At 37.3% G+C, this 144,179-nt stretch overlaps 6 protein-coding genes and 1 non-coding gene across 9 annotated transcripts; 3 read left to right on the top strand and 4 right to left on the bottom strand.

Moving 5' to 3' along the window:
* The first annotated feature begins 20,658 nt into the window (after positions 1–20,658).
* Positions 20,659–32,319, top strand: LOC140889014 (uncharacterized). The gene is made up of 3 exons (XM_073296709.1): positions 20,659–21,370; positions 21,584–21,780; positions 31,201–32,319. The coding sequence occupies exons 1-3, from the start codon at positions 20,659–20,661 to the stop codon at positions 32,317–32,319; spliced, it is 2,028 nt and encodes a 675-aa protein (XP_073152810.1).
* Positions 32,320–38,224: 5,905 nt separating this feature from the next.
* LOC140893662 (small nucleolar RNA snoR60) lies at positions 38,225–38,296 on the top strand. Its single transcript, XR_012153255.1, has one exon. It is a non-coding gene; the product is annotated as a small nucleolar RNA snoR60 (small nucleolar RNA).
* Positions 38,297–53,458: 15,162 nt separating this feature from the next.
* LOC140889016 (uncharacterized) lies at positions 53,459–57,231 on the bottom strand. Its single transcript, XM_073296710.1, has 4 exons — positions 56,983–57,231; positions 54,435–55,291; positions 53,595–54,116; positions 53,459–53,513 (listed from the first exon to the last, which is right to left on the bottom strand). Exons 1-4 carry the CDS (start codon positions 57,229–57,231, stop codon positions 53,459–53,461), a joined length of 1,683 nt encoding a protein of 560 aa, XP_073152811.1.
* A 4,136-nt stretch (positions 57,232–61,367) lies between these two features.
* LOC140891281 (uncharacterized) lies at positions 61,368–65,840 on the top strand. Of its 3 annotated transcripts, none has more exons than XM_073299695.1 (14): positions 61,368–61,639; positions 61,932–62,059; positions 62,154–62,225; positions 62,324–62,437; positions 62,528–62,596; positions 62,684–62,740; positions 63,709–63,762; positions 63,832–63,894; positions 64,163–64,225; positions 64,490–64,654; positions 64,739–64,894; positions 64,983–65,063; positions 65,153–65,205; positions 65,454–65,840. In XM_073299695.1, the coding sequence occupies exons 1-14, from the start codon at positions 61,432–61,434 to the stop codon at positions 65,536–65,538; spliced, it is 1,368 nt and encodes a 455-aa protein (XP_073155796.1). In that variant the 5' UTR covers positions 61,368–61,431; the 3' UTR covers positions 65,539–65,840. The 3 variants fall into 3 exon arrangements, with proteins under 3 accessions (XP_073155796.1, XP_073155797.1, XP_073155798.1); XM_073299696.1 differs by having other exon boundaries at positions 64,739–64,873; XM_073299697.1 differs by having other exon boundaries at positions 64,739–64,861.
* A 4,315-nt stretch (positions 65,841–70,155) lies between these two features.
* Positions 70,156–70,722, bottom strand: LOC140889017 (uncharacterized). Its single transcript, XM_073296711.1, has one exon. It carries the CDS (start codon positions 70,720–70,722, stop codon positions 70,156–70,158), a length of 567 nt encoding a protein of 188 aa, XP_073152812.1.
* Positions 70,723–100,435: 29,713 nt separating this feature from the next.
* On the bottom strand, positions 100,436–107,797 carry LOC140889018 (uncharacterized). Its single transcript, XM_073296713.1, has 6 exons — positions 107,700–107,797; positions 102,170–102,891; positions 101,242–102,051; positions 101,013–101,131; positions 100,722–100,908; positions 100,436–100,671 (listed from the first exon to the last, which is right to left on the bottom strand). The coding sequence occupies exons 1-6, from the start codon at positions 107,795–107,797 to the stop codon at positions 100,436–100,438; spliced, it is 2,172 nt and encodes a 723-aa protein (XP_073152814.1).
* Positions 107,798–141,102: 33,305 nt separating this feature from the next.
* On the bottom strand, positions 141,103–141,864 carry LOC140889019 (secreted RxLR effector protein 161-like). The gene has a single exon (XM_073296714.1). It carries the CDS (start codon positions 141,862–141,864, stop codon positions 141,103–141,105), a length of 762 nt encoding a protein of 253 aa, XP_073152815.1.
* Between the last annotated feature and the right edge of the window lie 2,315 nt (positions 141,865–144,179).

Raw genomic sequence — 144,179 nt, forward strand, 5'->3', positions numbered from 1 at the left:
ACATCAATGAAATAAGTAAGGAAATCGTTGCTTCATATCTTCTTCGACTTCCCAAGTCGCTTCTTCAACTCCGTGTCTACTCCATTGAATCTTCACCAATGGAATGGTCTTCGTTTGGAGTTGCTTCGTCTTTCTATCAAGAATCTGAATAGGTTGCTCGAAATAACTAAGAGTGTCATCCAATTCAGCTTCATCGGAGTGAATCACATGAGATGCATCAGATATGTACTTCCTCAACATCGATACATGAAAGACATCATGTATTCCAGATAAAGACATAGGAAGAGCGAGTCGATAAGCTAGATTGCCTATCTTCTCGAGAATCTCATACGTCCCAATATACCTCGGAGATAACTTCCCTCATTGTCCAAATCGAACGGTGCCTCTGAACGGTGAAATCTTCAGAAACACTCTATCTTCTTGATCAAAAGATAATGGCCGTCGTCGTACATTCGCATATCTGGTCTGTTTGTGTTGTGCTGTTCTCATTCTATGTTGTATCAGTTTTACCTTTTCAGTCATCTGTCTGATCATATCTGGCCCTAACTCAGGTACCTCAGAAACATCATCCCAATACAAAGGCGATCGACACTTCTTCCCATATAACTCTTTGAATGCTGCCATCTCTATACTCGTCTGATAACTGTTGTTATAAGAAAATTCCACGAGTGGTATAGAATTTTGCCATGTAACACCAAAATCAAGTACTACAGCTCTAAGCATATTCTCAAGCGTCTGAATAGTTCGTTCAGATTGACCGTCGGTTTGAGGATGGTAAGCAGTACTCAAATGTAAACGCGTACCTAGAGCTTCCTGTAGGCTATGCCAAAAGTGCGAAGTAAACCTCGGATCTCGGTCAGATACAATCGACTTTGGCACACCATGAAGTCTTACCACTTATCGAATATAAAGATCCGCCATTTGATCATGATGATAAGTCATTTGATAAGGAATAAAGCACGCAGATTTTGTCAACCTGTCGATGATCACCCAAACAGCTTCGCATCCTCGAGATGATCGTGGCAACTTCGTTACAAAGTCCATGGAAATGTGATCCCATTTCCATTCAGGAATTGATAAACTCTGTAATAAGCCACCCGGTTTCTTTCTTTCAGCTTTCACCTGTTGGCAATTCAAACATTTAGATAAAAATTCAGTCACATCAGACTTCATTTGCTTCCACCAGTACTGACTCTTCAAGTCGTTGTACATCTTTCTGCCTCCAGGGTGAACACTAAAGCGACTACAATGGGCTTCTTTCAGAATACTCTGTCTCAAGTCTGCAATATTGGGAACAACTATTCGGTTATTCACATACAAGATATCATCGTCACTAAGCTTGTACTCAGACTGATGTCCTGATCTGATCATTTCAATCGATTTCTGTACATTCTGATTAGCTTTCTGTGCTTCTTTGATACGAATCAATAACTCTGGCTCAGCACTGATTGCATACACTCTCATCGGCCTTCTATCTGTCTCAAATACATATCCAGAAACACAACAATTCTCAATCAAATTAGATACACCTATAGTAGATAAAGATAGAGCACATACTTTTCTACTCAGGGCATCTACTGCTGCGTTAGATTTTTCCGGATAGTATTTGATTTCACAATCAAAATCCTTCAATAAATCAAGCCATCGTCGTTGTCTCATGTTCAATTCAGATTGTGAGAATAGATACTTCAGACTTTTATGATCAGAAAAGATTTCAAACTTCTCGCCGTATAAATAATGTCTCCAGATCTTCAATGCAAAAACGATAGCAGCCAATTCAAGATCATGAATCGGATACCTAACCTCATGTGGTTTCAGTTGTCGAGAAGCATAAGCAACAACATGTCCTTTCTGCATTAAAATACATCCCAAACCCTGGTGAGAAGCATCACAATAAACAACAAAATCACCAGTACCTTTAGGGATTGTCAACACTGGCGCAGTAGTCAATCTCTTTTTCAGTTCAACAAAACTCCTTTCACATGCCTCAGACCAAACAAATGGTGCATTCTTCTGTGTAAGCTGTGTAATAGGCTTCGCTATAGATGAAAAATCTCGAATGAATCGACGATAATAACCAGCTAAGCCCATAAAACTTCGAATTTCTGGCACAGACGTCGGTCTTTGCCAACTGATCACAGCTTCTACTTTGCTTGGATCCACTGATATACCATCTCCTGAAATTATATGGCCAAGAAACACGACTCGCTGCAACCAAAACTCACATTTGGATAACTTGGCATATAATTTTTCTTCCCGTAACGTTCTCAATACAATTCGGAGATGATCAGCATGTTCACACATATTCTTAGAATAAATCAAGATATCATCGATAAATATGATCATGAAATCATCTAGATATCTTTGAGATACCCTATTCATCAATCCCATAAAAACTGCTGGTGCATTCGTTAGACCAAAAGGCATGACTATGAATTCATAATGGCCATACCTGGTTCTAAATGCAGTCTTAGGAATATCTTCGTCTCTAACCCTCAGTTGATGATATCCGGATCGCAAATCAATCTTCGAATATACTGACGATCCCTGCAATTGATCAAATAAATCATCGATACGAGGTAAAGGATAGCGATTCTTTACCGTTGCTTTGTTCAATTGCGGGTAGTCAATACATAGTCTCATCGATCCGTCCTTCTTTCTAGCAAACAATACCGGATCACCCCAAGGAGAGACGCTCGATCTGATATAACCCTTGGCCAACAAATCTTCAAGTTGGTCTTTCAATTATTTCAATTCAATCGGTGCCATTCGGTAAGGTGTTTTTGATATCGGTTGTGTATTTGGCATCAATTCAATACTGAAATCTACCTCTCTGTATGGTGGCAATCCTGGAATCTCATCAGGGAATACATCTGCAAACTCGCTCACCACCGGTATATCAGTCAATTTCGGACTAGTCTTCCGTATATCGACTGCATAAATAAGGAATCCTTCTGCCCCTTTCTGTAACAAGTCAGTCATAGAAAGAACATATATCAAAGGAATTCTAGCTCGTGATCCCTTACCATAAAATTTCCATTCATCAGTCATATCAGGTCTGAACTTCACAATCTTCTGAAAACAGTCTACTGTAGCTCTGTACTTGGTTAGCATATCAATACCGATTATGCAATCAAAATCAGACAAACCGAGTACAATACAATCTAGCTCAATATCATGCCCCTCACACTGTAATATACAATTTCGTAAAGACTTCACTGATATAATACCTCTCCCAGAGGTGATGAAATAGATACAACAGTAGCTAAGGGCTCAACAGGTAATGAATGCAATGCAACAAACTGCTCAGATATAAAAGTATGCGACGCACCAGTATCAAATAAGACATAAGCAGGATAACCATAAAGAGAACAGTTACCTGCAATCACATCATCTGGTCCCGCTTGTGCTTGCTCCTCAGTCAATGCAAACACCCTTGCTTGTTTCCTTGGAGGTTGATTCACCGTCTGACCTCCTCCTCTACTCGGTGCTGCAGGCTGTGGTTGAAAAGAGTGAACAGAAGATGTAGATTGACCCACCAGTCTCGATGCTCCAGTACCCTGAGCACCCTCAGATCCTCGTTGTGGACACACTCTCGCAAAGTGTCCCATCTTGTTGCAAATGTGGCAGCTTCCAAATACCCCTCGACATTGTTCATCGGTATGGCGACCTCCACATTTGGTGCAATATACATCAGACTTGTGTCCAGCTCTAGACTGTCGGGATCCACTAGAACTAGAAGAGCTACCACCACCTGATCTCTTGAACTGTTTGCTCTTACCCTTGAAGAAATTTTTCTTTCCACTGCTGCTACCTCCAGCTTCAAATCGAGGTGGCTGTGGAATCTGTGGTTGTTCTTGTGGTTGTCTCACTGGCTGTGGCACAAACTGTGCTCCTCGTTGTTTTAGTATCCCTGCTTCTGCACCCTTTGCTCGATTCAGAGCATCAGCAAAGGTATTCGGTCTTCCCGAATTCACCAGTGTAAACACATCAGGATTCAAGCCATTGATAAATTGATCGTCTTGAGCTTCGTCACTAACAGCGATATGTGGTGCAAACTTCAACAAGCTAGTGAATTTGGCAACATATTCTTCAATATTCAACTGTCCCTGTTGCAAACTTGCAAACTCTGCTCCTTTGTCCTTGCGATAAGACACAGGAAAGAAGCGCTGATAGAAAGCAGTTCGAAATACAGACCAGGTAATAACAGTACCTTGGTTTTCCAGTGCTCTCTTCGTCGCTATCCACCAACTCTTGGCAAGGCCATGCAGTTGATGAATTATCAGTCTCACACGACGATCATCTGTATAATCAATGGACTCAAATAACTGCTCAATATCTTCCAGCCAGTTCTCACACTCTATAGCATTCTCTGTTCCTTGCAACTTCGGTGGTTTGAATGACTGGAATCGTTTCAAAAGTTTCTCCATTGGATTAGCATCACTGAACTCATCAGTAGACGTACTACCCTGTCCATGTTCAGACACTGTCACTGGGACCTATGCAGCATTTGTCTATTCAGGCTGATTCATAGCCAATGTCTGCCTAACTCTCGGTGCTGGTCGGGGAGGCATATCTGATAATCAAACAGATTAGTGTACAGTTCAATCTCAAATACATCAAGTCTGTTGCAATCCACATTGCCTTCGTAGATCGAGTTTCAATTCATCCTCATAATACATGCTAGTTCTTCAATCAAATAACTAAATAGCATGTAATTCACAACATTGTACAACATACTCTTCGCAAATTATCACAGCATCATGTGACAATTTAATATCTGTAATCAATAAATCATATACCATAAAATTATGAAAGCAATAAATAAATCAGAATAGAGGACTCAATCTACCCCGCTCATCTAGTCATAGTCCGAGAAACTTAACGCTCTGATACCACCTGTTGTGGGGCCTCGGGTTGCTAATCTCATATCTTAAGGGCAATTAATGAATAAGCATCATTAATCTAATAAGGAAAGAAAGGATCCAAAAAAAAAATAATTTTTTTTTTATTTTTCAAAAAGGGGTGCGCCCCCGCCACCAAAAACTACCGCGGGGGCGCCCCTGTTTTTTTCCAAAACAGTAGGATAATCTCCAGGCTGCGCGCGAGCCGTCAAAAATTACCGCGGGGGTGCCTCCTGGAGCAGTAACTTGCCCTGTTCTTTGTCCGCAAATCTGATCCCTTCAACTCCTTCCAATTCATCAAACTCAAGTCTAAAACATGATATAAAAGATCCAAATCATGCATATTAATATAAACAAGGTCTCAAGCATCTATACATATATTTATTACATCGCACAAGTCGCTAAAGAAACGATAAACGACATAATCTATCTCAAGTTTCATACATGTATTCCAAAACCCACAAGTTCTAAGGTTCCATGCTTCTAACATTCAAAACATCATCTACAACCCGAGCCCTCACGTGCTAGACTCTCTCCCAGCTGTCAATGACGACGATGATCAGCTCCTGCCCTCTCTGTTGTCATGCACACATACAAAACAAGACAACAGCCGGATAAACTCCGGTGAGATACAAATCTCAGTATAACCAACATATCGAAAGCGTTAAATAAATCATATTAACTCTATTTAAAACTCAACTCAACAAATAGAGTACTCAAACGCTTTAAATATGAATTGATTCATATAACTTCGAAGCCATCAAGTTTCATAAATGATCTTGACATGGATATCCATCTAACGAATTCGTAAACGACTCGCAAATAAGGTTAACCACAACCTTGGCTTAGAATCAATTCGATATAACATCATATCAACTCAAATTTAAAGATCCACTACCTGAGATTGATCGGCAACACCACAATCAAATCAAAACATAAACAAGTATGTGATTTTTTGCGGGCCAACTCAAAGATAATCGTTCTTGAGTTTCAAAGTCCCTACTTCGCGATGTCGTCATTATACCTTCATTTATTGATGTTCTGAACTCCTCAAATCTGCGAGATATAATCAAAATACATATATCAAACTTCATACCAATCTATCATTTCAGAAACGAGTCAAAACCATCAAGAATTCATCAATCAATCGCATTTCAAACCTCAACTCTTTCTTCGTTCGTTCAAGTCGGCGTCTTGTGTCGTTAAGCCTTCAAACTCAACTGAAACTGAATAAGAAAAATACTATAACATTCATAACATCTCAAAAACAACTTCAACTCAGAAATCGGCTATCAAAATAGTTCCAAAACTCGATTAAACGACGTAGCGATTCCAAATCGATAACCGACGTAATCCCGACTTCGAAACTTGTAACTCCAATTCATATATCAGCATGTATCATATAAAACTCAGTCATAAAACATCTTATCAGCAGCTATAGTCATCGATATACAAGCTACAAATCATAATCAATCCCTTCAATCATCCAACTTTGATCCAGTTTCGAAAATAGAAGCGATACAATAGCAAGAACACAATCAACAACTAAAAATCTGATATCTGCTCCATAATGATTTCTAAATCCATAAAACACAGCATAAAACTTACACGAGATTGAAGCTCTCGTCGTAAGGGTTCCAGAACAATTTACGGAATCGAAATCGGACAACCGGTTCAAAAGTTACAAGGATTTGAAGATCAAACTTTCAAAGAAAACAAATAAGATCTCGGCTCTGTTTCTCAATTTCTGAATAAGGAATGAAGTACACGTGCAAAAGCTGAGTAATCCAACACAAATCTGATAACTTTCAATAAAATTGCACTTTAGTCCCTAGATTCTTCAATAATTGCAATTTGGTCCTCGGCCCTTATTTTAATTCAATTTCAATCCTAAATAATTTAAGAATATTAGAATTTAAATCAAAACTCTAAATATTTCCAAATTAAATATACTCGGATTAAAATTAAATAAATTCGGATTAATTTCTAATTAATCCCGGGCCTTACATTTGCCATTTAAGAAAGCACTTTTGACGTCCATTTGATAAACTTTGAAGTCTTTAATGATGCATACGCAAGGAATATTCTTATGGCTTCCACTCTACCTACTGGTGCATAAGTTTCATCATAGTCAATTCCTTCCTCTTGCCTATATCCTTGAGCTACTAGTCTTGTTTTATTTCTGACTACAGTTCCTTCTTCAATGAGTTTGTTTCTGAAGACCCAACGAGTACCGACTGATTGGTGTGATGGTCTTGGAACAAGATCCCAGACTGAGTTTTTGGTAAACTGATTTAATTCTTCTTGCATAGCCTCTATCCAACAGCTGTCAGCTAGTGCATCTTCAATTTTCTTTGGCTCTTCTTGGGATATAAAGGATGCATGAAGAAATTCTTTAATCATTTGTCCTCGAGTCCTTAGTGGTTCTATAGGATTACCTATCACCAACTGAGTGGATGCTTATTGGACCATTTGAGTCTAGAATTAGGCTGATTCTCATTGTTCACATGTGCCTCTAGATCTTGATTAGTCATGTTATCTTGGCCAAGCTCTGTGCCTTCAATGTGTGTGTGATGTTCTTGAGTCTCATGTTGCTGCTCTTCATTATTCACAACTGGGTGAGTTTGGTGAATATCAACTGATTTATTAATGTTATGACCTTCGACTGGTGGTCCATTAGTTCAGGTTCAGGAGTTTGAAGTGTTCTAATGGGTGGTGAAAAGTCATCTTCACTGTCATCTTCACTTTTATTTACACTGTCATTGTCCAATTGAATTTCCTGAAATAGATCTGAGATTTGATGAGCATTAGTTGGAATGTCAGTAGTTAAATCCTCATCAAATATGACATGAACTGATTCTTCAACATTTAAAGTTCTTTTGTTGAAAACTCTATACGCTTTGCTTATTGAAGAGTATCCCAGAAATATACCCTCATCTGACTTTGCATCAAATGCAGTCAGATGACTTTTACCATTGTTGTGGATGTAGCATTTACTCCCAAAAATCTTGAAGTAGGATACATTAGATTTTTTGCCATTCCAGATCTCATATGGGATTTTAAAAAATTTCTTGCATATCATTGATCTGTTCCGAGTGTAGCAAGCAGTGTTCACAGCTTCTGTCCAAAACCTTTGAAAGACTTTGGAATCGGCTAACATGGTTCTCGCAGCTTCTTTAAGAGTACGATTTCTCCTTTCTGCAGCACCATTTTGTTGTGGCGTTCTAGCTGCTGAGAATTCATGTTTGATTTCATAATGCTCTAAAAATGAAGACAAAATTTGATTGACAAATTCAGTTCCCCTGTCACTCCTGATTTTGTCAATCTTACTGGATTTTTCATTAAAGAGTCTTTAAAAAATGTTGATCAGTTGAGAAGCAGTTTGGTCTTTTGATTTTAAGAAAATGACCCAGGTAAAACGTGAGTAATCATCAATGATGACAAGAGTATACCTCATTCCCCCTAAACTTGTTACTGGTATTTGACCAAATAAATCCATGCGCAATAGTTTCAAGCATCGGGAAGATGAGTTATAACCCTTGTTTTTAAAAGATAACCTAAATTGCTTCCCAAATTGGCAAGATGAGCATACTTTATCTTTGGAAAATTCAATTTTAGGAAGTCCTGTTACTAGCTCGAGCTTACTCAGACTGGCAATTGACTTGAAGTTAAGGTGATTCAGTTGCTTGTGCCAAATCCAGTTGCGCTTAGAGTTGGAAGCTACGAGGCAAACTGGTTTGCTAGACGGAATGTTCCAGCATACTTTATATGTGTTTCCACATCTGTTTCCTGTCAAAATAGTGTTACCAGAGGCATCTTTAACAAGGCAAGTTAGCTTTTGAAATTCAACAGAGTACCCATAGTCACACATTTGACTAATGCTGATTAGGTTATATTTCAAAGTCTCAAGTAGTAAAACATCTTGAATGATTATGTTATCGTGGATAATCTTACCCTTACCCACATTCTTACCCTGTGAGTTGTCACCAAATGTGATAGTTGGACCATGGCATTTAATGAGTTCAGACAGTAGTTTATCATTTCTAGTCATGTGTCTTGAACATCCACGGTCTAAATACCATGATTCATCCATTATTTCTTTAGTACCTTTTACCTGTATTCACAAAGTTGAATAACTTTTGGTACCCACATCTATTTGGGTTCACGAGGGATTAATCCTTTAGAAACCCAAACCTGGAATACTTTAACTAGTTTACCAGTTTCAGTGTTCCTGTAAGTGCGTACTAAATTACGTGCCCTAGATCGTGGAGTATGATGTGATTGTGATACCATATGCTGTTTTCCTTTTCCAGTATCCTTGAAATGTTTATATCACTTTTTAACTTGACGTTGATTGTGATATTGACCTCGATTTCCTCTCATAGGATTAGGTTGATATGCGTTAGTTTCCTGAGGAATGAAGCCAATACCAAATCTCTTTCTGTTCATCTACTCTATTTGCTGCCAAGTCATTAGAATAAGTTTATCATTTTCATTTTCTCTAACTGCTCGTACAAAGTTTATATACTTGCCTTTGCACATATTCAATTTGGTTAGAGTGCTTAATTCACCAGTTTCAACTGTTTTATCATACCCTAGACCTGTTTTATCATTCAGAGGTCTTTGTAAATCATGCATTTCAGTCAGCGTGCTCAAGGATCTATTCCATGAACTTACTAGATCATCCATCCTTTGTTTTTCTATCATAAGATTCATGCTATTGATCTTGAGTTTCTCATTCTCAGTTTTAAGCTTAGCAATCTCTATATCAAGACAATTTTTCTCAACTGATTGTTCCCAATGGGATTCTGTTGAGATATCTTGCAGGTCCTCTTGCTTTGCTTTAACTTCATCAAATGCGAGGGACAGTTTTTGATACTCATTTTCCATGTCATGAAGTGCTGTGATTAGTTCCTCTCTAGTGAACACTTCAGAACTAAAGTCAAATACCTATTCACTGGTGGAGGCTTGCTCATGGTTATTTGCCATTAGACATTTGATCTCTTCTTCATCATCACTGGAACTGGAATAGTTGGATCCTTCTGAATCACTATCTGTTTCTGCCCATTTGTCTTTGCTATCCTTTGCAACCAGTGCTTCATGTTTCTGTCTCGAAGTGTGTCTGTCATCCCTTGAGCTTTTTCTTTTGTCAAAGTTCTTCGGTTTTGGACAGTCAGCTATGAAGTGTCCTGTTTTCCCACAGTTGAAGCAACTTCTTGGTTCTTCAACTGCATCTTTCTTTTGGAAGTTTCTTCTGTAAGATCCTTCCTGATTTCTTCTGATGAACTTGCCGAACTTCTTCACAAATAAGGACATAGCATCACTGCTCAGTTGTTCTGCTGATTTTTGTGATTGAGATGGTGATTCTATCTTCACTGCAGTCAAGGACTTGGTCAGTTGAGAGGTAGACTGATCTTACTCCCGAGTTTGCAACTCAAATTCATAGGCATTCAAATCTGCAAATAGATCATGCAGCTCTAATTTGTTCAAGTCCTTCGATTCCCTCATAGCCATTGTCTTCACATCCCATTCTTTGGGAAGGCCTAGAATAACTTTGAGAATGACTTTCCTGTTGGGATATGTCTTTCCCAATCCATTAAGCTCAATAACAATTCTACTTACTCTCTCATTAAATTCTGTCATAGATTCACCATGTTTCATCCTGATGTTGTCAAACTTTTGACTGGCAACAGACAGTTTGTTTTCTTTAGTCTGTTCATTTCCTTCATAGAGTTGAATCAGTTTCTCCCAAATTTCTTTCCCAGTTTTTCATGTCTTGATTTTGCTTAAAGTGTTCTTGTCAAGATTTTTATACAAGATGTCTTTAGCCACATTATAAAGATTGACCTTTTTTATCTTCAGCAGTCCACTCAATTCTTGGTTTCTCAATATACTGTGGACCACCGCCAGAAATTACTATAGCAGTATTAATTTTGGTGATTGTAAGAGGTCCATCAGTGATTTTAAAACACATGTCATCATCTAATTCTGATAGATGTGCTTGCATACGAATCTTCCAATCATCAAAATCTTCTTTGGAGAACATAGGAATCTTGCTGAATGAAGTCATTTTGATACAGTGTTCAAGAGTATGCTAAGAACCTCTCTGATTCCACTTGTTATGATCGGATGAAAGTTTAGAGGGGGGGGTGAATATACTTTCAAGCAGTTTAGTAAGAATGTTTGAACTCGATCGGTTTAGTGACTGAGTTTGAGGATTATCTTAATGTCAGATGTAATTTGACAAACAAAATATGTGCGGAAATATGTCAAATTACATATTTTAAACACCGAGTGAGTATCAGTTTAGGTTGGGTGGTGATGGTGAGTAAACTGAAATAACACAGGCAATTGTTTATGGATGTTCGGAGATTTCAAACACTCCTACGTCACCCCTTCTTTCACCTCGGAAGAATATCACTAGAAGACTTTGAATTTTACAAGCAATTTTCAGATACCCGATCCAGTTTAGGACAAAGAACTCCTAGTACAACACTTTAGTTTTAGTCCTAGACTGATGATAGAATAGAGTGAATACAACTCAAAATCTTTAGCACAAAAATTGATCCTACAGTGATCAGAATAACACTTCGGCATTTGTGCTTTGAGTTCTTTGTTCAAATCTTGAGCTTGTAAAGCTTTGAGTATTCTCGTAAAATAGCAGAGCATTTTTCGCGTGAGTTGCATACTCTGATCGATCAAGATCTCTATTTATACCCTTTGGATTTCCAACGGTCATAAATTAAAATTGTTCTTCAGATAGGTTTTAAATTATCCCTGTTGGATTTGTCACTATCACCAACGAATTCTGGAGCCGACATTGCCCTTGGTATTGCGGCACTACCTTCTGCAAAGTTGTCAGAGTACGGATGATCTTATCCAGTAATGGAAAGGTAGTAGACTGATGTGGGTAAACTGATGCAGTCAGTTTGGCGAGTTTAAAATAATGGAATCAGTTTAGCAAGTGTAAACTAATGAAGTCAGTTTAGCATCTCTTAACCAGTTGATCACGGTCGTTGATCGTGACGTAGTTTAGTTCCGAATATCAGTTTAGCGCTTCTTAGTTGCTCAATTAGTATGGCTTTCTTTTACACTTTTTAAACACCAAAACTAAATTTTTCAACAGATTTATTATATTAAAAAATATTTCTGAAGAATTACATTTTCTAAAGCCTGTAATGTACATCAATATTTGTTTTTTTCCTAGTTCGATACAATTTTGTTAGGAAAATTAGCAAAAATCATTTTAGAAATTTGGTCAGTTTAAAATTTTGGTCTTATAAATTATTTTTACTTATAATAATTTTTTGATTGATTGTTGGCATGACATCGAATATTACTAACGTTATATTAGACAATCATGATGACATAATGTCGAATTTATTTGTGTGGTTGATGTCAAGTTAATAGTTTGATGATTGATGAAACCAAAAAGTGTCAAATGTTACGATAATTTTAGCAATTTGAGCACGTGGTATTAGACATTTATGACATAACATCAAATTTATAATTGGAGTGATTGATGTCAAGTTAACACTTGATGACTGATGAAACAAATTAAATTGTCGGATGTTACGATAATTTTGGCAATTTTCTCTAGATTTATAAACATTCATATTATAGTACAAGAGCACTCACATCAGCTTCGACATCCAAAATCTAAAATTTGGGATATACAAGAGCTATTTTATTACATTTGGATACCTACTTTTCAGTATTGATAGGTTTTGACTCAATTCATGTGTCTCTTGGGTCCACGTCCAATGACTCGGCCCAATTGAGGCTCATCTTATTTAATTATTATTTATTGAGACAATTTATCAAGCCTCATAAATTTTAAAAAAGCCTATAAGTGGCTCAAGCCCACGAAATTCTTCAAATATCTATACATAACTTACGTCACTTCATTTTTAAAGCATGCTCTTTATAGTCACATGTTCTGGGTTCTCTAGAACTTTTATTGTTCAAATACTGACTTGAGCATCAGAGTGTCCTCACCAGAACCTCCCACCGCCACTCACTTTGCTTTGTGATGCAGGTATCAAACCACAAAGCTCATTCTCTTTACTTGTTCGATTATTAATCTCGCCACCAGGATCTGCACGAACCACACAAATTTCCTCTAATCTGGTAATACCATTTTTTATTGGAGTATTTTAAGTTTATAATGTGTATTGTTTTCTTTTATCTTTCCAATCTTTTATAATTTCTAAAGTTGTATATAAACACATCTTACATCATTCTTTGATATATTTGAAATTAATTCTCCCATTAATTTATCACTACAACAAATATGTTAATTAACCACACTAAAAAGACAACGGTTTTATACACAAACTGTTGTCTTTTTTTGTTCTTTAACAACGGTTTTAACAAAAACCGTTGTCATTGGCCGTATTTTAATGAAAAATGACAACGGTTTTTAAAAAACCGTTGTCTTTTATATGTAAAAGACAACGGTTTTAAAAAACCGTTGTCTATGAGAGGATTTTTTATGGCCTACGACAACGATTTTAAAACAATTGTCTATGTGCGTGTTTTTAGAGCTCTATGACAACGGTTTTTTTAACCGTTGTCTTTTTGCATTGCTTTATGTAGTCTAAGACAACACTTTTTGTAAACCGTTGTTTTTGTTTTTGTTTTTTTCCTGTTTTTAGGCAATATATGTACCCATACACACATTACCTATATACACCTACACGCATAAAGAATGAAAAGGAAAGAAAAGAGAAAACCCAAACCCTAGCCCCAACCCGTCTCCCCTTTGATCCAGCGCAGCTCCGGCGCCCTAGTCGCCGATCGATCATCGAAAACAGGTCGTCCGACCTCTTTTCAGCTAGCGCCGTGCTCATGGATTTGGAGCCCGGGACCATGGACAACGTCAGATCTGGTACGTACGGGCAGATTTTCCGACCTGATAACTTTGTTTTCGGACAGTTTGGGGCAGGGAACAACTAGGCGAAGGGTCATTATATTGAGGGAGCCAAGTTGATCGATTCGGTGCTCGATGTGGTGAGGAAAGAGGCGGAGAATTGTGATTGTTTACAAGATATTTTTTTATTTTGTGATGCTTTTGTTTTTTGAAATGCCATTGTCGCCTGAGCTTTGTGGAGTTTTTTCGTTCTTTTAGGTAATTTTTCATTAGTATGCACTTACACTGAATTTTGTGATTCTTTTTGTTGGGGTTAAGTGTGATTTGTAGATCTCTAGTTTTATTAGTGCATTTTTTATTTGGCCTCCCATTGGATGCGTTTAGTTACAATTCTTCAAGGCATTGTTTTGAGTGATTATTGATCTGTTTGAGTGTAATTTTAGTCAATTTGGTGATAAAAGTGCAGTGTTGTGGTTGTCACGTTATTTTTAAAGTGAATTTAATTCTTGATAGTGTACGTGTGTGAAAATTTTGATGATCTCACTCGTGGATGATCTCACAATACAAAATCAGTGCATATAGTTTTCAAGCCCGAATTTATTAATATATATATTAGAGGAGGAAAAAGAAATACTGATCATTGAAACTTTTTTTCTTTGTTTACGTTTTTATTTTTGTTTCTTTTTTAGTGGAAGGGAAAAAGACTTTATAGTAAATCAGGGGCACTCAAATCCTTTAGGCCACTCTAATCAGGAAATATCCAATCCATGTAAAGCATGAATAGGTATGCCATGAAACTGGGTCATACAAAGTTGTAATGTAAGGCCCCGAAATTAATTATTTCGAGATTAACAGAGTTGAATTATTATTTATTTTGGAATTAATGAAGATTGATTGAGCTGAGAATTAGTCGATTTAATTTGGAGTTTCAGGGACCGAATTGCAATTAAACCGGTTGACTAGTCAATGGAGATTATTATATTAATTGTTATATATAATATCTACCCATCACCATCTCTTCACTCCTCTCTCCTTCCCTCTCCCTCCATCATGCCTATAACCAAGAGAAGCCATGAACGATTCTCCAAGCTTCTTCTTCCGTCCGACTCGCTTAATCCGACCGTCAGATTTCAGATTCGAGTTGAGATTCTCGATCACCGCAATGAAGGCTTCGTTTGGACGTAAGTTTTGCTATGATCCATGAACTTTTATTTTTGTTGGGTTGTCAGAATTTGATAATTTTCGGGTATGTTGTTCTTGAGCTAGCATAAATCGTGTATTCGAAGTCGGTTTGGAAAAAGAACGAAGTTTGGATTTTATATGAATTTTTAGGCTTAAATTCGAAAATGGGTCTTTGGATTTTGGTTGGATTTGTTATGTTTTGATGGATTGGAAGATGATATGAGTTGTTTGTAATGGTTTGATGATGTTGATGATTTTTTGGTTTGACCGTTTATAGCCATTATGCCGTCGAAATCGAGTTTTGGATTATCGGTTGTTTGTTTCGGTTTGATTTCCGGGATTGTTTGAGTTGATGAATTGACATCGAATCCGTATAATCTTCAGTTTCAGATTTGGATCGAACTTGGGAGTTGAATCGATTGAGAATCAAAGACGGTATATTGTTTGAGTTTCTTTGCTTCGATTGTTTTGATTCGATTGATTATTTATTTGAGTTCGTTGTTATTTTCAGATTTGAATCCTCGACGAACTTGAAAGGTAAGAAGACGACAATTGAATGAACGGGACGATTAACTCGAATTTGAATTAATTCTAGTGCCCAAAAGAAATCACATACTTGTATGCTATTCGAATTATTTGATTTTAACTTGAATGAGTTTTATTCCACATGCATACATCTTGAGCCGAAGATTCGATTAATTTTGAACTTAGACGATTTAGGGAGTTATAATGAAGTGGCTTTGGATTTTGAGTTTTTCCAATTGCCAGAATACTTCTTATAATTGCTCTAAAGTCTAGGGGTTAAGTTGAGCGACATCCACCCCGAATGGGTGTGTCGGTGAGTTGTTCGTGAAAACTTGACCCCGGGATCCCAACCGAGTACCGATTGATATTCGATTATCCGATTAGATAATCCCAAGTTTTGAAGTCATGCATTGCATTTTAATGCATTTTGAGTTGAGTACTGATATGCCTTTTTGAATTGATTGACTCGTTATTTTATATAACATGATTTGTTATATTATTTGAGATTGCTTTATTTGTCTCTTTTACTGGGAATTATATTCTCACTGGATTATCCGGCTGTCGTTTTGTTTGTATGTGTACTTGATGGCAGGTGGGGCAGGATCGAGTCAGAAGCTGCATGACTAGGTCGAGTTGGAAGTGATAGAAGTAAGACACTATGAGTCGTAGGGTTGTGCCTTTGGATTTGTAATATTTCGATTAGTCGAACGAACCCTATTGTTGAACTTCTTATTGTATTTTTGGGCAGAACTTTGAATATTGTATGTTCTAAATGTTGATATATATGTGTTCTTGAGTTTAGAATTGATCGGAAATGCTCTTGGTTGTTTTTTTAGTGTTTCCAGGTTTCTGTCCGTTTGGCCTGCGTGCGGGCGAGGCTGGACCTCGCGCGCGCGCGGCTAGTTTGGAGGGACTCTGGAAGTTTTGCCCACGGGCGCGAGCACTTTCGTGAGCCTCTGGACCTTTTGCCTGCACGCGCGCGAGGAGTAAGCTCGCGCGGGCGCAAGGCAATCCCTTTAAAAAAATATATATATATTGATTCGATTTTTCCGCGGCTCTTCGTGATTGATTGTGTTTAATTATTCAAGATTAGAAGATTAGAAATGGGGTCTCACATGTAACATCCCAATTTTCACAATCGGAGCGTTACTCAAACTACATACTTAAAAATTTGGGGAAAAATAAAAACTTTGTGGAAGCATCATCTTTTTTATTAAAATGAGCGTATTAAAAGTGCACAAATAATGAAATAGCATCTAAAATTCTTTGCCAAACATGGCCATCAACTAAAAATTCAAAACTTGTTTTCCCATCAAAACGTAAAAATTTTTTAAACAAAACTCATTCATAAGTCTCGCACTCAAGCATCGCCCGTCGGACCAACCCCTGCCCCCTTTTCATGTCCACAAATGAAATCATCAATGAAGGCATTAACATCATCGTTACCTGCACCATTCAAGTATAGTGAGTCTAAAGACTCAGCAAGAAAATGCATAAAAAGGATCTTTCTAAACTTTAAAAGAGAAAACATTAACTTAAGCTTTCATGCAATAAACATAATTTTGATGTAGCCATAACATAAAAATATTTGGGTTGATGAAGTATGAGTAGTGTGGCAACCGTCATAATGAGCCATGCATAATTTCCTGTTGTACAACAAGCATATGGCATTCCGCCCGTAAACTTTCATTCTTTGGATAGCCGCTTCGGAGCTCATCCCGAAGTGCATACCCCGTATAACCATCCCATGAGCCATGTTTGGATAGTCACTCTGGAGCTCATCCCGAAGTGCATACCCCATGTAATCACCACAAAACGCATAAATCATCAAAATCTTTTCCATACATCGTAACGTTCATCGTATCATATCATGCTTAATGCACATTATCATTATTCCTTCAAACGTAACTTTCATAAAACAACGTCATGCATGCATAAACCAATGTGAGAATCATTCATGCATAAAATACTTCCCACATTTCATGATTTTTAATGAAAAATTAGTTTCCATGAAGGTTGAAACATAAACATGCATTACATAGTATAATCGGTCCGCGTGAGTCGTTCGGTCCGTCCCGGACGATTCATTTCAAAACTTTCTCCAATATAATGTCTTAAAAACACATAAAAGAGCTTAAAAGGTCAAAAAACTTAATTTTGGACTTCAAATGCGAAAGCATAAAAAAACCTGGACAAAACATTTTTCGCCTAGGCGGTAAGAAATTTCCGCCAAGGCGCCACAGCTCGCGCCTAGGCGGTTGAAAAATCCCGCCTAGGCGCGAAGCGTGCTGCCTGTAAGTTCCAGGCAATCCAAATCTGCGCAAGCTGAACGAAAAACATAGTCATTTCAACCCCTTTCGAACCCTTTTTTGATAAAAATACACACCCACACCTTTTAAAATAAAATTGCACTCCACAAAACTTCAAAAACATAAAAAGGATCCATAAAAATTCATCTCTTCAAGAGTTTGAATCAAAACTCCATACACACACCAACATTCTAAAATCTTTCTTCTAGATCCATGAAAACATCAATAAAGTTACAACAAAGACATCAGGAACGCATCACGATTATACGTCATACTCATGAACCTTACAAAATATGCATAGATCATCATATAAACCACTTAGGGTTGCAACTTCAAAATAGATATAGCTTTGAATGGGTTTCAAAACAGTAAAAATTTGCCTAAATCGTTTGATTGGATTTAACCTGGACTGCGGAACGATCTAGCCTTGAGAAGTTGAAGAACCTTAGCCTTGGATGCAGCGCTTGAACGAGAAAGAATAAACATTTTGAGAGAATAAGCGGCGTTCAGATTAGAGAAAAAAAAGAACTTTGAACACTTGAATTGTTTTGTGACTAATGGGCTCTCTATACGGCTCATTAGTTACACTCAAAAGTTTTTAAAATTTTAACTCTCCCAATTAATAAAAATACACTGCATCAACTTAAACTTATAAAATTAAAATATTTTCTTAATTCTTTCAAAGGCTAGACTCGTTCCTACGACCCAAAATTAAATGTCAATCTGGAAACTTTAAAAAATCACATCACATAAAATTTCAGGCGTTAAAATAAATCACATAACGATTAAATATTCTAAATATCATGCAATAACTCACATAATTTAATTAATTTATCGTGATTAAGCTAGTGGACTTTTGAAACTTACAAAAGTAGACCTTGGATATTGTTATCGTGTTGTTATCCAAATTGAACCAAAGTGCATGTGTAATACTGCTACAATTTTGGTTCGAGCTGGTAGAAGTCTCCCTGAAGATATAATGATGATGATTCCTGAATCTTGGCAGAATGATAAGAACATGGATCCTCATCAGAAGTCCTTGTACGAATATTTCTCTGCTCTTATGGAACCATGGGATGGCCCGCTCTTATATCATGTATGTTTTTATTGATTCTCCTGATTTAAACTTTCATTTTTCATGTCATATATAATTCTTGTAGCTGTATTTTCTCGCCAAATGAATAATAAATTGTCATAATCCTCTCATATATTTTCTAACACAGATACGTAGAGCTTTCATACCAGCGAATGGTAAAAATGTCTGTTTTTGCCTTTGCAGCATTACGAAATGTGGATACATTGTGTTGCAGTTCTTCAAGCTAACTCCACAAGAATCAATGCAAGATCCTATTTACTTTTTTGCTCAGAACCACAAAAAAGTTAGTAACAAATATAAATCCTCTGTATTCTATTGTATCTTCTTTTTTTCTTTTCTTATTAATTGTTTACTGATTGTCCAATCAACTCTTAGGGATGGAACAGAATCAAAGTGAAAACTTTCTGTTGTCGGAGCTAGGAATGGTATTTAACTATTTATATATAATGGTAATTATTTTGTTTATTTGCCTTGGCAAGTGATTTGTGTTAGGATGTTGTTTAATGATATTGATCTACACAAATCTACCCTTTTATTTTACCTGACAGACTTGGACACGTTACATGATCTTGTATATGTTTTTTTTGGGTTCAGTGTGATGACATGCGGCTACCTTGTGCTACAACTATTCCTTCTCTCCCCGCAAGATCCCGTATTTCTTATTGTTTTCGGTAGTGTTTAATGATATTAATAAGTGTTTGATGATATTAATGGTTGTGTGATTTATTCAACAGTTTGGTAAAACTTAAGAAGCACAATTTTTTGGGTTGTTGTGATAGGACAGAAAATTGCTATGAAGGAAGTTTGCAAGCACAGTAGGTGAAACTACAGAATATTATGGTATGCGATGACCGCACAATAGCTAAATGGAGTCATAAATATGAAGATGCACGTTGAATATATAGTGAAAGTAATAAAAAAATGTATAAAATAATCGATTGTCAGCTTGAGAGTCTCTGTTTATTTTGCATTATTTCAATAATATGTTCCACTTTCTTGACCTCTGAACTCTAGCTTCTGTTATCTGATTTTATGTTCTTGTTAATTATTTTTTTTTCTATTTTTCGAAGACATGAGCTAATGGGAAAACGCCACCGCTTCTCTCAATTTAGTGATTCACTTTATTGTTTTGCTGCAGTATGGTGTAAAAATATTTGTGATAACATCATTCAAGGACACATGCTGCATTGAGATTCTTCCTAGTATCCAAAAGTCTGAAAGAATTAACATTAGTCTTATTAGTCAGTATGAAGTTCCTGCATGTGACAAGTATAATTGAATATATTCTTCAGTGTATTGTCATATGCATCCTGCCATTGCTCATTTCTTTCAATTTTAATTTATTATCCTTCTTTTCTGGGTTCCAATTCTTCTGCAGTTATCTTCATGAGTTTTTGGGCTGAGGTTCACTACAATTCCATATATCCAGAAATAGGTAAATTCCAACATCCTATTTTTCATGGAACCCAATATGGACAAACATTTTTATATCAACTGTTGATAGTTTTATTTAGTTTACATATGGGTCTTTGTTTTACTTAGTCAAAGAAGTTAGTAATTAGTGGATTGTGCATTAGCAGTTAGTGGGTTAGTGTTTATTTTTCCTTCAACGTTCAGTTATGTATTAGTATATATAGGCTATTTGTTTATCAATTAATGTAGTGTGAATTTAAGCTCATCTCCTCTGTTTCTTTACTGTTTTTTCAACTTCCTTATATTAGTAAATCTTTCTTCATTCTTTTAAGTTATCAGTGGTATCAAAGCCTGTTAATGGCTTCCGAAAATTTTGTGCAGCCTGCTATTCCACGCTTCGACGGTCACTACGACCATTGGAGTATGCTCATGGAAAATTTCTTAAGGTCCAAAGAATATTGGACGGTTGTTGTTTCTGGTGTAGCAGAACCAGCAGCAGGGATCGTGTTGACAGATGCGCAAAAGACTGAGCTTGAGGGACTGAAGTTGAAGGATCTTAAAGCAAAGAATTATCTCTTCCAATCTATTGACCGCTCAATTTTGGAAACTATTCTTTGCAAGGATACCGCAAATCATATTTGGGATTCCATGAAGAAGAAGTATCAAGGTGCAGCAAGGGCAAAGAGGCAGCAGCTTCAAGCACTTCGTTTGGAGTTTGAAATGCTTCAAATGAAATCCGGAGAATCTGTAACAGATTATTTTGAAAGAACGATGGCAATCGTTAACAAAATGCGGATCCTTGGTGACAAGACAGATGATGTTCTCATTGTTGAAAAAGTTCTTCGATCCATGACACCAAAATTTAATTTTGTTGTCTGCACCATAGAAGAAGCTAATGATGTAAGTTCATTTTCAATTGATGAATTGCAAAGTTCTTTGTTGGTTCATGAACAGAAAATAAATCAACAAGAAAAGAAAGAACAAGCATTGAAATTCATATCACAAAGTCATTCTACACATGGTAGAATTGATAGAGGTCGAGGAAGAGGTAGAGGTCAAAGCAGAGGAGGTATAAACAACAATGATAGTTGGCACCAGTAGCAAAATCATCATCAAGAGACTCATTTTCGAGGAAGAGGTAGAGGACGTGGAGGCCATCTTTCAATTAGAACAAAGTCAATAGACAAATCGAATGTTGAATGCTATAAATGTCATAGGTATGGTCATTACAAGTCAGAATGTCCAACCATTTTTTATAGTGGAGATCAAACTAACTTTGCAGAAAAAGAAGAAGAAGAGTCTCTGTTGATGGTGTGCCATGAGAAGGAAGAAACTCCACAGAACATGTGGTATTTAGATACCGGTTGCAGCAATCACATGTGCGGAGATAAGCAAGCATTCTCTGATTTGGATGAATCCTTTCGCAGCTCTGTTAAGTTTGGTGACAACTCTACAATTTTTGTTATGGGAAAAGGAAAGGTAACAATCCAAACGAAAGGGAATTCTACTCACAGTATATCTAATGTCCTTTTGTGCCAGATTTGAAGACCAATCTGCTTAGTGTGGGTCAATTACAAGAAAAATGATATGAGATTTTTATCAAAGATGGAGTATGTCAGATTCAAGATGCAAAGTTGGGCTTAATTGCTCAAGTCCATATGACAGCTATGAAAGAGTGGGTGCCCGGTTAGCCAACTTGTGGCTAAGGGCTTTTATGACTCTATGTAAAACAATCTTTTGTTTAATATAATTTACACTTTTATAATGGCATTGACTTTGTATTTCTTCATATTGTTATATTATGATATACTATTGTTGTTTTGATAAAGACCTTGAATATACTATAGTGTATGTAAGATGTGGTAGCACATGGGGATGGCTATCATGAAACACATCTTATTGTCACTGTATATTCTAAACAGTTCCTAGTCAATTGAGCCGTCCGCAAATAAGGATAAGGATCGCTCGAGATTGAGACTAGCATTTGCGATGCCGAGTAACACGTTTCATTGGTATGGAACATAGAGATGTTCAAAGCATGCAAATGGATATTCATATGATGAATGATCGAACTACCCTATTCGGACTTTCCAAGTGGTTATCACTTATCGAGTGGATAAAGTCCGCGGTTTTGGTTGTACACCATTAGTCCTTATTACTTGAAACATCATTGAGACTCTATATGTTAGTACTGTACTTTGACTCGTTTACCGACTCTAATGGGGTCATCAGGTGTCGGGATTGGGTACAGTTACGACACATATAGGAGTCGATGCTTTGTTGTCAAGGATTCACCACATACTTGCGAGTGTGGATATCCTATGCGATCTAAGGAGATATTAGTGTGACGAATCTCTGGCCAGAGTACTTGATGTGTTTTAGGTTACTTGGTGTTCCTAGTAACACATGCGATATCACTAATAGATCTCCAAGATGTTATGCATAGTTATCGAATCTCGAACGACTCTCGATGCACCAATGGTTGTTGATTCGATCGGGATATTTGGTTGAAGGGACCGTACTGTATGCTAACCAAAATCTATTGGTTCTTGCAGGCACTATCAGTAATACCTAGGGAATCATGGGGCGATGTTGCTAGGCTCTCTTACCATGATTCGATGGGTAAGTCGGAAATTGTTGTTCCGAGTCACAAGGAGTTGTGAGCCCACGGCTAGCTGTATTCCTGAACCATTGAAGGTTACACAAGTAATGGATTACTAAAACCCCGTAGAGATAGTTAAATTTAAAGAGTTAAATTTAATGAAAGAGAAGTTGGACTTCTTAATTAAAAGGGAGTGGGATTTCCTAAAATGACATAGGGATGGGCATTTTTGGAAATCACTGAATTCGGATTCAGAAAAATTATCTTGACTTTAAAAGATGCAGAAATGGTTTCTGTGCACATTGGTAAAATCAGTTTATCAATCGGAGTCACGATGAATTTTATATTAATTTCTAGAACAACGGGCTTGGCTTGTTGGGCTTAAGTTATGGATTGTGGGCCCTAAGGAGTTAGAGTCCTAATGCAATTATAACTTAATCTAGTCTAAAAATTATCTATAAATATATGTACTGTGTTCAAAAATTACACAAGCTTTCAGTCTAGCAATTTTCAAAAATCAGTCTATATTATTCAAGAGGTTTTTCGAAAATTCCTCTGTCCCTTTTGGAGAAAATTCGACTTGTGATTTTTGTGAAAAATTACAAATCGAATTAACAGATCATATCTGTTTATTCTCTACGTAAAACTTCTGATTGATTTCTAGTGCAGTCAATCAGAGGGTTTCTGTTTTTCATTCGTGGACTTAATTCCGGAGTTAGATCGTGACTGTCATCGGTTTTCGGGATTTACAAGAAGAGCAGATTAAATTCTGTTGGAGTCCACGATCAAGCCTTTGCTTGACGAGGTAAAAATTTAACTGTGTTTTTATTTTTACTTAAACAAATTTAATCGTAAAAGTTTTGATACCCATATATGGAATCGTTCCATATAATAGAATAAAATTTTAAACTTCCGCTGCACCGGGTATCAATTCTTAATTGATCTGAACATGTTTTCCAACAGTGGTATCAGAGACAGGTTGCTCAGATCAAACGATTAAATCAATCGATCGTACAAAATTTTTAAGCCTCGGTTTTTGAAACAAAACGAAAATTTTAAAATTGAATTTTAATGGGCAAATCGGGCAGCGATCGTCGCTGCCCGGGGCAGCGACGGGCTGCTCTGCCCGAGCCCCTCTTTGGGGCACGGGCTGCCCGGGATTGTCCCGGGCAGCCCGAAAAAATTATTTTTAATTTTTAATTAAAATTTTAATTTTTTTTTTGAAATTCTAGTTTTTGATCCGATCGAAAATTGTTTTTGATTGGTTCACGAGGCATCGGATCGAATTGTTCGAGTCCGAAAATTTTAAAATTGATTTTTGGATAAATTTGAATTTTTGGAAAATTTATAAATTTTATCCGTTAAATTAAATTTTATAAAATTAATTATTTTGGTACAATTGATGATAAGATATGATCTTATGGATGGATAAGATAAAATATGATTTTATCTTTTAAATTATGATGCCTTTGCATGTTTATCCAATTATTTAATTATTGAATTAATTATTGGATAAAGGATGATCGATTGCCATGACCAATGTTTTAGGTGTATGTTAGGTAATTTGCATTTGTCTTATTGTTGTTGGATTTTATTAATGGGCTTGATTTATAGCCCAATATGATTGTCATATGTAATAAAAGTGGGCCTGGTTTATGGCCCATTCTCACCCCTAAAATGTATCACATATTTGTTATCGAAATTTATTGTAAATTTATTAGACTTAGTGGGAGACAAAGATTTGAAGAAATGGTGGGCCCAGCAGACAATGAAGACCGAAGAAATGTAAATTGGAAGCTCAATGTAATAGGATTGCATTGCATACTTGCATATCACCTAGGATTGGACTAAGACTCGTGATTGGCAACCACGGGTCGATTAGTTAATGGGATCGATCATACTTAAATAATATATGATATTATTGATGTATGCATGTTTAGACTAAATTGTATGAATCCCGCAAGCATACATAAATTGCATGATGAGACAAATTTTCAAAATTAAAAATCCCTCATTTTAAATATGATTTAAAATTGATATCAAGATTAATAAAAAGGGAATTTAAATATTGTTTAAATATTCCTACCTTCCATCAACGATCAATGTATGAGATGCTACCCGCGGATACGGTCCGGCTCATATTATTGGGGGGGGCCGTTCGTCGGAAATCTGTACATTGGATCGACACATGTTGTAAGTTGGGTGGAACTCCCATGGGATTGGCTCATATTATTGGGGATCCACATGGCAACCGTCCATCACAACTTAATATTGATGGGTTATCTTGACATGTCACAAGAAACGGCGTCATATTATTGGGCCCTTATTGGACATGAGGTAAAAACATGGGGGTTACTTTGAAAGTAATTGGGCTCTACCTTTTGAAAATTATGGTTGGCTGATATTATTCGGGATCATGATTTGTCAATTGGACTCCATGTTCTCACTAAGGAAAACAGTTTCCCGTTTTCACTAGAGGGTAGTGAAATTGTTAAAATAGTGGGAGTGTAATTCATAAAATTAAAATTCGCCATATTTTATGTCTTAGTAAATTAATTAAACAATCATTGATTATTGTCTGTTTCCTTTACAGTATACTATTACAATGACTTCTCGTAATCCACTGTTTTCAATTCTCGAACAAAACAAATTGACTGGCGCAAACTATACGGAATGGTTCCGTAAGTTGAAAATTATTCTTACTTTGGAAAAAGCTTTCTACGTGTTAGAGAAGCCGCCTCCGAAGGAATCCTCGGCTAATACAAGTCCGGAAGAGTTGGCCAAACTTGATTTATGGTGGGACCATGATATCTAGGCCAAATGCTACATGCAGGCTTCGATGTCTGATGAGCTTCAAAGGAGATTCGAGTATGCCGTGAATGTTGCTGACATTCACAAGAACCTCAAGGAACTCTTTGGAGCTCAGTCAAGGTCGGAGAGGTATGCCACCGTCAGAGAGCTCATGACGAGCCGCATGCGAGATGGGACTTCAGTCCGTGAGCATGGAGTGCGCATGATTGGGCTCATTGAAAAGTTGGTAACACTCGACTTGACTTTGGAGCATGAACTTAGCGCAGACTTATTGCTTCTATCACTTCCTTCATCGTTTGACGGTTTTGTGATGAACTTCAATATGAACAAGATAGAGGCCACCCTTGAAGAGATGGTCAATATGCTTGTCACATATGAAGCCACACTAAAGAAGGATAAACCGGTACTCTTGGTTGGCTCCTCTTCTAACTCTAAGAAAGGACCAAGTGGAAAGGGTAAGAAACGTTCTGCCCCGCCCAAGAAGATTGTACAAAATAAGAAGGGAAAGGTCAAGGCTTCAATTGGGATAAAAGATGAAAACGTTTGCCATTACTGCAAAAAAAACCCGGTCATTGGAAACGTAACTGCAAGAAATACCTCGAACAGTTGCGAACTACAAAGGGTATGTTTTACATTGAAATAAATGTTTCGCTTAATACTTCTTCTTGGGTATTGGATACCGGATGTGGATCTCACATCTGCAATGATTTGAAGGTGATGACAAGAAGTCATAAGCTAAGGATAGGTGAGACCCAGCTAAGGCTCGGGAATGGTTCTAGAGTCGAATCCAAAGCTATAGGAGACATTTATTTAGTTTTGCAGAACAATTTTAAGTTATTTTTGAGAGATGTTTTATATGTTCCGGATTTGATCAAAAACATTATATCTATTTCTATGCTTGATAGAGATGGTTTTTCTTGCAATTTTGTGAATGGGATTTGCAATATTTACAAGAATGAATGTTTGATTGGAAATGGACAACTTGAAAACGATCTATATAGCTTAAAATTAAAAGATATTCCAATTAATTATGTTGATAAACCGGTAACAACAATTAAAAGGAAAAATGATAGTCAAAACCCGGAAAACCTTTGGCATGCTAGGCTAGGTCATATTTCCTCAAGGAGGATGAACAAGCTAGTGGGAGACGGCATGTTTGATATGTCTGATATTAACTCTCTACCTACTTGTGAGTCCTGCCTAAAGGGAAAAATGACTAAATCTTCTTTCAAAGGGAAATCTGAGCGTAGTCAAAATCTGTTGGATTTGATCCATACATATGTTTGCGGTCCATTTAGGATTGGTACTAAATGTGGCAACACCTACTTCATTACCTTTACCGATGATTATTCTAGGTATGGGTATTTATATTTAATGAAATATAAGTCTGAAGCATTTGAAAGGTTCAAAGAATTCAAGGCTGAAGTAAAAAACAAACTAGGTAAAAGTATTAAGGCACTTCGATCGGATCGAGGTGGAGAATACTTAAGTACCGAGTTTTTGGACTATCTAAAAGAGAATGGGATTCTCTCTCAGTGGACTCCTCCGATTACACCTTAGCTGAATGGTGTTTTGGAGCGTCGCAATCGAACTTTGTTGGACATGGTTCGATCCATGATGAGCTTCACTAAGCTCCCACCTTCGTTTTGGGGCTACGCGCTTGAAACGGCGGTATTGTTGTTAAACAACATCCACACTAAAGCAGTAGATAAAACACCATACGAGTTATGGAATGGCAAAGCTCCAAAGTATTCATACTTGAGGATTTGGGGATGTCCTGCTTACGTGAAGCAAACAGTGGAAGATAAGTTGGATAGTCGATCCACCTTATGTTATTTTGTAGGGTATCCGAAGAATTCAATCGGATATTATTTCTATCATCCTGCTGAAACAAAAGTATTTGTTTCAAGGAATGCCACCTTCTTGGAGAAGGAGTTCTTATTGGATAAGAAAGGCAAGATGATGGAACTAGAAGAAATTCGAGAAGAACCCGAGATACAAAATAGCGATCCTACACCTCAAGAATCATCACAAGACACGCCTATTACTAGGAGATCCGAGAGGACTTCTAGGCCTCCTATTAGATATGGTCTTCTTCTTGAAGGGGATCAAAGTGAACCTGACATTGGATGTGATCCAAGAAACTTCAAGGAAGCAATTTCTGATGCGGATTCGAATTTATGGCTTGAAGCTATGCAATCGGAAATAGACTCGATGCATTCTAACCAAGTTTGGCCTTTAGTAGATCCTTCCGATGGAATTGTTCCAATTGGGTGCAAATGGATCTACAAGAGAAAGCTTGGGCCTGATGGAAAGGTATTGACCTACAAGGCACGATTGATGGCAAAAGTTTATACTCAAAGACAAGGAGTTGACTATGATGAAACCTTTTCACCAGTCGCAATGTTCAAGTCCATAAGAATTCTTATTGCCATAGCAGCATGGTATGACTATGAGATATGGCAAATGGATGTAAAGACTGCATTTCTTAATGGAAACATTAAGGAAGAGATCTATATGATGCAGCCTGAGGGACACACATCCATGGAAAGCGAGCATAAGGTATGCAAGCTTCAGAGATCAATCTATGGTCTCAAACAAGCATCAAGAAGTTGGAACCAGAAATTTGATGAAACGATAAAGGATTTTGGTTTTATCAAGAACCCGGAGGAACCATGCGTGTACAAGAAAGTAGTTAAGAATGCGGTAATATTCTTAGTACTTTATGTTGATGACATCCTACTCATGGGGAATGATGTAGGGATGTTGCAGTCAACAAAGATATGGTTATCAGGTAGATTCTCGATGAAGGATTTAGGTGAGGCATCCTATATTCTAGGAATTCAGATCTATAGAGATAGATCTAAAAGAATGATAGGACTCACTCAATCAACCTACATCGACACCATATTGAAAAGGTTTTCAATGGATGGGTCCAAGAGAGGATGACACACGTGTCATATGCATCAGCCATAGGTAGTATCATGTATGGGATAATATCTACCAGACCGGTGCTCTGAGCGTCACGAGCAGATACCCAGCCAATCCCGGTCAAATGCATTGGAAAGTCGTGAAGGATATTCTTAAGTACTTGCGAAGGACTAAGAATTTATTCATGGTTTATGGAGGGAGAGAATTGAAGTTGGAAGGCTATACCGACTCTAGCTTCCAATGTGACGTGGATGACTCGAAATCAACCTCTGGATTTGTATTCGTGCTCAATGGCGGTGCTGTCTCTTGGAAGAGTTCCAAGCAGGACACCACAGCGGATTCCACCACTGAGGCAGAATACATTGCAGCATCAGCTGCAGCTAAAGAGGTGGTTTGGATAAGGAAATTCATCCAAGAGTTGGGTGTAATTCCTCAAGCTGTTCGTCCAGTCCCGGTGTATTGTGACAACACGGTTAGGAAATACCACATCATCCGGGAGATCGTGGAAAGAGGAGACATCACTGTCGAAAGAGTGGCCTCTACAGACAATATCGCTGATCCACTTACTAAGCCCTTGCCAGGACCATTGTTTGACAAACATCGCGAAGCAATGGGATTATGTAGTATGACTAGTTGGCTTTAGGGCAAGTGGGAGATTGAAAGAGTGGGTGCCCGGTTAGCCAACTTGTGGCTAAGGGCTTTTATGACTCTATGTAAAACAATCTTTTGTTTAATATAATTTACACTTTTATAATGGCATTGACTTTGTCTTTCTTCATATTGTTATATTATGATATACTATTGTTGTTTTGATAAAGACCTTGAATATACTATAGTGTATGTAAGATGTGGTAGCACATGGGGATGGCTATCATGAAACACATCTTATAGTCACTGTATATTCTAAACAGTTCCTAGTCAATTGAGCCATCCGCAAATAAGGATAAGGATCGCTCGAGATTGAGACTAGCATTTGCGATGCCGAGTACCACGTTTCATTGGTATGGAACATAGAGATGTTCAAATCATGCAAATGGATATTCATATGATGAATGATCGAACTACCCTATTCGGACTTTCCAAGTGGTTATCACTTATCGAGTGGATAAAGTCCGCGGTTTTGGTTGTACACCATTAGTTCTTATTACTTGAAACATCATTGAGACTCTATATGCTAGTACTGTACTTTGACTCGTTTACCGACTCTATTGGGGTCATCAGGTGTCGGGATTGGGTATAGTTACGACACATATAGGAGTCGATGCTTTGTTGTCAAGGATTCACCACATACTTGCGAGTGTGGATATCCTATGCGATCTGAGGAGATATTAGTGTGACGAATCTCTGGCCAGAGTACTTGATGTGTTTTAGGTTACTTGGTGTTCCTAGTAACACATGCGATATCACTAATAGATCTCCAAGATGTTATGCATAGTTATCGAATCTCGAACGACTCTCGATGCACCAATGGTTGTTGATTCGATCGGGATATTTGGTTGAAGGGACCGTACTGTATGCTAACCAAAATCTACTGGTTCTTGCAGGCACTATCAGTAATACCTAGGGAATCATGGGGCGATGTTGCTAGGCACTCTTACCATGATTCGATGGGTAAGTCGGAAACTGTTGTTCCGAGTCACAAGGAGTTGTGAGCCCACGGCTAGCTGTATTCCTGAACCATTGAGGGTTACACCAGTAATGGATTACTAAAACCCCATAGAGATAGTTAAATTTAAAGAGTTAAATTTAATGAAAGAGAAGTTGGACTTCTTAATTAAAAGGGAGTGGGATTTCCTAAAATGACATAGGGATGGACATTTTTGGAAATCACTGAATTCGGATTCAGAAAAATTATCTTGACTTTAAAAGATGCAGAAATGGTTTCTGTGCACATTGGTAAAATCAGTTTATCAATCGGAGTCACGATGAATTTTATATTAATTTCTAGAACAACGGGCTTGGCTTGTTGGGCTTAAGTTATGGATTGTGGGCCCTAAGGAGTTAGAGTCCTAATGCAATTATAACTTAATCTAGTCTAGAAATTATCTATAAATATATGTTCTGTGTTCAAAAATTACACAAGCTTTCAGTCTAGCAATTTTCAAAAATCAGTCTATATTATTCAATAGGTTTTTCGAAAATTCCTCTGTCCCTTTTGGAGAAAATTCGACTTGTGATTTTTGTAAAAAAATTACAAATCGAATTAACAGATCATATCTGTTTATTCTCTACGTAAAACTTCTGATTGATTTCTAGTGCAGTCAATCAGAGGGTTTCTGTTTTTCATTCGTGGACCTAATTCCGGAGTTAGATCGTGACTGTCATCGGTTCTCGGGATTTACAAGAAGAGCAGATTAAATTCTGTTGGAGTCCACGATCAAGCCTTTTCTTGACGAGGTAAAAATTTAACTGTGTTTTTATTTTTATTTGAACAAATTTAATCGTAAAAGTTTTGATACCCATATATGGAATCGTTCCATATAATAAAATAAAATTTTAAACTTCCGCTGCACCGGGTATCTATTCTTAATTGATCTGAACATGTTTTCCAACAGGCTAATCGTATGTTTCCACTTTATCTCCACAATACAGTTCATTCATGTTTGTATGCAAAATTGAAAGATGAAGCATGGTTATGGCATTTTCGATATGGGCATCTAAATTTTGGTGGATTGAGAACTCTACAACAGAAAAATATGGTGATGGGCCTTCCTCAACTTGTACCTTCTTCCCAAGTTTGTGAAGATTTTGTTGTTAGCAAACAACACCGTAATCAATTTCCTCAAGGGAAATCAATGAGAGCAAAAGAAGTTTTGGAGATAGTTCATTCCGATATTTGTGGCCCGATAAATCCAGAGTCAAATGGAGGTAAAAGGTATCTAATTACCTTCATTGATGATTTTAGTCGGAAAACTTGGGTATATTTTCTGCAGGAAAAATCCGAAGCTTTTGTAGCCTTCAAAAACTACAAAGTGCTGGTGGAGAAAGAAGTTGGAAGAACAATAAAAGTTCTGCGCACTGATCGTGGTGGAGAATACAATTCAAATGAGTTTTCAAATTTTTGTGAGACTCATGGAATCAAGAGGCAACTAACAGCAGCTTACACGCCTCAACAAAATGGAGTATGTGAAAGGAAGAATCGCACTATAATGAATATGGTGCGAAGTCTTTTGAGAACAAGTGGAGTTCCAAAAAATTTCTGGCCCGAAGCAGTAAACTGGACAGTCCATATATTGAATAGAAGTCCCACACTTTCTGTTCAAAATATGACACCTGAGGAAGCATGGAGTGGAAGGAAACCTGTTGTAGATCATTTCCGGATTTTTGGTTGTATTGCTTATGCCCATGTTCTAGATGTAAAGAGGACGAAGCTTGATGACAAAGGGGAAAAATATATATTTCTTGGTGTTAGTTATAAGACAAAAGCTTATAAGCTATACAATCCTAATACCAAGAAAATTGTTATTAGTCGTGATGTTGTATTTGATGAAAAAACCAGCTGGTCATGGGCTCAAAATGATGTTAAAGAAAATATTCCAGCAGATTTTGATGATGATGAGCAAGAGCAGCAGCCTATGGAGGGTGAGCAAGAAGAGGAAGCCATACCAAATGATCACATTAGTCCAGTTTTAGCTCAATCACAAAGGCCACATCGTGTTCGAAGAAGACCATGATGGATGTCTAATTATGAGGTAACTGGACTTGACCAAAGTGATGACCCACTTACACATTTTGCTTTGTTCTCATATTGTGATCCTACCATGTTTGGAGAGGCTGTCAAAGAAGCAAAATGGAGGAAGGCTATGGATGCTGAAATTGCAGCCATCGAAAAAAATGCTACATGGCAGCTATGTGATCTACCTAAAGGTCAAAGAACAATTGGTGTAAAGTGGGTTTACAAGACAAAGCTGAAGGAAAATGGTGAGGTTGAAAAATACAAGGCACGCTTAGTCACAAAGGGCTACAAACAAGAGTTTGGTGTTGATTACAAAGAAATATTTGCTCCGGTAGCAAGGCATGATACAATTAGAATGTTGATTGCAATGGCCGCCCAAAACTCGTGGCCTATCTTTCAATTGGATGTAAAATCGGCATTCCTCCATGGCGATTTGAAAGAAGAGGTATTTATTGATCAACCTCCCGGTTATGTGAAACTTGGTTACGAGCATAAAGTGTATAAATTAAAAAAGGCTCTATATGGGTTAAAACAAGCTCCACGAGCTTGGTATAACCGTAAAGAAACTTATTTTTTGGATCAAGGATTTCAAAAATGTCCTTATGAATATACACTTTTCATTAAGTTTGAAGATAGTGGGAAGATGCTCGTAATTTGTTTGTATGTAGATGATTTAATCTACACTGGAAATGATACATCCATGTTTGGAAGTTTTAAAAATTCCATGATGAATGAATTTGATATGTCTGATCTTGGAATTATGCATTACTTTCTTGGCATTGAAGTGGTGCAATCTTCTGCTGAAATTTTTATTTCTCAAAAGAAGTATGTGCAAGATATCTTGAACAGGTTTCAGATGAAAGATTGCAACCTAGCAAGTACTCCATCTAAGTTTGGGGTGAAGTTAAAGAATGATTATGAAGGAGAAAAGGTTGATGACACTCTTTACAAATAGATAGTGGGGAGTTTAATGTACTTGACAGCTACAAGACCAGACATAATGCATGCTGTCAGTATGATTAGCAGATACATGGATTGTCCTACCTAGATTCATCTCTTGGCCGCAAAAAGAATTCTTCATTATTTGCAAGGAACCAAGGAGTATGGATTGTTCTACAAGACTGGAGAAAAATCACATCTTCTTGGCTTTACAGATAGTGATTATGCAGGAGACTTAGATGATCGAGAAAGTACATCTGGGTATGTTTTCATGTTAGGAACAGGGCCTGTTTCATGGTCATCAAAGAAGCAACCTATTGTCACATTATCATCTACAAAAGCTGAATTTGTTGTTGCTACATCCTGTGCTTGTCAAGCCATTTGGTTAAAGAAAATCATCAAAGAGCTGAATTTCAAGGAAGATGGACCTACACAGATTTTTTGTGACAACACTTCAGCAATAAAGCTCTCAAAAAATCCAGTGTTACATGGCCGAAGTAAACATATTGATGTGAAAAATCATTTCCTGAGGAATCTCACAAATGAAGGTGTCATTAACCTTGTTTACTGTAGGAGTGAAGACCAAATTGCTGACATTTTAACAAAATCTCTAAAGGTTCCTGTTTTTCAGAAGCTGAGGAATCTACTTGGTGTTTGCACAAGGAGCTTCAAAGTTTGACTTGTTTTTTTTAAACTGATTGTGGTCATCAGTTTAAGGGAGTGAATGTTGATAGTTTTATTTAGTTTACATATGAGTCTTTGTTTTACTTAGTCAAAGAAGTTAGTAATTAGTGGATTGTGCATTAGCAGTTAGTGGGTTAGTGTTTATTTTTCCTTCAACGTTCAGTTATGTATTAGTATATATAGGCTATTTGTTTATCAATTAATGTAGTGTGAATTTAAGCTCATCTCCTCTGTTTCTTTACTGTTTTTTCAACTTCCTTATATTAGTAAATCTTTCTTCATTCTTTTAAGTTATCATCAACACCAAGTTTAGAATTGTTATAAAAGGATTATATGCGTCAACACGGACATCTCATGCAACAATGCGCCTAGAAGTTTAGTTAAAGATGGTTTAATATAATTTGAAAGATAAAAGTTTTTAATGCTATTTGAAAATCTTTTTTATTTGAGGAAGTCCGACAACTCTGCTTAGTCAGTGCTCCAACCTTACTTTCAGATTTCCCGACATTTCGGACAAAAAAAAAAGAAGAAATGGCAGTCAGATCAACATGAACATTTTGAGTTATCAAATGATTACAGTATCTGATCGAATGGTAATTTTGAGTTTAGTACTATATTGATTTAAAATGACATGTTATGATTGAGAATGATTTAATTAGATGATCAAATGGTAGTTTTGAGTTAGTATAATTTTTATTATTTTTTGAAGTTGCGTCGTGATTAAATCTTTCTCGCCTTTAAATTTCTATATCATTTTTTGTTCTTTGTTGTAGTGGATACAAGTGGATGAAAATCTATGCTGAAACGAGTGTTCCAATTTAATTTATATAGATTTGTTCATACTATTTTATAGTGTAGATTGAATTAAAATTAGAGTTTTGATTGATTTGTAATATTGAAAAATGTATATTAAATTTAATTTTGGAAATTTTAAATCTTGATTTATTTATAATATTGAAAATTTGTATATTAAATATTTTTTGTTTTTTATTTGAGAAACGACAACGGATTTTATCCATTGTCTTTGTCATTTTAAAACTGTTGTATTTTTTGGCGTTTTTAAAAGTCCGCTAATAGACAACAGATAAATCCGTTGTCGTTGAGAGAAAAGACAAAGAATCGTTGGGCGCGCTTTCAACAACATCGAAAAGTACAACAGTTTTCTGCAGCCTACGACAACGGATAAAATCCGTTGTCTTTAGCCATTTTTCTTGTAGTGTATACATGGACGGCGGTCGTTTCCAGCCGATCTGGCAAAAGTATTGGCGATGATCGGAATAGTTATCTGGGAATCCCGACGAGAAGCAAGATGAGCTTCATGGTTGAGGAGCTTATCATGTAGTTCCTCAAACGAGATTGCAGTATCTCGGGCTTGAATGGCATGGGCAAGTTCTTTATAGTCATCATCCAGGCCATGAAGAACTATGATAGTGAGATCTTCAATATCCATAGGAGAGTTCATGAGAGCCAGTTCATCAGCTTTGGATTTGATGAACTACATGAATTCGGTGATGGACTGAGAGCCCTTGACTAGATTGCGCAGTTTCTTTTTTAACTGGGTTATGCGACCACGAGAGGGCTTGCCATAGGTGAGGGCAAGGGTGTTCCAAGGGTCTGCTGATGTGGTGGCAGTAGCAATAAACGGAATCAAATAAGAATATAGGAAGTCAATGAGAATATTATCAGTTGATCCTGGCAAATCCAGGCGGTGTACGCAGGATTCAACGTTTGAGTGGTGGCGATTGTGAAGAATTTTGCTGAACAAGGATGAGAAACATCAACAAAACCAAACATATCATGACCAGTAAGGAGGGTCATGAACTACAGACTCCATGAGAGAAAGTTTTAGGAGGTGAGCTTGAAAGGCGCATGAGCTGCAACATTGAAGGAGATCGGAGTATCAGGGGTAGCGACTGGAGTGGTGGTGGCGGCCATAGAAACGGCGGCATCGACTAGTTGGTGTATTAGGGTTAGGGTTTTAGTGGCGTATGCCAGAGACTTCTGATACTATGTAAAAACTGATGGAAAATATAATTTTTATATATTTCCATGAAGAAATACAAGACGTATTTATATACAACTAGAAACCTATGAAGAATAAAAGAAAATACAATATATAAAATATAAAAAAGATAATATATAATATATTCTAAGATATAGAATATATTTCAATAGATTGTACTTATCTTCAAAACTATCTAATCTCAAAATGTATGTAGAGAACACATATTTGTAATATGGTAGCCAAAAAAGTGCATAAAAAGAAGGTACTATGGTATTTCTTACTCTGTTTCTCGGCAATGACGGCTTCAACTTCGATTTTTATTTTTGGTTTGGGAATGGAGTTTGATTATACTAAAATTTTATCTCGGATTCGGTCTGGTAGAGTGGATCTCTAAATATTCAACAATAAGGGTCGGGTTGGGCAAACATAGTTTTCCACAGACAAAAATAGGGTTAGGGGGTGCCGAAGGTATGTTCGGCGTGACCCCTCTGATGCCTAAGTCAGTGCTCAGAAGACAAATAGCGTAATAAAATTGAGAGAGCAAGAGAATATGAGTAAGTGAATGTGTGAGAAAAAGTGAATGTGTAAAACCATAAGAAATACCTGATATTTATAGGCGCATGAGGGGTCGTTATCTCGTAGGAGTAGAATTCTTATTGGAGTATAGTTCTATATGATGTAGGAGACTGATACCGATAGGACTCTATTGCCATGGCGGCTAGAATTTCGAGCCATCCGGATAATCTAATCGTAATTTTGAGTTTATCGGGATCTTCTTTATCTTTTCGAGATCTTCCAAGCGTATCTGACATTATTGCGTTCTTATTGACACTTATCCTGCTGGGCTCAGGTCGGGCTTCTTCCCTAGCTTCCCAGACAAGGCTTGGCCTAATGGGCTCAGCAGCTTGCTCTCTCACATATAATCTTTACTTTTTTTATTGGTTGGGCTTTTATCCAGCTTGGGCTTTCACATATAATATAACTTAGTGGATTTTGGAGGTACTTTCCCAAGTATAGGCTGTCGGGTTCTGGAGGGACCAGACTCATATATTTTTAGAGGCATCAGAGTCAAAGAAGTTCTATTTCCTTAGACCAAAACACAAGAACAATGTTAGTAGTTGAAGATATGATAGAAGAAGGCGACGATTCCTTTGCTACAAACATTGACAGATCTGGATATGCGTGTAATAGTGATGCACTATCTTGTTTAGCTGTCAAAATTAGTCCCTGCATTGAGCTAGATAATCCATTTATAGGGGTAGTTTGATCAAAAAATTTGTCGTTCTCAGAATAATGTTTTTCGAATGAATAAACCTAGTGGGTGGTCAATGTGTCATGGGCACCTGTCAATGTTGCATGCTGTATATTTTTTATTATATCTTTGTTTGATTGAATTTTGTTCTTGTAAATGCCCTCAAGTGATAAAGCTGGGATTTAATTTAGAACATGAGGATAAAGTTGTGAAGCTTCTTCTCCATTTTTATCGATCTCAACGTTATATATATATATATATATATATATATATATATATGCAAAATCTTAGGATCCAAAAATTCATGTCACAGCGATGGTGTGCTGCAGCCCCTTATGAGAAGTGAATGCAAGGATTTTTTGGAGGTTTCAGCAATTCTTCCGTGAGTTTTACTTTTTTTTATTTCATCTTTCTAGGAATTGGAGGCAAATAAATAGAGCATGGTCAGTCAGTGGTGACGTGAAGACGAATCCTTGTGTAAGCTTTAAATAATCTGAACACTTGCAAAAATTAACAGCTGAGAGAGATGGTGTTGGCAGTATTACAAGAATCGGACCTCGTATTATCAGAGGATTTCATTGAACTAATTGTGGATAAGATCTACTAATTTAGCTTCTGCATTTTCTTGATCTCTCAATTGAATGTCCAGATTTTCACTCCATTAATCTTTTTTTTTTCCTTTTATAATTAGACATTCTCTGAGGCGGATACAAAAGGCGATGGAAGGATAGATGAAGATGAATGAAAGGAATTTGTCTCCAAAAATCCAACTCTCATCAAGAACATGACTCTTCCTCATCTCAAGTATATACATCTTCTTAACCCAAAAAATTAATGTTCTTTTCAGAGATATGACAATAGAATTTCCTATAATGGGTACTCATAATGTTTTTGCCCCTTTATTTTGGTACTTCCAAAGTTTTAAAATTTGTTCATTTATGTTTACCTTGTTGGTTCTTCATGGGAGTGCTTATCTCCAAAATTGACTTCTGGAATTATCTTTCTTGATTTACATCTATGAACAAACAATTGAAGAGCTACTCGGATTCCCCTTCAAGACATTATGGGTGATGCAAAAACCGATTCTTTGATGTGTTCATTGAATTTAATATACTAATTACTTAGTTCCTTGAATATTTATATTTTGTTGGAATTCAAACACATTTTGGATTCAACAATTCAAAATTCAACCATGGTGGCTACCAAACTTGATGCCATTCACACCATGCAGGTTTCACACTTCAACAACCCCAAACATTTGCCTATAAATAGCCTCATTTGCATTGATTCAAAATCATCCCAAGAAATCCCAAAAACACAAGAAATATAGAGTGTTTTTGTAGCCTAGTCATTTAGATAAATTTTAGTATGCTATGTGGTTGCGGCGATGTCCGATCTTCCACATCAAAAAGAATTTTCTACGTGATTAGATTTGTGTGAGTTCCACTTGTAAAGTGAGATCGAGTGTGTCATCCAAAAATCGTTGTTCTTGAAGTTCTTGGTATCCCCTAAGTTGTTCTAGGAAACGTTGTTGTTATCTCCTATTATTGTAGGAATGTGTTGTACCCATTATTGATATAGTGAAGATTTTCTTGGTGGACTTCGGTCCCATGGTTTTTCCCTAATTTGGGTTTTTCACGTAAAAATCCTTGTGTCGTTCTTATTCGTTCATATTATCTTGATTGATATTGATATCATGGAAACACTTTGATCCGATAGTATCACTGAAGGGGAAAAGAATCAAAAGCTTCTGCTATATAAAAGTCAATTAATTTTGGCTATCTTTCCCAACAAGTGGTATCAGAGCCACGTTCAATGGAGGAGCCCCTTGGAGGGATGTTCAAACTGAACGGGTCAAACTATTCCATATGGAAGGCAAGCATGCTGGATCTGCTATATTGCAAAGATTTGTACTTGCCATTGAGTGGTGATGAAGCCAAGCCAGAAAATCAATCAAATGAAGAATGGATTATACTACATCGAAAAACTGTCGGTTACATACGAAGTTTTATCGAACATAGTATCTTCCATAACTTTGAAAACGAAGATAAAGCCGATGCTTTGTGGAGAAAAATTGAAGCTATGTTTGAGAGAAAGAATGCCTTGAACAAAGCCTCAATTATCAGAAGTATCGCACGACTTAGATACAAAGAAGGTGCAAATATGATGGAGCACCTAAATACTTATCAGGGTTTAATCAACAAATCTACCACCATGAAGATTGCCCTAGATGATGAAGTTACAGCCTTGTTACTACTGAGCTCTTTGCCAGACAGTTGGGATACTCTCGTGGTATCGCTCAATAATTCTGCTCTTGATGAAAAAATGACATTACAAACAGTCAAAGATTGCCTTCTCACTGAAGAGTCTAGAAGAAAAGAGCAAGAATATAACTCTGAAACCAAGGCATTGGTCACAGAAACGGTTGATAATCAAGGACGAAGTTACACCAGAGGTCCTCAAAAAGGAAGAGACAAATCCAGGGGGAAGTATAAGACCAGAAAAGAATTCAAGTGTCATTATTGTGGAGGTCCAAACCATTACGAAAGAGAATGCAGGAAAAAGAAGAGAGATCAAAGGAATGGTACAAAGTCAGAAGAGAAAGACACAGCTGCAGTTACATCTGATGGAGATATTATCATTCTTGGTGATGAAGCATGTTTCAACGTATCATACCAACAAACTGATTGGATTATTGATTCTGGAGCTTCATATCATATCACTCCACACAGAGATATGTTTGCGTCCTACTCAAGTGGAAACTTTGGAAAAGTTAGAATGGTCAATCAAGGTATGACAGAAGTCATTGGTATGGGGAGCATTGTCTTGGAGACAGATACAGGATCTCGTCTCACTCTCAAAGAAGTTCGCCATGTTTCAGATATTCGACTTAATATCATTTCTGCTGGAAAGCTTGATGATAAAGGTTGTGTCAGTCACTTTGGAGAAGGAAAATGGAAACTCATCAAAGGTTCTCTCATTATCGCTAAATGTGTGAAGCAGAACTCTCTCTATCTGATGCATGCAAAGGTATCCAGTGGAGAGGTTACTGTATCTACGAAGAATTCCACCATTGAATTATGGCACAAGAGACTTGGACATATAAGCAAAAAAGGAATGGAAACTTTGGCTAGAAAGAAACTCCTACCTGAAGTATCTGGTATGCACTTGAAAACATGTGTTGATTGTTTAGTTGGAAAACAACACAGAGTTGCATTTCAAATTTTTTCTCCATCTAGAAAAACTCAATGTTTGGATTTAGTGCACACAGATTTGTGTTACATGAAAGACAAAACTCTCGGCGATGCTCTTTATTTCGTGACCTTTATTGATGATTTCTCCCGAAAGGTCTGGTGCTTTACGTTAAAATCTAAAGATCATGTTCTTGAGATCTTTAAGAATTTTCACGCAAAAGTTGAAAAAGAAACTGGAATGAAGTTGAAATTTGTTTGCGCAGACAATGATGGCGAATACAGGGGTCCATTTGAGCAATATTGCTCAACTCATGGAATCAGGCTTGAGAAAAGTTTTCCAAAAACACCACAGCACAATGGTGTGGCTGAAAGAATGAACAGAACAATTTGTGAGATGATAAAGTGCATGCTATCTCAGTCCAGATTGCCCAATTCCTTTTGGGGTGAAGCTATGAGAACTGCAATTGATTTGATCAACCTTTCTCCATTAGCTCCGTTAGATGGTGATGTTTCTGATAGAGTTTGGTTTGGGAAAGATGTCTCATACAAACACTTAAGAGTGTTTGGATGCAGAGCCTTTGTTCATATTCCAAAAGATGAAAGATACAAGCTTGATAATATATCCAAAAAGTGCATATTTTTGGGTTATGGCCATGAAAAGTTCGGATATCGACTATGGGATCCAGTAAATCAAAAGATTGTTAGAAGCCGAGATGTTGTATTTCTTGAAGATGAGATTGGTTGTGATTTTGAACACAATAAAGAATCACAACAATCTAATTCAGAAATCCCAGTCAATCTAGATCCAGTTCGTTCACCCATAGTTCGTGATCATGGGGGAGATATGCAGAGTGATCATGAAGATTTAGTTGAACCAGATGATGCTCAAGACAACTCTTTAGATTCAGCTTCTGAAACAGGGATTAGAAGGTCAACCAGACAAAGAATACCTTCTACAAGATACATTCCACATGAATATGTGATGCTCACTGATGGAGGAGAAACAGAAAGTTTTAAAGAAGCTGTATCAAATGCCCAAAAAGATAAGTGGATCAAAGCGATGAAAGATGAGATGCAATCGCTTCATGACAATCATACCTATGGATTGGTAAATCTACCAAAAGGTAAGAGAGCACTTAAAAATAAATGGGTTTACAGGTTGAAGACTGAAGAAAATGGATCACGACTGAGGTACAAAGCGAGGCTGGTCGTAAAAGGTTTCAACCAAAAGAAAGGTGTTGATTTTGATGAAATTTTCTCACCAATGTTGAATATGTCTTCTATCAGTGTTGTTCTTGGACTTGCTGCTAGTTTGGATTTGGAGATAGAACAACTTGATGTCAAGACCGCATTTCTTCATGGTGATCTAGATGAAGAAATATATATGGATCAGCCAAGAAAACATGGTCTGTCGGTTGAACAAAAGCTTGTATGGATTGAAGCAAGCCCCAAGGCAGTGGTACAAAAAGTTCGATTCATTCATGATGAGTCACGGGTACAGGAGAACCAGTTATGATCACTGCGTATTTCTTAAGAAATATGATGACAATGATATCATCATACTGTTGTTGTATGTTGATGATATGTTGATCATTGGTCATGATTCAACCAAGATAGACAAGCTTAAGAGGGAGCTTGACAAGTTTTTTGCAATGAAAGACTTAGGACCAGTGAAATAGATTCTTGGAATGAAGTTCTCCAGGGACAGGACAAATAAAAAGCTGTGGTTATCTCAAGAATAATACATTGAGAAAGTTCTTGAAAGATTCAAAATGGATAAGGCAAAGACCGTTGGCACTCCACTTGCAGGGCATTTCAAACTAAGTTCAGTTCAATGTCCCACAAGTGATGAAGAAAAGAAATAAATGGAAAGTGTTCCTTATGCTTCAGCAGTCGGCGGTCTGATGTATGCAATGGTGTGTACGAGACCTGACCTCTCTCACGCAGTTGGCGTGGTAAGTCGATTTCTCTCAAATCCTGGAAAAGATCACTGGTCAGCAGTGAAATGGATATTCCGATATCTGAGAGGTACTTCTATATTTTGTTTGAGATTTGGAACTAACCTACCTGTGTTAGAAGGATACACTGATGCAGATATGGCTGGTGATGTTGATTCTAGAAAGTCCATATCCTGATACTTGATGACATTTGCAGGGGGAGCAGTCTCATGGCAATCAAAACTTCAAAAGTGTGTGGCATTATCCACAAGAGAAACCGAGTACATAGACACGACCAAAGCATGCAAAGAACTTCTATGGTTGAAGAAGTTTCTACAAGAGTTATGCCTAAGGCAAAACAAGTTTACGCTCTACTGTGATAGTCAGAGCGCAATCCATCTGAGTAAAAACTCCAGTTTATACTCAAGATAAAAAGCATATTGATGTGAGGTATCATTGGATCCGAGATGCGTTAAACGACAAGTTGTTACATCTTGAGAAGATACATACTGATGAAAATGGTTCCGATATGTTCACAAAGTCATTGCCAAAAGAAAAGTTGGAAAGTTGTAGAAGTGCAGCGGGTCTGATTGAATCTACAAAATGAGTTTGAGGAGGAGAATTGTTGGAATTCAAACACATTTTGGATTCAACAATTCAAAATTCAACCATGGTGGCTATCAAACTTGATGTTATTCACACCATGGTTTCACACTTCAACAACCCCAAACATTTGCCTATAAATAGCCTCATTTGCATTGATTCAAAATCATCCCAAGAAATCCCAAAAACACACACAAGCAATATAGAGTGTTTTTGTAGCCTAGTCATTTAGATAAATTTTAGTATGCTCTGTGGTTGCGGCGATGTCCGATCTTCCACATCAGAAAGAATTTTCTACGTGCTTAGATTTGTGTGAGTTCCACTTCTAAAGTGAGATCGAGTGTGTTATCCAAGAATCATTGTTCTTGAAGTTTTTGGTATCCCCTAAGTTGCTCTAGGAAGCGTTGTTGTTATCTACTATTATTGTAGGAATGGTTGGGCAGCTGAAAATTACTATATATATATATATATATATATATATATATATATATATATATATATATATATATATTAATATATGTTAATAAATATTAATGAATACTCCATTTATAGGACCGAACGTTTGTCGCTTTAACAAAAGCTATAGTTGGTGATAATAGTTCAACCCAAATCTTTTAAACCGCACAACAACAAAAGCATCATGGTTTGATCGCTCTACCAGCAAGGATAATTATTGCACCCCAACAATCTCTCTCTCAATAATGAAACTCCTTCCAATCAATGAGAATCGAACACGTGACCTTGACTCTGATACCAATTTTATAACCGAGTGTTTGCCGTTTTAACAAAAGTTACAGCTTGTGGTAATGGTGCAACTCAAATCTTTTAAATCGCACAGTAGCCTGACCGACATGGTTCGATCGTTCTACCAACAGAAAAAATTATTGCACCCCAACATCATTTATCATTTACACCAAACTAGTTATAAGGATCCAGACAAAATTGGCAAAAAATTAAACATATAAGACTAAAAATAAAATTTATCTATGTAGCAAACAAAAAGACATAAATAAATGACTAAAAATCAATTTTTCCAAAAAAAAGTACGTCCCATCATGTTTTTTGAATTTTGTTAATTACATATACTATCCTTAATTCTTAAATCTTGAGATTGTTAAAAATCACATATGATCATTAAATTCCTATTTTATAAATCTTGAACACACGTAGCTCTGAAAGCCAGTACGGACAGGTTGCACGTACTCAAAATTTGAAAATATATGGATATGTATACACAAGATCTGAAAACACATGGAGTTAATATAATTTTTTTCAAATATGCATTTCTTAGTAAGATTTCATAAGGGTATATATACAATTAACTTTATATAATTTTGGTTGTAGTAATTGTCTGTACTGTAAGAGCGATCAAACATTTGCATATAACGTATATACAACTAGCATGGGAAATTCGGGAAAATAACCTTGATCAAATTTCATTTCTTAAAAATAACTCTAACGAATATCTAAAGATATTTTTACGGGGAGGCAAAGCACCGGAACTGTCTGAGATGAAAAAAATGTCGACGCCGATGAAAACATAGACACCTCAAGTGTACTTGAGTGTAATTAAAAATTGAGATCATTTTTATAATATATATTTGACCAAAATTATTTTGCTAACTACTCCTTTTTTGTTTTTTTTGTTTTTGAAAACACTAACTACTCCTTTTAACATTCGGTGAAGAGACGGACGCTCAAATATTCTCATTAGTTGCAAAGATTGTGTAACTATAGAAAGAAATACTATTGAGATATAACAAAATAAAAATAGTATATGATTGTATGATTTTAAAAAATTGAATATTATATTATCATCGATCATAACTTTTGAGAAAACAAAAAGCTATGGATACTAATTTTCCGAAATCACAACCAACAACTCATGGGCATAAAAAAAAAAATCCAAACTGCTCTCGAATAGATGTCCGAATTGGGGAAATATGTAGGCATTTGGTCGATGACATATTTTAAGACGAGTTTGTTGTTAAAGCTCGCTCAGTGTTGTTTAATTAACTAGATTAGTTTGCAAATTATTGTGGTATCTTAGAATTTTATTCGATATTCACCAAAAAGTAACGATTGCGGGTGTACATCGTAAAAATATAATAATCTATATCTATATCTATATCTATATATAAATAAAAACATAGTTTTTGTCATTTTTGGTAAAATCCCGCCAAAACTCAATTACTAAAATAAGAAATTTTTTTACCAAAAACGGAAACACAATTTGTGTTAATAAAAAATATACTTAATCATATTATTCAACAGATGATTTTTTTATTTATTTATATATGATGTGTTTATATATAGATGTATATATATATATATATATATATATATATAATTAAAATTCTGAAAACTAAGTTGTTAAAAAGAGAAATATTTTGGCCAAAAATAACACCATTTTAGTTTGTTTTAAATTTTTTTTGCAGATGACGTGTTTATATGTATCTCAATTTATATCTATTATTAAAATTTAGAGATTTTTTTTTGATTTCTTATTTATTATTATAATTCACTGTTATTCGAAATAAAATATTGCTTCAGATCAAAATTTTAAATCAGTTACTTCATAATTAGATTGCCGAAAGACCGACATTCGAATATTAAACACAAAATTTAATTATATTATGGAACATTTACAAACAATCTCATGATTTCAGCACTACATCCATGATATTTGCTTTCTAAAAAATTAAATAATCCTTTAAGATTCAAAGAAAAATCATGCGTAATACATTATAAATATTTATTATACATGTAGATATAATATACAATCCCATAAATTTCGGCATTACATCCCTCAATATTAAAAAAAAATTTCACGAGAAACGTTAAATATACATGTATATATATACATATAATTCCATAATAGTTGCATATATTTATGTACATATAAATCATTCCATAATATTTTCTTTCCAAAACATTTGACCATTCCATCTCTAAAATTTTTAAAAAAAAAACAATCATTTAATTCTTGCACAAGAGTATAAATTCTAAACTTAACAAACATAGAACATTTACAATAATATACCGTATATTATTGTAAATGTTCTATGTTTGTTAAGTTTAGAATTTATACTCTTGTGCAAGATTATAAATTCGAACATTTCCAATAATGAATTGAATTAATGTATAAATATGGTTTATAGTGCAAAAAATCTGATATAACATTTAATTCAACTTTAATAAAATAATCACCTCTCAATTGCAAACCAAATAGCACATTTGTTTAGAGTTATCCGTGAACTGGACCCTTCACAATGACATTGGGCGCTCAAACTAAGGTTATACGTTGTTATGATCCGCCTACATATCAAAACAAAGAAGATCACATCATGGAATGCATATTTCAGGATGTTGAGATATACATAAATTTTTTGTGATTTATATCCATATTCGATTTATTATAATTTTTTCTCGATTTTTTAGAGAACACGCATACATGCAACCGTAAAATATGGTGTCATTGATAAATTGAATTCAATACTCAAAGAAGGTCATCTTTATACTATCAAGAATATGATTGTCGCCCATAATATAATGAAGTGCAAGACCACGTCAAATAAATACAAAATAAATCTTATCAATAAAACAAATGTGTGCAAGATAGAAGATGATCGTTTTTCGTCAAAGTTTTTTGAATTCAAGAGCTTCAAAGATTTGAAGAGCAGATGTCATTGATGAAACATAACTTTTGGTATGTATTATTTTTCAAGTGTTGTGAACTTAATAAATATTTTTAGCTTTTTATTATTATATTTTAATTTTTGTTTTTGGATCAATTGACAACTATTTGTATTTATCTTTTTTTTTTCTAGATGTCATTGACGTAATGGTTTCAAGAGACTGTCCTAAAAATAAAGAAATTAATGGACGTCCTACGAAACTAATTGATTTTGTCATTGTAGATTTAGAGTAAAAAAATTATATTTTTATTCTATCCCATTTTTTTAACTAGTAATTTTAACATAGATGGATTTCATGTTGTATTATTAATTATTGTTAGGCACAATAAGTTACCATGCACTTTGTGAGAAAATTATGTTGATGAAATGATCAACTTTTTTACCAATGGTGATGAGCTGGTGATTGTGGTTCTTTAAATGTGTTGTGCGAGTATAGGAGAGAAGTAGGCGTTTCAATACATTTTGTATCACAAAGTTGATATTAAATGGTGAATTCAAGGAAATACTTGAATTTTGAAACATTATTCTTATTCTTTTATTAAGAATAAAAGAATTGCTTTTGGTTCTTTACATAAAGTCAATGTCTCTTCGGATTTAGGATCACCTCGGCTAGTACTCCAACGAATGTCATTACCATCTGCCCAAACTATTATTGATGAACTTAGCAATTCAAAGAATATTTTAAGACTATAAAACAAGTGTCCGAAAACGATGAGGTATAATTAAAATTTAAATAATAATTTGGGTAAATGTAACTGATTTATTTATTTCTATTGTTTACATGTTGGTAGTTTTTGGATATATGCAAGAATAGTTTCCGTGGAATCTAATGGGAATTGGATTTAAGGAAGTTTTTCAAATTAATTTATAACATAATTTGTTTGATTTCTAATTGTATGGTATATAATTAATTTAGCTAATTTGTATTTCAATTATTCGTTTAAATGTTCATTCTTACTATTTTTTATCATTAATTATATAAAATAACATCAGAAGACATATGTTTAATTTAAAGAATTATTTTATAGTTTTTAAAAGTACTTTTTTGGTTTAAAAAAGTACTTTTTTCCGTTATTCTTATTAGTCATTGTAAAATTAAATTGTTTACATTTTAATTTCTTAATCAAAATTTTTCATGAAATATTATCAATAACAATAATAAGAGGCCCACAGGAGCATAAGCGAGTTGGTAAGCCCTGAGGTGACGTGAAAAGAGATTCCTAAAGTTGCGGGTTCGATCCTCGTGTGAAGCATATTCTTTGCTGAAATATTATGGGGTATATTTGGGGGTTGGCCATGTTGCTCCCTCCTTCAAGTCTCTGCCGCTCGTGCACATCCCTCGATTTAACCTTCACATGAGCTAGTGAAACTCTGACTAGTGAAATGGGATACCCTTCGATGAATCTCTGAAATGGGATATCCTTCGAGGTCAACCCATTGAACCCATTGAAAATAACAATAATGGGAGATGGCTCTAGACCTGGCCAAGGGCCGGGTTGGGCCTGGAACCGGACCGTGGTCAACGGGCCGGTTAACCGGGTCAACAGGCTCGACCCGGAACCGGGACCGGACCGGCCAATAGGCGGTCCTAAAACATCTACTACTAATAAATGCGGAATTTTTTTTTTATATACTAAAAATAATACTATACATATACGCCCATACATATATGTAATTCAAACTAACATATAAATAATATCAGCATGAAATAAAAATAAGTTTTGTATACTCCAAAAACACCAAGTGCGGAAATACTAAAGTAAAAGTATAATTTTCTTAAAAATCAATAACATAATAAAAATGTATATGAAATAAATCCTAAATCATCCAACGGTCACGGGGCCACTGTTCCGTGAGCTCATACGTCCTCACCACCGGTAGAAGCTACAAAAAAAATCATCTGTCTCACCTGCACCATATAAGCGTAGTGAGCCTAGGGGCTCAACATGTGATAACAAGGTTTAAAATAATGCATCACATAATCATACTAATACATATACATGATACATGAGCATTCATGAAAATATTTTTCATAATATAAATACTGAAACATAAATCTTAATCATAAATATCATCTTTCTTCATCATACATAACATAATTGAGCATGGTATTTTTGAAACAGTCTATGGTCATATCCGTAAGTGTGACGCTTATCTGTGCCGACTGATCAGTCTCATAAATCAACGTACGTGGCGGTGATAAATCACCTCCTATGGTAGTAAACTACCGCATAAATCATATATCATATGGTGGATAACCACCCTTATGTCACACTACTTCAAATTCCATCAAGAAAATATTTTTGCTCAACTCATACATAATCATAATCATAACATATAAAATTTCATGAATGCATGCACTGAAAATTTGTTCGTAATATATATTTAATTGATTTTTCATAATAAATAAACTTATACTTAAAATATAAACTTCATGCATAAAATAATTAAATATATATTTCGGACTTAATTATTTTTCATGGTTTGGTCCAGAATGCTGGTCTGTCTACTAAGCCCCTTAACTGACTTAAAGCCCATTAAATAACTTAAAGCCCATAACTAAATAAATAATTTTAAAAATTATAATTTTTACTAAAATAAAATATTTAATTATTATTGGGCTTAAATAAAAATATTTAGGTCCATTAACTAATTAATTCCTAAACATTCATTGGGCTGACCCATAAAATCACTGACTGATCCAAAATTTCCTATGGGTCCACGAGCCCATAAATATCATTGGGCTAACTTAAAAATAATTTTGAAAGCCCAAATAAAATTATTTGGAAGCCCAAATAATTTTATTTCTAATTAATTGGCCCAAAAACCAATTAAAACATAATATATTTAAAAAAAATTAAAATACTCGAGCTCGGCCCACCTAACCCAGACCCGGACCAACCTGACCCGACCCACTACCCTACAGACCTGACCCGGACCACCCAGACTCGACCCAGCCCCAACCCCAGCCCAAACCCTATCCCCCCTCCACCTTGTCCTCGGCTGCGCGAGCAGCAGCCCTTCCAGGGCTGCTGTCTCCTTGCTCCGGCCATGGCCGATCGGAGAGCCGCCGGCCGGACCTTCCCAGGGTCCTGCCGGTTCGAACCCAGCCTTGGCTCGGCTAGGTCATGGCCTAGCATGACCAGCCGGGCCACCTAAACTGTCACCTACAGCCCCTTCCATCAAGTTTTTGATCGGCCAGCCCCCTTACCGGCCTATAACCTGGACATGGTTCGATCCTTAGGACCCTAACTCACCTCTGACCCGAGCCCGAAGCCCCTGGACCGAGCCATGCTGAAGAAAACGTGAGCCATGACAAGTAAACACTCAAACATGCATCAAACATCAATAAGATTACATAATTTCGAAATAACCATATGAAATCTGAAAAAAAACGTCATGCATGATTAATAGCTTATATGGTGGCCAAAAAAAAGATTTAAACATGCCTTTTTAATTGATTGACGAAGGTTGATGCGTATACGGGTCTCCGGGACGACGAACGAACCAAAATCTTCACGAACGAGGTTTGATCGGCTATGGGGCTGTGATTTTTCTGAAGAAAGCGTGAAGAAAGGTTGGAGAGGAGGATGGAGTCGGCTGTTAGGATTTGGAGTAGATTAGGGATTGATTTGTTTTAAATTTTGGTAGATAATAGGTTAAAAAAAGATATTACTAATAGTATAAATATTATTCCATAAAACTAATATTTAAAAACCCCTAATAATTATAATAATCTGATGGGAAATGCTAAATCCCGAAATATTATAATAGGAAATTTTTTAAATTTAATAAAGGTCATTAAAATGACTTATTTTGGCTAAAAATCAACCCTTAAATAAATATATAATTAAATACTAAAATTTTCCTGACAAAATACCTTAAAATATTATTTTAAGGCTCATAAACTCATAAAATATTTTTGGCTAAGAATTTTGGTATCTCATCCGTCCACGGTCCCGTCTACGCGATCAAAATAATAAATTCCTTAAAAATCTAGAATTTCCATAATTATAGGTTAAATGCTAAAATAAATTAATCATGCATATAAATCACATAATATCACATAAATACATTTAACCCTTAATTAAAAATTAATTTCTCCTAATTATGCATGCGGATTTACGTTTTAAAATTTTCGGGTGTTACAATTCTCCCTCCCTTAAATTGAATTTCGTCCTCGAAATTAAAGTACTTACCCGAATAGCTCTGGGTAGCGAGTTCTCATGTCTGCCTCGGTCTCCCAAGTGGCTTCCTCCTCGGAGTGATTCAACCACTGGACTTTGACCATCGGTATGACCCGCGTCCTCAGTCTCCGCTCCTCTCTGGCTAAGATCCGAACAGGCCTCTCCTCAAATACTAGATCCGGTGCTAACCGCAAAGTTTCGTAATCTAGTACATGTGCCGGATTCGAGACGTATCTCCGAAGCATGGATACATGGAAGACGTTGTGCACTGCTGCAAGTCCTGGTGGCAAAGCCAAACGGTAGGCCAACGTGCCAACTCTCTCCAAGATCTCAAAAGGCCCAATATACCTCGGATTCAGCTTACCTCTTCGACCAAATCTCACCACCCCTTTCATAGGTTATATCTTCAGAAACACATGATCACCCACTGCAAACTCAAGATCTCGTCGTCGAGTAACAGCATAACTCTTTTGACGACTCTGAGCAGTCCTCATACGATCCCGAATCTGAATTACAATGTCTGCAGTCTGCTGTACAATCTCGGGACCAAGTAGAATCCTCTCACCGACCTCATTCCAATGCACGGGAGATCTGCATCTCCTCCCGTAGAGAGCTGCATAAGGAGCCATACCTATAGATGCCTGGAACCTGTTGTTATAGGTAAACTCCACCAACGGTAATCTAGTCTCCCAAGAGCCCTGAAAGTCGATGACACAAGCTCTCAGTAGATCCTCGAGAACCTGGATCACTCTCTCAGACTGACCATCTGTCTGGGGATGGAACGCTGTACTGAACAATAATCTAGTCCCCAATGCTGTGTGTAAACTCTTCCAAAAAGCATATGTAAACCTCGGATCCCGGTCTGATACTATCGATACTAGTATGCCATGCAGTCTAACAATATTCTTGATGTAAAGCTCTGCATACTGTGTCAAGGAGTTAGTAGTCCTCACCGGCAAGAAATGAGCTGACTTGGTGAGTCTATCCACGATCACCCAAATAGTTGTACAGCCTCTGACACTCCTCGGAAGACCCACTAAAAAATCCATAGTGATGTTCTCCCACTTCCACTCCGGAATGGGTAGAGGCTTAAGCAACCCTGCCGGACGCTGATGCTCTGCCTTGACCTGCTGACAAGTCAAGCACTCAGATACAAATCGACCAATATCTCTCTTCATGCCGGGCCACCAATACAATGACTGCAAATCTCTATACATCTTCGTACTTTCGTGGTGAATGGAATACGGAGATGTGTGACCCTCTGCCAAGATCTCGGTCCTCAACCGATCAATGTTCGGTACCCACATACGACCTCGGTACTGAACGATGCCATCAATGACAGTATAAATGAGACTACCCTTGGCTTCATCTCTCTGCTTCAACCGCTGTAACTCCTCATCCGCAGGTTGTCCCTCTCTGATACGATCTCGAAGATTCGGCTGTACTACTAACACTGCCAAACTCGGTGCGTGACCGCCCGAATAGTATTCCAAACCGAATCTCTGTATCTCCTCCTGAAGTGGCAACTGTACTGTCAAACAGGATACCACTGAAGTCTTTCGACTCAATGCATTGGCCACCACATTAGCCTTGCCCGGATGGTAGCTAATGTCGCAGTCGTAATCCTTCACTAATTCCAACCATCGGCGCTGTCTCATGTTCAACTCCTTCTGAGTGAAGAAGTACTTGAGACTTTTGTGGTCTGTGAAAATCTTGCACTTCTCACCGTACAAATAGTGCCTCCAGATCTTCAAAGCGAAGACCACTGCAGCAAGCTCCAAATCGTGCATCGGATAGTTCTGCTCATGAATCTTCAACTGTCTCGACGCATAAGCAATGACTCTGTCCCTCTGCATAAGCACAGCGCCTAAGCCTAGTTTAGACGCATCCGTGAACACCACTAACTCCTCATGGGGCACTGGCATTGCCAACACTGGCGCAGTAGTGAGTGCTTCCTTAAGCTGATCGAAGCTCCTCTGGCAGTCTGAACTCCATATAAACTTCGCATTTTTCTTGGTCAAGGAAGTCAAGGGTACTGCAATAGAAGAAAAACTCTTGATGAACTTCCAGTAGTAGCCTGCTAAACCCAAGAAACTGCGAATCTCTGAAGCATTCTTCGGAATTCCCCAATCCTGCACTGCCTGCACTTTCGTCTGATCCACTGCTATCCCAACTCTTGAAACCACGTGGCCTAGAAATGCCACCTGCTCCAGCCAAAACTCGCACTTACTGAACTTCGCATACAATCGATGCTCCCTCAAAGTCTGAAATGCTGTCTGCAAGTGCTGTCTATGCTCCTCAATGCTCCTCGAGTAGATCAAGATATCATCAATGAAGACTATGATGAACTGATCAAGGTACGGCTGAAATATGCGGTTCATGAGATCCATGAAAACCGCTGGAGCGTTGGTCAAACCAAACGGCATTACCAAGAACTCGTAATGCCCATAGCGTGTCCGGAAAGCAGTCTTGGACACATTTGCATCTCTGATCCTCAACTGATGATAGCCAGATCGCAGATCGATCTTAGAGAAAACCGAAGCTCCCTGCAACTGATCAAACAAATCCTCAATCCTCGGCAGTGGATACTTGTTCTTCACTGTGACTCTATTGAGCTCTCAATAATCGATACAAAGCCTCATGTACCATTCTTCTTTTTCACAAACAACACTGGAGCTTCCCAAGGCGAAAAGCTAGGGCGAATAAAGCCCTTCTCCAACAGCTCCTGAATATGCTCCTTCAACTCTTTCATCTCTGTAGGAGCGAGTCGATACGGTGCCTTAGAAATAGGCATAGTGTCCGGCATCAACTCAATGCTGAACTCCACTTCCCTCGCTGGTGGAATTCCTGCAACGTCATCGGGAAAAACATTTGGAAAGTCACGTACCACCTCTATCTCTGCTAGGAAACTGGTAGGTGGCACTGCTGATGTGACTAAACTGGCAAGAAACCCCTGGCAACCACGTCTCAATAACTTCCTAGCACGTGTATAAGAAATCATCGGCGAGATCTCACTGCTCGAAGATGCATAGAAAACAAACTGGTCGCCCTCCTCTGGTTTCACTGCCACTGTTCTCTGCCAGAAATCAATCACTGCCCCATTGACTGACAACCATTCCATACCCAAAATCAGATCGAATCCAGTCAACGGTAGGACCACTAAATCTGCCCTGATAGTGCGCCCCTGTAAATCCATCTCCATGCCTCTGCAGATGCTAGTGGTAGAAAGAACCTGTCCAGACGACATGGTTACATCATACCCTATTTCAGCAACCTCGGGCTTAATGCCTATCCGTCTGATAAACTCCAGGAAGATAAACGAATGCGTAGCTCCTGAATCTAGCAACGCATACGTGGAGTTTCCTCCTACTAGAATTCTCCCTGCACGCAGAAAATCCCAACAATCGCATACTAAACTTACTCTCTCCCAATAAAAGTTATAAATATTTCTCTTAATTAAACACAAGTAAAAAAAATACATCTTACTCTAATCATGCAAACAGATAACCCATGCAAATTAAAATCATGAAGTAAATTCCCAAAAATTTCTTAAAAGCATAAGTTAGGATATATCGGTGATTAAGGAGGTATCTGGGTCTGCCTACTCAGCCTACATGACAAACACCCTCCCAGTGGTGTTCTTCCTCTTCGGGCAGTTGTAAGACACATGCCCTGGCTCCTTGCAAAGATAGCATACATTGGACCCCACTAAACACTTCCCGGTGTGCGGCTTCTGACACTGCGGGCAAATCGGAACTCCTCCAGTCTTAGGGGCCCCGCCCCTCTGCTGCTGCTGACCCTGCGGTCTCTGCTGATTTGGACCCTTAGATGGCCCTACGTACTGCTTCTTCGCAGGAGGCTGCGAAGTTGCCCTCTGATATCCTGGCTGAAATTGCCTCTTACCCTGCTGCTCTCTCTGAATCTCCTTTCTGCCCTCCTCAGAACGCAAAGCTCTGCTAACTGCAGCCTCATATGTGGTGACGTCCATCATCCGAACGTCATGCTTGACTTCAGCCCGCAATCCCTCAATGAACTGCCTCAGCTTCTCTGGTGCACTGTCTGCAATCAAGAGCACAAAATGACAGCCCCTCTCAAACTGACTCACGTACTCCACCACTGACTTGTCCCTCTGACGGAGACTCATAAACTCTCGGACCATGCGACTGCGAACATCCTCCGTGAAGTACTTGGTGTAGAAGATACGCCTGAACTCTGCCCAAGTCAAGGTAGGAAGGTGTACTCCCCTGATAGCGCCCTCCCACCATAAAGCTGCATCTCCCTTCATCATATAGGTTGCACACTTGACCCGGTCAGCATCAGTAATCCCCATGTAATCGAAGATGGTCTCGAGGGATCGAATCCATCCCTCAGCAACTAGCGGATCAGTAGTGCCCAAAAACTCCTTCGGTCCCTTCTTCTGGAACCGCTCAGCCACGTCCTCCTCATGTGACAGCCTCGGGCGCGCCGCCTGCTGCTCCAACAGAGCAGTAATCCCAGCCATCATGTTTTCATTGGCCTGCTCCAATGCTGAAAGAGGGTTCTGCGGAGGTGGAGGTAGAGGTCCTCTGCGTCTATTCATCTGTCTGGGAGGCATTCTGCACCACCACATTTTTCTTTACGTAAATCGCAATGCATAACTTAAGGGTTCTAAAACTTTACTAACATGAAAATCTTAAATCATTACATATGCTCCTTATAATTCCTAAGAAAACAATTAAAACTTACAGACCGATAGTGAGATTTCTGAGCTTTACGTGGCAGATGGACACCCTCCAAGGACCGTGCTTTGATATCAATTGAAACATCTACTACTAATAAATGCGAAAAATTATTTTATATACTAAAAATAATACTATACATATATGCCCATACATATATGTAATTCAAACTAACATATAAATAATATCAGCATGAAATAAAAATAAGTTTTGCATGCTCCAAAAACACAAAGTGCGGAAATACTAAAGTAATAGTATAATTTGCTTAAAAATCAATAACATAATAAAAATGTATATGAAATAAATCCTAAATCATCAAACGGTCACGGGGCCAATGTTCCGTGAGCTCATATGTCCTCACCACCGATAGGAGCTACAAAAAAAATCATCTGTCTCACCTGCACCATATAAGCGTAGTGAGCCTAGGGGCTCAACATGTCTAAACTTGGATAACAAGGTTTAAAATAATACATCACATAATCATACTAATACATATACATGATACATGAGCATGAATGAAAATATTTTTCATAACATAAATACTGAAACATAAATCTTAATCATAAACATCATCTTTCTTCATCATACATAACATAATTGAGCATGGTATTTTTGAAACAGTCTATGGTCATATCCGTAAGTGTGATGCTTATCTGTGCCGACTGATCAGTCTCATAAACCAACGTACGTGGCGGTGATAAATCACCTCCTATGGTAGTAAACTACCGCATAAATCATATATCATATGGTGGATAACCACCCTTATATCACACTACTTCAAATTCCATCAAGAAAATATTTTTGCTCAACTCATACATAATCATAATCATAACATATAAAATTTCATGAATGCATGCACTAAAAATTTGTCCGTAGTATATATTTAATTGATTTTTCATAATAAATATACTTATACTTAAAATATAAACTTCATGCATAAAATAATTAAATATATATTTCGGACTTAATTATTTTTCATGGTTTGGTCCAGACTGCTGGTCTCTCTACTAAGCCTCTTAACTAACTTAAAACCCATTAAATAACTTAAAGCCCATAACTAAATAACTAATTTTAAAAATTATAATTTTTACTAAAATAAAATACTTAATTATTATTGGGCTTAAATAAAAATATTTAGGCCCATTAACTAATTAATTCCTAAAAATTCATTGGGCTGACCCATAAAATCATTGACTGGCTCAAAAATTTCTATGGCCCACGAGCCCATAAAAATCATTGGGCTAACTTAAAAATAATTTTGAAAGCCCAAATAAAATTATTTGGAAGCCCAAATAATTTTATTTCTAATTAATTGGCCCAAAAACCAATTAAAACATAATATATTTAAAAAAATTAAAATACTCGAGCCCGGCCCACCTAACCCGGACCCAAACCGACCTGACCCAACCCACTACCCTACAGACCCAACCCGGACCACCCAGACCCGACCCAGCCCCAACCCCAGCCCAAACCCGATCCCCCCTCCACCTTGTCCTCGGCTGCGCGAGCAGCAGCCCTTCCAGGGCTGCTGTCGCCTTGCTTCGGCCATGGCCGGCCAGAGCGCCACCGGCAGGACCTTCCCAGGGTCCTGCCGGTTCGAACCCAGCCTTGGCTTGGCTGGGTCATGGCCTAGCATGACCAGCCGAGCCACTCTTCCAACAAACCCTAAACTGTCACCTACAGCCCCTTCCATCAAGTTTCTGATCGGCCAGCCCCCTTACCAGCCTATAACCTAGCCATGGTTCGATCCTTAGGACCCTAACTCACCTCTGACCCGAGCCCCAAGCCCCTGGACCGAGCCATGCTGAAGAAAACGTGAGCCATGACAAGTAAACACTCAAACATGCATCAAACATCAATAAGATTGCATAATTTCGAAATAACCATATGAAATCTGAAAAAAAACGTCATGCATGATTAATAGCTTATATGGTGGCCAAAAGAAAGATTTAAACATGCCTTTTTAATTGATTTACGAAGGTTGATGCGTATACGGGTCTTCGGGACGACGAACGGACCAAAATCTTCACGAACGAGGTTTGATCGGCTATGGGGCTGTGATTTTTCTGAAGAAAGCGTGAAGAAAGGTTGGAGAGGAGGATGGAGTCGGCTGTTAGGATTTGGAGTAGATTAGGGATTGATTTGTTTTAAATTTTGGTAGATAATAGGTTAAAAAAAGATATTACTAATAGTATAAATATTATTCCATAAAACTAATATTTAAAAACCCCTAATAATAATAATAATCTGATGGGAAATGCTAAATACCGAAATATTATAATAGGGAATTTTTAAAATTTAATAAAGGTCATTAAAATGACTTATTTTGGCTAAAAATCAACCCTTAAATAAATATATAATTAAATACTAATATTTTTCCTGACAAAATACCTTAAAATATTATTTTAAGGCTCATAAACTCATAAAATATTTTTGGCTAAGAATTTTGGTATCTCGTCCATCCACGGTCCCATCTACGCGATCAAAATAATAAATTCCTTAAAAATCTAGAATTTCCATAATTATGGGTTAAATGCTAAAATAAATTAAATCATGTATATAAATCACATAATATCACATAAATACATTTAATCCTTAATTAAAAATTAATTTCTCCTAATTATGCATGCGGATTTACGTTTTAAAATTTCCGGGTGTTACAGGTCCGGTCCCGATTTTCCCTTAGGAAAACCGGCAACCCGGCGGGTCCAACCCGCCGGGTTGAACGGGTCCGACCCGCCGGGTTGGAACCGTCCAACCCGGCGGGTTGGACACGTGGCGCCCATCAGGGCGCCCAGATCCAACGGCCACTAGCAAGTGGCCGTTGGATCATTCAACGGTCATGATTTCGTGGCCGTTGAGATCAACGGCCACGATCTTGTGGCCGTTGTTGACCCGGCTGACACGCCGGGTCAACCGGCTAATTTTTTTTTTTAAAAAAAAAAAAACCTATTTTTCATGATTTTATCTATAAATACCCCCAACCTTCTTTCATTTTGTTTACACAATTCTCTCTTCATTCTCTCTATTCTCAATTCCTTTTAATTTCTTGAATTATCAAAAATATCAAGTTTCGATTATTGGTTTATTGTCAATTGTTGATTTATTTTCATATTTATACAATTACAAATGTCCGGAGCGGGATCAAGTCGTAGGGGTGACAAAGGAAAAGGAAAAGAAAAGAGCATCATACCACCCGAGGTCGAGTATCCTCAATTCAATGTCGATGGATTTGATCTTGAATATTCCGATGATGAAATTCAAAAAAATTCGACAAGAGGCGCAACAAAGACAACAAATTGAACAACCACCACTACCACCACGTCATCATGCAAGTCAAGAAAGTATGAACGATCCGGCGGCCTCTCAAAGACAAACTCGAGCGGTGCCTCGCCCGACATCCGATATCTTCACTAAACACTTCGACAAGGTGACGTTTCCCTCCGGTGATTTGCAAGCCAAATGCAAATATTGTTCAAAATGTTACAAATTTAAACAAGGAGGTGGTTATGAAACTTTGACGCGGCATATCGAGAAAAATCATCCGGTGGAAATTGGTATTGATCGTGGTCAGACTCAAATTCCGGCATTCTCTTCTCAATCGGGTAATGAATCTTAACTATTTAAATATAACGAAGCTAGATTTAGAGAAGAAACAGCTAAATTTTGTGCGGTTGAACAACTTTCTTTTAGTTTTAGCGATAAATTATCTTTTGAAAATTGGCTTTCTACAAGTGCAAATCCTTCTATTAGACGTATTCCAAGAAATAGTCTCAAACGCACAATGAAAAAGTTAGTCGTTGATCAAAAGAAAGAATTAATTAAGGAATTTTATAGTTTGAATAATAAAGTTTCTTTGTGTTCCGATATTTGGAGTGATCATTGGCAAAGTTGTTCATATATGGGTATTACATGTCATTGGATTGATAATAATTGGAACATTCAAAAATAGTTGCTTGCATATAGATGTTTCAACGAATCACACACGGCACAAAATATTTCGCAACTTATATTTGTTATTTTAGAAGAATATGATCTACTACCAAAGTTTTTTCAATGTCTTTTGATAATGCTAGTGCAAATACTTCTAGTATTAGTGAGCTTATTGAAATATGTAAACCATCACTAGGTGGCAAATTTTTTCATATTAGATGCACATGTCATATTTTAAATTTGTGTGTTCAAGATGGACTAAAAAGTTTAGGCATACATATTCAACCAATTAGGAACGCTATTCATTATTTATGGACGCATCCTCAAGTTATGAAGCAATGGGAAAAATTTTGTAGAGTAAATGGTATGAAGCCTAAGCGGTTTGCACGAGATGTTCCAACTCGTTGGAATTCAACATATAAATTGTTATTATCCTCTTTTGAATATAAAGATTTATTATGTACATTTTTTCATCAATTTGTTCAAGCTCGTGATATTTATTTGTTTTCAAATCAATGGAACATATGCACTAGTATTTGTGAAATTTTAAAAGTTTTTAATGATGCTAGTGACTAATTATCCGGTGTTTATTACCCTACTTCACATTTAGTTTTAACACATTGTTGCAACATTGCTTGTATTTTTCATGAACATGTTAATTCGAATGATAGTGCTTTATCTCAATGTATTCTCGTCATGAAAGCAAAATGAGAAAAATATTTTTTACTCATTCCTGAAATTTTTTTATGTGCTTTTGTTTTAGATCCTAGACTTAAATTAGATGGCTTAAGCGACATGTTAACATTATATTATAAATCTTTGGAGCCTATTGCGAAAACGATTCTTTCTATCTCATTGATTTTGTTTAATATTAAAACTCATTTACTTGATATTTATAATGAATATAACATCAAATATGGTGGACAAATTGTTTCACATGAAACACAATCCATTGCAACTATTAATGTTTCTTCTAAACTTACTAAAGCACAACTTTTATTAAGCGAACGGACGAAACGTCCACGAGGATCCTCAAGTTCCAGTCAGGAACTTGAGAATTATTTTACCACTACTTTTGATTTTAGTGATACAGATGAGAAAAACTTCGACATTTTGAGATGGTGGTCGCAAAAAACACAAATATATCTAATTTTGGCTATAATGGCAAAAGAAATTCTAGCTTGTCTGGTTTCAACAGTTGCAGTGGAGCAAGCATTTAGTATTGGAGGAAATACATTGGACGAGAGACGTTCTAGCTTAAGGCCGGAAAACTTGGAAGCCCAATGTTTGCTCAATGATTGGTCAAAAGCCGCTACTCGAACACAACATATTCAAAATGATGAAGAAGACCAAGTTGATACCGAAGGAACATCCGGAACTACGACGGGAGGAAATGCGAGTGAAGTAGAATAAAATGTAATAGATTTGTAATATTAAGTCATAAGATATTAAGATGTTGAAATTCTAATATATTATTTATTTAATAAATGTAATAGATTTTCATTATGGAGATATGAAATATTTGATTGAGATTATTTAAAGAATATGTCTTATTAAAAATTTGTTTAAAAATTTAATAAATTAAATTTCAAAGGTGCAGTGCTGAACACTGCATTGGCAGCGCTGGGACGCTGCCCCTTCGAATTTAATTCGAAGGTTTAGCGCCCCAGCGCTGCAAATTAAGCGCTAGGGCGCTGCAATTTTTTTTTTATAAAAAAAATGGCACGGTTTAGCCCAGACCTTTAACCGACGGTTCACCGAACCCGGACCCGGACCGAAACCGTCGGTTTACCGACCTGGACCGGAACCGGCTATTGTATGGCTCCTAGTCCTAGTACCACATAAAACCATAAAAGAGGGGTGAAACGGTAAAATCAGTCAATCGAGAGACGAGAGTCCCACTCCCGAAACGTCGATAGACTGTATTGTCGTCTGCTCCAAATCCTTTGGTTTCATTTCAATGGCGTCCCCAAAACTGCTCCTCTTTGTTGCTGTTCTTCTGCCCGTACTCTTTGCGGGAACTTCATATGCAGAATCCTCGTTGTTTGTTGAAGAAGAAGGTTCCGCTGCTTTTCAGGGCCGGAATGACGCCGTGTCCCAAGCTACGGCGGCCGATGCATCCTTTGAACTGGAACTGCAACAACTCAAGTCAAAGATCTCTTATTTGGGTATAATTTACTTTCTTTACTGGATTTTTATTGATACCATATTCTTATTTTGGTGGAACATTAAGAAGATCTTCAACCTTGTCTATTTCATTTGAGTTTGGATGTGCTTTTTTTGTTTCGAATTCATCGTGTACCGCTGGCTAACCGTATTGATAGGGTGTTTTCTTATTTGGGATTGTGAAATGATTGTTTGTTGATTGTTGGTTATCATGATCATGATTTATGAAATGATTGAGAATTTTTTTTAGTAGTTTTGGTTTTTTTTTTTATTTTAATGGTTTTGGGATTGAAGAAAAGAGTATTGAGGAAAAAACGGGCGAGTTGAAAGAAAAGGATGGGAGTGTTGAGCGTTTGGAGAGAGTTTTCCATGAGAAGTCAAATGTATTGGCTTCACTGCAGAGCACATTGCAATCACTTGGGGTGAGATTTTATACTCAATATTCTTGAAGTCTCGTTTAATGATTTAATAAATGGTGATGTGTTGAATTTTCTTTTTTCTTTTCATTCTTTCTAGGAAAAGGCATCCTTAGATGTGAAGGGCCGGCCGGTAGAGGTGGATGCTCGCATTAACAACATAAAGAAACAGGTGTTAACATAGTTACGTGGATTCGGGAAAGATATTATCTTGGCAAATCTTTAATTTGTATTTATGCTTTGTTTTTTGTTGTGTCCTTCTATGAATAGATTGTTAATCTTAAGAAGGAGATTGAGGCACAAAATCAGAGAAAGGATGATCTTGAAGTTCGAGCAAATGTAGCAGAGAAACAGATCGAGGGGATGAACTTGAAGCTTGAAAATGTACGTTCATTGTTGTATAAATCTTTATTTCCAGGAGAATGTTCTGGATGGAAGAGATTACCAGTGTTTATGCCTTTCACTTCGTTACAGCTCCGAAGGATAAACGACGAACAAAAGTTAAAGATCCGCAATGCTCAGCGTGCTCTACAAGTGGCAGAGGTTTGTTCAACCCCCAGATTACTTCTTCTTTTCTTTTTGTTATACATTGTGTGCATGTGTAACGGATGCTTCGGTTGGCGTCTACAGGAAGAGATGCTGAAAGCTAAATTGCACGCTTCTTCACTTGCCAAACAGCTAGAAGAGGTGATTTTATTTTCTCCTTTCTTCATCTTGACTCCTTTTTTAACTTGTTTGTAAGAGTTGCCGCTTTCTGATTCTAGGTTCAACATTGTTAGATTGAAGGTGGCCTGTTATCTTAACCTTTTTGTGTGATCCATATCTTTGTATTTTTACCAATTTCCTTCAATTTAGCAATTCCAGGTTATCATCTTGAATTCATGCGTGCTCTGACAGGGAAACACCTATCAATGCATAAAATTAGCTGTCATTACTTGCAATGCTACACAACTTTTTTTTTTTGAGTACTAATGCTATACAACTTAAGAAAGTATTGAAAATGAAAGTTGTACAAGGATTAAATATGTTGTGTTATGGATGTCATCCATGTTAATCCAAGAAAATGACATCGTGAATAAGTTTTGCTTATGTTAGAGGATATATTATTTGCCACAGGACATACATGGATGCACATTTAGATTGAGATTTGCCGTAGTGGCACTCTCATTTGGAATTTTTTCTGAAACTGATGCTAGGAAGTAGTGGCTTTGATGGGGCTGGCAATATAGATATTGGGATAGAATTTTGTTCACTGACTCAGTAAATAGGACAAGGGCAATCATCTATTTCCTTTAATCCATTGAGATGTGCCGAGTCCTGAACTGGATTTGCATGGGTTAGAGAGAGGCATTGCATCACTTGTATTCAATCTGCATGATTGGTTTGCTTTGCTAGTCCGCCCATTATTTCTACGTTCCAGAGTTTGATCAGTAGTGTCATGTTTTAAAGATTTAACATGTATTTTACATGACAAAAGCCTGAGCTGGCCTGTTCGTTTAAAAGCCTCTCGCATCCTCAGAATTGATGGATTCGAATTAATTTGAATGAGAATCTGTTATGGTTCAATGAAGAATATATAATTTCACTAGCTGTGGATGGTTGCTCTTGTACTTTGTGTTACATAGACTAACTTGATTAAATCTAATTATGACTAGGTTCGTCAAGCTTGGTTGCCATCTTGGCTGTCTACTCATTTAGTTCATTTTCAGGTAATGTACTTCTCTTATGAGGAAAAGTTTAAGGGAGCTTTCTCTTAATGAATTGTCTTAAACATGCAGTCATTGGTAATAAGGCACTGGAATGATAATGGGAAACCAGTATTGGATCTGACAATTCAAGAGGTGGTGTGCTTTCACATCATGCATTTTTTTGCCCTTTACATTTGATTTGAGTTTTATATATCTGTTTCTAAGCTTGATGCCTTTCCATGAAAAAGGTTGCATACATTTTGATATTTTATATTTATATTATATTATATTATATTATATTATATTATATTTATATTTATATTTTATATATCTGTTTCCAAGCTTGATGCCTTTCCATGCAAAAAGCTCCATAAATTTTGATATTTTATATGTAACCATTCTGTTTATAATGCCCATTCAGGCTCTTAAGAAGAGATCTGAAGTTGAAAAGTGGATGCAGCCTTACGTAGAGACTTTCAAAACGGTTAGTTATTTGAAAATGTCATTCATTTTCAGGGTTCAAAATAGGTTCAAATTCTGGTTCTTGTTTAGTAGAGGCCAAAGGGTTCTCTGCTGCTACTCGTGACAATGGAAAAAGGTGAATTTTTCGAATGTGGTGGAGCTCATTAGTCTTTGGTGGTAAACTTTTAATGGCCGCTTGTTTTAAAATTGTGGCTCTTGTAATCTTATTTTCGTTACAATCTGTCACTTCATTAAATGCATTAATATTTCAATTATATGCTTGCAGAAATGGTTCCCAACTATCAAGAGACGCTGCGAGACTTTTGTCAATGAATTTCAACCACTGTTTCAATCACTTTCTTCTCAAGCCGTTGATTATTATCATGTGGCTCACAGTGCCATTGAACCACATGTGTTAAAAGTATTAGAGGTCACGGATCCATACTTCCAGGTATGCAATAAAAATCTTTGATGATTAGAAGTAGTACATTGTCAACTCAAGTTGGCTCAGTTTTATCTATTGATATTTTAACAGGAAGCAAAGATGTTCACAAAGCCGTACGTAGATCAAGTTTCAAAGAATGCTAAACCTCATGTTGATAAAGCACTTAAATTTTTTAGGCCCTACTCAAAGAAAGTGGCTCGCTACCATAAAAAGGTCACTAAAAAAGTGCGCGTATACCATTCCATGGTAGTCGCCTATATAATAAATCTATCTTCTATTTTTTTTTCTTGAGTTGATCTTTCCCCTTCAAATTTAACATATTACCATCTTGAAGGTCCAAGCAACTCTACATAAAACATTAAGAAGTTACGAATTGACAAAACCTCTTGCGACACCAAAATTTGTTTGGTTTACGGTAAGTCTGGCACACGGGTAGCACTTCCTAAGTTTGAAATGCTATATCTCATGAGATCTGTGTTTTTATCTCAACCTTTTTCTATCTAGGTTTCAGTTTTGATGGCAATGCCCCTGGTTGTTCTTTCCAAGCTACTTCTACGGTTAGCGTTTTCCAGATATCTTTTAAGCGTTTAAGTATTTTTTCATTTTAATGTCCTTCCGATCTCATTTACAATCTGCAAGAGATGTGGGACCCCTATGAAAAATCCATCGTATTTTACTTCTACATAAGTTTCGTCGGTAACTAGCTCAGAAGGAAGTGTTGAGAAATCAAAATGGAACTGGCAGTTGAATCATCTGTTCAGAATTTGCTTTCAAACTCATGCTGGGTTTTGATTTTACATTGCAGTAAAGAGCCAAAGAGACGTCGTCAGCATACCCATAAGACGGGCCATACTCACCGGAGGAGTAAACGTTCGCGTCAGGACAAATGATCTTATACAAGAAAGCTAGGCCACATTTACTCCAAGTATCAAAAAATATAGGTACCATGGTTATGATTCCATCTCAAAACACTAAAAGAAACACTGAGTTCATCGATGGAATCAGCTACGGAAATGTTTGCCACTAATCAGCAATTTTTTTCTGGTGAAATCTTGAATTGACCCGTTGATGTCTTCTTTTCTATTTTTTGTTTTGAGTTTATGTATTTTGTTTTTTTATAAATGATAGTATTTTTTATATTTATGATTTATGAGTGACACCAGTTATTCAAATAAATTTATAAATGATTTAAGATACAATTGTTATCCAGTTACATCTATATATAGATATAAAATGATCCCAATCGCGAAACAACCTTACATGGTATCGGGGTGGCTAAGAAGTTGATTTTTAACTGAGTTTTCTAAGGGAGTGTTTGCAATCACTAAAAAAAAGTGATTGTTAGCTTTTGGCTTAAAAAAATCATTTTTGTGTGTTTCTTAAACCTAGATTATGTGTTAGCTTATGCTTAACTTAATTGAAATCCAAAAGCTAGTCATGTGATGATTATGATTCTCCAAAAGTGATTCTAATAAGAAGGTCATTGCTAAAATCACTTTAATCACTTATTTATCAAACATTAACCAACTTTGATTTTTAGATTTTCACATTTGTTTTCAAACACTACCAACTTTTGATTTTTCTTAACTTTTTTATAATTTATAAATTAATCACTTCAACAAAATTACAATCTATTGCAAATACTCCCTAAAAGTATCTATAGATTATAGGTTATATACGACTGTGTTTACTTGTTATGATAAGTATATGATTATATTAATAATCTTATCAATCTTATATATACTTGTTTTTTAGGGTCCATATTAACTCATAAAACTCATTCTTTTTTACGTAACTTAAACTTTAAACGTTGATGATTTATCACAAATAAATGGTGTGATAAATATTATTTTTAATTAATTACGTTTTCAATTGAAAAAAACTTGCATTGCTATCCTGTACTTCCCAAAAGAATAATATATGAAAACTCTATTTCAAAAAATTATAAAACATGAATATAAATTTCAAATACTTGAAGATATATTTAATACATTTCATTTGATTTTAATATATGAAAAATCCATTTAAAAACTATAAAAGATGAATAAAAATTCTAATAATTTAAGATATGATCAATACATTTCATTTGATTTTATCCTTATTCATGGAATTTTTTTTAACTCAATTTATTAATTTTTATTTTAAAAAATAAATAATATTTATAATAAATAATTTTGGTTAATTAAAATAATAATTTACATGTTGATTAATAATAATGTACATTCTTCAATAAAAATCACAATAACAATTTTACAAATACAAACAATAATTATATATTATAAGTAAATGACAAAATTGTAACTCGTCACTTAATTATAATATCAATCACAAAATTGATTCATCAAAGTAAACATGGATTAACATTTTAAAATAAAATTAATTATCCTATTTCAATCATCTTAACTAATTACCATGATTACTCTAGCTATTTATATTGGTTGTTGGCCGGACGATTTCTTTAAAACCTTTTTTAGTATTTCTAGTATCTTACAAGCCAAAAAACTTAACGTATATGTTTGGATAATATTTTTTAAATTTTTTTTTTAAAAATATTTGCTTAAAAGTCTTTAATAATATAATTTTTAAAAAACAATTGAAATGTGTTTTTTTTATGTCTTTAAAATCGAAAGTAACAATGGAAATCAAAACACATTATTTTTTACTTGTAAAAACATTTTTATAGCAGATTAGTCGATTAAAATTTTATATGGAAAAACAATTCTCCTACGTTACTGTAGGCTCTCTCCTACGATGTTGTAGGTTCCTTTCCCTCAACTCAGATTGTATGGTTTCTTCAACATTCAGAGTTCTTTTGTTGAAGACTCTATAAGCTTTACTCATAGAAAAATATCCAAGAAAGATACCCTCATCTAACTTTGCATCAAATGCAGTCAGATGATATTTATCGTTGTTGTGAATGAAGCATTTACAACCAAAAATCTTAAAGTAGGACACATTAGGCTGTTTACCATTCCAGATCTCATATGGTGTTTTCAAAAATTTCTTACATATCATCGATCTGTTCTGAGTGTAGCAAGCAGTGTTCACAGATTCTGCCCTAAATTTTTGAGACACTTTTAGAGTCAGATAACATGGTTCTAGCAGCTTCTTTTAGAGTACGATTTCTTCTTTCTTCAACACCATTTTGTTGTGGTGTTCTAGCTGCTGAGAATTCATGTTTGATTCCATAGTGCTCTAAAAAGGAAGACAAAGTGTGATTGACAAACTCAGTTCCCCTGTCACTCCTGATTCTGTCAATCTTACTAGATTTTTAATTAAAAAGTCTTTTGAAAATCTTGATCAGTTGAGGAGAAGTTTGATCTTTTGATTTTAAAAAAATGACTCAGGTGAAACGAAAGTAGTCATCAATGATGACAAGAGTATATCTCATTCCTCCTAAGCTGGTTACTGGTATAGGACCAAATAGGTCCATATGTAGCAGTTCCAAGCATCGAGTAGATGAGTTATAACCCCTGTTTTTAAACGATGACCTAACCTGCTTCCCAAACTGACAAGCTGAGCAAACTTTGTCTTTAGAAAAATCGATTTTTGGCAGTCCTGCTACTAGCTCAAGCTTACTCAGACTGACAATAACATTGAAGTTAAGATGATTTAGTCTCTTGTGCCATAACCAGTTGCGCTTATGATTGGAAGCTACGAGGCAGACTGGTTTGCTTGACTGATCATTCCAACACACTTTGTATGTGTTGCCACACCTGTTTCCTGTTAAGATAACATCACCAGAACCATTTTTAACAAGGCATGAGTGTTTTTGAAATTCAACCAAATGCTCATAATCACGGAGCTGACTTATACTTATTAAATTATATTTCAAGTTCTCAACTAGTAAGACATCTTTGATGATTATATTACAATGGATAATATTACCCTTACCCACGGTCCTACTCTATGAATTATCACCAAATGTGATAGTTGGGCCATTGCTTTTAACCAGCTCAGACAACAGTTTAGCATTTTCAGTCATATGTCTTGAGCATCCGCTGTCTAAATACCACGATTCATCCGAATTTTCTTCAACACCTGTTACTTGCAGTCACAGAGTTGAAATAACTTTGGTACCCATATCTATTTGGTTTCACGAGGGATTAATCCTTTAGGAACCCCCAAATATGGATCATTTTAACCAGTTTACCAGTTTTAGTGTTCCTATAGGTGTGTGCTGAATTTTGTGTTCTAGGTCGTGGAGAGTGATGTGCTTGTGATACTATATGTTATTTTCCCTTCCCAAAATCTTTGGGTTGGCGATATCGGTTCTGAACAGGACGTTGATTGTAATATAGATTTCTATTTCCTGTCATAGGATTCGGTTGATATGCATTAGTCCGTTCTGGACGCTTAGAAGTTTCAACCGTAGTTTTCTCAGGATTGAAACCGATACCAAATCTTTTCTTGTTTTTCTGCTCTATCGACTTCCAACTCACAAGGGTGGGTTCATCATGTTCATTTTCCCTAACTGCTCGCACAAAGTGTATATACTTTCCTTTGCACATATTCAGTTTGGGTAGAGTACTGGATTCCCTAATGTCATTTGTTTTACCATACCCTAGACCAGTTTTGTCACTCAAGGGTTTTTGTAAACTATGCATCTCTGTCAGCATACTTAATGATTTATTCCATGAACTTACTAGATCATTTAGTCTTTGATTTTCCTTTGTAAGATTCAAAGAGTCAATATTAAGTTGCTCATTCTCAATCTTAATCTTGGAAATCCCTGTCTCAATATTATGTTTCTCAACTGACTGTTCCCAAATGAGCTCAGTTGAGGTATCTTGCAGATCCTCTTGCTTTGCTTTGTTTTCATCGAATGCTATGGAAAGTTTGTGGTACTCATTGGCCATATCTTGAAGAGCTATGATGAGCTCTTCTTTAGTGAATTCTTCGGAGCTAAAGTCAAACACATGTTTACTGGTGGATGCTTGCTCATGATCATTTGCCATTAAACACTTTACTTCTTCATCATCTTCACTGGAGCTGGATGAGTAGTTGGATTCTTCTGACTCACTGTCAGTCTCTGCCCATTTGGATTTGCTATCTTCTGCCACCAATGTTTCATGCTTCTTTCTTGAAGAGTGTTTGAAATATCGAGTTTTTCTTTCTTTCAAACTTTTTCTTTCCTTTTTATGATGATCTTTCATCTTTCTTTGGTTTAGGACAATTTGCTATGAAATGTCTTGTTCTCCCACAGTTGAAGCATGCTCTTGGTTCTTCATTTGCATCTTTCTTCTGAAAGTTTCTTCTATAGTATCATTTTTTATTTCTCCAGATGAACTTCCCAAACTTCTTTACAAATAGTGACATTGCATCACTACTTAGCTATTCTGGAGATCTTTCAGTTTGGGCTGGAGACTCAACTTTGACTACTGCTAAGGCTTTTGTCAGTTGAGAGGTAGAATGATCATCTTCTCGAATTTTCAGCTCAAACTCATACGCTTTTAGATCAGCAAAGAGATCATGAAGTTCCAGTTTATTCAGATCCTTTGATTCTCTCATTGCCATTGCTTAACATCCCATTCTTTGGGAAGGCCTCGAATTACTTTCAGAATGACTTCTCTATTAGGATATGTCTTTCCTAGAGCATTGAGTTCAATTACAATGCAACTGACCCTTTCATCAAATCCTGCCATAGATTCTCCTGGCTTCATTTTGATGTTATCAAACTTTTGAGTAGCAACAGACAGTTTGTTCTCTTTTGTCTGCTCATTTCCTTCGCAAAGTTGAATCAATTTTTCCCAAATTTCTTTTGCTGTTTTGCACATCTTGATCTTATTGAAGTTATTCTTGTCAAGAGTTTTATACAGAATATCTTTGGCAACATTATCGAGATTTGCCTTCTTCTTATCTTCAGCAGTCCATTCAACCCTTGGTTTCTCAACATATTGTGGTCCACCACCAGACATGGCCACAATAGTGTTTACCTTGGTGATTGTAATAGGTCTATCAGTAATGACAAACCACATATCATCATCCAATGCTGATAGATGAGCTTGCATGCGTATCTTCCAATCATCAAAGTCCTCTTTGGAGAACATATGAATCTTGCTGAATGAAGTCATATTGATAAGGTGTTCAGAGACAAGATAAAAACCTCGCTCTGATACCACTTGTTAGGATCGGTTTGGAGTGTAGCGGGGGGGGGGGGGGTGAATACACTCTACAGCTACTTAAATAAGACGGGGTAGAATTCAATCGGTTTAGTGATGAATCTTTAAGTTTATTTTGATGTCTAATGTAATTTGACAAACAAAGTATGTGCGAAAATATGTCAAGTTACAGATTTGAACACCTTGACACGAACATTTTATGCAAGATAGGTAAAGGATAGGTAAACTGCTAAATCACACGAAGATATGTTTATGGATGTTAGGAGATTTCAATCACTCTTACGTCATCCATTCTTCCACCTCGAAAAGATAGCACTAGAAAACTTTGAGTTTTACAAGCAATTTGCAAGACCCCGATCCGGTTTAGGACTTATACACTGCCTAAACAAGAACTCCTAGATTTCACTCAGTTTTGGTCCTAAACTGATAAATACAACGATTATTACAACTCGAATGACTTAACACAAAATTGATCCTTAGATGATCAGAATAACACTTAGGCGTTTGTGCTTCGAGCTCTTGATCGTATTTCACACTTTTGAGATTTTCAGATGTTTACGCAGTAATCGCTGTTTGCAAGATTTCAAAAACAGCTGCTATCTTCAATCGATCAAGATCTCTATTTATATCCTTTGGATGCTAACGGTAATAAATTCAAAATGGATCTTCAGATAGAATTTCAAATTATTCCCGTTGCATTTGTCACTTTCAAGAACAATTTCTGAGGCCGACATTCCCCTTTGGATTGCAGCACTATCTTCTGTGAATGTGTCAGAGTACGGAGAGATATATCCAAAAATAGTACGATGATAAGCTGGTAGAAGATCAGTTTAGCCAAGGTAAACTGATATGTTCGGTTGAGCGCATTAGGATCAGTTTAGCGCGGATAAACTGATATCTTTGAGAGCGGTTGACTTGTCAGTTTAGCGAGGGTAAACTGATATCTTGAGATCGGTTGACTTGTCAGTTTAGCGAGGGTAAACTGATATCTCGAGATCGGTTCGGTTGAGCGCATTAGTATCAGTTTATCGATTTCAGTTTCATAACTTGTAAATACCAAAACTTAATTTCTCAACACTTTCTATCTGAAGCAAAAAAAACCAAGGGCATTGTTATTGCTATTTGTTGTTATTAAAGCATATAGTTTTGTACATCCATTTTGCTCCTACATGTGACTCAATTAACCATGTTTTATCAATTTATTTTTGAAATAATTCGCATGTATATAATGTTAGGTGATATTAAATAGATCACTAATATCAGTTATTCAATTAATTACAAGGTATACATTAATTCGAAATAATTTATACAACTTGTATACTTGTAATATTACTAGTATAAATAATTTTTGATGTACGTTAATATCAATTACTGATGCACGTTAACACCAATCAATATTTTATATGGTGTTGTATGTTTTGTTTTGTTTTGTTTTTTTAATATTTTAAATATAATTTACTGACACCAATTGCTTATATACGTTGACGAATCGATTTATTGAGATTATTGTTTATAAGTTACTTAAATGAGTTAGAAAGAAATTGTATTACTTGGATTGGTAGAGAAAATTTGGATTAAATTGATCAAAAAAAGGAGAGAAAAAACGAGATATAAGCCATTACACTCTTTTTTTTTAACGAGATATAAGCATTACTTGTGACACGATCCGTTAGTATATGAAATATTTCACTTAATGATATTCTATAACTTAACTACAATTTTGTGCATATACATATATTGAGTTAACAATTTTTAACTCAAAAAATTAATTTAGATAATTTCATAACTTCTTTTAACTAAAATTTTGAATATCATTAATCTATTATCATAATTCATATATAGTTCTAGCTAATTCTTGTAAGACATTTTAAATAAAATTGTTATTTCATTTCGTTAGAAATTTATTGATTGAATTGTCATTTATTAGTAATATTGCACATATAAATATTTTATTTATTGGTTTTTAAGAGCACTTTAATACAATGATTTTCAAGTTAAAATAAAAAATGCAAATTGTAGCTACGTTCTATGTGTTGTAAATTCATCTTTCTTTCAACAAATTATTGTGTTCAAATCAATGTTCTAAAAAGCCCTAGGAGGTAGGTGGACGGCGACCCACCGCCTAGCGCCTAGCTGCCTAAGCGGTTTTTTTTAAAGCGTAAATAATAAATACCTTGTGATATTCATGAGTTTTACTATAAAATATAATTTTATATGTCTTATATTTTTCAGTTTTTGTATGAAAATCCTATAAAATTTTAATAATAATAATAACAACAACAAAAACAAAATATATATTAATAGATATCAAATCTTCATACGTAATGAGATTAAATTTTTTGCTTGACTTTCTTTTCTGCGCTTCTTCGTTCCTTCTGTGTTTGTTTCTTGCGTCGCGTCTCTCTTTTTCAGTTTTTTATTTTTTTTATTTTTAGTTTATTTTTATAAAAAATAGCAACGCCTAGGAGGCGCCCAAGTAGGGACGAAGAAAAAATTTTGAAAACTTTTTTTGGTATATATGTATATATTTTTTGGAACAATATTATATAAATATTTGGCCCAAAATGAACCATGTTCATGCATTTGGTCTAGTAGTTGGGCTTTTCTTCATTTTTTGTCAGAAGATACATGTTCGATTCTTTCCATTTACATAACACTTTTAATTTGAATTTTTTTTAATTTTTTTATATTATTCTTTAAACTTATTTTATTTAAAATCCTTTTATCTTTTTTAATTTTTTTTATCTGAAAATTAACACCTTTATTTAAAACTCTCTTATAACATTTTATTTTTTATTATTTGATAAATTAACACCTTTTATTTGAAAAAAATTAAAACGTGAGAAATTTTTTAAAGTTCATAGTTTACTCGGCTTCAATGCACAATACCTTACTCGATTTTTAATATGTTTGACGTGATTTTAAGATTTGAGATTTTGGATCTTTTGGTCGTCAATAATTTCATTATTTTAAAACCAAGATTAATAAATTTTTGGTTTATCTTACTATTAAAATTGGGTCAGTGCGTGACTTGATAATTTTTCATTTGATTATGTGACTTATGTTAACCTTTTTCGTTATTTTTTTCCTATCATGATGAATTTTATTTTCTTATTGCGTCTTGATTTCGGATCTTGTTTAATTACTTGCAAGTTATAATTTCTATATGAAAAATGTATTCATCGACTTGGACAAAAAACAAACTCGTATCCACTGGTTTCTCCAATTTTTTTTAAAAATGCATTATAAAATGCAACCAAAACTTAATTTATTGAATGATAGTCACATATTATTTCTTTAATTCTTTTAATTATATATATATAAATAAAACATTTTTTAGAATTATGTTTAAGAATCTCTCTTAACATGTCTTTGCTAACTATACAGAAAAACTTATTTAATGAGACAATAACATCTCATTGGTACAACAATATAATTTGATACTTCATCAGGTATATTTTATTAAAAAAATGATCTTTATCTTTTGGTAATATATTAATATTAATTTATTGTAAAAAAAATATTAATATTAACTTTAGATATTATATTTATTTTTATTTATTGAATTCTTATTATTGAGAGTTATAAGTTTCAAAACAAAAAAATTATTGAGAGTTATATATAAACATATAATAATTATTTTTATTATTATAAATACTGACCGGCCCCTCCTAATGTAAACTCTTGGATCCGCCCCTACGCCCAAGCGGCCTAGGCGGGAGATTAGGCGGACGACGCCTAACAAGAAAAAAAGGCAGTAGGCAACAGTCTACCGCCTAGGCGGACCTGGGTACCGTCTTTTAGAATATTGGTTTCAATCATGTCATTTGCATTAGTATTGATACTTTTTATTTGTTCACTCAACATATGAGCCGAGCATGAGCTTTCTCACAAGTCATATAGCTAGCATATTCAGAATATATATAAGAATCAAACTCAAACTAAATAAATAAATCGAATTCGGGCTTGCGAGCCATATAAATTAAATGAACATATTCGCGAGCCTCCTAAACGAGTCGAGCAGAGCTCGAACCCGAGCTCGCGATCTCCTAAACAAGCCGATCTCGAGCCCAAGCTAGTAAGCCTCCTAATCGAGCCGAGCCCGAGCTCGAGTTTCCGAGCCTATTAACAAACGTATTCGCGAGCTCACGAGCCGAACATCTTTAAACTCAAGCTCGACTCGTGAAAATTTTCGAGCTCAAATCAAGCTCGTGCTCGGCTTGGTAAGCTTAACAAACGAGCTCGAACGAGCTTTTTATTGAATAACTTGCGAACTGTTTAATTCGTTTACACCCCTAATGAGTAGCACCAGCATTTAAGTCCCAAGAATGGGTAATGTAGTGAATAATACACATTAATAAATGTAAAAACTTCCTATTTGACCATTTTCATTTACTATAATATTATTTTCAACATATACACGGACAAGCCTATAAATGCATAATATCTAATAGAAAAAATAAGTTTTTTGGTCCAGTAATTTTATTTTCTTTGGGTTTTGGTCAATTAACTTTTTTGATGTGGGTTTTGATACACTAACTTTGAATTTTCAGTGTTTTTTGGTCCAACTACATACGTTTCAGCTTCTGATTGGTACACGTCGTTATTTTGGACCAATCAAAAATTGACATGTATGCAGTTTGACCAAAAAACACTGAAAATGCAAAGTTAGTATACCAAAACCCACATCGAAAATGTTAATGGACCAAAACCAAAACATGGACAAGTTAATGGACCAAAAAACTTATTTTCCCTATCTAATATATGTGCTTCAAATTAAATGTTAAGTCACGTGATCCCAACTATGTTACTCAATTTGTTTCCAATCTAGGGGTAAAGTGTGATAATCAAGTAATCTGATTACCAATTTTAAAAATTAAAACTCGAAATTAGACCAAAAATTTCAACCGAGTTCCTCATATCGATTGGTTTGGATGGGAGATATTTGATTTTACACATGCATTATAAATAACATCAATCTTGGACGTATTTGAATTCATTAGAGTATCATTGAAATCGGGAGAAAGTGCATTTTTGTTCGATAACGTTGTCATTTTTCAATTTTGATTTTTTATATTATCAAATTTCTGTATAGTTTTATATTTTTTAATATTTTGACAATTTTAGTAGTTTTTAATTTGGAATGCTAACGTGACTAGGGGTGGGTTTTTGGTATACTGTATCAAAAATATTGGTATGAAAAAAATTCATACCGATATCGATATCGAAATTTTGGTATGGAAAAATCCATACTAATACCGTATAGATACCGAAAAAAAATTCGATATACCAAAAAAAATCTATATATCGAAAAAATTTCGGTACGGTATCCCGAAAAGTCGGGACATGTGATGTGACCGCCGCCAAGTAAGAAAAATGAATAAAATTATTAAAAAAAATAGTGAACTAAAACTAAAATTTGACAATATAAAGAACCAAAAGCTCAAAGAGACGAACTTATTAAGAAAAAAAAACCTTTAGAATTGCATTAAACTGCATAACTTGACTATGCACATTTAATATTTTGAACAATAGCACGTAGAGCCCGTGAACATTGAATATATCAACTAAAGTAAATATGTGTGGCAAAATTTATCTATGATCTATCTCGTGTTAGATAAATATTCCTTCTATTAGTTGACCATTTCATTACATTTCAAATAAGGGTGTTCGTTGAGGATGGGTCGATTCCGTTGAGTTTTACACGATTTTATTTTAATTTTTCTATTTATAAAAATATAATCTGAGATTTATTTTATTTGAAAATTTATTTTAATTAATAATTAAAGTATATTTTAAATATACTATATTATTTTATTATTTAAATTTTTTATAAAATTTTTAAATATAAATTATAAATGAATTAAACAAATTAATCAACCAAAAGATTTTAAAAAATACATAATTCATGACCAAATATCATTTTATAAAATTTTCTTTTAAAAAAATCATTTTATAAAATGTATAATAAAATTTTTAATATAATTAACCTTTTTTTTTTTGATCGATTCGAATTTGACACCAATACAAAAAATTCGCGGATTAGTAACGGATTTAAAGACGAAAATATGATTTCGTTACTAAATAACGACAAAATATATTAAATATGTCGTAAATATTATTTTGTGACCGTCACAAACTTTTGTGACGGAATTCTTATTCCGTGGAGTATTTGTGACAGATTTTTTGATTCCGTTACTAATTTGTAACGGACTATGTGTTTTTGTCACAAATGTGTTACGAAATATTGTAACGATGTATATAATTTGGTTACTACTGATTTGTGATGGAGTATCTTTTCTGCACAAATATTTGTGTAACGATATATACAATTCTGTTACTGTTTTGTTACGGATTGTTTGATTTCGTCACAAATTTAAAAATTTCACATTATTTTCAAAATTCTATGAAATTATATTTATAAGTATTATCATATTATTTTTTATATTGTTAATATTTTTTTTACATATAAAAATACAAAAAATCTTAATTTTTAAATTACATTTTATTTTTTTGAATAAATACTTTTATTTTATAAACTTTACAAAACATTTTATTAATAATGAAATTAAAATAGAATCCGTCAATCTCACCTCCAGCTCCAGCCCTAAACTCCCGACGCACGCCGCTTCGCACCTCACCAATTCATTCTGCCACTGTCAATCGCTTATCTACGTTAGGTTATTTTTTTTCTTTTTCTTGTCTGAGCCGTAGTAAAATGGGATCTGAGGATGTGTTGATTTAATATCATCATTTTTTGTTTCTCATGATTTTTCTTATTCACCTGTGTGATCAATGGGAGTAAGTATATTTTCGAATGAATTTTCAGCGTTAATCATATATATATTAGTAGAAATATAAAGATGATTGATCGAATACATGTTAGGACTTGGTCAAATTAGCTTTATCTTGTTTAATAGTTTGTTAGCAGTGGGCTCCTTGTTTTTCGTATTTTTCTGTTTGCTCTGTATGGCTATTTATAGCTTAATTATTTCTCATTCAATAATACACAGAGTACCTTCCATAATTTATTGTTCTCTGAATTCTTCTACTGTTAATTTATCTTTATCATATGGTATCAGAGCCTCGCAAGAGGCTCGATAAGAAGCAGCAGTCTTCAAAAGGTTTTTAAGCAACGACAATGGCAACATAGGGTGCTTTTGTTCAACCAGCTGTGCCGAGGTTCGATGGTCACTACGATCACTGGGCGTTGCTTATAGAAAATTTCCTTCGATCAAAGGAATATTGGGGTGTCGTAGAAAATGGAGTTTCTGCCGCAGCAGAAGGTGTGACTCTAACTGAGGCACAAAAGAAAATATGTGATGAGCAGAGGTTGAAGGATCTTAAGGCTAAGAACTATTTGTTTCAAGCCTTAGATCGCTCTATTTTGGAAACCATAATCAACAAAGACACGTCAAAGAATATCTGGGACTCTATGAAGCAGAAATATCAAGGGACAATACGAGTCAAACGTGCTCATCTACAAGCATTGCGAAAGGAGTATGAAATTGTTCACATGAAGGAAGAAGAATCTGTGAACGAGTACATTGCTCGTGTCCTTGTCATCACCAACAAGATGAAAGCGAATGGTGAAGATTTGAAACATGGAGCTATTGTGGAAAAGATCCTGAGGTCAATGACACCCAAATTTAATTATGTGGTGTGTGCAATTGAAGAATCCAAGGATACGAGTATGTTGTCAAATTGATGAGCTACAAAGTAGTTTGCTTGTGCATGAACAACGCATGAGTAATCCTGTACATGAAGAACACGCTCTGAAGGTGACTCGTGGAAACCAATATGCTGGAAGAGGACGAGGGCGTGGGAGTTTTGGAGGCAGAGGTCGCGGAAGACGCAGACAAAGCCTTGACAAAGCCATGGTGGAATGTTATGCTTGCCACAAACTTGGTCATTTTCAGTGGGAGTGCAATAAAGGTATGACCAATTTTGTGGAGAGTCAAACAGAAAGTGAAGAACATATGTTGTTGATGGCTTGTGTTGAAGAAAATGAGCAGCACAAAAAAGACATGTGGTTTCTTGATTCTGGGTGCAGCAATCACATGTGTGGAAAAAGAGAATATTTTTCTGACCTTGATGAAAAATTCACAGATTCGGTGAAGCTGGGAAATAATTCGAACATGGTGGTCCATGGGAAGGGCAATATCAGGCTGGAAATTGATGGAATTGTTAGCATCATCTTGGGAGTTTTTTATGTTCCAGAATTGACAAATATCTGCTGAGTCTGGGACAATTGCAAGAAAAGTGGCTGAGCATTCTGTTTCAACAAGGGCAATGCGAAATAAATCATCCCGAAAAAGGTTTGATCATAAAAGCTAATATATCTGCAAATCGAATGTTTATCTTGCATGCCATTACTTTGCCTACAGGACCCACTTGTTTTAACACAGTCACAAAAGATGTGGCACAGTTGTGGCATTGTAGGTTTGTGCATTTAAGCTTCGAAGGTTTACAAATTTTGCAGCAAAGACAAATGGTGATAGGTTTACCATTACTTAAGCCACCCTCGAAGTTGTTCAAAGATTGTCTTGTGGGAAAACAACATCGGGACTCATTCCCAATGAAAAGTTCTTGGAGAGCATCACAAATTTTACAACTTGTTCATGCTGACATTTGCGGACCAATTAAGCCAGCCTCAAATAGCAAGAAAAAGTATTTACTTACTTTTATTGATGATTTTAGCCGAAAAACATGGGTGTATTTTTTGGCAGAAAAATCAGAAGCGTTCACTGTTTTTAAGAGCTTCAATATACATGTCAAAAAAGCAACCAACATGTCTATAAAAGGGCTGCGTACAGATCATGGTGGAGAATTTACATCTCAAGAATTCAATAATTTTTGCAATGAACGTGGAATCCAAAGACAATTGACAGCTGCATATTCACCGCAACAAAAATGGAGTTGCCGAACGGAAGAATCGAACTATCATGAATTTGGTCCGTAGCATGCTGTTTGAAAAGAAAGTACCAAAAACCTTCTGGCCAGAAGCAGTAAATTGGGCTGTGCATGTTTTGAATCGTAGTCCAACACTGCCTGTGAAGGATAAAACACCTGAAGAAGCGTGGAGCGGACTTAAGCCATCAATTCAACACTTCAGAATTTTTGGATGTGTCTCTTATGCTCACATTCTTGATAGTTCGAGAACTAAATTAGACGCGAAAATCTTGAGGTGTGTTTTTCTTGGACTCAGCGAGGAATCAAAGGCGTACAGGCTCTATGATCCAATCTCACAAAGGATTATAGTGAGCATAGATGTAATTTTTGAAGAATCTGAAGAGTGGGAATGGAACAAGCAAAATGATTCAGCTGTTTTTTGTGAGTTGGAACGGGAAGATGATGAAAAGGCTGTGACTGAAGAATCTTTTGTAGAAGAATATACTACTTATGCACAATCCGAGGAGTCTCTTCCCACTAACCAAGAAACTCCTCCAAATCGTGTCGAAAGAAGGGGTAGAAGGCACTCAGCTTGGTTGACAGATTATGTATCAGGTGAAGGCTTGTCTGATGAAGAGGAAGCAGCATTTTTTTCTTCAAATACAGCAGCTGCCGATCCACTTAATTATGAAGAAGCTGTGAAGAGTGAAAAATGGAGGAATGCCATGGCTGCTGAGATTGAAGCAATTGAGAAAAATGGCACATGGGAACTAATCGATCGACCTAAAGGAGTCAAAACAGTTGGTGTAAAGTGGGTTTACAAGACTAAAATTAATGAAAAGGGAGAAGTTGACAAGTTTAAGGCATGGTTGGTCGTAAAAAGATATGCTCAAAAATATGGTATAGATTACACAGAAGTGTTTGCTCCGGTGGCTCGTATGGAGACTGTTCGATTGGTAATTGCTTTAGCAGCACAAAAAAGGTGGGCCATTCATCAATTAGATGTAAAGTATGCCTTTTTACATGGAGAACTAGTTGAAGATGTTTTTATTGAGCAACCATGTGGTTATGTTCAAAGGGGAAATGAGGATAAAGTTTACAAGCTTAAAAAGGCTCTTTATGGGCTTAAACAAGCTCCACGTGCTTGGTACAGTCGAATTGAAGCATATTTCATAAAGGAAGGTTTTCAAAAATGTGTTTTTGAGCATACCCTTTTTGTTAAACAAAACATGGAGGGCGGCATGATCATTGTAAGTTTATATGTTGATGATCTTCTTTTTACAAGAAATGACGAGTTGATGTTTATCGAGTTTAAGAACTCGATGAAGCATGAGTTTGAAATGACCGATCTTGGAAAAATGAAATTTTTTTTGGGTCTCGAAGTCTTGCAGAAATCTGGTGGAATTTTTATCGGTCAAAGAAAATATGCTCAGGAGGTGTTGCAGCGTTTTGAAATGAATCACAGCAATTCTGTTCAAACTCCAATGGTTCCTGGTTTCAAACTTTGCAAAGATGAAGGAGGAGTTAAGGTGGACATTACTCATTTCAAACAAATTGTTGGTTGTCTTATGTATCTTACAACGACTCATCCAGACATGATGTTTTCCATAAGTCTCTTGAGCAGATATATGGAAAAACCTACTCAGCTTCACTTACAGCTAGCGAAGAGAGTGTTGCGGTATTTACAAGGAACAACTGAGTATGGAATTTTCTATAAGAAGGGAGGAAATGAAGGTCTTATAGCATACACTGATAGTGATTATGCGGGTGACTTGGATGACAGAAATGTTGGAAAACTGTGTTCAGATCAATTAGAATTGATACCCGGTGCAGTGGAAGTTTAAAAATTTATTTTATTAATATGGAACGATTCCATATCTGGGTATCAAAACTTTTACGATTAAATTTTGTAAGTAAAAAAAATAATCACTATTAAATATTTTACCTTAAAATCTCGAAGCGAGATTATGGACACCAACAAAATTTAAACTGCTCTTGTTGTATATCCCCGGAACTGATGAACGAACGTTTCTTCAATCAGGTCCACGAATAGAAAACAAAATCCTCTGATTGACTGCACTAGAAATCAATCAGAAGTTTGCGTAGAGAATAAACAGATATGATCTGTTAATTCAGATTGTAATTTTTCACAAAAACACAACCCGAATTTTCTCTAAAAGGGACAGAGGATTTCGAAAATCCCCTTTAATAATATAGGCTGAAATTTCGAAAATTGCTAGACTGAAAAGCTTGTAATTTTCGAACACTGCAGTCTTATTTATAGATAATTTGTAGACTATATTAAGTTATAATTGCATTATGACTCTAACTCCTTAAAGCCCACAATCCATAACTTAAGCCCAACAAGCCAAGCCCGTTGTTCTAGAAATTAATATAAAATTCATCGTGACTCTGATTGATAAACTAATTTTACCAATGTGCACAGAAACCATTTCTGCATCTTTTAAAGTCAAGATAATTTTTCTGAATCCGAATTCAGTGATTTCCAAAAATGCCCATCCCTATGTCATTTTAGGAAATCCCACTCCCTTTTAATTAAGAAGTCCAACTTCTCTTTCATTAAATTTAACTCTTTAAATTTAACTATCTCTACGGGGTTTTAGTAATCCATTACTTGTGTAACCCTCAATGGTTCAGGAATACAGCTAGCCGTGGGCTCACAACCCCTTGTGACTCGGAACAACAATTTCCGACTTACCCATCGAATCATGGTAAGAGCGCCTAGCAACATCGCCCCATGATTCCCTAGGTATTACTGATAGTGCCTGCAAGAACCAGTAGATTTTGGTTAGCGTATAGTACGGTCCCTTCAACCAAATATCCCGATCGAATCAACAACCATTGGTGCATCGAGAGTCGTTCGAGATTCGATAACTATGCATAACATCTTGGAGATCTATTAGTGACATCGCATGTGTTACTAGGAACACCAAGTAACCTAAAACACATCATGTACTCTGGCCAGAGATTCGTCACACTAATATCTCCTCAGATCGCATAGGATATCCACACTCGCAAGTATGTGGTGAATCCTTGACAACAAAGCATCTACTCTTATATGTGTCGTAACTGTACCCAATCCCGACACCTGATGACTCCAATAGAGTCGGTAAACGAGTCAAAGTACAGTACTAGCATATAGAGTCTCAATGATGTTTCAAGTAGTAAGGACTAATGGTGTACAACCAAAACCGCGGACTTTATCCACTCGATAAGTGATAACCACTTGGAAAGTCCGAATAGGGTAGTTCGATCATTCATCATATGAATATCCATTTTCATGCTTTGAACATCTCTATGTTCCATACCAATGAAACGTGGTACTCGGCATCGCAAATGCTAGTCTCAATCTCGAGCGATCCTTATCCTTATTTGCGGACGGCTCAATTGAATAGGAACAGTTTAGAATATACAGTGACTATAAGATGTGTTTCATGATAGCCATCCCCATGTGCTACCACATATTACATACACTATAGTATATTCAAGGTCTTTATCAAAACAACAATAGCATATCATAATATAACAATATGAAGAAAGATAAAGTCAATGCCATTATAAAAGTGTAAATTATATTAAACAAAAGATTGTTTTACATAGAGTCATAAAAGCCCTTAGCCACAAGTTGGCTAACCGGGCACCCACTCTTTCAATCTCCCACTTTCCCTAAAGCCAACTAGTCATACTACGTAATCCCATTGCTTCGCGATGTTTGTCAAACAATGGTCCTGTCAAGGGCTTAGTAAGCGGATCATCGATATTGTCTGTAGAGGCCACTCTCTCGACACTGATGTCTCCTCTTTCCACGATCTTCCGGATGATATGGTATTTTCTCAGTACGTGTTTGGACTTCTGATGAGACCTTGGTTCCTTTGCCTGAGCAACGGCACCCGTGTTGTCACAGTACACCGGGACTGGACCAACAGCTTCAGGAATTACACCCAACTCTTGGATGAATTTCCTTATCCAAACCGCCTCTTTAGCAGCAGCTGATGCTGCAATGTATTCTGCCTCAGTGGTGGAATCCGCTGTGGTGTCCTGCTTGGAACTCTTCCAAGAGACAGCACCGCCATTGAGCACGAATACAAATCCAGAGGTTGATTTCGAGTCATCCATGTCACATTGGAAGCTAGAGTCGGTATAGCCTTCCAACTTCAATTCTCTCCCTCCATAAACCATGAACAAATTCTTAGTCCTTCGCAAGTACTTAAGAATATCCTTCACGGCTTTCCAATGCATTTGACCGGGATTGGCTTGGTATCTGCTCGTGACGCTCAGAGCATAGGCCACATCCAGTCTGGTAGATATCATCCCATACATGATACTACCTATGGCTGACGCATATGGCACGTGTGTCATCTTCTCTATCTCTTCGTCAGTCTTGGGACACATAGACTTGGATAGAGAAACTCCATGACACATAGGTAGATGTCCTCTCTTGGACTCATCCATAGAAAACCTTTTCAATATGGTGTCGATGTAGGTTGATTGAGTGAGTCCTATCATTCTTTTAGATCTATCTCTATAGATCTGAATTCCTAGAATATAGGATGCCTCACCTAAATCCTTCATCGAGAATCTACCTGATAATCATATCTTTGTTGACTGCAACATCCCTACATCATTCCCCATGATTAGGATGTAATCAACATAAAGTACTAAGAATGTTACCGCATTCTTAACTAATTTTTTGTACACGCATGGTTCCTCCGGGTTCTTGATGAAACCAAAATCTTTTATTGTTTCATCAAATTTCTGGTTCCAACTTCTTGATGCTTGTTTGAGACCATAGATTGATCTCTGAAGCTTGCATACCTTATGCTCGCTTCCCATGGATGTGTATCCCTCAGGCTGCATCATATAGATCTCTTCCTTAATGTTTCCATTAAGAAATGCAGTGTTTACATCCATTTGCCATATCTCATAGTCATACCATGCTGCTATGGCAATAAGGATTCTTATGGACTTGAATATTGCGACTGGTGAAAAGGTTTCATCATAGTCAACTCCTTGTCTTTGAGTATAACCTTTTGCCACCAATCGTGCCTTGTAGGTCAATACCTTTCCATCAGGCCCAAGCTTTCTCTTGTAGATCCATTTGCACCTAATTGGAACAATTCCATTGGGAGGATCTACTAAAGACCAAACTTGGTTAGAATGCATCGAGTCTATTTCCGATTGCATAGCTTCAAGCCATAAATTCGAATCCGCATCAGAAATTGCTTCCTTGAAGTTTCTTGGATCACATCCAATGACGGGTTCACTTTGATCCCCTTCAAGAAGAAGACCATATCTAATAGGAGGCCTAGAAGTCCTCTCGGATCTCCTAGTAATAGGCGTGGCTTGTGATGATTCTTGAGGTGTAGGATCGCTATTTTGTATCTCGGGTTCTTCTCGAATTTCTTCGAGTTCCATCATCTTGCATTTCTTATCCAATAAGAACTCCTTCTCCAAGAAGGTGACATTCCTTGAAACAAACACTTTTGTTTCAGCAGGATGATAGAAATAATATCCGATTGAATTCTTGGGATACCCTACAAAATAACATAAAGTGGATCGACTATCCAATTTATCTCCCACTGTCTGCTTCACGTAAGCAGGATATCCCCAAATCCTCAAGTACGAATACTTAGGAGCTTTGCCATTCCATAACTCGTATGGTGTTTCAAGCGCGTAGCCCCAAAACGAAGGTGGGAGCTCAGTGAAGCTCATCATGGATCGAACCATGTCCAACAAAGTTCGATTGCGACGCTCCGAAACACCATTAAGCTGAGGTGTCATAGGAGGAGTCCACTGAGAGAGAATCCCATTCTCTTTTAGATAGTCCAAAAACTCGGTACTTAAGTATTCTTCACCTCGATCCGATCGAAGTGCCTTAATACTTTTACCTAGTTTGTTTTCTACTTCAGCCTTGAATTCTTTGAACTTTTCAAATGCTTCAGACTTATATTTCATTAAATATAAATACCCATACCTAGAATGATCATCAGTAAAGGTAATGAAGTAGTTGTTGCCACATTTAGTACCAATCCTAAGTGGACCGCAAACATCTGTATGGATCAAATCCAACAGATTTTGACTACGCTCAGGTTTTCCTTTGAAAGGAGATTTAGTCATTTTTCCCTTTAGGCAGGACTCACAAGTAGGTAGAGAGTTAATATCAGACATATCAAACATGCCCTCTCCCACTAGCTTGTTCATCCTCCTTGAGGAAATATGACCTAGCCTAGCATGCCAAAGGTTTGCCGGGTTTTGACTATCGTCCTTCCTTTTAATTGTTGTTACTGGTTTATCAACATAATTAATTGGAACGTCTTTTAATTTTAAGCTATATAGATCATTTTCAAGTTGTCCATTTCCAATCAAACAATCATTCTTGTAAATATTGCAAATCCCATTCACAAAATTGCAAGAAAAACCATCTTTATCAAGCATAGAAATAGATATAATGTTTTTGACCAAATCCGGAACATATAAAACATATCTCAAAAATAACTTAAAATTGTTCTGCAAAACTAAATAAATGTCTCCTATAGCTTTGGCTTCGACTCTAGAACCATTCCCGAGCCTTAGCTGGGTCTCACCCATCCTTAGCTTACGACTTCTTGTCATCACCTGCAAATCATTGCAAATGTGAGATCCACATCCGGTATCCAATACCCAAGAAGAAGTATTAAGCGAAACATTTATTTCAATGTAAAACATACCCTTTGCAGTTCGCAACTTTTCGAGGTATTCCTTGCAGTTACGTTTCCAATGACCGGGTTTCTTGCAGTAATGGCAAACGTTTTCATCTTTTATCCCAATTGAAGCCTTGACCTTTCCCTTCTTATTTGGTACAATCTTCTTGGGTGGGGCAGAACGTTTCTTACCCTTTCCACTTGATCCTTTCTTAGAGTTAGAAGAGGAGCCAACCAAGAGTACCGGTTTATCCTTCTTTAGTGTGCCTTCATATGTGACAAGAGAATTGACCATCTATTCAAGGGTGGCCTGTAGTGACCCAGCATGGAATCACCTACTAACTGGCAACTAATAGCATGCACTAAACTTAATACAGCAAAATACTTAACAGAGTAAAAACGTGCGGAAACTTAACCATAATTTACATATCAGCTTAGTAATATAATTCAGGCTTAAATCTATAGTGATACAACCATATCGAAATTCTTAATAGTAAACATTATACAACTAACAAATCATGCTGTATAAAAACTTTCAAAGCTCCTGCTCCCTAGTCCTGCCTTGAACTACCAGTTTCGTCCATCCTGCGACCTGCCCCATGGAATAGGGTGTCCAAGATAACAACTAGGACGTGAGCGCTACGCCCAGTACATAGACATGAGTAAACATATGTATATAATGCATGCAACATGATGACTGGTACAGGGTCATCTGAAAAGTCATGCTCAGAACCGGCGCCATATGAGTGCTGCCACCGCACGGATCAACCTCTGGGTGCAACCACACTCGTCTATTACACCAGAGTAGACAGACATAAATGCCCCCGCCGTCGCGGTACTCTCAGTGACAGACTATCGAGTATAGAGCTGAGCGGCTCTATAATCAGGTATAACAAGGAATAGGCTCAACGTGTATATGAACATGACATATGAGTATAGAAAATGGTAAATCATACATCATGACATATAATAATGCCAAATAAATGCAACATATAAACATGTGTACTAGCTGGCAATCTCAGTCAATGTGTACGTACCTCTAGGCTAGTTTAAGTAAAGTAGATCCTAGGTTCCAAGCCTATATTCAAAAGTTCACCGTATCACTACACAAGTTCTATAAGCCTTAACTAAGCTAATAAGTACTCCCAAAACTTAAATCGATTCTCGGACCATACCTTCGTCCGAAGTAAGCCCTTTGAAGTCGCTAGTCCCGGATGACTATAACCACACCTTGGTTATTCCAGAACCTCTATTATAACCGATAGGGCCCTCAAGTGTATATCTCACACTATATAACTGAAGAAGGAAACTCGGGAATTCGTAATTGAAAATGAACTCTGAACGACCCTATTTATAGCCAAATTTCTCGGCCAGGATCGGAACTTCCGATTTCGGGATCGGAGCTTCCGATCCAGCTCATTGCGTGCATGTCTTCCACGCCAGGATCGGAACTTCCGATCTACGATCGGAGCTTCCGATCTGCTCTATGATCGACACTTGTCAAAACTCGCAACTGAGTCATCGATCATTTCTGGCAGCTGGGGATCGGAACTTCCGTTCCAGGATCGGAGCTTACTATCTGGGATCGGAGCTTACTATCCGGCCCAAAATTAAAAAGCCCAAATTTTACTTCTGAAGTCCAATAACACTCCGAAATTGGTTAAATACCAACCCTTAATCATGTTTAACATATTATTATCTTAAAATGGTTTCTGGGTTACTACATTCTCCCCACCTTTAGATATTTCGTCCGCGAAATAACATCTAAAGACAAATCAAGATAACAATATGAAACATCAAACCATGTCTTATTACAACAACGGTAATTACATCTTACATGGTAATCAAAAATACAAAGCAAACAACTCAGGATATTCTGCTCGCATACGACTCTCAGTTTCCCAAGTTGCTTCTTCAACGCCTCGGCGCTGCCACTGTACCATCACAAGTGGTATAGTCTTGTTCCGAAGAACTTTCTCCTTCCTGTCTAGGATACAGATTGGTCGTTCAACAAAAGACAGATCTGGCTCTAGCTGAATATCATTAGACTGAATCACATGAGATTCATCAGCTATGTACTGTCGAAGCAACGACACATGAAAAACATTGTGTATACTGGAAAGAGATGGCGGCAAAGCCAAACGATAAGCAACATCTCCGATCTTCTCCAGTATCTGGAAAGGCCCAACGTAACGAGGAGACAACTTGCCTTTCACACCGAATCTCATCACCTTCCTGAAAGGTGATACTCGCAGAAAAAAATATTCACCAGGCTCAAACTGAAGTGGCCTGCGGCGAATATTCGCATAACTGACTTGTCTATCTTGAGCAACTTTGATCCTATACTTGATCAAATCTACCTTGTCTACAATCTGCTGCACCAATTCAGGACCCTCGACTTGCCGTTCCCCGACTTCATCCCAGAATAACGGAGTACGACACCGTCGACCATACAATGCCTCGAAAGGTGCCATATCAATACTACGATGATAACTGTTATTGTAGGCAAATTCAATCAAAGGTAACTGATCCTGCCAAGATAAACCAAAGTCCATGACAGAAGAACGTAGCATATCCTCCAGCGTACGAATAGTGCGCTCTGACTGCCCATCAGTCTCCGGATGATACGCAGTGCTCAAACTCAGAGTGGTACCCAACGCCTGCTGAAAACTACCCCAAAAACGTGAAGTAAATCGCGGATCTCTATCACTGACGATACTCACTGGAATCCTATGTAATCGCACAATCTCCTGGATATATAAGCGTGCCATGCGATCATAAGAATACTCCCGGTTATAAGGAATGAAATGTGCTGATTTTGTCAAACGGTCAACGACAACCCAGATAGCATCACACTGACGTGAAGTCATAGGCAAGTGGGTAACAAAATCCATAGTCACGTGCTCCCACTTCCATTCGGGAATCTCAAGATTCTACAGTAATCCACCTGGTCTTTGATGTTCAGCCTTGACCTGTTGACAAACCAAACATCTCGAAACAAATTGATACGCACTTCGCTTCATCCCCTTCCACCAGAATCTAGTTCGCAAGTCCTTATACATTTTCATACTTCCAGGATGAACTGATAATCGACTCCTGTGAGCTTGAGATAGAATATCATTCCCGAACTCCACAACATTAGGTACAACCACTCTATTGGATAGGCACAATAAACCATCTGCCTGAAAATGGAATCCAGATGTATTAACTCCATTGGCTAGACGTGACAATCGCTGAGTCTTAACATCAGATATCTGAGCATTTCTGATCCGAGAATACAATGCTGGCTCAGATAGAATAGTATACAAACGAATCCCATTCCTCCCTTTCTTGTGCTGGAGCGTAAAACTCAATGAACAGCACTCTTGAATCATATGAGATATTTCATTAGTCTGAAGTGCAGACAGTCTCATCTGCCGACTCAAGGCATCAGCAGTAAGATTAGTAGAACCTGGATGATATTTGATTTCACAATCATAATCCTTCAGGAGATCCATCCAGCATCTCTGTCGCATATTCAACTCTGCCTGAGTGAATAAATACTTCAAACTCTTGTGATCCGTAAATATCTCAAATTTCTCGCCATAAAGATAATGTCTCCAAATCTTGAGCGCAAATACAATGGCGGATAACTCGAGATCATGCACTGGATAATTACTCTCATGCGACTTCAACTGTCGAGAAGCATAGGAAATAACATGTCCATGCTGTGTCAAAACACATCCTTACCCCTGACCAGAGGCATCAGTATAGACAACATAACCTCCTGATCCAGAAGGTAGAGCTAGCACAGGTGCAGTAGTAAGACGTGTACGCAGCTCGTGAAACAACTCCTCACAATCCGAGGACCAAATGAAGGTAACATCTTTCCGAGTAAGCTGAGTCAAAGGCCTGGCCAACTGTAAAAAATTCTCGATGAACCGACGGTAATATCCCGCTAGACCCAAGAAACTACGAATCTCAGCAACCGTTGTCGGACGAGACCAGTTCAGCACTGCCTCTATCTTACTAGGATCAACAGATATCCCTTCACTCGAAATCACATGACCGAGAAATACTACCCGATCAAGCCAGAATTCACACTTGCTCAATTTCGCATATAGCTGCTTATCTCGTAACGTCTGTAGAACAATCCTCAAATGTTGTGCATGCTCATCCTTTTCATGAGAATAAACAAGAATAACATCTATGAAGACGATGACAAATCTATCCAGATAATCTCGAAATACCTGATTCATCAGATTCATAAAGACTGCCGGTGCATTTGTCAAACCGAATGGCATCACCAGAAACTCATAATGCCCGTATCTGGTCCTGAAAGCAGTCGTAGATATATCTGAGTCTCGTACCCGCATCTGATGGTATCCAGATCTAAGATCTATCTTCGAATAAACAGAAGTACCCTGTAGTTGATCGAACAGATCATCAATCCGCGGCAAAGGATACTTATTCTTGATGGTGACACGATTTAACTGCCTGTAATCAATACATAATCGCATCGATCCATCCTTTTTCTTGACAAACAAAACAGGTGCTCCCCACGGAGAAACACTCGGACGAATATATCCCTTATCAAGCAGATCTTGCAACTGCTGTTTCAATTCCCTCATCTCTGATGGTGCCAGACGATAAGGTGCTTGGGATATAGGCGTAGTTCCTGGTACTAGATCAATACCAAATTCAACCTCTCGAACCGGAGGAAAACCAGGAATCTCATCAGGGAATACGTGAGGAAACTCGCTGACAATCGGTAGCTGATCAATACCCGGACTACTCGCAGACATATCAACCGCATAGATGAGGTAGCCCTCCCCACCTGACTCCAAGACATGACATGCCTTCAGAGCCGAAACAAGTGGCATCGGAGGTCGCGCACCCTCACCATAAAAGTACCAGCTATCACCCTCAACGGGATGAAACTGTACCAGACGCTGATAACAATCCACAGTAGCGTGATACAAAGTCAGCATATCTATTCCCAAAATACAATCAAAATCCGTCATCGCTAATATCATCAAATTAGCCGATAACACATTACCCTCAAATTCCAGAAGGCAACCCATCACTAGACGCTTAGTTACTACTTCCTGCTTTAACGGAGTAGATACAACTAAATCCATATCTAATGATACGTAAGGTAATCTATGTCTCTTAACGAAGCGACTAGAAATAAAGGAATGCGATGCTCCAGTATCAATTAATACAAGTGCAGGAATACCACATAACAAGAAGTTACCTGCCAACATGCGATCGCTTCCCTCAGTAGCCTGCTCCTGAGACAGAGCAAACACCTGCCCTTGAGTCTGGGGACGAAAACCAGAAGAACTCTGTGGTGCTGGCTGCTGACGTGGAAAAGTAGAAGCCTGAGATCCAACCTGGGATCCCGATCCACTAGCAGAACCCATGCGCTGAGGACAATCTCTCCGCAGATGTCCCTGCTGACCACAAATATAACAAGCCCCAGTAGCTCTCCGACTTGAAGCTGCAGGATGCTTCCCACCACAGTGGCTACAAAACTCCTCCTTCTTCTTCTTTTTCCCAAAGCGGAATGTACCTCGTGAACCACGAGAACCAGACGAAGTAGTAGGAGTAGAAGAAGACGTAGGTACAGATGGCACAACAGATTGAGCTCGAGGCTCAACAAATCCACTAGGCTGTGCTGGCATCATCAACTGTCTACGCCTGTTGCTGGTCTCCACAAGACGGCAACGGTTCACCAAAGTCTCATAAGACACCGGGTCATCATAGACGACAACCTGTGCGTAGATATCTTGGTTCAGGCCTTGCAGAAAGATATCATACTTCGACGCATCACTCGCATTGATATGAGGACTGAAAGGTAGCAGATCAAGAAATCGCTGCTGATACTGATCAATAGTCATTGATCCTTGCCTCAAAGTAAGCAACTCCATAGATCGTGCTTGGCGAACAGCCGGAGGAAAATATAATTTCTGAAACTCCCGACAAAAATCCCCCAAAGTCACCTGTCCTCTCTCAGTACGTGCCTGAGCAACCTTGGCATCCCACCAAAAACGTGCTCTATCCTCTAGAACGAATTCTAAAACTTTCAGTTTCTGCTCCTCAGTACACTCGAAAGCTCGGAACGTGCTCTCAAGTTTAGACATCCAGCTTCTAGCTTGTTCAGGATTCTCGCCTCCCACTAAGGGTTTCGGTCCTACCTGCATGAACTTATTAATAGTATAGCGACGTTGACCCTCATGAGGACGATGTTGATCATCCTGATGATGATGGCGACGATGATGATGACCACCTCCCTGGCCAACACTACCGTGACTCTCGTCAGCCATATCCTGAAAAGAATTGCACATTAAAATCCCAAATGCGCAAGAATTACTCAAGACTAAACTAAATCCCAAGTACTAATCCCAAAATCTAACCATGCTCTGATACCAAAAATGTAGTGACCCAGCATGGAATCACCTACTAACTGGCAACTAATAGCATGCATTAAACTTAATACAGCAAAATACTTAACAGAGTAAAAACGTGCGGAAACTTAACCATAATTTACATATCAGCTTAGTAATATAATTCAGGCTTAAATCTATAGAGATACAATCATATCGAAATTCTTAATAGTAAACATTATACAGCTAATAAATCATGCTGTATAAAAACTTTCAAAGCTCCTGCTCCCTAGTCCTGCCTTGAACTACCAGTTCCGTCCATCCTGCGACCTGCCCCATGGAATAGGGTGTCCAAGATAACAACTAGGATATGAGCGCTACGCCCAGTACATAGACATGAGTAAACATATGTATATAATGCATGCAACATGATGACTGGTACAGGGTCATCTGAAAAGTCATGCTCAGAACCGGCGCCATATGAGTGCTGCCACCGCACGGATCAACCTTTGGGTGCAACCACACTCGTCTAGTACACCAGAGTAGGCAGACATAAATGCCCCCGCCGTCGCGGTACTCTCAGTAATAGACTATCGAGTATAGAGTTGAGCGGCTCTATAATCAGGTATAACAAGGAATAGGCTCAACGTGTATATGCACATGACATATGAGTATAGAAAACGGTAAATCATACATCATGCCATATAATAATGCCAAATAAATGCAACATATAAACATGTGTACTCGCTGGCAATCTCAGTCAATGTGTACGTACCTCTTGGCTAGTTCAAGTAAAGTAGATCCTAGGTTCCAAGCCTATATTCAAAAGTTCACCGTATCACTACACAAGTTCTATAAGCCTTAACTAAGCTAATAAGTACTCCCAAAACTTAAATCGATTCCCGGACCATACCTTCGTCCGAAGTAAGCCCTTTGAAGTCGCTAGTCCCGGATGACTATAACCATACCTTGGTTATTTCAGAACCTCTATTATAACCGATAGGGCCCTCAAGTGTATATCTCATACTATATAACTGAAGAAGGAAACTCGGGAATTCGTAATTGAAAATGAACTCTGAACGGCCCTATTTATAGCCAAATTTCTCGGCCAGGATCGGAACTTCCGATTTCGGGATCGGAGCTTTCGATCCAGCTCATTGCGTGCATGTCTGCCACGCTAGGATCGGAACTTCCGATCTACGATCGGAGCTTCCGATCTGCTCTATGATCGATACTTGTCAAAACTCGCGACTGAGTCATCGATCATTTCTGGCAGCTGGGGATCGGAACTTCCGTTCCAGGATCGGAGCTTCCGTTCCGATCGGAGCTTACTATCCAGGATCGGAGCTTACTATCTGGGATCGGAGCTTACTATCCGGCCCAAAATTAAAAAGCCCAAATTTTACTTCTGAAGTCCAATAACACTCCGAAATTGGTTAAATACCAACCCTTAATCATGTTTAACATATTATTATCTTAAAATGGTTTCTGGGTTACTACATGGCCTCTATCTTGTTCATATTGAAGTTCATCACAAAACCGTCAAACGATGAAGGAAGTGATAGAAGCAACAAGTCCGCGCTAAGTTCATGCTCCAAAGTCAAGTCGAGTGTTACCAACTTTTCAATGAGCCCAATCATGTGTACCCCATGCTCACGGACCGAAGTCCCATCTCGCATGCGGCTCGTCATGAGCTCTCTGACGGTGGCATACCTCTCCGACCTTGACTGAGCTCCAAAGAGTTCCTTGAGGTTCTTGTGAATGTCAGCAGCATTCACGGCATCCTCGAATCTCCTTTGAAGCTCATCAGACATCGAAGCCTGCATGTAGCATTTGACCTTGATATCATGGTCCCACCATAAATCAAGTTTGGCCAACTTTTCCGGACTTGTATTAGCCGGGGCTTCCTTCGAAGGCGGCTTTTCTAACACGTAGAAAGCTTTTTCCGAAGTAAGAATAATTTTCAACTAACGGAACCATTCCGTATAGTTTGCTCCAGTCAATTTGTTTTGTTCGAGAATTGAAAACAGTGGATTGCGAGAAGTCATTGTAATAGTATACTGAAAAGAAAACAGACAATAATCAATGATTGTTTAATTAATTTACTAAGACATAAAATATGGCGAATTTTATTTTATGAATTACACTCCCACTATTTTAACGATTTCACTACCCTCTAGTGAAAACGGAAAACTATTTTCCTTAGTGAGAACATGGAGTCCAATTGACAAATCATGATCCCGAATAATATCAGCCAACCATAATTTTCAAAAGGTAGAGCCCAATTACTTCCAAAGTAACCCCCATGTTTTTACCTCATGTCCAATAAGGGCCCAATAATATGACGCCGTTTATTGTGACATGTCAAGATAACCCATCAATATTAAGTTGTGATGGACGGTCGCCATGTGGATCCCCCAATAATATGAGCCAATCCCATGGGAGTTTCACCCAACTTACAACAAGTGTCGATCCAATGTACAGCTTTTCGACGAACGGGCCCCCCCAATAATATGAGCTGGACCGTATCCGCGGGTAGCATCTCATACATTGATCGTTGATGGAAGGTAGGAATATTTAAACAATATTTAAATTCCCTTTTTATTAATCTTGATATCAATTTTAAATCATATTTAAAATGAGGGATTTTTAATTTTGAAAATTTGTCTCATCATGCAATTTATGTATGCTTGCGGGATTCATACAATTTTGTCTAAACATGCATACATCAATAATATCATATATTATTTAAGGATGGTCGATCCCATTAACTAATCGACCCGTGGTTTCCAATCACGAGTCTAAGTCCAATCCTAGGTGATATGTAAGTATGCAATGCAATCCTATTACATTGTGCTTCCAATTTACATTTCTTCGGTCTTCATTGTCTGCTGGGCCCACCATTTCTTCAAATCTTTGTCTCCCACTAAGTCTAATAAATTTACAATAAATTTCGATGAAAAATATGAGATACATTTTAGGGGTGGGAACGGGTCATAAACCAGGCCCACTTTTATTACATATGACAATCATATTGGGCTATAAACCAAGCCCATTAATAAACACCAACAATAATAAGACAAATGTAAATCACCTAACATACACCTAAAAATTGGTCATGGCAATCGATCATCCTTTATCCATTAATTAATTCAATAATTAAATAATTGGATAAACATGCAAAGGCATCATAATTTAAAAGATAAAATCATATTTTATCTTATCCATAAGATCATATCTTATCATCAATTGTACCAAAATAATTAATTTTATAAAATTTAATTTAACGGATAAAATTTATAAATTTTCCAAAAATTCAAATTTATCCAAAAATCAATTTTAAAATTTTCGGACTCGAAAAATTCGATCCGATGCCTCGTGAACCAATCAAAAACAATTTTCGATCGGATCAAAAACTAGAATTTCAAAAAATTAAAATTTTAATTAAAAATTAAAAAATAATTTTTCCGGGCTGCCCGGGATTGTGCCCCAAAAAGGGCCCGGGCTGGGTAGCCCGTCGCTGCCCCTTGGGCAGCGCCCAGCGCTGCCCTGGGCAGTGATCCACTCGCTGCCCTGGGCAGTGATGTGCGCTGCCCGATTTGCCTATTAAAATTTAATTTTAAATTTTCGTTTTGTTTCAAAAACCGAAGCTTAAAAATTTTGTACAATCGATTAATTTAATCGTTTGATCTGAGCAACCTGGCTCTGATACCACTGTTGGAAAACTGTGTTCAGATCAATTAGAATTGATACCCGGTGCAGCGAAAGTTTAAAAATTTATTTTATTAATATGGAACGATTCCATATCTGGGAATCAAAACTTTTACGATTAAATTTTGTAAGTAAAACAAATAATCACTATTAAATATTTTACCTTAAAATCTCGAAGCGAGATTATGGACACCAACAGAATTTAATCTGCTCTTGTTGTATATCCCCGGAACTGATGAACGAACGTTTCTTCAATCAGGTCCACGAATAGAAAACAAAACCCTCTGATTGACTGCACTAGAAATCAATCAGAAGTTTGCGTAGAGAATAAACAGATATGATCTGTTAATTCAGATTGTAATTTTTCACAAAAACAAAACCCGAATTTTCTCCAAAAGGGACAGAGGATTTCGAAAATCCCCTTGAATAATATAGGCTGAAATTTCGAAAATTTCTAGACTGAAAAGCTTGTAATTTTCGAACACTGCAGTCTTATTTATAGATAATTTCTAGACTAGATTAAGTTATAATTGCATTATGACTCTAACTCCTTAAAGCCCACAATCCATAACTTAAGCCCAACAAGCCAAGCCCGTTGTTCTAGAAATTAATATAAAATTTATCGTGACTCTGATTGATAAACTAATTTTACCAATGTGCACAGAAACCATTTCTGCATCTTTTAAAGTCAAGATAATTTTTCTGAATCCGAATTCAGTGATTTCCAAAAATGCCCATCCCTATATCATTTTAGGAAATCCCACTTCCTTTTAATTAAGAAGTCCAATTTCTCTTTCATTAAATGTAACTCTTTAAATTTAACTATCTCTACGGGGTTTTAGTAATCCATTACTTGTGTAACCCTCAATGGTTCAGGAATACAGCTAGCCGTGGGCTCACAACCCCTTGTGACTCGGAACAACAATTTTCGACTTACCCATCGAATCATGGTAAGAGCGCCTAGCAACATCGCCCCATGATTCCCTAGGTATTATTGATAGTGCCTGCAAGAACCAGTAGATTTTGGTTAGCGTATAGTACGGTCCCTTCAACCAAATATCCCGATCGAATCAACAACCATTGGTGCATCGAGAGTCGTTCGAGATTCGATAACTATGCATAACATCTTGGAGATCTATTAGTGACATCGCATGTGTTACTAGGAACACCAAGTAACCTAAAACACATCATGTACTCTTGCCAGAGATTCGTCACACTAATATCTCCTCAGATCGCATAGGATATCCACACTCGCAAGTATGTGGTGAATCCTTGACAACAAAGCATCGACTCCTATATGTGTCATAACTGTACCCAATCCTGACACCTGATGACCCCAATAGATTCGATAAACGAGTCAAAGTACAGTACTAGCATATAGAGTCTCAATGATGTTTCAAGTAATAAGGACTAATGGTGTACAACCAAAACCGCGGACTTTATCCACTCGATAAGTGATAACCACTTGGAAAGTCCGAATAGGGTAGTTCGATCATTCATCATATGAATATCCATTTGCATGCTTTGAACATCTCTATGTTTCATACCAATGAAACGTGGTACTCGACATCGCAAATGCTAGTCTCAATCTCGAGCGATCCTTATCCTTATTTGCGGACGACTCAATTGACTAGGAACAGTTTAGAATATACAGTGACTATAAGATGTGTTTCATGATAGCCATCCCCATGTGCTACCACATCTTACATACACTATAGTATATTCAAGGTCTTTATCAAAACAACAATAGTATATCATAATATAACAATATGAAGAAAGATAAAGTCAATGCCATTATAAAAGTGTAAATTATATTAAACAAAAGATTGTTTTACATAGAGTCATAAAAGCCCTTAGCCACAAGTTGGCTAACCGGGCACCCACTCTTTCAAGAAAGAGTACATCAGGATATGTTTTTCTCTTTGGTTCAGGAGCTGTATCATGGTCTTCTAAGAAACAGCCTATTGTGAGTCTGTCAACCACTGAAGCCGAGTTTATTGCTGCTGCTGCTTGTGCTTGTCAAGCAATTTGGTTAAAAAGGTTGCTCAAAACGTTGGATCAGACTCAGCAAGAGAAAAACACTATCTATTGTGATAGTAGTTCAGGAATCAAGCTTTCAAGAAACCCAGTAATGCATGGTCGGAGCAAGCATATAGATATTCGTTTTCATTTCCTTCGGCAACTTGTACAGAAAGGAATGATAGAGCTAGTTCATTGCAATACTTTGGAACAAATAGCGATGACAAAGCCTCTCAAGTTGGATGATTTTGTAAAGCTGCATGCTATGCTTGGAGTCTGTGCAGAGAACAACATAAACTAAATGCCTACGTTAGGACTTGGTCAAATTAGCTTTATCTTGTTTAATAGTTTGTTAGCAGTGGGCTCCTTGTTTTTTGTATTTTTCTGTTTGCTCTGTATGGCTATTTATAGCTTAATTATTTCTCATTCAATAATACACAGAGTACCTTCCATAATTTATTGTTCTCTGAATTCTTCTACTGTTAATTTATCTTTATCAATACAAGCTGAAATCCCAGAGTTTCAATTTATATGCATGATTGTTTTCCCTAAATAAATGACTTGTTTATTTACCTATTTTCATGCAGCATAATAATTTTAAAACAAGAAGCTCGTTATATTTATTGAGAGCTAACCTGCCATCATCGTTACAAGTTGTGGTAAATCTATTCTTTTGATCTTAATTTATTGTTTAGCTAATTGAAACCATTGTGCCTAAATACATAATTTGTTCATATCTTCTTTTTCAAGACGCAGAATTTGGAAACAAGAGAACTATTCTCGTCGGATTCATCGGTATGCATGATTTCTTGGTTATCCTCTGTTCATACATGATTATAGCTAAGGAAAAACTAACACTTACTGTACATAATTCATTTATCTGGTTTAGTACATAAATCGATTTTAGCAAACATAAAGAAATTGTTATGTTAGTATCAAACCAGTAAGTTAATGATAATTTTAATTATTATTTGTTAGTATCATTTTTATGGTTTATATAATGAACCTTTCTATGATAGCTAGGTTGTTTGAAGCACGATTTAAACATTTGCATTAAAAAATATCGATTATAAATTTCGGTTCAGATTTCCGTTTTTTTTTTTTTTAGTTTAAACAAAATTATGAACACTCCTAAATCTCAAATCATCTCATGATAGTTAAACTCGAATTTTGCTGAAAAGCCCAAAGTGTAAATGTGCTCCTTAAATCAACTACGAGAACCTAATCTATGGACTGTGGTGCAAGTAAATTTTCATTGTATTTAGATTTATTAAAATAAAATTATCTTACTATATAGTTAAAGCAGTGTCTCTGTACTAATTAACTAACTTTAATGATGAATATTTATTTAAAATTATAATTGTATCTTTAGGTTGTGTTTACCTGGGAGTTGGGGTGATTAACATAAGATAAAACTATTAATCCCAATCAATCCACCAATCCAGCTTTTGCAAAAATAATTTTTTTTTCTTAAAACTCAAAAACCCCTTTCATAATTATTGGATTTGAACATGATTTTTAGTCCTTAATTTCAGTAAGAATAAATAATCTGTTGTTAGTATATATATATGGAAAGAAAATTAAAAAAAAAAACTCATAATACATCATTCATTTGCTTCCTTTTATCATATTAAAGGGAAAAATTGTGATTTTTTTGTTTAATTACAATACGGGTCACAATTTTAATCAATTAAACTAAAACATATTTTTTAAATCCATAATCACTCTATATCCTATCCAATTATTTTAATAATTACCTTTTAAAGTATCTCTACACAATCCTATATATCCCAGGCGCATAGTTGTCAAAAGCGTGAGGCGCAAAAAAGCGATCACGTGCCTTGGGGCTTAAAGCGCAAATTGCAAAGCGAGGCGCACGCTTTGCGAAAAAAAAAGTGCAATAAACAAAATATTATCAAAATAATAAAAATAAAGTCAAGAATCTTTGCAAATGTAATAGATAATCATAAAACATCAAATATCATAATAGTCATCTTCATTCTCCAAATCTACATCATCAGCCCCATCGCTTGATTTGTATCCATCGGTATCTTCTTCTTCTTCTTCTGTTTCATAATCAATGTTCAGCTCCTCTTCTTCATCAACAAGTCTAGTTCGTGCTAAAGATTGCTTTCTCTTTGCTGAAATTGATGATGATGCTCCTTTTGAACTCGATGCATTTCTAGTTCGTGCATCGAGTTCAAAAGGAGCTGAACAACCCCAGCCGCTTGTGCTACATCACTCCAATGCAAATCAGCACCTTCAAAGACAAAATCATTATCCTCATTGTCTTTATCACTATCATCCAACTTTTCCAACAACCATTCATTACAATCATCTATTTCTGACAAAGAAATAGGATCGATCTTATCTCGCAAGGCATATCTCCGCCTCAATGCTCTGTTGTATTTGATGTATACCAAATCATTCAATCTTTGTGAGACAACCTATTTCTTTTTTTAGAATGTATCTGCCAAAAAATTAGAACTAAGTGAAATTTCATATTCTAAAATCTGAAATTTTAGAAGTATTAAAAACACTTCAAACTTACATGTTCAAATACACTCAAATAATGTTCGCAGCCTGAAGAAGAGCATGTGAGATACAAAATCTTCATTGCAAATGATTTCAACTTAGGTGTTGATGCACCATAAGAGGACCACCAATCAGCTTGAAAGTTGAAACACAAAAACATATAAGTTTAAATTTCTTACGATCCAAAGTTTGTAATGACTAATGCTAGAGAAACAAACATGGATATTGCACTTAATATTATTTACCTGGTGATTTTGAAGCTCTTTGTCTGATAGCCATAGGTAAACCAAAAAGTCCTTCTGCATTTTTGTATTTCTCCAATTGATTTGTGATTTTATCTCGCAAATCTTCACCTCCCACCAATCTAGCTATGCATTTGTACAAACCCTCCAACACTTCATCATCATTTTCTATGTCAGGATTGGAGTAAAAAAACTCGGGATTCATGAAATATCCCGCCGCATGCAAAGGATGATGTAGTTGAATATTCCATCTTTTGTCAATTATTTCAAAAATACCATAATATTTCTCTTCATTTTTATTAATCGATGCGGCGATAGCTTCTTTGGCTCTATCCATGGCGTCATAGATGTAACCCATAGGGGATCTTTTTTCACCATCTACTAGCCTTAATACTTTCACCAATGGGCCGCCAACTTTCAAAGAAAAAACTGCAGATTTCCAAAAAGAAGGCATCATTATCACTTCTGCAACACGTTTCCCAGCCGCCTCTTTAGAATAGAGACTTGTTGACCATTTTTCAAATGTAAACATCTTTCTCAAATTTGCTTGATGCACTTGAAACCGCTTTAAAGTCAAAAAAACAATTGCAAAACGAGTCTTTGCGGTTCTTATCATGTCTCTTTGCCTGATAAACTCCCTCATCATGCTCAATAACTGTGGTCTATTGTAAATATAATCATTCACCATCAATGCCCTTTCATGCAACTGTTTGAGATGAGGAATTTTGAATATTTCCTCAAGCATCAAATCTAAGCAATGTGCTGCACATGGAGTCCAATACAAGTGTGGAAAATTGTTCTCCAAAAGACGACCTGATAAAATTGAAAAAATCAGAATTAAAACATGATTTCAATCTAGAAAGTAACTCATACAGGATTTAAAATTTAAAAAATCAGAATTAAAATATGATTTAAAAATTTATAAAATTACCTGCTTTGACATTGCAACTTGCATTATCTGTTACAACTTGAACCACATTTTTTTCTCCAATTCGATTCACAAATCTAGAAAGTAACTTGTACATCTTGTCAGCAGTTTGAGAATAACTTGAAGCATCAACCGATTCTATAAATACGGTTCCCTTAGGCCTATTTACCAAGAAATTTATCAGACTTCTACTTTTTTTATCCGTCCACCCATCTGACATGATCGTGCACCCATACTTAGCATGATCTTCTTCGTGGGATTTGAGAAACAGGTTTGTATTTGTCAACTCACTCTTCAAATACTTAACCCTTACTTCATGATACGATGGAGGTTTCATTCCAACTCCAAAAGTCCCAATATCATCAATACAAGGCTGCAAAGAATCATATTTAACAGCATTGAAAGGAATTCCAGCATCATACATCCACGTAGCAAATTTTTGGACCGCATCTTCTCTTAATTTTTTCTTATTCTCATCATATTGACCTTTATTTTTTCCACGCCTTTGTCTAAAAATTTCTTCTACATCTTTTGCAAAATAAAGGTCAATAGGCCCTGTTTGTTTACTCTTTTTCCCTTGTGCCGTAGGCCCAAGACCACTTGAACCGGATATTGGTCGCTTCCCTTTCCTTTTAGTTTGAAGATCATCTTCGTCTTCATCTTCATCATCCTCCAAATCAACAATATCATCCAAATGAGGAATATCATCAATTTGATTCTTCAAACTGCTTTTTTTTAAATAAATTATTTGTTATTTTCCTTAACATGCTCCGGCACTTTTGGACACTCTTTCACATTTCTATTGCCCCCAACTAAATGTAATTTGTGCCGATAAATTTCACCATTCGTTACTTTACCACAAAAAGAGCAACACACATTATTTGGATTATTAGGATCCGAAAGAGTTGCATAATTCCAAGCAATATCTTTTCGACCCAACGGAATTGTTGTGTTTGATTGTGACATAGTTATAACAATTGAAAAATAAATAAACATAACAAATTTTTAATTAAAAAAAAACAAATCACAGTAACAAAATCTGTAAAAATTCACAAGATTAGGGTTTACCTATTTGGACAGGAAAGAGAAAGGCAGTAAGAACGGCGAGGCGGCGCTGGGGCGGCGACGGCAGAGGCGAGGCGGCAGCAGGGGAAGAGGCGCAGAGTTGAAGGGTGAGGCAGTGTGTCGTGATTTTCTGAGAGGGATTATTGGGTATTTTGGGGGATTTTTATTTTTAAAAAGTTTGGGCTTTATAAATGAAAGGCCCGTCAGACTTAAAATTGCACTTTGAAGGTGCAATTTTAAGTCTGAAAAAGAAAAAAAAAATTAAAAGCTGTTTGGGCTTCTATGAAGCGCAGAAGCGAGCGCCTCTCGCCTTGAAGCGAGGTGCACTAAGGCGCTCGCTTCTGCTACCTGCTGCGCTTCGGAGTTCTCCAAAGCGCAGCTAGTGCGCCTCACGTCGCTTTGCGCTTAAGCGACCGAGGCACACGCTTTTGACAAGTATGCCCAGGCGTAAATGCATCCTTAATGTATACATAAAACTTATTTGGTGAAAGTTTTTATTATAATTATTATTTTCCTGAAATGACCTTTCTCTTTTTGAAATTTTCAATATATATTTTAAAATTTTTGGATGATTATACCACTCATATTAAAAAGATTTGAAAAATTATTAATTTGAAACTAAAATAAATATGTTTAAATAATTATTCCAACCGTATAAACATGCCACGCGTACAAGTGATCATTAATAGTGATTGAAAAATTAGTAATCTAAATAATAGACATATTTGTTTCTGGGATGCATGTGTCTTCATTTGACATGCATATTACATTTAAAGCAAGACCATCGGCAAATTTGTGTATTTGTACCAACGTGTGTGTATTTATCAGATTATTAATTGGAGATGGTCAGATATATAATCTTGAATACTGAGTACTTCGGACACGAGTGTGGTCTAATTTTCCGAATTCAAATTTGATCGCGAGTCGCGACTAATGAGTTTGTGTACTGTCGAACTTTGGATTGCCGCCATGAGTTTGTTTTCTTTTGTTTGACCATTGCCTTCGCATAGTTGCGTGAGTTTCTCCCATATCTCATTGACAGTAGTGCATGTTTTGATCCTGCTAAGCATATTCTTGTCTAAAGTTTTGTATAGTATGTCTCTTGCCACATTGTCCAAATTTTCCTTCTTTTTTTTCCTCGGTTATCCACTCTGATCTATTTTTTCAATCATCTGAGGTGCACCGTCGGTGACAGCAACTGCAGTAGTGGCTTTCATGATATTCATTGGTTCATCCATGATGATGTACCACGTATCATCATCTTGAGCTGATAGATGTGCCTGCATACGAATTTTTCAGTCATCATAATCTTCCTTAGAAAACATAGGAATCTTGTTAAATGATGCTAGGGGTGATCACAGTGCGATTTTATGGTTTTTTTTTTTAAATTCAAACTGAATTGCCCTTTTAGGTTCGGTTATACTTTTTTTAATTGCGGTGTTACATATAAAATTGGTTTTGCCGTTTTAAGCGGTTGCAGTCGGTTTGCGGTTTTTTTTTTTGAATGATTAAGTAAAATGATTTTTTTTTTCAAATTATTTAAAATAATAATAGAAAAAAATAATAAATAGCATATTTAAAGATAATTATATAACCACAAATAGTACAAATATAATTAGATAAAATAGATAACATAAAAAATAAAACATCAAAATAAAATTGAAAAATTGATCAGCACTAAATGATGCCATAGCTTATCAATAAGGGTGATTTTTCGGTATACCATATAAAAAAAATTCATACTGTTACTGATTTCAAAATTTTTTAAATAGTAAAAATATAATTAGATAAAATATATAACATAAAAAATAATACATCAAAATAAAATTGAAAAATTGATCAGCCCTAAATGATGCCATAGCTTATCAATAGGGGTGGGTTTTCGGCATACCGTATAAAAAATATTGGTATAAAAAAATTCATACCGTTACCGATTTCGAAATTTCAAAATTTTGATATGAAAAAATCCATACTGATACCGAAAAAAAATTCGATATACCAAAACAATATCTATATATATATCGAAAAAATTTCGATAAGGTATCCCGAAAAGTCGTTATTTTGGTTCGGTATCCCAGCCCTACTTATCAAGAGCAGTTCAAATTTAAGCAAATAAAAACCGCTCTGATAACACTTGATAGGATCGTGAGCGTGTGTAGAGGGAGAGGGAGGGGGATATAGATGGGGATGGGGAGGGAGAGGGGGAGAGAATATACACTTAAAATAATTTCGGAAACTCAAGCTGATTTATAAACTTGAATTAAAATTATTTTTGCTTAAACTAATTTTGCTCGAAAGAACTGATCTGGTCAGACGAAATATTTCTTCCTTTTAAAATTAAACTGGATTGCTAGGGAAGATCAAATAAGTAAATGTAGTAAGTAAAAGCAATGAACAAGATATTTTTTATGGAAGTTCGAAGCTAAAACTTCTACGCATCCCCTTCTTCTGTTTCCAGAAGGATTTCACTATAAAAATTTGATTTACACAACAATTTGTACAAATCCGATCCGATCAACCCTTGAAAGGACCTCCTAGAACAACTTCTCAAATCAGATCATTATCTGATTAAGTTACAACTTGAATTCAATATGAGATATGCTTCAACAAATTGATCTAAATATCACAGAATGATCCCAATCAATCGATCTGATCAAGCAATAAACTTGAATTCTGAGTTTTGATCTTTGATCTGTCTGTGTGATCTTGAAAGTTGGTTTTGAAGGCTTGATGATCTTCTGAATTACGAAAGTAAAAGGTAGTGAATCTTTGAATTTGATCAAGTATTTATAGGTAGGGGTGAGTTTTTGGTATACCGTATAAAAAATATTGGTATGAAAAAAATTCATACCGGTACCGATATCGAAATTTTGAAATTTTGGTATGGAAAAAATTCATACTAATACCATAGAGATAACAAAAAAAAATTAATATATATCAAAAAAAATTTCTATATATCAAAAAACTTTCGGTACGGTATCCCAAAAAGTTGGTATTTTGGTTCGGTATCACAACCCTATTTATAGGTGATCTTCTTCAATGTTCAAAAAGTAGCCGATAGAATCTTTGTTTTTGGTATGTCCGACATTCAACCACAAGATGCCATGTGTCCTGGTACTCTTTCCAAATATAGTGGAGCATTTTGAATCATTGTCGAGTACGGAAGATAACGTCTATATCAACAATAATTTCTCTTGTCTTTTAGTCTAAAAACTTGAATTGAGATTAAGCTGCGTAGATTGATCTTTCTTAATTTGATCTGATCTCATCTTATGTTGTCTGGTTTACAAGTTTTTCTGAAGAAATATATTTAAATGTTTTCAAACATCCAGATCAATATATCAGACCGACTTGAGCTTATGTATACTGTTCTTGATTTTGTTTGATCTTTATCCAATTGATCTGCTTATCATCATAAAAATAGGAAGTATTCTTAATCAGAGTTTTTTTTGTTATCATAAACTATAAAATATAATGTAGCGATCCGACCCGGATCCACTACCTAATCAGAGTTAAAAGCATAATTAAGCATGCATTAAATATAATCGCTGCGGAAGACTTAAATACAAGCAGACCGGCAGAATACAACCGGCAGAATACAACCGGCTAACAAACTCGATTTATACAACCCAATCGAATTACTTAGATAAAAACCTACAGCTAAATACTGTTGTCTTCAAGGTCGCTGGCTCCTCCAGGCTCCTGGTGCTCAATCCTGCACCTACACCTGCCCGTCGAATAGGGTATCCAGATACACAGAAAATACTAGACGTGAACTCTAAGCTCAATACGAAAGCACGGATAAACATACAAATATGATGCATGCAAATGACAGGGTATCCATATCTGGGATAACTGTATACGAATTGCTCAGACTGGCGCATGGAATATAAGCTCGTCACATCGGGGTAGCTGATGCGATCATGGATAGTTCGCATGTTGATCAAGTTGTAACACCCAATATTTTTAGTACGTAAATTCGCATGCATAATTAGGGATTTTATTTATTTAGAATTTTAGATTATGAGTTAAATAATTATGTGAAATTATTTGTGCATGTTTTAAGTTATTTTTAAGCATTTAACCCATAATTATTGATTTTTCATGATTTATGGAAATTTAATTATTTTATCGCGTAGACGGGACCGTGGACGGACGAGATGACAACTTTCCACCCAAATTATTTTAGGAGTCTTTTAGGAGCCCAAAAATATTATTTTGAGTTTTACTTCCTCAAAATTATCAGTACTTAATTTTATATAATTTTAGGAGTCCATTTTTATCCAAATTTAGCCAAAATATTGACTTTTAATTACCTTTAAAATTCTCTAAAATAATTATTTCGGGATTTTAATTTTAGTATCAGATTTTACTTGTTATTTAGAGTTTTTAAGTTATATATATATTGTATATTTAAAACTCTTATTAATATCTTAATTACCCTATATTCTAATTATTCAAAAATCACCCAAAAATAAACCCCAACCCTACGTTCAAGCTTCTAGCCGCCTCCATCATCTTTCTCACCCCCATTCCATCGTTCCAACAGCAGCAAGCCATCTCCATAGACGTGCATCAGTTTTCCTTGAGTTTTTTTGATCGTTCGTCGTCCCGGAAACGTTCTACGCACTTTGCCATATTAATTCTACGGTGCAAGGCATGTTTAATTCTTTCTCAACACCATATAAGCTATTTAATGCACTGATTTCAGATTTTGTTTGAGGCAATTCACGTTTTATGTTATGTTCTTGGCTAGAACATGGTAAACTCATGATTTTTGCTTTGTTTCATGCAAAACCCCACGTTTTTCTGTTATGGGATGGGATCGGTCTGCTGGTTCATGAGTCAAGGGGTGTGTTGGGGTCATAGGGGTCGAGCCATGGCCAGGGTTAAGGCTGGAACAGGTCTGGAGTCGAGTTGCATCAGATTTGGGTCCATGGGTTCGCAGGTTAGGGTTTATTGGAAGAGAGCTTGGCTGGACCATGCAGGGCTGTTATGGGTCAGAGGGCTGCATGGGTTAAGACCGACAGGACCCTGGGAAGGTCTTGCCGCCGGCGCTCCGGCCGGTCATGGCCGGAGCCGTGCGGCAGCAGCCCTTGAAGGGCTGCTGCTCGCGCAGCGAAAGGAAGGGGAAAGGGGGGTTCGGGTTTTGGGCTTGGGCTGGGGCTGGGGCTGGGAACTGGGTCGGGTCTTGGGGTCAGGGTCGGGTCTGGTAGGTCTAGGGTCGGGTCAGGTGGTCCAGGTCCAGGTTAGGTGGGTCGAGCTCGGGTATTTTAATTTTTAAGTATTTAATGGTTCAAGTGTATTTTGGGCTTTTAAAATTAGTTAGAAAATTATTTGGGCCTCCAAATAATTTTATTTGGGCTTTTTAAATTATTTTTAAGCTAACCCAATAATTTTTATGGGCTCGTGGGCCCATAGGAATTTTTGGGCCAGTCAGGAGATTTTTGGGTCTGTCTAGAGTCTTATTGGGCTTGTTTAAGTTAATGGGCTTAAATATTTTCTTTAGGCCCATTTAAGTTGAATAAAATGATTGGGCTTTTATTTAAGATTATTGGGCCTAGATGAGTGACCAGCAGTCTGGACCAACCCATGAAAAAATAAATAAGTCCGGGATATATATTTAATTATTTTTATGCATAAAGTCTATTTTAAGTATAAGTATATTATATTATGAAAAATTAATTAAATATATATTACGGACATATTTTCAGTGCATGCATTCATGAAATAATTTTATGGCATGATTTAATGTTTAAGGTTGAGCTAGAAAATAATTTTATGTTGGAAGTTGAAGTAGTGTGACAATTTAAGGGGGACCAGTCCCCACATGTTAAGGGCAGTTTACTGTCAATTTAAGGGTAATTTACTACCAGTAAGAGGTGATTCGTCACCAACGCGTACGTTGGTTCTAAGAGACTGATCAGTCGAACTTTTAAGTTTAAGGTTACACTACGGATATGACCATGCGATGTTAGAAAATGTTATGCTCAACAATGTTTATGTATGTAATATATGATTATATATAAGATCAAGTTTAAGCAAGATTTTCAGTCATGATTCATGATTTTTAAGCATGCTCATTCATGTATATGTTATGTATTAGTATTCCAGTGATTTAAATTATTTTAAACCCTTGTTATGTTAGCATGTTGGGCTTCTAGGCTCACTATACTTATCTGGTACAGGTGAGTACGTAGAGGAAGATGCAGTTCCTACCGGTGGTGAGGATGTATGAGCGGACATACAGTGATCCCCCGTGACCGCCGGCTGAGTCTTTATGGATATTTTTAAGAATTTTTTTTTTTTAAAAAAACTCTGTTTCTTTTATGTTTGTCAGTGGTGAATTTTAGTACTATTTTTATTAAATAATTTTTATTGCATGCAAACTTTTAAGTGGATTTTTTGACAGTATTCTATTTAAGTTTGACTCAGTTATTTAAGTAAGAATGTTGCATTTTATTTATGTTATTTTTAAATCTGTTTATTTTGTGCATATATGTATGGGCATGTATGTACATCTATTTTACTTAGTATCATTTTTTTTAAAAAAAAAAATTTCCGCATTTATTAGTAGTAGATGTTACAATTGGTATTAGAGCCGCGTTCTTGGAGGGGTCATCACTGCTATGCGAGCTCAGAAATCCACGCTACCGGTCTGTAAGTTTTAATTGCTTTTAGTATGATTTAGTAGTATCATTTTTAAGACTTAAGCATTTATGTTAGCAAAAAATCTTTAAGTACTTAGTTATGCATGTCGATTTACGTAAAGAAATATATGGTGGTGCAGAATGCCTCCGAGACTAGTTAACAGATGCGGGGGACCTCCACCTCCACCTCCACCTCCGCAGAATCTGCTTTCGGCATTGGAGCAGGCCAATGCAAACATGATGGCCGGGATTACTGCTCTATTGGAGCAGCAAGCGGCACGTCCAAGACTGTCCCATGATGAGGATGTGGCGGAGAAGTTCCAGAAAAAGGGACCTAAGGAGTTTGTAGGTACCACAGATCCACTCATTGCTGAGGGGTGGATCCGTTCTTTGGAGAGCATCTTTGCCTACATGGGGTTGACTGATGCGGACAAGGTGAGATGCGCAGTGTACATGCTGAAGGGTGATGCAGACTTATGGTGGGAGAGTGCATCACGGGGAGTGAATCTGACTACTACGCTATGGGCAGACTTCCGGAGGATGTTTTTCTCCAAGTATTTCACTGAAGACGTGCGCAGTAGGATGATTCGAGATTTCATGAGTCTCCGGCAGGGAGACAAGACAGTTGTGGAGTACATCCGTCAGTTCGAGAGGGGCTGTCACTTGGTGCCATTGATTGCTGACAGTGCACCTGAGAAGATGAGACAGTTTATCGAGGGACTTCGGGCAGAGATCAAGCATGACGTTCGTATGGCGTACGTCCTTACTTATGAGACGGTAGTCAGTAGAGCCTTGCGTTCGGAGGATGGTAGGAGAGAGATCCACATGGAGCAGCAGGGTAAGAGGCAGTTTCAGTCTGGATATCAGCGACCATCTTCGCAGCCTCCTGCGAAGAAGCAGTATACTGGGCCGTCTAAGGGCCCGAACCAGCAGAAGCCACAGCAGCAGAGACAACAGCCTAGGGGCGGGGCCCCTAATGCTGGAGGATATCCTACTTGCCCGAAGTGCCAGAAGATGCATCCAGGACCATGTCTTCTAGGAGCGGGCATTTGTTTTCATTGTAAAGAGCCAGGGCACCAGATGGTCAATTGCCCGAGGAAGAAGAACACTACAGGGAGAGTGTTCATGATGCAGGCTGAGGAGGCAGACCCAGATACCTCCTTGATCACCGGTATATCTTACCCCTAGTATTTTATAATTTCTTCCTTTGGTTAAGAATTTCGATTTTCTTTGTGGAATAATTTGTTATTTGGGATTTTTTTATCTGCATGTTAGAATAGGAAGCATGTTTTACTTGTGATTAGAATTAAGAGTTATTAGTGACTCATCATTGGGGGAAAAGTTTAGTAGTGATATGAAGTTGTTGAGATTCTTCTGCGTGCAGGGAGAATTCTAGTTGGAGGCAACTCCACGTTTGCGTTGCTAGTTTCAGGGGCTACGCATTCGTTTATCTCCCTAGAGTTTATCAGACGGATAGGCATCACACCTGAGATTGCCGACAATGGTTATGATGTCACTATGCCGTCAGGACAGATTATTTCTACCTCTAGTGTCATTCGAGAGCTGGAGTTGGAGCTTCAGGGGCACTCCATTCACGCAGATGCAGTGGTTTTGCCGTTGAGCGGATTTGATTTGATATTGGGTATGGACTGGTTGATAGTCAATGAAGCTTCGATTGATTTTCGTTGGAGGACAGTGTCAGTGAAACCGTCGGGAGGCGACCCTTTTACTTTTCATGCATCTCAGAGCAGTGATATTCCTCAAGTGATATCTCTTATTCAGGCAAGGAAGCTGTTGAAACGGGGTTGCCGAGGTTTCCTAGCGAGTATTGTCACGGCCTCAGAACCAGCCAGTAGATCATTATTAGAGATAGACTTGCTCCTACCGAGATGAAAGAGTTGAAGGAGCAGATTCAGGAGTTATTAGAGAAAGACTTTGTTCGTCCTAGCTTTTCTCCATGGGGAGCTCCAGTGTTATTTGTGAAGAAGAAGGATGGCAGTATGAGACTGTGCATCGATTATCGAGAGCTCAACAGAGTCACCGTGAAGAATAAGTACCCACTGCCGAGGATAGAGGACTTATTTGATCAGTTGCAGGGAGCTTCAGTGTTCTCCAAGATCGATCTGCGATCTGGTTATCATCAGCTGCGAGTTAGAGATGCAGACGTGTCCAAGACTGCTTTCCGGATACGTTATGGGCATTACGAGTTCTTAGTGATGCCATTTGGGATGACCAATGCTCCAGCGGTTTTCATGGATCTCATGAACCGGGTATTTTAGTCGTATCTTGATCAGTTCATCATAGTCTTCATTGATGATATCTTGATCTACTCTAGGAGCGTTGAGGAGCATAGGCAGCATCTACAGATAGCCTTGCAGACTTTGAGGGAGCATCGTTTGTTTTCCAAGTTCAGCAAGTGCGAGTTTTGGCTTGAGCAGGTGGCATTTCTTGGCCACATTATTTCGAGAGATGGGATTGCAGTGGATCAGTCGAAGGTTGAGGCAGTGCAGAAATGGGGTATTCCGAGGAATGCTTCGGAGATTCGCAGTTTCTTGGGTTTGGCAGGATATTATAGGAAGTTCATCAATGGTTTTTCCTCTATTGCAGTACCCTTGACTTCCTTAACCAAGAAGAATGCGAAGTTTATTTGGAGTTCAGATTGTCAGAGGAGCTTCGATCAGCTGAAGGAAGCACTCACTACCGCACCGGTTTTGGCGATGGCAATACCACATGAGGAGTTAGTGGTGTACACCGACGTGTCTAAGCTAGGTTTAGGTGCAGTACTTATGCAGGGTGGTAAGGTTATTGCTTATGCGTCGAGGCAGTTGAAGATTTACGAGCAGAACTACCCGACACATGACTTGAAGTTAGCAGCAGTGGTCTTCGCTTTGAAAATCTGGAGGCACTATCTGTATGGCGAAAAGTGCAAGATTTTCACGGATCATAAGAGCCTTAAGTACTTCTTCACTCAGAAGGAGTTGAACATGAGGCAACGGAGATGGTTGGAGTTAGTGAAGGATTACGACTGCGACATTAGCTACCATCCAGGTAAAGCTAATGTAGTGGCCGATGCCTTGAGTCGGAAGTCGACAGTGGTATCGTGTTTGACAGTGCAGTTACCACTGCAGAGCGAGATTCAAAGGTTTGATTTGGAGTTTTACTCAAGTGGTCATGCACCGAGCTTGTCAGTTTTGACGGTGCAACCGATTCTACGAGATCGGATCAGAGTTGGACAGACTACTGATAAGGAGTTACAGCGTTGGAGGCAGAGAGATGAGGCCAAGGGTGGTCGTCTTTATACAGTTGTGGATGGCATTATTCAGTACCGTGGTAGGATGTGGGTAACAAACGTCGATCAGTTGAGAGCTGAGATTTTAGCAGAGGCTCACACATCTCCGTACTCCATTCACCCCGGGAGTACGAAGATGTACAAAGATTTGCAGCTATTGTATTGGTGGCCCGGGATGAAGAGAGACATCGGGAGAGTTGTTTCAGAGTGTTTGACTTGTCAGCGAGTCAAGGCAGAGCATCAGCGTCCAGCAGGACTTCTTAGACCTCTTCCTATTCCGGAATGGAAATGGGAGAACATTACGATGGATTTTGTAGTTGGCCTTCCGAGGAGTAACAGAGGTTGCACAGCTATTTGGGTGATCGTGGATAGACTCACCAAGTCAGCTCATTTCTTTCCGGTGAGGACTACCTACTCCTTGACACAGTATGCAGAGCTTTACATCAAGGAGATTGTTAGATTGCATGGCATACCTGTGTCCATTGTATCCGATAGAGATCCAAGATTCACATCCGCGTTTTGGAAGAGTTTGCACACAGCATTGGGGACTAGACTACTGTTCAGCACAGCTTTTCATCCCCAGACAGATGGTCAGTCAGAGAGGGTGATACAGATTCTCGAAGATCTACTGAGGGCTTGTGTCATCGAATTTCAGGGCTCGTGGGAGAAGAGATTGCCATTAGTGGAGTTTACCTATAACAACAGTTTTCAGTCGTCTATAGGTATGGCTCCCTATGCAGCATTGTATGGGAGGAGATGCAGATCTCCTGTGCATTGGGATGAGGTTGGTGAGAGGATTTTACTGGGTCTTGAGATCGTGCAGCAGACAGCTGACATTGTGACTCAGATTCGGGATCGTATGAGGACAGCTCAGAGTCGTCAGAAGAGTTATGCAGATACTCGACGACGAGATTTTGAGTTCGCAGTAGGTGATCACGTGTTTCTGAAAGTGTCACCTATGAAGGGAGTGGTACGATTTGGCCGGAGAGGTAAGCTTAATCCGAGATATATTGGACATTTTGAGATCTTAGAGAGGGTTGGCACATTGGCCTACAGTTTGGCCTTACCACCAGGACTTGCGGCAGTGCACGATGTCTTCCATGTATCCATGCTTCGGGGATATGTCTCTAACCCGTCGCATGTGTTGGATTTCGAGCCCTTGCAGTTGCCACCTGATCTAGTTTATGAGGAGAGGCCAGTGCGGATCTTGGCTCGGGAGGAGCGGAGACTTAGGACGCGGGTCATACCGATGGTCAGAGACCAGTGGCTGAATCACTCGGAGGAGGAAGCTACTTGGGAGACCGAGGCAGACATGAGGACTCGCTGCCCGGAGTTATTCGGGTAAGTACTTTAATTTCGAGGACGAAATTCAAATTAAGGGGGGGGGGGGGGAGAATTGTAACACCCACCCAGTATTTTTAGTACGTAAATTCGCATGCATAATTAGGGATTTTATTTATTTAGAATTTTAGATTATAGGTTAAATAATTATGTGAAATTATTTGTGCATGTTTTAAGTTATTTTTAAGCATTTAACCCATAATTATTGATTTTTCATGATTTATGGAAATTTAATTATTTTATCGCGTAGACGGGACCGTGGACGGAAGAGATGACAACTTTCCACCCAAATTATTTTAGGAGTCTTTTAGGAGCCCAAAAATATTATTTTGAGTTTTAATTCCTCAAAATTATCAGTACTTAATTTTATATAATTTTAGGAGTCCATTTTTATCCAAATTTAGCCAAAATATTGACTTTTAATTACCTTTAAAATTCCCTAAAATAATTATTTCGGGATTTTAATTTTGGTATCAGATTTTAATTGTTATTTAGAGTTTTTAAGTTATATATATTATATATTTAAAACCCTTATTAACATCTTAATTACCCGATATTCTAATTAATCAAAAATCACCCAAAAATAAACCCCAACCCTACGTTCAAGCTTCTAGCCGCCTCCATCATCTTTCTCACCCCAATTCCATCGTTCCAATAGCAGCAAGCCATCTCCATAGCCGTGCATCAGTTTTCCTTGAGTTTTTTTGATCGTTCGTCGTCCCGGAAATGTTTTACGCACTTTGCCATATTAATTCTACGGTGCAAGGCATGTTTAATTCTTTCTCAACACCATATAAGCTATTTAATGCACTGATGTCAGATTTTTTTTGAGGCAATTCACGTTTTATGTTAAGTTCTTGGCTAGAACATGGTAAACTCATGATTTTTGCTTTGTTTCATACAAAACCCCACGTTTTTCTGTTATGGGATGGGATTGGTCTGCTGGTTCATGAGTCAAGGGGTGTGTTGGGGTCATAGGGGTCGAGCCATGGCCAGGGTTAAGGCTGGAACAGGTCTGGAGTCGAGTTGCATCAGATTTGGGTCCATGGGTTCGCAGGTTAGGGTTTATTGGAAGAGAGCTCGGCTGGACCATGCAGGGCTGTTATGGGTCAGAGGGCTGCATGGGTTAGGACCGGCAGGACCCTGGGAAGGTCTTGCCGGCCGCGCTCCGGCCGGTCGTGGCCGGAGCCGTGCGGCAGCAGCCCTTGAAGGGCTGCTGCTCGCGCAGCGAAGGGAAGGGGAAAGGGGGGTTCAGGTTTTGGGCTGGGGCTGGGGACTGGGTCGGGTCTTGGGGTCAGGGTCGGGTCTGGTAGGTCTAGGGTCGGGTCAGGTGGTTTGGGTCTGGGTTAGGTGGGCCGGGCTCGGGTATTTTAATTTTTAAGTATTTAATGGTTCAAGTGTATTTTGGGCTTTTAAAATTAGTTAAAAAATTATTTGGGCCTCCAAATAATTTTATTTGGGATTTTTAAATTATTTTTAAGCTAACCCAATAATTTTTATGGGCTCGTGGGCCCATAGGAATTTTTGGGCCAGTCAGGAGATTTTTGGGTCTGTCTAGAGTCTTATTGGGCTTGTTTAAGTTAATGGGCTTAAATATTTTCTTTAGGCCCATTTAAGTTGAATAAAATGATTGGGCTTTTATTTAAGATTATTGGGCCTAGATGAGTGACCAGCAGTCTGGACCAACCCATGAAAAAATAAATAAGTCCGGGATATATATTTAATTATTTTTATGCATAAAGTCTATTTTAAGTATAATTATATTATATTATGAAAAATTAATTAAATATATATTACGAACATATTTTCAGTGCATGCATTCATGAAATAATTTTATGGCATGATTTAATGTTTAAGGTTGAGCTAGAAAATAATTTTATGTTGGAAGTTGAAGTAGTGTGACAATTTAAGGGGGATCAGTCCCCACATGTTAAGGGCAGTTTACTGTCAATTTAAGGGTAGTTTACTACCAGTAAGAGGTGATTCGTCACCGTCGCGTATGTTGGTTCTAAGAGACTGATCAGTCGAACTTTTAAGTTTAAGGTTACACTACGGATATGACCATGCGATGTTAGAAAATGTTATGCTCAACAATGTTTATGTATGTAATATATGATTATATATAAGATCAAGTTTAAGCAAGATTTTCAGTCATGATTCATGATTTTTAAGCATGCTCATTCATGTATATGTTATGTATTAGTATTCCAGTGATTTAAATTATTTTAAACCCTTGTTATGTTAGCATGTTGGGCCTCTAGGCTCACTACACTTATCTGGTGCAGGTGAGTACGTAGAGGAAGATGTAGTTCCTACCGGTGGTGAGGACGTATGAGCGGACATGCAGTGATCCCCCGTGACCGCCGGCCGAGTCTTTATGGATATTTTTAAGAATTTTTTTTAGAAAAAAACTCTGTTTCTTTTATGTTTGTCAGTTGTGAATTTTAGTACTATTTTTATTAAATAATTTTTATTGCATGCAAACTTTTAAGTGGATTGTTTGACAGTATTCTATTTAAGTTTGACTCAGTTATTTAAGAAAGAATGTTGCATTTTATTTATGTTATTTTTAAATCTGTTTATTTTGTGCATATATGTATGGGCATATATGTACATCTATTTTACTTAGTATTATTTTAAAAAAAAAAAAAAATTTCCGCATTTATTAGTAGTAGATGTTACACAAGTGGTTAAGGATCCGTTGGAGATGCCAAGAGGACCGATTACGAGAGGTCGAGCTAAGAAATTCAAAGATGCGCTTCAATCGTTGATAATGAACTTTGGAATGCTTGAAGATCATTTTGAGGGATGCTATAATCTTATTGAAGTCCAAGGAAGTAAAGAAAGTGGAGGAAATATCAAAGCAAACACCAAAACAAGTGTCTTGGACAGTCACGCATGCACGCCACGCCATTCCACGAGCGCCCACGCGTGGATGCAATTTTAAGTTTTTCTGGACAGAGTCCTGTGCGCGCCCGCGCCTGCTCACGCGCGCCCGCGCGTCGATTTAGAAAGCTATGCGCGCCCGCGCCTACACTCGTTTTCACACAGTTCGGCATGTTTGTGTGTGTGCGAGACTTTTTGATATTTTGGCATTATTTTCTATATTTTGAGTCTTTTAATTATACTAGAAAACTTTTTAGATGATATCTTTGATATCTTTAAGCTATATTTTGCGTTATCTTTTATTTTTGATTGTAAACTATAAATACTTTTTTTTTATTTCATTAATAAGATTTTCAGATTTAGTTTATACAAAAATTATTGAAAATTCTCTCAAGAATTTTATTCAAAGCTTTGCTTTATTCTTCAAATCAAACTTTCTCAGTTAATTACTTGGAAACGTTTGTTGATTTTTTCTCACTGAAGATTGTCAGATACAAGTTTATCTGAAGGTTTTCTTTGGTTTCAATTGTTGTGGTTTCTGTTGTTAATCGTACCGTCGATTAAAGGTGGAAATCCAAAACCCTATCAATTTTACTTGTTTCAAAGATTGGGAAAAACTTTGAGTTTTTTGTTTATTGGTTAGAGGGTGCGATTCAAATTGTAATCGTGTTTGCTAATCTTACACAACAAGATTCATATCATTTGGTATCAAAGCCAAGGTTTTGAATCAAGTAAGTACCTATCTTCATCTATCTCTGTTCTTCGTTCTTCATCTAAGTCTATTCTTTATAAAATTTCTGTGTTGTTTCTTTCAAACTTGTTATCCAAGTCTCGTGTATTGTGCTACAAGTTATAAATTTCAAAAAAATAAAAAAGAAAAAAAAATCGGTCAAAAAAAAAAAAGTAAAGAAAAGTAACTTGTGGCCAATTTCTTTGTCTTTATTCATCCTTAAAGCAAGTCAGAGTCAAGTTGTCCATAAAATTTCCTACTTGTGTTTGTGCAATCTTTGTGGGTCAATTTTCAAGCGTCTAAAAGTTTTAAACTTGAAGGTTTGAATCTTATTCTACAAAGCAAAGCCTCTCCATAAATTTGAGTGAAAAAAAAAAGGAGTGCTTGAGTGATTCGTTTGGAGTGAACTGTGAGAATTTGTGTGAGGAAGTTTATTACTAACGATTTTCTTGCAGGTACCATGAATCCCAATAAGGATGTTAGTGAGAGTGTGAACCAAGGGATTTCCAAGGTTCAAATGGATGAGTTGATGGGGCAGTTGACTAGGGCGATGAGATCGGAGTTAGAACCTCTTCATGAGAGGATGAGTAAGTTGGAGGAGAGTAGTGGTAGTGGAAAGAAAAATAAAAATAGGAAGGGGAATGATTTTGAAGACGATGAGGAAAGTTTTGATGAGAATTGGGAGGAGGAGAGAAGAGTACATAGGGGTAGACATAGGCGAGAAGCGGTGCGAGGAAAATATACAGAGGGTAGTAAGGAGGATTGGAATATCAGTAGTATTAAGATGAAAATTCCAGCGTTTCAGGGAAAATCTGATCCGGAGGCGTATCTGGAATGGGAAAAGCGTGTAGAGTTTGTGTTTGATTGTCATCACTATTCTGATCTTAAGAAAGTGCGGTTGGCAGTGGTTGAGTTTGTAGATTATGCATTAATCTGGTGGGATCAATTAGTGACCACTAGAAGGAGATGTGGAGAACCGCCTATTGAGACGTGGGAAGAGATGAAGCGTGTCATGAAGAAGCGGTTTGTGCCTAACCATTATTATCGTGAAATGTACAGGCGTTTACAAACTTTGAAGCAGGGTCCAAGGAGCGTGGAGGATTACTACAAGGAGTTGGAGACCACGATGATTCGGACCAATATTGAGGAGGATAATGAAGCTACAATGGCAAGATTTTTGTGCGGTTTGAATAGAGAAATCCAAGACCAAGTGGAGCTTCGCCATTGTTTAGATTTGGATGAGATGGTACAGACGGCCATGAAGGTGGAACAACAGCTCAAGAGAAGAGGAGCTGGTCGATTTCCTTCAGGTGGAGGATCGTCGACTTCTTGGCGTCCAAGTGTTGCAAAACGGGATGACAACAAGCAAGGGTTCAAACCAAAACCTGACACCAGATCGGAGACACCAAAGCAAGTGGTTAAAGTTACATGTGAAACTTCTAATACTCGATCTAGAGATATTAAATGTTTTCGGTGTCAAGGTATTGGCCATATCTCTAGCCAATGCCCAAATAAGAAATTGATGATTTTTAAAGCTTGTGGTGATGTGGAGTCGGAGAGTGAGGAGGAAAGTTATGATGAAATACCTGCGTTGGTAGATCCTGATGATGACGATGGGTTTGGGGATGTTGTTGGTGAGTTGTTGGTGAGTAGGAGTGTGTTACATGCACAACCTAGAGGAGAGGAAGAGAGCCAGAGGGAAAATCTTTTCCATACTTGTTGTTTTGTAAAGGGAAAGGTATGCAGTCTTATCATTGATGGGGGTAGTTGCACCAATGTAGCGAGTTGCGAACTTGTGGAAAAATTGGGGTTGTCTCTTTTGAAGCATCCTCAACCATATAGGTTGCAATGGTTCAATGACTGTGCGGAGGTGAGAGTTAATAGGCGAGTTGTGGTGCCATTTTCTATTGGCAAATATGTTGACGAGGTCTTGTGTGATGTGGTCCCTATGCAAGCGTGTCACATTTTATTGGGTAGACCATGGCAGTTTGATAGGAGAGTGGTTCATGATGGATTTAAAAATAAATATTCGTTTGTAATGAAAAAAGAGTCCATTGTATTGTTGCCTATGACTCCAAAGCAAGTGTTGGAGGACAAAATGAAAAAGAAAAAGAGAGATGAGGCCAAAAGAAAGAGTGATCAGAAAAGTGAGGTGGCCTTAGAAAAAAAAGAATGATACAAGAAAAGATGAAAATAAAATTGAGAGAAAAGAGGCTGAAAAAAAAAATATATAGCCCAAAAGAGTGAGTTGAGAGATGTTATGAATTCTATAATTTCACTTGTGTTGATGATTTATAAGGAGGTACTCCTTAACACAAGTGATATAGCCGAAGATCTTCCGAGCGTTGTTGTTTCTCTATTGCAGGAATTCGATGATTTATTTCCGGAGGAGCTACCTCAAGGATTACCACCGTTGAGAGGAATTGAGCACCAAATTGATTTGGTACCCGGGATTGCATTGCTGAATCATCCAGCTTATAGGAGCAATCCGGAGGAAACTAAGGAGTTGCAACGACAGGTAAGTGAGCTTTTAGACAAAGGTTTTGTACGTGAGTCGATGTCACCGTGTGTTGTGCCTGTATTGTTAGTACCTAAAAAGGATGGATCTTGGCGTATGTGTGTTGATTGTAGAGCTATAAATAACATTACCATTAAGTATAGACATCCTATTCCTAGGCTTGATGATATGTTAGATGAATTGCATGGTGCTTGTGTGTTTAGCAAGATTGATATTAAAAGTGGCTATCATCAAATTAGGATGAGAGAGGGAGATGAATGGAAAACTGCATTCAAAACAAAGTATGGGTTGCATGAATGGATGGTTATGCCTTTTGGTTTGACTAATGCACCTAGTACTTTCATGCGTTTAATGAATCATGTTTTGCGTGCATATCTTGGGAAGTTTGTGGTTGTCTATTTTGATGATATATTGGTATATAGCAAAAACTTAGATGATCATGCGGAACATTTGAGAGTTGTTTTAATCACATTGCGTGCTGAACATTTATATGCTAACCTTAAGAAATGTGTATTTTGTACAAAAGAACTCGTGTTTTTTGGGTTTGTTGTGAGTTCACAAGGTGTGACAGTTGATGAAGAAAAGGTAAGTGCTATTCGAGATTGGCCAACACCCACTTTTATTGGTCAAGTTCGAAGTTTCCATGGCCTTGCGAGTTTTTACAGGAGGTTCGTGAAGGATTTTAGCACATTGGCGGCGCCTATGACTGCTGTCATCAAGAAAAATGTTCCATTCCATTGGGGCGAGGAGCAAGAGAAGTCTTTCAATATTATTAAGCAAAAGTTAATTAATGCTCCTTTACTTGTTTTACCTGATTTTACTAATATGTTTGAAATTGAATGTGATGCATCAGGTGTAGGGATTGGAGGCGTTTTGATGCAAGGGGGAAGCCAGTGGCGTATTTCAGCGAGAAGTTAAGTGGAGCGTCTTTGAATTATCCTACCTACGATAAGGAGTTCTATGCGTTGGTAAGGGTACTCGAGACATGGCAGCATTACTTGAGGCCAAAAGAGTTCGTGATTCATACGGATCATGAGTCCTTGAAGCATCTCAAGGGACAACAAAAGTTGAATAAAAGACATGCCAAATGGGTAGCGTTCGTAGAAACTTTTTCTTATGTAATCAAGTACAAGAAAGGTAAGGAGAATGTAGTAGCGGATGCATTGTCGCGAAGGTACGTGCTCTTAACTACTCTAGATTCTAAGTTTTTGGGATTTGAGTATGTGAAGGAGTTGTATGTCAATGATCATGATTTTGGTGAGATTTATGTGTCATGTTTGCATGGTCCGAGGGATAAATTTTTTATGCATGATGGATATTTGTTTAAGGAAGATAAATTGTGTGTGCCTAAATCGTCCATTCGTGAGTTACTTGTTAGGGAATCACATGGGGGTGGTTTGATGGGACATTTTGGTGTGGCTAAAACTTATGATACTTTGCATGAACATTTTTATTGGCCACATATGAAGCATGATGTTGAGAATATTTGTGAGAGATGTGTAACTTGTAGAAAGCTAAGTCTAGGACACAACCACATGGATTGTATACTCCACTTCCTATTTCTAGTGAACCGTGGGTAGATATTTCTATGGATTTTGTTTTAGGACTACCAAGGTCTAAGAAGGGGAGGGATTCTGTGTTTGTGGTGGTTGATAGATTTTCTAAGATGGCTCATTTCATTGCGTGTCATAAATTTGATGATGCATCTCATGTTGCGGACTTGTTCTTTAATGAAATTGTTAGATTGCATGGCATGCCTAGGAGTATTGTTTCTGATAGAGATACTCGTTTCTTGAGCTACTTTTGGAAAACATTATGATGCAAGCTTGGTACTAAATTACTGTTTTCAACTACATGTCATCCTCAAACGGATGGTCAAACTGAGGTTGTTAATAGGACGTTAGGAACTTTGTTACGTGCTATAATTAAAAAGAATTTGAAAAATTGGGAGGAATGTTTGCCATTTGTTGAGTTTGCATATAATCGTAGTGTGCATTCTACTACAAATTTTTCACCATTTGAAATTGTGTATGCTTTTAATCCTTTAACCCTGTTGGATTTGATGTCTTTGCCTATGAGTGAAAGGGTTAGTATGGATGGAAAGAAAAAAGCTGAGTTTGTGAGAAATTTGCATGAGAAGGTGAAAGCGAACATTGAGAAAAAGAACTTGCAATACACAAAGTAAGCAAATAAAGGTAAAAAGAAGGTTGTATTTGAACCGGGTGATTGGGTTTGGTTGCACTTGAGGAAGGAGCATTTTCCGGAGAAGCGGCGTTCTAAATTGTTACCTAGAGGCGATGGACCTTTCCAAGTCTTGGAGCGGATCAATGACAATGCCTACAAATTAGATTTACCAGGTGAGTATAACGTCAGTGCTACTTTCAATGTTTCTGATTTTTCTTCGTTTGATGTAGGAGATGATCAAGATTTGAGGACAAATCCTTTTCAAGAAGGGGAGGATGATGCGATCATGGATAGTTCGCATGTTGATCAAGTGGTTAAGGATCCGTTGGAGATGCCAAGAGGACCGATTACGAGAGGTCGAGCTAAGAAATTCAAAGATGCGCTTCAATCGTTGATAATGGACTTTGGAATGCTTGAAGATCATTTTGAGGGATGCTATAATCTTATTGAAGTCCAAGGAAGTAAAGAAAGTGGAGGAAATATCAAAGAAAACACCAAAACAAGTGTCTTGGACAGTCACGCATGCGCGCCCGCGCCATTCCACGAGCGCCCGCGCGTGGATGCAATTTTCAAGTTTTTCTGGACAGAGTCCTGTGGGGACCTCGGGTTGCTAATCTCATCTTAGGGCAACTAATGATTAATTAAAAAATTAATCAAACAATTAAAAGATAATAAATCAAGAGCAGAATTTTTTTAAAAAAAATTTTTGGTCAGGATCGATCCTGGGAACTTCCAGGATCGATCCTGGGACTTTAGAAAAGTTTCTGCCCAGCATCATTTTGTGCCAGGATCGATCCTGTGAAATTCCAGGATCGATCCTGGAGCTCTGTTCTGAAAAAAAAAATAATGTTTCAGAAAAATTCTGGTGCTGTCAAATTCGTGCACCAACAATCTAATTCACCAAAAGCATGCTACAATATCTAGGAACATGCATATAATCATATATAACGACTTGAGCATATAATCATACAATTCTTACATCAAACAGATAACGTAAAAGACATTAAATCACAAGCTACACCAACGACATAAATGAGCTTCAAGTCTCAAGTCTTCTACTAGGTTTGATGTACTCTAATACATATTCGTTTAGCTATAAACCCGAGTCCTCACGTGCTAAATCTTGCTCCCAAGCTGTCAATGTCATCTCAGACCAGCTCCTGCTCCGTCTGTTGTGATGCACACATACAAAACAAAACAACAGCCGGATAAACTCCGGTGAGAAATCATTCTCAGTATAATCGACATATAAATGCGTTAAATAAATTCATATCAACTCTAAACATGTTAACTCAATAATAGAGTAAACATAACGCATATATCGACTCAAATTTTAAATCAAAACTTCAATTTATATAGCGCGCTTATCTCAAGAATTGATTCTTATCACTTTATTGCCATCAAGATTCGTAACCGATCTTGACATGGATATCCATCTATCGTAGCCATTTCGGGCTAGAAAATGTTGGAAAACGCGGCTCTCAGATCAATCACGATTGATACCCGGTGCAGCGGAAGTTTAAAAATTTTATTATGGAACAATTCCATATTGTGGGTATCAACCGTTCAACGATTAAATTATAAGTGTGTGTAAAATTAAATAACTATTATTAAATTTTACCTTCAATCTCGAAGCGAGATTATTGGACACCACACAGATTTCTCTGCGCTTCTTGTATCTCCCTGGAACTGATGAACAAGCTTTCCTTCAATCAGGTCCACGAATAGAGGTTTAATCCCTCTGATAGATTGCACTAGAAAATCTATCAGAAGTTTTCTACGAAGAGAATAAACGAATTTGATTCGCTATTCCAGACTGCAATTCAAAATCACAGACCGGAATTTCTCACGCAGAGAAGGGAGGGGGGCGGCCGAAATATTTGAGAGAGAGGAGGCTAGGGTTTTCGAAATTTTGCTCTCAAAATTATGACCAGTTGTTTTTAATTTCTGTACTGTAATAACTTATTTATAATGCAGGCCACTAACACCTTAGGGCCCATTAGTCATAAGTTGAGGCCCGACAAGCAAAGCCCGCATGTTCAGAAATTAATATAAAATTCATCGTGACTCCGATTGATAAACCGATTTTACCAATGTGCACAGAAACCATTTCTGCACATTTTAAAGTCAAGATAAATTTTCCTGAATCCGAATTCAGTGGTTTCCAAAAATGTACATCCCTATGTCATTTTAGGAAATCCTACTCCCTTACTCTTATTTAAGAAGTCCAACTTCTTTATTCATTAAATTTAACTCTTTAAATTTAACTATCTCAACGGGGATTAAAACTCCATTACACTGTGTGACCCTCAATGGTTCAGGGATACAGCTAGCCGTGGGCTCACAACTCCTTGTGACTCGGAACAACGATTTCCGACTTGCCCAACGAATCATGGTAAAGCGCCTAGAAACATCGCCCCATGATTCCCTAGGTATCACTGATAGTGCCTACAAGAACCAGTAGATTTTGGTTCGCGTACAGTACGGTCCCTTCATCCATATCCCGATCGAATCAACAACCATTGGTATATCGAGAGTCGCTCAAGATTCGATAACTATGCAATACATCTTGAAGATCAAATTAGTGACATCGCATGTGCTACTAAGAAACCATTTCTTAAATCACATCAAGTACTCTGGCCAGAGATTCGTCACACTAATATCTCCTCAGATCGCATAGGATATCCACACTCGCAAGTATGTGGTGAATCCTTGACAACAATGCATCGACTCCTATATGTGTTGTAACTGTACCCAATCCCGACACCTGATGACCCCCATAGAGTCGGTAAACGAGTCAAAGCACAGTACTAGCATATAGAGTCTCCATGATGTTTCAAGTAGTAAGGACTAATGGTGTACAACCAAAACCGGACTTTATCCACTCGATAAGTGATAACCACTTGGAAAGTCCGGATAGGGTAGTTCGATTATTCATCCTATGAATATCCATTTGCATGCTTCGAACATCTCCATGTTCCCTACCAATGAAACGTGGTACTCCGCATCGCAAATGCTAGTCTCACACTCGAGCGATCCTTATCCTTATTCTCGGACGGCTCAATCGACTAGGAACAGTTTAGAATATACAGTGACTATAAGATGTATTTCATGATAGACATCCCCATGTTCTACCACATCTTACATACACTATAGTATATTCAAGGTCTTTATCAAAACAACAATAGTATATCACAATATAACAATATGAAGAAAGATAAAGTCATTGCCATTAATAAAAGTGTAAATTACATTAAACAAAAGATCGTTTGTACAAAGAGTCATCAAAGCCCATAGCCACAAGTTGGCTCACTGGCACCCACTCTTTCAATCTCCCACTTGCCCTATAGCCAACTAGTCATACTACGTAGACCCATTGCTTCGCGATGTTTGTCAAACAATGGTCCTGGCAAGGGCTTAGTAAGCGGATCAGCGATATTGTCTGCAGAGGCCACTCGTTCGACAGTGATGTCTCCTCTTTCCACAATCTCCCGGATGATGTGGTATTTCCTCAGTACGTGTTTGGATCTTTGATGAGACCTTGGTTCCTTTGCTTGAGCAACGGCACCCGTGTTGTCACAGTACACCGGGACTGGACCAACAAATTCAGGAATGACGCCCAACTCTTGGACGAACTTCCTCATCCAAACGGCCGCTTTAGCAGCAGCTGATGCTGCAATGTATTCAGCCTCAGTGGTGGAATCCGCTGTGGTGTCCTGCTTGGAACTCTTCCAAGAGACAGCACCGCCATTGAGCATGAACACAAATCCAGAGGTTGACTTCGAGTCATCCACGTCACTTTGGAAGCTAGAGTCGGTATAGCCTTCCAATTTCAGATCTCGTCCTCCATATACCATGAACATATTCTTAGTCCTTCGTAAGTACTTAAGAATGTCCTTCACGGCTTTCCAATGCATTTGACCGGGATTAGCTTGATATCTGCTCGTGACACTCAGAGCAAATGCTACATTCGGTCTGGTAGATATCATCCCATACATGATACTACCTATAGCTGACACATATGGTACATGTGTCATATTCTCTATCTCTTCATCAGTCTTGGGACACATAGACTTGGATAGAGAAACTCCATGACACATGGGTAGATGTCCTCTCTTGGACCCATCCATTGAAAACCGTTTCAATATGGTGTCGATGTAGGTTGATTGAGTGAGTCCTATCATTCTCTTAGATCTATCTCTATAGATCTGTATCCCAAGAATGTAGGATGCCTCACCCAAATCCTTCATCGAGAATCTACCTGATAACCATATCTTTGTTGACTGTAACATCCCTACATCATTCCCAATGAGTAGGATGTCATCAACATAAAGTACTAAGAATGTCACAGCATCCTTAACTACTTTCTTGTACACGCACGGTTCCTCCGGGTTCTTGATGAAACCAAAATCTTTTATTGTTTCATCAAATTTCTGGTTCCAACTTCTTGATGCTTGTTTTAGACCATAAATTGATCTCTGAAGCTTGCATACCTTATGCTCGCTTCCCATGGATGTGAACCCCTCTGGCTGCTTCATATAGATTTCTTCCTTAATGTCTCCATTAAGAAAAGCAGTCTTCACATCCATTTGCCATATCTCATAGTCATACCATGAAGCTATGGCAATAAGGATTCTTATGGACTTGAACATTGCAACTGGTGAAAAGGTTTCATCATAGTCAACTCCTTGTCTTTGAGTATAACCTTTCGCCACCAATCGCGCCTTGTAGGTCAATACCTTACCATCAGGCCCAAGCTTTCTCTTGTAGATCCATTTACACCCTATTGGAACAATTCCATCGGGAGGATCTACTAAAGACCAAACTTGGTTTGTATGCATCGAATCTAATTCTGACTGCATAGCTTCAAGCCATAAATTTGAATCCGCATCAGAAATTGCTTCCTTGAAGTTTCTTGGATCGCATCCAATGTCGGGTTCATCTTGATCCCCTTCAAGAAGAAGACCATATCGAACAGGAGGTCTAGAAGTCCTCTCGGATCTTCTAGGTTCAGGCGTGTCCAGTAATGGTTCCTGAGGCGTAGGATCGTTATTTTGTATTTCGGGTTCTTCTCGAACTTCTTCGAGTTCCATCATCTCGCCTTTCTTATCCAATAAGAACTCCTTCTCCAAGAAGGTGGCATTCCTAGAAACAAACACCTTTGTTTCAGCAGGATAATAGAAATAATATCCGATTGAATTCTTCGGATACCCTACAAAATAACATAAGCTGGATCGACTATCCAACTTATCTCCCACTGTCCGCTTCACGTAAGCAGGACATCCCCAAATCCTCAAGTACGAATACTTAGGAGCTTTGCCATTCCATAACTCGTATGGTGTTTTGTTCACTGCTTTAGTGTGGACATTGTTCAACAACAATACCGCCGTTTCAAGCGCATAGCCCCAAAACGAAGGTGGAAGCTCAGTGAAGCTCATCATGGATCGAACCATGTCCAACAAAGTTCGATTACGACGCTCCGATACACCATTCAGCTGTGGTGTCATAGGAGGAGTCCACTGAGAGAGAATCCCATTCTCTTTTAGATAGTCCAAAAACTCGGTACTTAAGTATTCTCCACCTCGATCCGATCGAAGTGCTTTAATACTTTTACCTAGATTGTTTTCTACTTCAGCCTTGAATTCTTTGAACTTTTCAAATGCTTCAGACTTATATTTCATTAAATATAAATACCCATACCTTGAATAATCGTCAGTAAAGGTAATGAAGTAGGTGTGGCCATATTGAGTCCCAACTCTAAATGGTCCACAAACATCTGTATGGATCAAATCCAACAGATTTTGACTACGCTCAGGCTTCCCCTTAAAAGGAGATTTAGTCATTTTCCCTTTTAGACAGGATTCACAAGTAGGTAGAGAGTTAATATCAGACATATCAAACATGCCCTCTCCCACTAGCTTGTTCATCCTCCTTGAGGAAATATGACCTAGCCTAGCATGCCAAAGGTTCGCCGGGTTTTGACTATCGATTTTCCTTTTGTTTGTTGTTGCCGGTTTATCAATATAATTTATTGGAACGTCTTTCAGTTTTAAGTTGTATAGATCGTTTTCAAGTTGTCCATTTCCAATCAAACATTCATTCTTGTAAATATTGCAAATCCCATTCACAAAATTGCAAGAATAACCATCTCTATCTAGCATAGAAACAGAAATAATGTTTTTAATTAAATCCGGAACAAATAAAACATCTCTTAAAAATAACTTAAAACCGTTCTGCAAAATTAAACAAACATCTCCAATGGCTGTAGCTTCAACTCTGGAACCATTCCCGAGCCTCAGCTGGGTCTCACCCATTCTAAGCCTGCGACTTCTTGTCATCACCTGCAAATCATTGCAAATGTGAGATCCACATCCGGTATCCAATACCCAAGAAGTAGTATTAAGTGAAATGTTTATTTCAATATAGAACATACCCTTTGCAGTTCCCAACTGCTCTAGATATTCCTTGCAGTTGCGCTTCCAATGACCGAGCTTCTTGCAGTAATGGCAAACATCCTTGGATTTTCCATTGTTTGAAGCCTTTGTCTTGTGCTTCTTCTCGGGCTCGACTTTCTTGGGTGGGGCAGAACGTTTCTTGCCCTTCATACTTGGCCCCTTCTTAGCAGAAGATGAGGAGCCCACCAAGAAAGCTGGCTTATCCTTCTTAAGTGTGGATTCATATGTCACAAGCATATTGACCATCTCTTCAAGGGTGGCCTCTATCTTGTTCATATTAAAATTTACCACAAATCCGTCAAACGAAGAAGGAAGAGACAGAAGCAGTAAATCCACGTTGAGTTCATGCTCCAACACCAAATCAAGGGTCGCTAACTTTTGTATGAGCCAAATCACTCGTACCCCATGATCACGGACCGAAGTCCCTTCACGCATGCGACACGTCATTAGCTCCTTAACAGTAGCGAAACTTTCAGCCCTCGATTGAGCCCCAAAAAGTTCCTTGAGTTGAGCGTGAATGTCAGCAGCATTCACGGTGTCCTCAAATCGCCTCTGGAGTTCATCAGACATCGAGGCTTGCATATAGCATTTGGTCTTGATGTCATGGTCCCACCATGCATCAAGTTTGGCCAATTCCTCCGGACTTACGTCAGCTGGTGCTTCCTTCGGAGGTGATTTCTCTAACACGTAGAGCATCTTCTCCGAAGTCAAGACAATCTTCAACTTCCGGAACCATTCCGTATAGTTTGCGCCAGTTAACTTGTTTTGTTCGAGGATCGAGAATAATGGATTACGCGAATTCATTGTATGAAATACTGAAAAGAAAAACAGACATATATCAATGATTGTTTAAGCAATTTACTAAGACATAAAATAGGCGAATTTAATTTTATGAATCTCACTCCCACTATTTTAACAATTTCACTACCCTCTAGTGAAAGCGGGAAACCTTTTTCCTTAGTGAGAACATGGAGTCCAATTGACAAACTTATGGTCCCGAATAATATCAGCCAACCATAATTCTCAAAAGGTAGAGCCCAATTGCTTCCAAAGCAACCCCCATGTATTTACCTCATGTCCAATAAGGGCCCAATAATATGACGCCGTTTAAAGTGACATGTCAAGATGACCCATCAATATTAAGTTGTGATGGACGGTCGCCATGTGGATCCCCCAATAATATGAGCCGATCCCATGGGAGTTCCACCCAACTTACAACATGTGTCGATCCAATGTACAGCTTTCCGACGGACGGGCCCCCCCAATAATATGAGCCGGACCGTATCCGCGGGTAGCATCACATACATTGACCGTTGATGGAAGGTAGGAACATTTAAACAAATTTAAATTTCCTTTATTTATCTTGATATCAATTTTAAATCATATTTAAAATGAGGGATTTTTAATTATAAAAATTTGTCTCATCAATTTCAAATTATTGCATGCTTGCCGGATTCACGCAATTATGTCTAAAACATGCATACAATCATAATATCATATATTATATAGGATGATCGATTCCATTTCTAATTGACCCGTGGTTGCCAATCACGAGTCTTAGTCCAATCCTAGGTAATATGCAGTATGCAATGCAATCCTATTACATGTGCTTCCAATTTACATTTCTTCGTCTTTATTGTCTGCTGGACCCACCATCTTCAAATCTTGATCTCCCACTAAATCTAATGTATTTACAATAAATAACAATGACAAGTAGGGGATACATTTTTAGGGGTGGGAACGGGCCATAAACCAAGCCCACTTTTATTACATATGACATTCATACTGGGCCATAAACCAGGCCCATTAATAAAACCAACAACAATAAAAACAAATGTAAATTCCTAACATACACCTACAAAATTGGTCATGGCAATCGATCATCCTTATCCAATAACATTTAATTCAAAATTAATTTATTGGATAACATGCAGTGGCAATTCAAATTTAAACAAGATAAAATCATATTTTATATATAAAATCTCATTTTACATATAAAATCATATTTTATCTCTTTATCAAATAAAATCATATTTTATCTACAAAATCCAATTTTATGGATAAAATCATATTTTACTCAATATATTCATAAGATCAAATCTTATCATCAATTGTACCAAAAATAATTGATTTTAAAATTCAATTTAAGGATAAAATATTAAAATTTTCCAAAAATTCAAATTTATCCAAAAATCAATTTTAAAGTTTACGGACTCGAACAATTCGATCCGAAATCTCGTGAACCAATCAAAAACAATTTTTGACCGGACCAAAAATAAAATTTTAACACATTAAAATTAATTTTAAATAAAAATTTAATTTTTTTTTTCCCGCGGGCCGCCCGGGACACTCCCGGGCCGGCCCGCACCCGTGGGCGCGGGCCGGGGCAGCCCGGCTGCCCCTTTAGGGCAGCAACAGTTGCTGCCCTGGGCGGCGCCGTGCGCCGCCCTGGGCAGCGCCCAGCGCTGCCCTGCTCAGCGCCCAGCGCTGCGCTGGGCAGCGCCGAGCGCCGCCCCTGGGCGACGCCGTGCGCCGCCCGGGGCAGCAACAATTGCTGCCCCACCGGGCAGCGATCCAATCGCTGCCCGGGTTTTGCCCCGAAAAAATTTTTTTTTTTATTTAAAAATATTTATTTTGTTTCAAAAAACCGAGACTCAAAAATTTTTGTACAATCGATTAATTTAATCGTTTGATCTGAGCAACCTGGCTCTGATACCACTGTTGGAAAACGCGGCTCTCAGATCAATCACGATTGATACCCGGTGCAGCGGAAGTTTAAAAATTTTATTATGGAACAATTCCATATTGTAGGTATCAACCGTTCAACGATTAAATTATAAGTGTGTGTAAAATTAAATAACTATTATTAAATTTTACCTTCAATCTCGAAGCGAGATTATTGGACACCACACAGATTTCTCTGCGCTTCTTGTATCTCCCTGGAACTGATGAACAAGCTTTCCTTCAATCAAGTCCACGAATAGAGGTTTAATCCCTCTGATAGATTGCACTAGAAAATCTATCAGAAGTTTTCTACGAAGAGAATAAACGAATTTGATTCGCTATTCCAGACTGCAATTCAAAATCACAGACCGGAATTTCTCACGCAGAGAAGGGAGGGGGGCGGCCGAAATATTTGAGAGAGAGGAGGCTAGGGTTTTCGAAATTTTGCTCTCAAAATTATGACCAGTTGTTTTTAATTTCTGTACTGTAATAACTTATTTATAATGCAGGCCACTAACACCTTAGGGCCCATTAGTCATAAGTTGAGGCCCGACAAGCAAAGCCCGCATGTTCAGAAATTAATATAAAATTCATCGTGACTCCGATTGATAAACCGATTTTACCAATGTGCACAGAAACCATTTCTGCACATTTTAAAGTCAAGATAAATTTTCCTGAATCCGAATTCAGTGGTTTCCAAAAATGTACATCCCTATGTCATTTTAGGAAATCCTACTCCCTTACTCTTATTTAAGAAGTCCAACTTCTTTATTCATTAAATTTAACTCTTTAAATTTAACTATCTCAACGGGGATTAAAACTCCATTACACTGTGTGACCCTCAATGGTTCAGGGATACAGCTAACCGTGGGCTCACAACTCCTTGTGACTCGGAACAACGATTTCCGACTTGCCCAACGAATCATGGTAAAGCGCCTAGCAACATCGCCCCATGATTCCCTAGGTATCACTGATAGTGCCTACAAGAACCAGTAGATTTTGGTTCGCGTACAGTACGATCCCTTCATCCATATATCCCGATCGAATCAACAACCATTGGTATATCGAGAGTCGCTCAAGATTCGATAACTATGCAATACATCTTGAAGATCAAATTAGTGACATCGCATGTGCTACTAAGAAACCATTTCTTAAATCACATCAAGTACTCTGGCCAGAGATTCGTCACACTAATATCTCCTCAGATCGCATAGGATATCCACACTCGCAAGTATGTGGTGAATCCTTGACAACAATGCATTGACTCCTATATGTGTTGTAACTGTACCCAATCCCGACACCTGATGACCCCCATAGAGTCGGTAAACGAGTCAAAGCACAGTACTAGCATATAGAGTCTCCATGATGTTTCAAGTAGTAAGGACTAATGGTGTACAACCAAAACCGCGGACTTTATCCACTCGATAAGTGATAACCACTTGGAAAGTCCGGATAGGGTAGTTCGATTATTCATCCTATGAATATCCATTTGCATGCTTCGAACATCTCCATGTTCCCTACCAATGAAACGTGGTACTCCGCATCGCAAATGCTAGTCTCACACTCGAGCGATCCTTATCCTTATTCTCGGACGGCTCAATCGACTAGGAACAGTTTAGAATATACAGTGACTATAAGATGTATTTCATGATAGACATCCCCATGTTCTACCACATCTTACATACACTATAGTATATTCAAGGTCTTTATCAAAACAACAATAGTATATCACAATATAACAATATGAAGAAATATAAAGTCATTGCCATTAATAAAAGTGTAAATTACATTAAACAAAAGATCGTTTGTACAAAGAGTCATCAAAGCCCATAGCCACAAGTTGGCTCACTGGGCACCCACTCTTTCAGAAAATAAGGTTAACCGCAACCTTGGCATAGAATCAATTCAATATACAATCATATCGACTCAAAATCAAAGATCCACTACCTGCGATGGATCGACAACATCAAACATAAATCAAAACATCTCAAGTATGTGATTTTCGCGGGCCAACTCAAGAATAGTCGTTCTTGAGTTTCAAAGTTCCTAACTCGTGATGTTGTCATTATACCTTTCATTCTCGAGTTTGTCATGTTCCACATCTGGATAGAAAGTACAACAACTCCTACAAGAATCTGATCATTCAAACTTCAATCAATCTTTAATCAAATTCACGTCAATCTTGATCACTTCTTCTTCGGTTTCAAGTTGAGGTTCTTGAGTCAATAGTCTCCTCTTAAACTCTGAAACATATCATCAAACATGCATATCAAACTTCATTATATTCAATCATTTCAGAATCGAGTCAAAATCATCAATATAAATTCAATCAACATCATTTCAAACTTCAACTTCTTCTTATTCGGTACAACTCGGAGTCGTGAATCGTTAGCCTTCGAAACTCAACTGAAATCGAGAAATAAAAATGCCATAACATTCATAACATCTAAACAACTATCTCAACTCAGTTATAGGATATCAAAACTGTAGCGACCCGACCCGGATCCACTACCTAATAAGAGTTAAGAGCATAATTAAGCATGCATTAAATCAAATTGCTGCGGAAGACTAAATACAAGTAGACCGGCAAAAAACAACCGGCTAATCAAACTCGATTTATACAACCCAATCGAATTACTTTAAATAAAACCTACAGCTAATCCTGCTGTCTTCAAGGTCACTGGCTACTCCAGGCTCCTAGTGCTCAATCCTGCACCTATACCTACCCCATCGAATAGGGTATCCAGATACACAGAAAATACTGGACGTGAGCTCTAAGCTCAATACAAAAGCACGGATAAAAATACAAACATGATGCATGCAAATGACCAGGTATCCATATCTGGGATAACTGTATACAAACTGCTCAAACTGGCACCTGGGATATAAGCTCGTCACATCGGGGTAGCTAACCACTGTGTGCGACCACTCATTCCCGAATCCCGGACGCGGACCGCGGAGTCCTCGAGGTATCAGTACCTAAGGGTACTCAATATCAAACGTCCTAACAGGGCTGAGCAACCCTAATTGGCTCATCTCGAAAGATATACAGATGTACAGGCACAAGATGATATGCACATGCCGCATAACAATAATAGCATGCAAACACATAAATGCAACATATAAGCATGCATATCCGCTGGCAATCTCAGTCAGTACTTACGTACCTTTCTAAGGCAGTCCTAGTAGTCCCACTCTAGGTTCCAAGCCTATCATCAAGTCTACAATGCAAATACCCATGCATCATTCAATAAGCGCTAAAAGCCTTAACTAAGCTATTGCATACTCCTAAATAATTTAAGGAGACCATAGCTATACCTGCGTCCATCGTCAGCCCACTGATGGCGACTATCCCGCAACTAGGGGCACACCCCTGCTGCAGCTCCACAGCTTCGAGCACTGCTCCGCTACACGAGCACTGCCCCGCTACTATGTCAGACACTGTCTGACTATACTAAAATATATTTCCTACTCCAACTCTAAAATAAGAGTACCCCAAGCCCAAAATAGAGCCACGAGGGAGAAGGAGAGAATTCGGAATTGGCAAGAAATGAATGCCTCGGACCTTATATTTATAGGCATCGATCGGAACCTCCGATCCTCGATCGGAACGTCCGATCCTGCCATCAGAGCTTCCGAACATCCTTATCTGCCACATGTCAAAATCTCACTGGTCGACGTCGGATAGGGCGATCGGAGCTTCCGATCCCAATCGGAGTTTCCGATCCTGCCACACGTCATGCATGACGTAATATCGATCGGAGCTTCCGACCCTGCATCGGAGCTTCCGATCTCACCTTTGGAGCTTCCGATCCTTCAGATACCAAATTGGTTTAATTAACATAATTAATCTCTTAATTAACAATTTCGGTTACGGGGTACTACAAAAACGATGTCAAAACATCAACCGGCGGCATAGCGATTAAAAATCGGGAACCGACTCGGTATCGAATTCATTATTAACTTCTTATCAACTTCTAATCACTTCATACCATTCATACTCCTCATATCAGCAGCTATAATCTTTTGCTAACAAGTCAAAAACATGCTGGAATCATGATGGAATATATTTAATACGAACTCATCAATCCGATTTCGATATAGAATCGCATATACGTTGAAGAACATAATCATAAACTCAAACGTACTGATTCTGCCAAATACTGATTTCGAAACCTAACTCAAACATCATAATACTTACACAAGATCGAAGCCCTCATCGCAAGGATTCCAGAAAATCTTTCGGAATTGAAATCGGACGAGCGGATCAAAAGTTACGGGGTTTCGAACAAATCGAATTCAAAAGAGATGGAAGAGGGTTCGAACTCTGTTCTTCAATTCTGAATTCATTCTGAAGAATACACGTATAAATCTGTTTCTTATAATAATAATTCGGATATGTATACATAAATTGCAATTTAGTCCCTCAAATCTTTATTAATTGCAATTCAGTCCTCGGCCTTTTTTTAATTCAATTTCAATCCTAAATAATTTAAGAATATTAGAATTTAAATCAAAACTCTAAATATTCCCAAATTAAATATACTCAGATTAAAATTAAATAAATTCGGATTAAATCAATAATCCCGGCCTTTTGCATTTTAGCCCTCGAATCTTTGATATTCTCCAATCAACCCCTAATCGGGTTTCATCTTCAAAATACATCTTCTTTAATTTCCGAAATATGGAATTTAATCTCAAATTCCATAAATATTCAAATCGAATATTTATTCTTTTAATTTAAGAATTCTTGGAATTTAATTCTCAAAATCCGTAAATTCTCAAATTAAATATTTTCGGCTCGGAAATTAAATCTATCATTTCCATAAATTCTCAAATCAATATTAACCCATAATAGGGAATTTAATTCTCAAATCTCATAATTAATAATTTAATATTTTCGGGCCTTACAGAGTCCTGTGCGCGCCCGCGCGTCGATTCAAAAAGCTATGCGCGCCCGCGCCTGCACTCGTTTTCACACAGTTCGGCGTGTTTGTGTGTGTGCGAGACTTTTTGATATTTTGGCATTATTTTCTATATTTTGAGTCTTTTAATTATACTAGGAAACTTTTAGATGATATCTTTGATATCTTTAAGCTATATTTTGCGTTATCTTTTATTTTTGATTGTAAACTATAAATACTTTTGTTTTATTTCATTAATAAGATTTTCAGATTCAGTTTATAAAAAAATTATTAAAAATTCTCTCAAGAATTTTATTCAAAGCTTTGCTTTGTTCTTCAAATCAAACTTTCTCAGTTAATTACTTGGAAACATTTGTCGATTGTTTCTCACTGAAGATTGTCAGATACAAGTTTATCTGAAGGTTTTCTTTGGTTTTAATTGTTGTGGTTTCTGTTGTTAATCGTACCGTCGATTAAAGGTGGAAATCCAAAACCCTATCAATTTTACTTGTTTCAAAGATTGGGCAAAACTTTGAGTCTTTTGTTTATTGGTTAGAGGGTGCGATTCAAATTGTAATCGTGTTTGCTAATCTTACACAACAAGATTCATATCAGTAGCTAACCACTGTGTGCGACCACTCATTCCCGAATCACGAACACGGACCACGGAGTCCTTCAGGTATCAGTACCTAAGGGTACTCAATATCAAACGTCCTAACAGGGCTGAGCAACCCTAACTGGCTCATCTTGAAAGATATACAGACGTATAGGCACAAGATGATATGCACATGCCGCATAACAATAATAACAAGCAAACACATAAATGCAACATATAAGCATGAATATCCGCTGGCAATCTCAGTCAGTACTTACGTACCTTTCTAAGGCAGTCCTAGTAGTCCCACTCTAGGTTCCAAACCTATCATCAAGTCTACAATGCAAATACCCATGCATCATTCAATAAGCTCTAAAAGCCTTAACTAAGTTATTGAATACTCCTAAATAATTTAAGGAGGCCATAGCTATACATGCGTCCGTCGTCAGCCCATTGATGTCGACTATCCCGCAACTAGGGGTACACCCTTGCTGCAGCTCCACAGATTCGAGCACTGCTCCGCTACACGAGCACTGCTCCGCTACTGTGTCAGACACTGTCTGACTATACTAAAATATGTTCCCTACTCCAACTCTAAAATAAGAGTACCCAAAGAACTAAAATAGAGCCACATGGGCAAAGGAGAGGAACTCGGAATTCGCACCAAATGAGGAGCTTGGACCTCATATTTATAGAGCACGTTCGGATCGTCCGATCCTGACTTCGGATCGTCCGAACTGCTTCGGGCCATCCGATCGTCTCATCGGATCGTCCGATCTCCGCCACGCATCCAACCAATCGCATGCAACCATACACCTGTCCAATACACTGTTCGGGTCGTCCGAACTGGCTCTTCGGATCGTCCGAACATCTTCCGGATGACGTCACCAATGACGTATTATTTTGGGACAGCTGGCCGCATGAGTTCGGATTGTCCGAACCCACTTCGGACCGTCCGAAGTCTTCAGAGCCTCCGAAGCCTGGCTCCGTCCATGTTCGGATCGTCCGAACCTGCCGAACCATATCCACCATTTTTGAGTGTCCTGGATCCATTTTTGGACTCCGTTAATTCATCTGGAATTTCCTTAATTATGTTTTACTTAATCTCAACATGAATATACGATTAATTACTCATTAATCATTAGTTTTGGATACGGGCTACTACATATAAAATGGATAAAATTACAGTTTTAAATCTTTGTTATGTAATAATAAGAATTTATGAGCGATCACTTCAATACCATAGTTATTGTTGTTTTGGCTGCAAATACATCAATTAAAGTTGCATAATCAAGATATTCAACAATTCTTTTCTCAATTGATAACATAGTCAATCTATTTAATCTTCTTGTGATATTGTTGATTGAAGAGTTTTAATCAATTTAAGTTTTGAAAAAATTCTTCTTACCGTTGCCAACATGATCAACAAATTACCATCATCGACACATCTCAACTTCTCCAGACTAAACAAGAACTCAAATATGATGAGGCATTTGGGGGCATAATTTGACCTATTTGGGCCACAGAAGCTAATAATAAAAAAGAAAATGCATATGTTAATATTTCTTTTTTGGGCCCATGTGAAGCAATTGCTTATTTCAATTATGCCAATGTTCGGGTATATATTAAGTGTTAGGCTTGGTATGCTTACCGTGGCCTCTTTTCTTTCTTTCTTTTAAATTTTTTTTTACCACTAAACTTGGTTTTTTCACTTTTCCTTTTTCAATTTTTCCTTTTTGTTAACTTCAATTTTTGTATTTACTAAATTTTTCGTTTACTTTTACTTTGATATGAAGGCGTTACGAGAAGATCCAAAATTACATCAACATTTTTAAAAGCCAACTATTACTAAGAAAAATATATATATATGCGTTCATTTAGATTTGGATAAATAAACGGAGGGTTGGTTACTAGCTAGAATAAAAAGTGAAAACGAGTCAAAGCTGTACGGGGAACATTTTTGAATAATTCAATCTCTCAACCTCCCTCATTCTTCTTTTCTTCTTCCCTTCTTATTTCTAGATTATTGTAGACAAATGTAACAGGTAAAAACTTGAATATGGTAGAAGAAAACAAAAATGAATTCTACAGTTGAGACTCATGTTGAACACGATTTTCTTAAGAAGATTTTGCCCCGCTCTACGTTATCTGGCAATCTTCTCCTAAGATACAACAACTTATACTTGTGATTACAACACTGTAAATCACAAGTTTCTTAATCAGAAATGATTATAAACTCTCTTTTGTAGAAAAAAAAAAAAAGAAACAAGATGTATGTAGAGTGCTTTAAAAATCCGAGAATCTGTATTTAATAATGGTTGATTCTCATATTTATGCTGTCTGAAGAGAAAAATAATTTCATCATGTGACGTGTCTCTTGGTTCAATTTAACTATCAAAAACTATCAAAAAAGTAAAAACTAGGCAGAAAACTTGAAATTGCATCACAACCTTTCATGAACAGGTCCTACAGTGCACCCGCGCAATCTTTCGGGCGCTCCCACGCTGAACGCTTCGTCCGGAAAAATTCAGGATAGAAGAAGAAGTGCAGGGGAACCCCAAAATAGGCGCCACTGCACTGCCCGCGCTGCCTGGGGTTCCCAGGCTCCCAATTTTATAGGCTTAATGAATTGAAATTAAGAAAAATAATACGAATAACTCGGACGAAAAAACAAAGTAACCCGGCTGCAAAGCTTTCCAGGGAGCATGAGGGCGCCCCTGCGCTGCATATGGCTGCTTGAGAACCCCAGGAAAAGCGGGAAATGCATGGCTTAATGAATTGAAATTAAGCAAAAAAGAACAAAAAACTCGAACGAAAAACAAAGTATCCCGGCTGAAAAGCTGCCTGGAAATTACAGGCAGCATGAGAAGCGTAGAGGCGCCCCTTTAGCTGCTTGGGAACCCCAGACAGCACGGGCAGTGCAGGGACGCCTCTTTTGGGGCGCCCCTGCACTGCAGGCGGAGAGGTAGCTTGTGGATTTGAACCTTCCTTAGTAGAATACTATCGGAATTACTAGGCCACGAAGTGAACGTGATGTCTTGAACTTCTTGGCGGTTTGTGTAAAACCAGACAACAGTACCTACACAACAAATTCCCTTCATTTCTATTTGGTTTTTTGGTTGTGTCCATTTTGGCCATGGAACACCTCTTGTCTTCATAAGTGTTTCTTTGAGGTGTCTCATACTCACACTTACATAGATGGTCTCCTTATAAGAGTATCCTACCATACTCCGCCTACTCCAAGCAAAGAATCATTAAAAATTCAAACTTAACCTCACTACACTGGTAGGTTACAGCACTCATGGTCCTATGAATGAGTTGGAAAAAATTCCGGAGTGTTTACTCAAGTTCTCATAGTTTAGTTGTCCCATTGAACCAAGATTTTGGGATCTCCAATCAACAAGGTTGGGTTACCACTATTAGAGCTTTATTTTGTAGACTTTAATCTTATTCCTCTTGACAAGCTGTACATTTGATCTCTATTCAATGCTTTTATAAGAGGATCCGCCAAGTTATCCTTTGATTTAACATAATCAATAGTGATAACTCCACTAGAAATCAATTGCCTAACAGTATTATGTCTTCGATGAATATGTCAAGACTTACCATTGTACATAGTATTATATGCCCTTGCAATTACCGATGGACTGTCACAGTGTATCATAATTGTAGGCACTGACTTTGACCAACAAGGAATATCCTCCAAAAAATTCATAAGATATTCTGCCTCTTCTGCGGCTTTATCAAGTGCTATGAATTCAGATTTCATTGTGAATCTAGCGATACAAGTTTGTTTTGATGACCTCCAAGAGAATGTGCCAACACCAATGCTAAAAACATAGCCACTGGTGGATTTAGATTCTTTGGTTTTAGAAATCCAATTTGCATCGCTGTATCCTTCAAGCACCGCCACATATCTTGTGTAATACAATTCATACTCTAAAGTGTGTCTTAGGTATCTAAGCACTCTTGTCAAATCTTTCCAATGAACCTCATTTGGATTACTTGTGAAATGACTCAGCTTTTTTACTGCACAAGCAATACCAGGTCGAGTACAATTCATGTTATATATGAGGCTTCCAATAATTCTGGAGTATTCCAATTGAGAAACTGGTTTCCCATGATTCTTACTCAAGTGGACGCTCATATCAAGAGACGTCTTTGCAGGAAAAGAATCATATGCATTGAACCTTTTCAAGACAGTCTCAACATAATGAGACTGAAAAACAACAATTGCGTCTGAAGTTCTAGAGATTTTAATCCCTAGTATGACATTTGCAATGCCTAAGTCCTTCATGTCAAAATGTTTTGTCAACATTTTCTTTGTTGCATTTATAACATCTTGACTACTCCTCATTATTAGCATGTCATCAACATATAAACATACTATGACATAAGAATATTTTGTGCCCCTTATGTAGACACATTTGTCACACTCGTTAATTTTAAATTCATTTGACAACATGACTTTATCAAATTTTTTATGCCATCGCTTAGGCGCTTGATTCAACCCATATAAAGACTTAACGAGTCAACACACTTTCTTTTCTTTACCCCAAACAATAAATCCTTCGGGTTGATCCATATAGATCTCTTCTTCTAACTCACCATTCAAGAATGCGATCTTGACATCCATCCGGTGTATCTCAAGGTTATGCAATGGTGTGATTGCAATGAGTACACGAATGTAAGTTATTCTTGAGACTGGTGAATAAGTATCGAACAAAACAAGTCTTTTTTTTGTCTATATCATTTAACCACCAATCTAGCCTTGTAATTTTCAACTGTTCCAACGACTTTATATTTTCTTTTCAGGACCCATTTACATCCCAACGTCTTGGATCCTGGTGGAAGATCCACCAATTCCCAAGTTTTATTACGTAGAATGGACTTCAGTTCATTATTAATGGCTTCTTTCCAATATGGAGCTTCAGGGCTAGAAAACGCATCTTGTACAATCTTTGGTTCATTTTTCAGCATGTAAGTAAGAAAATCTGGACCAAAAGACTTCATGGTTTGAGACCTTTTACTTCTTTGAGGTTCATCCTTATGTGCAGAGCCTTCATTCACAATTTCTCTAGTTTTTTTACTAGAACTAGGATCATTCTTTTCAGAATCATCTGTCAGTTGACTGGGCAATTATTTTTTAGAAATGATTTTACTTGTTAATTCAATTAGGCCTTTATTATTATTTTGTTCATCTCCTTGAGAAGAACCTTCAGCTGGCATTTATTATGTTCTTCGATTATCCGTTTCATGTTTCCTCTTTTTGCAGGGAAATATGCTTTCAAATAACACTGCATTTCTGAACTCAATAGTCATCCCGTTAATCATTCCAGAAATTTCATATTTGTGCACTATAAATCTATATGCACTACTATTATGTGCATATCCAATGAATATGCAGTCGACCGTCTTTGGTCCTATTCTCACTTGCTTTAGCTTTGGTACTTCAACCTTGGCCAAACACCCCCATACTTTCAGTTACTTGTAGGAAGGTTTGTGACCTTTCCATAATTCATATGGCTATTTGTCATTTTTCTTGTGGGGAATCTTGTTCAATATGTGATTAGCAAACAATATTGCTTCCCCTCACAAGTTTTGGGGTAAGTTCGAACTTATCAACATGACGTTCATCATTTCTTTCAGAGTTCGATTTTTTTATTTCGGCAATCTCATTAGATTGAGGCGAATATGGAGCAGTAGTTTGATCTATAATAGCCAAGAATGAACAAAACTCATCAAATGGAACTCCATATTCTCCTTCTTTATCACTGCGAATACTTTTTATTCGCTTACCAAGTTGATTTTCTACTTCGGTTCTGTAGGTTTTGAACGCATCAAGTGCTTCATCTTTACCCCTCAAAATATATACATAACAGTACCTAGTGCAATCGTCAATGAACGTTATGTAGTAATTTTTACCTCCTCTAGTTTGCACAAACTTTAAGTCACCAATATTTCAATAGAATGGAAAGGCGCTTTGGTCATTTTTGCTTCAACACAAATTTCGCATTTATGTGTTGGATCAATTTTGTACTTTTGAAATAGTTCTAAATTCATTAAACGTCGCAGAGTATTAAAATTTACGTGTCCTAAACAAATGTGCCATAAATCAGAACACTCAAGCAAATAAATAGAATCTTTATCTTTATTGTCATCAAAGTTGTGGTGAACCGCAATTACATTCAACTTGAAGAGACTCTCATAGAGATACCCCTTTCCAACAAAATGACCATTCTTGGTCAGTACAAACTTATTTGATTCAAATACCAGCCTAAATCCATGTTCTACAAGTTCTGACCATGATACCATATTCTTCCTTATTTCAGGAACATGTAGCACTTCAGCGAGGGTCACTTTCATTCCGGACGTCATTCTCAAGATGACTTTTCCAACCCCCACGATGTCTGATGTGGCAGAGTTTCCTACAAACAACTTTCTCCCAGAATTTGGAGTGTATGTGGAAACATCTTCTTATTGGAGCATATGTGGTCGGTAGCACCCGTATCAACCCACCAGTCGTTTAGGTTGTCCACCAGATTCTTCTCGAATACAAATGTAGTTAAATCAAGTTTAGAAAAATTAAAAGGTACCGACCTTTCTTTAACCATGTTTTCTTGTTCCTTCCCTTTCTTTGGGCGTCTGCAATCCTTTGCCATATGGTTTGAT

Source organism: Henckelia pumila, chromosome 3, assembly GCF_033568475.1.
Source record: "Henckelia pumila isolate YLH828 chromosome 3, ASM3356847v2, whole genome shotgun sequence".
NCBI classification, from domain to species: Eukaryota; Viridiplantae; Streptophyta; class Magnoliopsida; order Lamiales; family Gesneriaceae; genus Henckelia; species Henckelia pumila.

Bases quoted from the DNA above. Each gene is read 5' to 3' on its own strand.
- LOC140889017 (XM_073296711.1), bottom strand. From the start codon at position 70,722: ATGACTTCATTCAGCAAGATTCATATGTTCTCCAAAGAGGACTTTGAT.
- LOC140889019 (XM_073296714.1), bottom strand. From the start codon at position 141,864: ATGAGGAGTAGTCAAGATGTTATAAATGCAACAAAGAAAATGTTGACA.
- LOC140889014 (XM_073296709.1), top strand. From the start codon at position 20,659: ATGGCTTCCGAAAATTTTGTGCAGCCTGCTATTCCACGCTTCGACGGT. The intron at 21,371-21,583 runs GTATAAACAACA...CTAACTTTGCAG, and splicing joins TAGAGGTCAAAGCAGAGGAG to AAAAAGAAGAAGAAGAGTCT. The intron at 21,781-31,200 runs GTAACAATCCAA...GTTTTCCAACAG, and splicing joins TTGTTATGGGAAAAGGAAAG to GCTAATCGTATGTTTCCACT.
- LOC140889016 (XM_073296710.1), bottom strand. From the start codon at position 57,231: ATGGAAGGGGCTGTAGGTGACAGTTTAGGGTTTGTTGGAAGAGTGGCT. The intron at 55,292-56,982 runs GTCTGGGTGGTC...CTGTTGGAGCAG, and splicing joins TGGGGTTGGGGCTGGGTCGG to CAGGCGGCGCGCCCGAGGCT. The intron at 53,514-53,594 runs GTATCGACTCGC...TATTCGCCCTAG, and splicing joins ATGCCTATTTCTAAGGCACC to CTTTTCGCCTTGGGAAGCTC.
- LOC140891281 (XM_073299695.1), top strand. From the start codon at position 61,432: ATGGCGTCCCCAAAACTGCTCCTCTTTGTTGCTGTTCTTCTGCCCGTA. The intron at 61,640-61,931 runs GTATAATTTACT...TTGGGATTGAAG, and splicing joins GTCAAAGATCTCTTATTTGG to AAAAGAGTATTGAGGAAAAA. The intron at 63,895-64,162 runs GTGGTGTGCTTT...ATGCCCATTCAG, and splicing joins TGGATCTGACAATTCAAGAG to GCTCTTAAGAAGAGATCTGA.
- LOC140889018 (XM_073296713.1), bottom strand. From the start codon at position 107,797: ATGGAGATGGCTTGCTGCTGTTGGAACGATGGAATGGGGGTGAGAAAG. The intron at 101,132-101,241 runs GTAAATAATATT...TCAACTTTCAAG, and splicing joins AAGAGCTTCAAAATCACCAG to CTGATTGGTGGTCCTCTTAT. The intron at 100,909-101,012 runs GTAAGTTTGAAG...AAAAAGAAATAG, and splicing joins ATTTGAGTGTATTTGAACAT to GTTGTCTCACAAAGATTGAA.